This window comes from Cibotium barometz, chromosome 61, assembly GCF_041138505.1.
Source record: "Cibotium barometz isolate CiBa-2024 chromosome 61, ASM4113850v1, whole genome shotgun sequence".
NCBI lineage: Eukaryota > Viridiplantae > Streptophyta > Polypodiopsida > Cyatheales > Cibotiaceae > Cibotium > Cibotium barometz.
In genome coordinates, this window is record NC_141106.1 from 29,239,861 (window position 1) to 29,384,039 (window position 144,179).

Sequence of the window (144,179 nt, forward strand, 5' to 3'; positions counted from 1 at the left end):
TCGATTTATATATACACACGTCTCTCTATATCTATGTATGCGTCTGTGCACACGCACACATTGGTAATGTGGGGCCATTTTGAAACCATAGAGTGGAAGAGTTAGAGACCATGAGGGGCTGAAACCAAAGTTTGTTGCCTATGAATGGAAGAATATGTGTGCGCGCGCGTGGAGAGAGAGAGAGAATGAAATTTGATACAGTGGAATAGCTAGGGGCCACAAGGAGCTGAAACTAGAGTTTTTGCCTATGGGTGGTACACTGCTTAGATCAGCTTTTTAATAAAAGGTTGTGTGCTCGGGTTTCCTCTAACTGCTCTATCAACTTCAGGATTCCTATTCACAAGGTTGGTCCAGGCAACTGCAGAGTCATTATGCATGAAAAGAGTCCTTGCTAACCAAAGGTGGAGATCTTTCATTGCCTTTAGAGTGGGATTAAGCATGTATAAATTCCCAAACAACAGGAATGATTGTAGGTTGGTGGACACCTACACGTGCTTGGGAGTTTTTTTGTCTTGTGCCTTACAATGAGAAAGAGCGTGAAAACTAGTCACTTGTATATAAGTCATTTTGACAACAAGCAATACACAATCATTTCCTTGCAATAGAATACTTATGAGCTCTTTTTTTCTTTACTATTTACTCACTTGTATGCTATCGTGGATGCTTGCTTGAATAGGTTTGCTTGTAGTTTCCCTCTTCCATTAGCTTCTTCTTCTCCCATCTTTTGTGAGAGAGAACCATTGTGAAGATGAATCTAATTTTATATCCATCTAGGCATAGAGAGCTCTTCTTTCATTCCATCGCCAAAAGGAGCATTTCGGTGTGATAGTAGAGTGAGGACGTGACAGATGAGTTAGTGTACCTATAATGGGAAGTTGCATTTGTAGCTTGAAAGCAAGGCCCAACGGTACATGCTTCAGCAAGGCTAAGGTGAGCTCTTGACTTGAACAAATTTGGCTTGGCTATGCGGGACTAGCTTAGGGCTTAGCTCTAGTCATCTATTTGTCCCAGGCTATTGGGATCACCCAATATTGCCCGGTGTTGAGGAGGAGGTTACATTCCAAAAAACATGTGGTTTTGGAGCCATTGCTTTTGATTTTGTTTTAAACTTTATTTGCATTAGGGCATTATAGTTTAATCTCTTAGAAGGGTAAAACCCTGGCTTCTCAGTGATTTGCATGATCGTGAATCCCATAATGTCTTGATCTTGTTGCATTGAGCCAAGAAATAGCTTAGTAATTGTGATTAGGAGTAGAATTTACTTCGAAAACATAAGCATTAAGCTCCATTAGGTGTGGGCTAGAGTGAGATAGTTAATTTTTGTTCATGCATTTCATATTTTTTCGTGTAATGTCAAATTGGTAGCTTAGAAGCAGGCAAAACTAACAAAAAAAAACAATAAAAAAACACTTAATTACTTGCATAACAACTAATAACTAGGATAATGATTCTTAATCATCTTTTATTAAGTCAAAAAACATCATAAAACTCCTAACACCAGACCAAACAAGCTCTCAGGTTGGGAAATGTTCTTGCGAAAAAAGATGTAAGTCATGTGACATGAGCCGTGAGCCTGGAGATGGAAGCCTTGAGTCTAGACACATGAGCCATAAGTCTACAGACGTGTGTCACATGAGGCTAGAGGTGGGTATACCTAACATTGTACCAACCAACTATTACTACCTTAAAGATTTGTAAGGACATACCTACTTATGTCCTTTAAGGATTTTCTTATCCTAGAATCTCTACCAGCTACATTTTCAAAGAAAAATTCTTGCCCTTTGTAATTATTAAGATATTAAACTATAATTATTACCCACATAATTGCAGACCAACCTTGTCATGGACCTAATGCATAAAATTATGTGTCCCAAGTAGATGTATTTTCTAAAAATAAAGTAAGTCTAGTTCATACAAAAAAGGCGTGAGTCTACAGACATGAGTCTAGAGACGTGAACTAGGATATGTGAGCTTGGACACATGAACCCGAAGACGTGAGCTTGGGTTTTGGCATTTTGTCGTGATCCCTTTCTTAGGGAGTTAAGATCATTAAATTTTTAATGTATGGTAGTTGGATTTGCCTTGCAATGGAAGGTTCTTGTTGATTTGACAAACGTCCAAACGATGGGTCATACCATGGGCTAAGCTTGCACCTGCCATGGTCCCCCCAATCTGAAAAAGTACTTGGATGACTATCAACGATGAGGATTAATGCACATGCATGAGATATCAATGGTTATTCTTCAAGTACATGATTAGAGCGGCTATGTTTGGGTTTGAGTGATGTGGAATAGTAATTGCACTAAGACTTCAATTGGTCATAGGTCTATTAAAAAAGGCTTTCTGCCAGACCCTTCTTCTCCTCATAACCTAGATGTGCCTCTTAACACTCCTCCTCCTGACCTTCCTCCTCCTCCTCCAGAACTTCCTCCTCCTCCTCCAGACCTAGATGTATCCTGGCTGAGGACTATAGGCTGCAACAAGGATGTAGCAAGGTGATCCCTTGTAGCCTTTAACTCGTCAACACTCAAGGCGCGGTACTCTATTATGTCTACTAGATGTAGAGCCGGCGTGTATATTACAGGTGTTGACATAGGTATTGGCAAAAAGTGGACCTGTGTAGCTCTTTCCAGTGAAAACTCCAACACACTGCTTTCTTAGACACTTTTTTTTATCTTCTTTCTTTGATTCTTACATGTGTACTCTTTTGAGTGAAAACTCCAACACATTATTTGCTTCAATACTTATTTGTCTGCTTTCTTTGATTCTTACATATGGTTTGAGATAGAGAATTGAGTGTTGATGTGTAGTGAAGCTAGCCGATATAAGGCGGTATGAATGAGATTGGATTGTCCATGAGAATGAAAGAATTTAGGACACCCATCATGGTATGTACATCAGTAAATTGTGAGCGATGGGTGTCTTCTTCAGATTATGATGACCATGAGATGTGGCTATATAGTGACCTATGCATCTCTGCCACTTTAATTAGCATGGTTGTGGCATGTTTTGCATCGTGTGGAGGGAGAGGCAGAGCTCGATTGAGTCTTGGTATTTTGTCCGCTTCAGTTAGGTTGCTGGCTCTTCTCCTCATTTAGGTTCTCTTCCCAATTCTCTTCTTAGACGGAGGTTTTCATGCACCCTCTCTCTCTCTCTCTCTCTCTCTCTCTCTCTCTCTCTCTCTTCTTTCTCATTGCTTCTTCTTCTTCTTCTTCTTCTCTCTCTCTCTCTCTCTCTCTCTCTCTCTCTCTCTCTCTCTCTCTCTCGTTGCTTCTCTTCTTCTTCTTCTTCTTCTTCTTCTTCTTCTCTCTCCCTCTCTCTCTCTCTCTCTCTCTCTCTCTCTCTCTCTCTCTCTCTCTTCTCTTGTTTTTTATGATGCAGCTCACGTGTGCCACATCATAAAAAAATATGAATGAATTAAAAAACACTTAAGTTATTATTAATATGATTTAAGGGAGCGAACCTTAAGGCTCATGGTCTTTCTCCTACTCCTTCACTAGAGCTTTGCTTAGATATGGCGGTTTAAATCCCTTTTCATTTTTATGGCACTATTTTACAAAGTGAGTTGGTGAATCTACGGCTCGGAGTACTGTGGTGGCTCTTGTTTCCAAGCATCCCATTGTTCCAGTTCCTTGTCCAAATAGAGAAGAATTGGAACTTGGTTCCGTGTTGAAGATGCTTCTATAGTGGAAAGTGGGACTCCTGATTGCATGCTTGTTGTTGTGTGCTTTTAGGAACACTTTCCCTAATGGTATAGCAAAGGAGATATGTCCAGATTGTTGTAACTACAGTTACTGAGCTACTTGGTGGTCGTAGTTAGCTTGGGATAATCCCAGCTCAGGATCAACACCAAATGTTTGAAACATTGTGGCATCCTACATGGCTTGACTACTTCCTTATAGGGAGCAAACCTTGAGGTTCACGGTCTTACGCCTACTCCTTCACTCGATATTTGCCCACAAATAGAGTGCGTTAGTGCCCTTTTCATGAAGTTTTTTGGCATTGTTTTATGTAGCCAATTGGTGAATCCATGGCTCAAAGGACAGTGGCAGTTATGTATCCAAGTGTTCCATTGTTCATCTACTCCAACTGCCTTTCATTGGCTCAATTCTTCCCAAAGCTCTTCGCTGGAGGTGGATCCGATGGATTTTTGGCTTCTTAACAGAAGAGAGTTCTATTGAGTGATGGTCGTTTATTGGAACCAAAGGCTGGGTGGGTTTGGTCTGATGCACTGTAATTGATTAATCGTCATTTCCAACAAATACTCCATATCACGTTTGCATCAATGGCTTCACTCCAGTGAACTCACTTTGATGAAATGAGTCTCTAGTGCTTCCTGAAGCATATTGAATCTGATTTCAAACACGCCTATACGCTCAAGGTACCAAAAATTATTTTTTTTCATAACATAAAAAATAGGTTTTTGTTTTATTTTGTTTTGAGTTTTTCTAAATTTTGAACTTTTTTTTCCTAGGTTCACATCTCTAGGTTCACGTCTCTAGACTCATACCTACCGTAAGGCACTTTTGTTAAATTTGGAGCAATGTGATGAGCTATGGTGGATCAAATGCTAGAATCAACATCATTAGAAAAGAGATTAGATAATAATTAAGACGTGATTAGTGAGCAATTAACTGATAGCTTAATGTAGGCATGGATAATAAAAAACTAGCAAATTCTCATTAGGCCAATGCCTATTTTTATAGAGTTTACATCCAAGCATCTAATCCCACCGATCTCTCCTTGATTCACTCCACCTCTTCCCAGAATATCTCCACACCTCCTAAATCTTCTCATGCTACCCTTTATTCTCTCCCAATAGATACTTCTCACCTTTTCACAGCTTCTTACTCATTTACAGATTCTCTTTTACAACCTCTTGCTAAGGGCTTGTTCCCGCACACACCCTATTCACTTGTATATTGTGAATACTCCTAGCACACCTGGATCCTATACCAAGTTTCCCTCTTACTTGGTAGTCCGCGACCAATGCCTCAAGTCCCTAAATTCATAATCCTTGACACTCTCTCTCTCTCTATGTGTCCAAGGCTACTACAAGTGCCCGTGACCTTGACTAAAGTGCTCACACATACATCTACCACATGGCCTACATCATCGGTGGCTTAGAGGTGGTTTTACTCTATTGGGGCAGGTTACATTGGGTTGTGGGATTTCTCTCTCTCTCTCTCTCTCTCTCTCTCTCTCTCTCTCTCTCTCTCTCTCTCTCAGAAAAGACGAGCTAACTCCACTTCCTTAGGAGCCTCCATGAAGTTTACCGATGTCGTTCCTTCTCCACTGGGTTTGCTGTAGCAGTCTCTTGCCATGTGTCCTGGCTTTCAATAGTTGTGGTAAGTGAAGGTCCTTCCTCCTACTCTGCCTGTGCCTCGTCCTCGTCCTCGAGAGAATCCTCCTCGGGTGTAGAATGCTTTTTCTTTTCCAGCAGTTGAGTCCAGCCATTTCTTCTCTTTGACTTTGGTCTCTTGCTCTAGTAGAGCTCCTTCTATCTCATGCAGCTTCAATTCAGGTACATTCTTTAAGGTTGCTACAATGTTTTTATATTCATCTTTGTCCACACACTTCAGAAGCACTGCTAGTGCCTCATCATCTTCTACCTTCTTGTTTGCCAATGGCTGCCAGTTGTTGCTTAATGCTTTTATATTTGTTCAAGTGTGTGATTAAAGGTTCACTTTCCTTCATATCCAGTTTGTAGAATTGCATTAACAGATTTATCTTTGAATTTTTTGCTTGACTGCCAAATAATTTATTGAGTTCATCCCATGGATCTTTTGCCCATTGTATCCCAATGATGTGATGAAAGATTTCATCAATTAAACTGAGTGCGATGAGTCCTAATGCTTTCTCATTCTTGCTCTTCCACTCATTTTTCCCAGTCACCTCTGGGCATTCATCTCTTCCGTCAACTAGCCCCCCACAGATTTTTCCTCATGAGCAAATACATTGTTTTTGTTTGCCATGTATAAAACTGCTCTCCATTAAATCTGGCTATTTCTTGTGTCGTGCTCATGATGATGTGAAGGGGGTCTTACCTCTTGATCCAATTTCAAGATTCAAGGGCAGTGTCTACCCTTTTACAACTCAATCTGGTGTTTAGGTGATGATTACAATAGATTTATCAAGCATAAATTTACCAAAAATTACATTAAACCAAGGGTAACAAATCTGTACTGAATGGTTGGAGTATCAAACCATCTCCAAATTGCAATCTGAAGTTATAGGAAACTGGTATCAGATACCCAATGGTTAATTTAAACCCTCAATTGCACCAAAATATAGTGATTAGTGCTGATTAATCATCACTGATTAGCAAAATAATCCTCTGTTTTGTGTGAAGAAAACAGAGTATACGGGGAGTCCAGATCTGGGGCCTTAGAGTTCAAATGAGCTCAACTCCTTTCAAGGCCATCAATAGTAGTTAGTCCAGTAGAGGATTAAGCCAAGAAACACAAGATTTGACCAAACATTGAATGCTTAATCTCTGTTTTACCAAAGTCACCTCCAGATTTGATGGAGAGCTTGGATCTCACTGTAGACTTGATGAAATCAAGAATTGTCTTCACTAGCTTGTAGAGCACCCTTGAATCAACATCATTAGAAAAGAGATTAGACGATAGATGTGATTAGTGAGTAATTAATTGATAGCTTTAATGTAGGCATGGATAATCAAAAACCAGCAAATTCTCATTAGACCAATGCCTCAATTTATAGAGTTTACATCCAAGCATCTAATCCAATTGATCTCTCCTTGATTCACTCCACCTCTTCCCAGAATATCTCCACACCTCCTAAATTTTCTCATGCTACCCTTTATTCTCTCCCAGTAGATACTTCTCACCTTTTCACAGCTTCTTACTCATTTACAGATTCTCTTTTATAGCCTCTTTGCTAAGGGCTTGTTCCCGCACACACCCTATTCACTTGTATATTTCAACAACTTTACCATCTTATCCACTTGAATGGGCACTTATCCTTTGTAGACAACACTAGAACATGTAAAGGCCTTGCCTTATGCTTAATATCAAATAGGAAAAGTCTACAGACTCTATGTACATATTTGCTTATGACTGGTAATTGAGATCAAACCATTTTTAAGTTTGGCTGGCCTAGTGTGAAAACTACATAAGTCATTTTTTATAATAAGCAATAAATAATCATTCCCTTGCAATAGAATATTTGTGAGTTCTTCTCTTCTTTGCTATTAGATTCATGTATGCTAGATGGATGCTTGTGTGCATAGGTTTGCTTGTAGGTTTCCCTTTTTGGTTAGCTTCTTCCCCCACCTTTTGTGAAAAAGAACCACCACAAAGATAAATCTCTTTTGCCTCCATCTAAGCCCAACAAAAGGAGCATTCTCGCATGACAAATGGAGTGTTAGGATGTGGATGAGCTAGCACACCCATATTGAGAAGTTGCATTTATGGCTCGAACGCAAGGCCTAATAACACATTCTTCGGTAAGGCTAAGGTAAGCTCTTGAATTGAATAGATGGGAAAAATATTTAGATAGAGGAGCACTATCTCCCCAAATGCCTTGTCTACTATGAGATCCAAGAAGGTAGATATCATTGCTTTTTTGCAAAGGTTGCAGGCCTTTACTATAATATCGAGTTATCCTAATCAACAATGTATGTGTCTCTTCCTTCTCAAGGTGAAGCTTATGTAACACAATCCAAATTTTATCTATCTCTTTGAAACATAGAGGGAATCAAAAGGCAAGGAGTAGGATGATATTAACTTAGGGTGGTTTAACACAATTTTATGATCTCAAGGGAGACCACTTATTAGGCACATACAATCATTATCTATCACTTTGAAACATAGAGGGTATCAAAAGGCAAGGCCATTTTCGTCCTCTTCCCTAACAAAACCGAGTTCTGGTGGCCCTTATGGTTATGCTATTGGCTTGGGAGCCATAATAGTTGCGTATCTCAGCTTACCTCTAGGAGGCATTTGGATATAGGATGGTCTTGTTTACCCATATCTTGGTACACTATAAGATGTTTCTGTTGGTGTACCCATACCTGGTACACTATAAGATGTTTCTCTTGGTGGCTCGGGAGACAAAGCCTATATCTGTCATTGTATACCCATGTATAGGATGGTCTTGTGTACCCATACCTGGTACACTATAAGATGTTTCTCATGGTGGCTTGAGAGAGGGACAAAGCCTATATCTGCCATTGTATACCCATGTATTGGCACTTCGAGAGTCATTGGTATGCTTGCGAATCTATGTTTGTGACTCTCCACTCCTGCAGTTCCCCATTTTAAATGAGTAGGTATGATAGGCTTGAATGGGGTTGCTATTTTGGTTCTTTCTATAGGCACAGGTTCTTACATAATGGTTCTCTTTCCCATGGAGGTTAGATGTTCCTCCCTCATTGGGGGTCTAATGTGGGGGGGGGGGACTTACCTTGTCTTTGGGACTGTAGTCATTTCCCTTCCCGAAGACAATGCATTTTCCCCTCTCCACTGCATGACTTTTGGTCTCAAATTTGCTTCCTTATGAGAGGTACTCACTTCACTACGTCCTAGGTTTCTAGGTTTGAATTGGATGAGAAAACTCCCCCTGCCATACCTTTCCATCCTTCCCACTTCCTTGTCCATTATATATTACTGTTATCATCTGCATATGTCATCTGATCAGTGGTGGCCAGATGGTAACACCTATTGGGTAAGGATAGATTTAGGAATTTTGGGTTCCCATCCTCATTCATTTATGTGAGTGATACTAAAGAGGAAGCCTTGGGCATCCTCATATAGGCCTATGCCACCTTGATTGTCTCTAACCCTCCTTAGGAAGAATATGTCAATTACATTTGGAGGTTGAGTTCCGATGGGCTCAGTGTGAGTTCATGATGTCTCATGGACCCAATGAGACTAAGGTAAGCTCTTGAATTGAATAGATGGGAAAAACATTTAGATAGAGGAGCACTATCTTCCCAAATGCCTTGTTTACTATGAGATCCAAGGTAAATATCATTGCTTTTTTACAAAGATTGCAGGACTTTACTATAATATCGAGTTATCCTAATCAACAGTGTATGTGTCTCTTCCTTCTCAAGGTGAAGCTTATTTAACACAATTTTATGACTTCTAGAGAGACCACTCACTAGGCACATCCAATTTTTATCTATCTCTTTGAAACATAGAGGGTATCAAAAGACGATGATATCAACTTGGGGTGATATAACAAATTTAGGTGTCTCCCTTTCATGTATGTTCCTTGGAGCCATTTTTAAAAATATACTTACATGAGTCAAATTAAAATATGTAACCTAAGTGATAGTCACCACATGACATGGACCTAGAATTAGGCACATCCACCCAACAAGAGGCATGTAGCTACAATCCACACTTGGCATGCTAATGCTTTAAAGCCTATTCTCGACCTAGAGGAACTTGTTGTTGCTAAAACTCAAGTCAAAAGGCTACAACATGGTTATGTTGTCTAAATTTCTCAATTAAGGTACTCATGGTCAAGGCTCATGATTAGAGAAGCTATATGCTTGAGTTTTGCATTCTTTACTACTTTGCCATATGTAATTGTCAATTTTTTATTTTTTTGTTATATGCCATCATTGTGCACATGGAATGTATATTGATGCTACAGTCTAGTGATCCTTGTGATCTATTGTAAGATGTTGATATCATGTTATTAGAAAACATGGATCAGGCTCAGGCTATGGAGGGTGGTTCACTAAACTAATCATTATAAACAAGAAAAGGACTGAATGAACAAAAGAGAGATGATGCACACCAAGAGACTTACTTGATTGATCCAATGCTTGAGATTGAGATGATATGTTTTTATTGCTTGAAAGTGCCCCTTTAATATGAGGTGGCTAATAAGTTGCTTGAGAGCTCATGTGGGATAAGTTAGCCTTAATGATGCAACAACTCACTAGATGGCCTTGTATCTTACTCACTCCCAACCTTCTAGTGTGCTCCAATGGCACCATATTTCTCAACACCCCCCCTGGTGTAATATTTCTTAAGCTATTACAAGGTGGTTGGATGTGAGATTTACAAATATCATCACTTCCCCTCATTTCTAACTTGGCTGGATAACTCAGAGGCTCTTTCGACTTGGCTACTCTCTAGCTTAGAGGTTATTTTAGAGATAGTCGGGTTGATTTCACTCCCCTAGGGTATTACTTTGGATACTCTCTGGTGGTCGAGTGTTTTACATTTGCATCACTTCCCCTAGGTGCTCTATGGCTACTCATAGGTGGTCAAGTGTGCTCAAAACATATCACTTTGCCTACTCATTTCGTGGCTTTTACGACATATGATTTAGGTTAGGGTAGTGGTTGGTAGCTTCTTTAATGTTGTTGTTGGCTCAAGATCTCCTTGCTATTTTCTCCTTGATTTTTTTTTCCTTTTCCATTTCAACATTGTCATCTTCATTGTGTCTTTGGTTCTTTTTCTCACACACTGATGCGACATTATGTCATGTAGCGGGTGGTCTTGCCATGAGCTTCTTGAGTCTCTATGGCAATGTCTAGGAGGGTGACTCCAAGGAGTTAGAAAAGGAATGTCTTGAGAAGGCCTCACTAGGATTTATGAACTAGAAGGAATTTGACTTGGTCAGAGTTTCAATTTGAGAGTTATGATATCTTGTCGAGCTTCAATGGTTTACACTGTACATGTTGCTTGAATCTATGTCTTATTGTCTCAATATTGTATTTATGTGATGCATCTGTATTATTTGTTTGTGGAAGCCTATGAAGGTACCACACATGTTCTCATGAATTGCCATGTGGATGTAATCTGTGGGTGCATCAAATAAAGGTAGCCATCCTAGACCTTGACCCCTCTTAGTCGAATATGGGTGTACTCGTGTGGAACAGTTGGTGTGATGGACAAGGAAGCGATAACTTTTTCTAGGAGACAATATCGGCTTGATCATATATATACAAGAGGAGAAAATAAACCATCACCCAACAAGAACTACCCATACATGCAGGCTGTACCCTCTTCTTAGCTATCCGTACACCTATGTTATCATTTCATACTATTGTTGTGAGTTCTATCCCTACACCTGAATTACTTGAAGATACACTCCGTATAACTATATTGACACTTCAACTACTCGTGCATCATTTTCCATTTCCATTCAAAAATATCTAAAATTTGAATAACCTCTCTCTAGAACATTTTCTCTCTCTAGGTAAAAATAGGTAGAAACAAGATCTTTTATATTTCTGAAGAGGGATTTGATTACAGAAGAAGATACTGGACATCTTGAGGGGCTGGGGAGGAATCTTACACCGGACCTAAGATAGAGAAGCCCAAGCCCAAGCCTAAACTGAGGAGGAACCACATGAGGGATCGCAAAATGGCCCAAGAATCACCAATCCCATAGTTTTGATGTGAGGGATAGGACCAACTTTAACAAAAACATGTCTGGATTCCCAAGGCCAATCTCGCAAATCTACAACAACAAACTCCAAAGGAATGGTGTGGATTCCCAAACAGGGAAGGCGAATAAGCTTAAGAAAGGGTCCAATGACACAAGGATGAAAGCTCATTAATAGCCCAAGAGGATACTACCAAGGATACAGTGATATTTGGGTACCAAAAATGAAGCAAGCCAAAAGGTGCACCCAACAAAAAAGAATGGTTTCAAAAATTATCGTCATGCTCATAGAATACCAACATGCCTTACCAAAGTAGATATGGATACCTAAAAAGATTGGCAAATGCAAGTCCAAGGTAGAAGAGGCATGGACCAAGGAGAACAAGGAACAGCTCCAGAAGCAAATCTGAGAACTCCCATCAACCTCAAGTCTCGCAAATCATTGGAGAAAATCATGGAAGTTCCTACCCCCATGCCTAGCTAAGAAGTAGAAAAGCCTATTGGCAAGAAAAACCTATCCCAGGATAGCTCAAGGTCTCTCAAGTCCTCATTTCTTACATGGGTAGAAGCCTTATTCATGAAGAGACTATTGTCATCTGAATCACATCAAATCAAGGGTCAAAAAAATTCATTGCTCACTCAACATTTGGGTGGTGTGAAAGGCCAAAATAAGGCCAAGCATAAATCCTAAGCACAATACATCTTCTCCTTGTTGCAGTTTTAAGGTCTAGTTGCTTGTGCTAGAGGGGCAAGTATAAAGGTCAAGTCAAGTCACCTATGTAGGGATGTGATAGGCATAAGAGTCCAAGTCCAAGTCAAATCGAAGCAGTGGCAAAGTGGTCCTCACAATCATGAACTATTCACAAAAGGAGAAGCCTCGACTCTAAAAGCCACTTAGGTCATCTCCGGCGGATGGGGGGACATTAGTGAGGTGTAGAAGGGACATTAGTGAGCTGTAGAAGGGAAACCTTTTACACTTGGCCTAATGTACGAACCATCACCTAAGAATATTTCTTTTTACACTATATATATGTTTCAATCAAGCCTATGATGCATCTCAGGGTTGTTAGAATTCGTGGTGCTTATGCTAGATCAAGTGTGTGGAGGAGAGGGACTCACAAAATACAAGAAAAATATCTTGCTTATTAAGTTGTTTATGAATACAACTAGGCCTTGCTCAATACAAAATGCCTCCTAGCTTCACCTTTAAATAGGTGAGCTAGTGGACCATAAGTCCATTCACACACACAACCTTCTCCTACCCTTTTACATGACCTTAGTCTTTTAATACCCTCCCTCAATACCAACTATGAAAGAATTGGAATAGGTGGTATTGGACATAGGTTGCCTTTATAACATTAGGCGTACAAGGTTTAGGAATAAAGGTGTTGTTACATTGAGATTTAAAATAGGTGCTCAAAGGAGTTAGAGGTTGATACAAAGTTAGCCTCTATCTCTTTGTTAGGACATTTAGAAGTGATATATCCCGTTTGTTTACACTTGTTACATTTCATTTTGTTGGGATATTTGATCCAACAATTATTTGCTAAATGACCCACCTTTTTGCAATGGGCACATCTTACTTTGACCACTTGATGTGACAAAGCTTGTTCGATATTCGATGAAGTGGTTGCATTTGAAGATTCAGCTCCTCCCTTTGGCCTCTTCTCTTCATCAAAGACAAGATTGAATGACTCCTTCGAGGGTGGGATTAGGTGTGTTCTTCAGGGTGGTGACTAAGGTGGGGTACACCTTCTTGACTGCTTTTAGCAAAACAGCCACTGCATCATCTTCATCCATTCTCACATTCACTGATGCAAGTTGAGCCATAAGGCCCTTCAAGTGAGAGATGAAGGCTCCAATGCTGTCTCCCTCTTTGAGTTCCAAGCTGAAAAATTTAATTTTGAGTGAGATCTTGGAATTCTTACCACGAGCTCCATAGAGCTTATCAAGCTCATCCCATTTCTCCTTTGCAGTCGGAAGCTGGTCCACATGGTGAATGAGAGCCTCATCAAGGTGAAGCATAATGATGGCTTGTGCCCTCTCATCATCTTCAATATCTTCAGTCTTAGTTCGATCAATAACCTTAGTGCTGGAGATGAATGGCCAAAAACCTTTGGACATCATCTTGTACTTGACAAGGACTTGCCAAGTGTGGAAGCCCTCTCCCGAGAACTTTTTGATTTGGGTGTTTTCCTTTGACATTGGGTATTGAAGGAGGTTATTAGAGAGTAATGGACTGATATATGAAGAGAAAAAAACCAAAAATTTATGATATTTAGGTTTAATTAGAAAGAGAAAGGCTTATGAGAGTGCAACAACCCTTAATTAAGCCAAGGATGTTGCATAAATAGGAGATTAAGATGGTTAAGCTTATGGTTTAGCACTTAGGGTTTGTGCCCAACCATGAATATTGATTTAGAGAGCTTAATTAGTGTTAAGCAACACTTTCTTTGGTGATTAAAATCACCATTAGTGTTTAGCAACACTATTAGTGCTTAAAAGCACATTATTAGTATCCAATGATACTTGTGTTGGTGATTAGATTCACCATTAGCATTCACAAACACACTTAGTGTTTAGAAACACTCTCAAATAGCTTCCCTTTGTTGGATTAGTAGCATTATGAGTGTTAATCAACACTATTAGTGTTAATCAACACTATTAGTGTTTATGAACACTATTATCAAAAGCTTGAGTAAGCTTCCATGGAGAAAAAACTGTAGCCGCCTGGTCTTTTGCCTCTCACAGTCGATTCACGCCACCATTGAGGCTGAGGTTTGGGCTGTAGGACCTTGAGAGTGTGGGCTTCAAAAGCCCTAAGGCTACGCAGCTTGTGGTTGCCTATACACGGTGTATTTGTGTACGGTAGCAGCTGTGCAATAGAAAAGACAGGCAACGTGCTCAGGCGACAATGCCGCAGTGATCCAGCAGTGAAATCTTCAATCGACCGTACGAACATGAACGCTCGGACCTGATCTTCATTTCTCCTGATGAAATCTTAGCGAGTTGTTGCCTCCACGAGCTGCTAGAGCTCCTCCATTGCCAGGGGGTTCAGCTCCACAAGTGAAAGGATAAGGGAAAGTGAAGCAAAATGACATATTCTATACCACAAAGGGGCCTAATCAACCTAAGCTATGATACCATGTTAGAATTTGTGGTGCTCATGCTAGATCAAGTGTGTGGAGGAGAGGGACTCACAAAATACAAGAAAAATATCTTGCTTATTAAGTTGTTTATGAATACAACTAGGCCTTGCTCAATGCAAAATGCCTCCTAGCTTCACCTTTAAATAGGTGAGCTAGTGGACCATAAGTCCATTCACACACACACCCTTCTCTTACCCTTTTACATCACCTTAGTCTTATAATAAGGGTGTCATATATGACAAGGCACATGTAATAGGCATACTTCAACTATTTTACCACTGGACTTACATGAGTGCACATCATTCACGTAGCGACGAGCACCCAATATAGAAAACTTTTACGACTGGCCTAGTGTACAACCCATCACCAAGAACTCCCTACTCAATTCCTTTTTACATTGCATATCTATTTTAATCAAGCCTATGCTGCTTCTCAGGGTGTCGCATCATATGACAAGGCACATGCAATAGGTATACTTTAACTATTTTACCACTACACTTACATGATTGCACATCATTCATGTAATGAGCACCCAATCATCATCACTGAAGCCCATAGACCCCCATTGAGCTATCTTGCACACAGTATGCCAAATTGAGCATAGGGCACCACATTGTAGGGTGCAACATTAGGCACAAGAAGCTATTGAGGCCCGAGCATTGAAAAAGAACTTAAGAAGATCTGACCCTTGAACAATCCCACTTTTCGAGACGACTTAGCATCTGCATTGCCAATCTCACTTCCGTGATTGCATCTTCGATTGTCAATCCTATTTTTCAAAATCATGAGTTAAATCCACCGATTCCACCTTGCGGGGGGGACGGTCGTTCAAATCGTCAATTCGTCGTCCAAATCGGTGATGGTCCCCGATCGTTGGTCATAAAAGACCTCTCAATTGGTACCCATGCTAATTTCACTAAAATGGCATCAAGAGGGCCACTATACGATGCCGTTTCACCCTTAGTACTGGTTCACCCTTTACTTAGTACTAATTTGACTTAAATGCAGCCACGATATGATACATTTGTGTGGATTTCACCCTTTAATTAAGTAAACCTAATCCAGCGATCTTTGGCCTGCAAGCGGTCATGATCTCGCCCAGAGTCAAGCAGGTCTCGTGCGATGGGGTAGTGGTCATATGTCTGTACAACAGTGCAGACAGATCATTGAGAGTCTCAGATCATGTGCAGAGTTGAGTCAGATCGTAGGCCAGCAGTCTTGGATCAGACGAATGAAGATCACAAAGGGATGATTGTAGAACACAGAGTGCAGGTAGTTGCCTTTGTAAAACCTTGAAATCCTTTGCAAGTCAGTGATGGTTTTTGCATTAATTGGGTTGTATGCCATATGCCTATAGTATCTTGTTGATGCTGCCCAAACAGTGCAGACAGTGAATGCTTTAACTGTCAAGAAGAGCTCTTGGGGAATTGCAGCCAGCAAGTCCCTTATGTGTCTTATAAAGTCTAAAATGCAGAAATGACTCCTCACCTTTATTAATTTGCATGTGCTATGCCTTTCCCAGAGTACAAAAAACTAGCACTGGAGGATGAGTACTACATAAGATTGGGCTGCTGCACACTTTTTGAATTTCCTCCATGGGGAATTACTACACCTACTCATCTTTTTATAAGCCCTACAGAATAACTTAGGAGGATTCAAACTGTTCAGGATGGCACATCTATCACAAAAGCGAAGCGCGGCAAAACTGGCCTTTCGCTTTGTCATCGACCCCATCAACAGGCAAATCTATGGCTATTAAGCAGGCATCCACATTTTTGTAGTTCCCACCCTAGCTTAGGTGTTTCACATTATTTATAGACATGGGCCAATAGTATACCCAGAGAAAATTTGAGACTGAAAAGAGAATTGGACATTCCAAAGCTAATTCAAGAACAAGGGGATGACTAAGAATATCTTAGTGCCATGAACAAGTTGAAATATCACCTCATAAATAGAATGTTTGAAATGATGCATGGTTGATATATACGTACGTACAGATCTGATCCGTACCGTACGGCCGTAGTGTACGGATCCGTATGTGTACGGATCGATCCGTACGTGAGGTTTATTTTGGCTAGAAATCGACGTGCGTGTCTGAATGGGCGCCCGCCTGGCGGCTGGCCTTTGGGTACATACCAGGCCTTTCAACTTTGATTATTGGACTCCAGAGAGCGTGCGTTACAGAGAGGCGAGAGCAGAAAGTTTTCGAAAAAGACCAGGCGACCACAGCGTTGGAACTTTGGCGCCAGGCGTGCGTGTAGGTAAACTGAGCATCTTCCTCTCTCTCTCTCTTTCTCTCCCTCTTGAGTCTTGAGTCTTATCTCTTTCTCTTGCATATGTGCTGCGCACTTGGCAGGTGCAGACAAAAGTCTCAAGAGCCATCATGCCTAAGCCAACTAACCCGTATTGGCAAGAGCACACCAATGTGATCCGCATTGTCAACACGCCAGGGCAAGCTGGATCTGGCACGCGACGATGGCAATGCAAGTATTGCAACTTTCAGCTCACCAGTACCATTTCTCGCGTCGTTATGCACTTGACAGGCATTGGCACAACCAATAACTGTGCAGGGTGCAAGGCAGTACCAAAGGACATTAGGGATAAGTTGATTGCTGAGAATTTTCCAGCAATGGGTGCAGGGAAAAAGGTGAAAGGTAGTCAACAGACACAGGATGCTCTCCATGATGCACTCTTGGGAGACTTGGGTGGTTCTTCACAGGTTCAGGAGGAGCAGCCGACTGGCAGTAGGAAGAGGGCTCGTACCATGCATGAGCAGCAGGACTATGTGGAGGATGATGGAGAGATGCATGCACCAAGGCAGACTACCTTGCCTTCTCGAGTGGCCTCTCTTTCTTGGGTGAAGGAGCGCCAGAAAGTGGCTGAGATGGAGATTGCTCGCACTCTCATTGAGTGCAACATCTCCTTTCATGTCTTGAGGACTGAGCAGTGGCAGAGGATGGTCAGAGCCATAGCCTAGGTTGGACACACAGAGGATTGGTCGGGGTTGGAATACAATAAGATGCGGACCACTACGCTTGAGGAGCAAAAAGCATTGATAGATAAGACATTGGTACCAGTGAAGGCAGGTTGGGGGCAGTTTGGGTGCACCATCATTTCAGATGGCTGGAGTGACATTCGTAGGTGACACATCATTAATATTCTTGTGTCGTCTTGCCTTGGCACGTACTTCTTGCGTGCTGTTGATGCAGGAAAGGCTGGAGAGCGGATTACAGGTGAGTTTATCTATGAGCACATCCGGCAGGCTATACTTGAGGTTGGCCCAGAGAATGTGGTGCAGGTTATTACTGACAACGCCTCCAATTGCAAGGCTATGGGTGAGATGATTGAGGCAGAGTTTAAGAACATTGTTTGGACTCCATGTGCAGCTCACTGTCTTGACTTGTTGATGGAGGACATTGGGAAGTTAACATGGGTGTTGCCTATTGTTTCCGATGCCACAAAAATGACTACTTTTTTCCGCAAAAAGCACAAGGCATTGGCTATCTTCAGGAGTCACAGTACACTTGACATGGTGCGGCCCTTGAAGACCAGATTTGCATATTGTATCTTGTGTTGCAGCGACTCTATGCAGTGAGGGATCCACTTCTACAGACAGTAGTGGACCCGAAGTGGAGAGAGATGCATCACGCACAGGAGGAGTCCACTAGATACATACAGCGGCGGGTGCTTGATGAGTCCTTTTGGTCGGAGGTGCAGGCTATGATAGTAGCATTGCAGCCAATTTATGTGTTGCTGCGTGTCACAGACATGGAGGGCTCCACCATGGGCCTAGTCTATCATCTCTTCTCAGAGATGAAGACACACATCAGAGGCTGCAGATCACTGGCGCTTGATCGGTATGTACTTGCTTCTGTAATGATCACTCTATTAAATATTTAGTATAATACTATAATGTATAATAGTAAATACTATAATCAAAATTCAGCCTGTTAACTAATGTTGCGTCAATGCTTTTACAGTCGGGAAGAGATCTTGGCTATTGTAGACAAGAGATGGACATTTATGAGTCGGCGCATTCATGCGATGGCTGCATTGCTTCATCCTTTCTACAAGAAGCCAACTCTTTTTAATGACAGGAGTCTACTACAGGGCAAGGATGCGTACATTGGCTTGATTTGCGAGGAGGATGAGCAGTTGGACATTGATGCAGAGCTCGCTAGCTATGAAAATAATTTAGGGTCATCCTTTACTAGAGCTGTGGCGTTGAGACCGGAGGCAACGAAGTTCTCTCTTACATGGTGGCAGAGTTATGGAAGACAAGGTCTTCCAAAGCTCACTCGTATCGCTTTACGTATCCTCTCACAGGTAAAGTTTTCTATCTTTACATTTTCCATACATGTGTTATGGACCTGGGACCATGGTTCATTGTCCAATGTCTATCGTCTATGACCATGTCCAATGTCCATTGTAATTTGTCACCATTGACACGTCACAATGCACATGTGACATGCAGGATTGCTCTGCTGGTGGATGCGAGCGCAATTGGAGCGCTTATTCGCTAATTCACACGAAGATCCGTAATCGACTCAGCACTGCACAGCTAGAGAGATTAGTCTACTGCCGAGCAAATATGAAGCTTGTGCGAGATTACCATGCTTTGGGGACACCCAAGCAGGTTAGAAAGTTGAAACTTTGGGATAGCGTTTATACATATTACAAGCGAATATTTGTAATTACTAATTACTACTTTCTACGCTGTTAATAATGTGAACACTGAATTGCATTTTGTTTTTTAACAGACAGATCCATCAAAATTGAAGTTGGTCTCGGAGGAGGGGAGTGCAGAGGAGACTGAGCAGCAGCAGCAGCAGCTTGTGAGAAATGATCAGGAGGAGATTATTCGCATGTTGCACATTCAAAAAGAAATTTTTAATGTGTAATTGGAATAAATTAAAATCAGGTAAAAAGGACCTTAGCATAAGGGTCCAGATTTTCTGAAATATTTGAATTAAGGTTCCTATGGACCAATTAGATTAATCCAAATGTAGGGAGGAGATAAATTGAAGAATAAAAGAAAATCTCCCCAAAAATGAGTAAATACTCACATAAGATGAAGAGTTGACTAAGGCCAAGGTTATTAGTTAAAAAAGAAGAGATATTTAGAAGAAATGATACATTTTTGACACCTCAGTGTGGGGGAACTCCCCTCATGAAGGAGGCGCCTATTTCACATGTGTGGTTGAGTTTTAAACTCACAAATAATGATATATTTTTATCTCTTCTCTCTATATTACACCAGGGGGGTGTTGAGAAATATGGTGCCATTGGAGCACACTAAAAGGTTGGGAGTGAGTAAGATACAAGGCCATCTAGTGAGTTGTTGCATCATCCTTGCCTTTTGATACCCTCTATGTTTCAAAGAGATAGATAATGATTGTATGTGCCTAATGAGTTGTCTCCCTAGAGATCATAAAATTGTGTTAAACAACCCTAAGTTAATATCATCCTACTCCTTGCCTTTTGATACCCTCTATGTTTCAAAGAGAGAGATAAAAATTGGATGTGCCTAATGAGTGGTCTCTCTAGAGGTCATAAAATTGTGTTGAATAAGCTTCAACTTGAGAAGGAAGAGACACATACATTGGATGTGCCTAATGAGTGGTCTCTCTAGAGGTCATAAAATTGTGTGAAGGAAGAGACACATACATTGTTGATTAGGATAACTCGATATTATAGTAAAGGCCTGCAACCTTTGTAAAAAAGCAATGATATCTACCTTGGATCTCATAGTAGACAAGGCATTTGGGGAGATAGTGCTCCTCTATCTAAATATTTTTCCCATCTATTCAATTCAAGAGCTTACCTTAGCCTCATCGGGTCCATGAGACATCATGAGCTCACACTCACTGAGCCCATTGGAACTCAACCTCCAAATGTAATTGACATATTCTTCCTAAGGAGGGCTAGATACAATCAAGGTGGCGTAGGCCTATATGAGGAGGCCCAAGGCATCCTCTTTAGTATCACTCACATAAATAAATAAGGATGGGAACCCAAAATTCCTAAATCTATCCTTACCCAATAGGTGTTACCATCTGGCTAATGATCAGATGACATGCAGATGATAATGGTAATATATACATCCCTAGAATGGCCAAGGAAGTGGGAAGGATGGAAAGGTTTGGCAGGGGGGAGTTTTCCCATCCAACTCAAACCTAGAAACCTAGGACGTAGTTGTTCCATGGGAACACTCACGGGAACACGGATTATGGAAGGAGGTTGGAAGCAATTAATGCGAGAGAGCAGGATTGTAGCCATGGGAACATAAAGACGCACATAATTTTTTCATATTTTTGTGCCGAAGTGCAATGTAAATCGTTTTAGGCCAATGTGGGTTCTAAATGAGAGTTCTAAGTGTATTAAGCAAGGCTCACTTATGGGGTTGTCCGCCCATGTGTGAAAGAGGCCTAGGGTTAGGGTTAGTGGCATCTCTACAAAAGGGATGTTAGCTAAAGAAAGTGGACGTTTTTGCCATTCCCATAAGCTATTGAGTTGAGCTCTCAAGCTATGGCAGCTCTCTAACTCTCTCTCTCTCTATTGTACTCTAATGAGCATGAAGCTCTAATGAGTATAGCTCCACTTCATTCTCTTAATCTGTTTTAGCATCATTGAAGTAGATTAATCTATGATTAGTTGAATGCTTCTTTCTTTCTCTTGTGTATGCTGCATGCTTGTAGTGTGTGTGTGTAGTCTCTATTGATGCAAGCTCTTGCCCACTTCTTTGGCAATGAGTTATTCATGGATAGACTCTCTCTATGAGCTTGTGGGTTTGTGAATGTTACATTCTCTGCTTGCTTAAGCTTGTGGGTTAGTAGATGCACGCTTATGGATTTGCAAGCATTAGGAAAAGCTAAGATTTAATCAATGTTTGAATGGGATTAAGAGATTGCTATGCATTGCTTGTTGTCTTGATTAGTGTAGTGGATTTAAGGGATTGAGAGATTGATTGAGGTGTTGAATGGTTGAATCGTCAAGTGGTGGTTTGTGTATGTGAACTCTCCCTCATGGGATAAGCCTTCATACACTAATCGGGTCGAGTCCTCGGATTGACATTGTGTTTCTTAACATTTGTTGATCGGTAGTACTCTATGAGCACTATATTGCATGGTAGAGAGAACCGCTCTACAATGGCGCCGCTACCGAGGAGCGAGTGCCTACATTAGTTGAGCACTGTACACACACTACCACTCCTTATTAAGCTCCAACCGGTTGCAAAATTGTTGGATAGGAGAGCAGGCTTTGGGACTAATTTTGGTACTTATTTAAGACTAATCTGCTGTTAAATTCTCTTTATTTATCTTGCAATTTGAGTGCGATTGGCTGGCTATACTTCTCCCTCGAGGTCAAGACAAGGATTCAACACACACGGGAAGGATTGGAAGTAGGCGCTAAACCTGCAAATTTCAATTTGTGTGTGAAAAAGAGAGGCATGTTTTTGCATTTCTGTCATTCTGTTTAAGGAAAATTTTTACAGTTTCTGTTTTTTGCATGTTCGTTTTATTTTATGTTCTTAGCTTAGTTTAGTTTTCTACATCATTAATTTTGTGCATTTTAGTTCTGTGTTAAACCTGCATTTTAGTTCTTTGTTAAACCTGCACTTGTAGAGAAACTGAAATCTGCACACACATGAAGATTGAACATTTTGAATTTGCTACACATGCATTTAGTTCACTGCACACGCATTGAATTCGCTGCAAATCTCACAGCTATACACGCATTTAGTTTACTGCACATGCACTTCAAAAATAATAATAATAATAAAAGAAGACGGTTGTGTGTGAATAGCACACCGCGTGGAGAGACCCACACACTGCACCATAAAGACCGCCACCGCACCGGATAAGGGGGTGCCAAAAAAAAAGAAGTCTGGAAAATTTTTCATTTTCTGTCGCAAAAATTTGGGAGGTTATCTAACTTTTTGAGAGGAGTTAGACGACACCCATCGTCGAAATTTTGGTCCCGGACTCATTTTCCCATAGTGACTCAGTATGGGAAACTGGTAAATTTTAGGCGATTTTCGATCCGAAAAATATGCCATTTTTTTGGCCTAATGTGTTCGAGGGGGTTCAAAATGGGTTCTGGCAAAGTTTGAGCCAACTTGAAAATTTTTGGATTTTTTTGAAAAAAATATATTAAAAAAAACCTTAAAATTTGACCTATGCACTTGCGGTCGGGATGTCATATAGACACTGCCATAGGGCCTAGGGCACCTTCTACAGTACTTACGCAAGAAAGTGGGACCCAATCGGTAGGAAATTTGGCAGATATTGATGAAACCTTTTTCGAATCCCAATCGGATACCCTTTCCAGGACAACTAGCTCATTGTCTATGGACAATGAAACCTTAAAATTTGACCTTATGCATTTGCGGTCGGGATGTTATATAGACACTGCCATAGGGCCTAGGACACCTTCTAGAGTACCTACGCAGGAAAGTGGGACCCAATCGGTAGGAAATTTGGCAGATGAAACCTTTTTCGAATCCCAATCGGATACCCTTTCCAGGACAACTAACTCATTTTCTATGGACAATCTAGGGCTGTCAAATAGTCATCCCTTAGCCCCAAATAGGACACCCACAAGATCTTTTAATCCATTTGAAGCCGACACCATGGGGTTACCACTCAATGTGAGACTTCAATATGTCTACACGAATGCTCAAGGAGCTGAGATTTTTAGAGATCCACAACAACGGTATCTTGTTAAGATCGCAAACTTTTTCTCAGAGCTTGATAGAGCACCTCTAGTTAATGACCAGGGTAACATGGTGGAGATGGTGTTCGCTATGAAGTCACCTATCATCCTCTAGAGAATGTGGACAAATTAGGGGAGCTCTCTAAAAGTGAGTTCTTAGACTTATCAAAGCCTTCCAGAGCAAGGGAGTCTAGAGATGATTGGCTCATTGAGCCGGACATGCTTGGACCATCCAATGCCCAATCCTCAAAGCCATCCATAGATGATTTACTTTGTGTAGATCTAAATTTGGAAAGGGACAGGAAAGGCAAGAGCAAAATGGATCAGGGGGCTGAGAACCATGGGAGTTTGTACGACAAATTCCAGTGACAAAGGTCTTTCAAGATGACCCACTTCAAGAGGTCTATAAGGACTCTTTAGAAGGATATTATGCCACAAGTAGATCGCCAGAGCTAGATCTTCCTCTAGCACTTGTGGTAGTAGTCGAGAAGCTTGTAGGATACAAGAACCGAATCGTTGATAAATGGGCCAATGAATACCGAACCTTAGATTGGAAGGAAATTCGTGAGCTCACGTGGAGAGGACAACCATTATTCATGGAAGTGTTCTCAACTAATACAGCTAAACCAGGAGAGACAGCCTTTCTTGGAGAAACTGTTGCTCCTCCCCTAAGAGAGTTCACTAGAGAGGGACCCTCAATATCAAAGTGGACCACTGCAAGTAGCCCAACTCTAGTACCAAGATATTATCCTACACCAAAAGTGCGACCACAGATCACACCACAACAACGTTTCTCTCACTATGACAATCAGAGGGTAGGGGAGCCAACTCGGCCTCCCATAAATGCACCTCCTGAAACACGGGTAACAAGATCTTTGGAGGGGGTTGGTGAGGCAGGTAATAGGGTACCCACACCAATTTGGGATGCATGTGGACTATCTTACCAAAGAGAGGAACAGTTCCCACTGAGAGTGAGAGGCCGTAGGACCTATGATGAGTATTCAAGACAAGTAAGGCCATCAACTCTTCAGAAACTGGTAAAGAAGTACGAAGGGTCGGGAGATCCATATGACCATGTAGCAGCATTTAGGCAAGCAGTTCGAGCTGAGCAAGTGACTGACAAGCATACTCAAATTGAAGGATTTGGGCTCACTCTTGAGGGAAAGGCCCTTGCTTGGTTTCAGGCACTAGAGGCTTCAGACAAATCTTCTTTACGAGTTTTGGAAGAGAGATTCATTGCTGCTTTTTCCTTGATGGGGATTCAGCATGATACAGTAGCAAACATCTACTCTTTCAAGCAAGGCGAGACTGAGAGTGTTAGAGACTGTGTAAATAGGATTAAGTAGTACATTAATTGTTTTGCCCAGAAGATGAGAAGCCGACCCAGAGTCGATTAATTTCTCTCTTCTTAAAAGGACTCAAAAATTCAACACTGCATACACATCTCTATGCAAAAAAGCATACAAATTTCAATGAGTGTTGCCATGATGCTATGGATTTCATAGATAACTTCAAATTCCAAGATGGTTTTGGCCCTGAGGTGCAACCTAGGGATCAGTGGGGTGATGACCAAAGTTCAGGGTCTAGCACACTAGTAAATCCAGACCACATAGCTAACCTAGTACTAAGGAGAAAGGGACAAACCTATCGCCCACCCATGCAGCCACAACAGCAGCAGCAAAGCGAATGAGGAGTGTACTACCTACAGGTCCTCATCTTTGTGGAGCATGTGGCAGTAACCATAAAACCGAAGAATGTAATACCTTTTCTCCTCTAGTCACAAACCAACCCACAAAGAAGTGGTGCCAGGCCTGTGCTTGAAACTTTACCCACACCACACAGGAATGTACTCGCATTGCAAGAATGAGACAGGAGCGTGAGCAGCAAAGGGGTGGAGTGGCTCCACAAATGCATCAACAGTATACTAATTTTGAACGTAAGCCACCGATGGCACAAGAGCAAGCACGACCTATACTTGGAGCTCAACCTCCTGCTCCTGGGACTGCTCCTGTGAGGGTGGTTGACTACAACAATTCAAATATGTGTAGAGACTTGGTAAACCCAGGCTATGTGGAGGAGGAATATGCATCATATTCATCCAAGGAAAATCTCTTTGAAAGTCCCGCATATCCAAGCCAAGCACTGGGTGGAGGCTCAACCAGGGGAACAAAATTCTTTGATGTTGTTAGGTGGCTACCAACCTAGGACTCCAGGCCCCTTAGGTCAATGGCAGCAAAGGAAAGTAGAAGCCAAACTAATGGGCCCCTGTTATGAGTGCAGAGAACCCCATTGGACTCGTGATTGTCCACATCGCCCAAGGCAAGCAGCTCGATCCAATATAACAATACCACAGTTTCCACCAATTGAAAGATATTGTCTAGGGTGTTGTGTAGAACACTTTCCAAAGGATTGTTTGCTGAAACCACATGAGGAAGGCACCTCTCAACCAAAGGTTTCACTCAACTTCGTAGAAGCAGTTCCATCGCCACCTTCATCAGAGAATGAGGATGTCGTGCCACTTAGAGTCATGATGACTAGATCACAGACACGAAATGCCAAAATGCAGACTGATGAGACACCTCGAACTAGGGATGCAAAGGCAAATCTAGTGGACAAGACCCTATGTTCTAATAGAAAAAGGACCACTAGGAGGAAAAAGAACCGCAACAAGCAAACTAAGAGTACATCCAGTAGTTCTCAAGAAGTCTCTCAACAAAACATGAGGGATCAAGCTTTTACATCCCAAGAAGCGCATGAGGAGCATCAACCTCAACCTGGGCCTAGTGCTAAACAAGATGAGGCTAGTACAACCGAGGATAGTTCTGGGGGTTTTGTTTTTGTGGATAAGGTGAACGAGACTCTAGATGCCATCATTGATGCTCATAGAAGTCGCATTACAGCTCTATCTGAGCTACCCAAGAAGCTTCAAGAATACCCAAACCCTCGTGAGAGGAGAAGATCAACCTAGCTATACATCAGCAACTCATTAGGGAAGCTCAATCAATACTTGAGGGTCCACCTCCACCTATCCCTCGGGGCCCAACCTCTCTTAAGCCAACATTAGAAAACATACCAGAAGTGTATTCAAGTTGGGAAATGAAAAGTGAGCTGATCTCACAAGCTCATAGCGAAAAGTCTGCACCAATTGACACCCCATTGAAAGAAGGCATTCTGCCGCTACCTAGTCTTGCCTTCCCATGTAATGATGAAGTTATTGATGCTAACGAGGACATGGCAAATGAGATGTGGGCAGCAGTTCATGAGAAAGTTAATGAGAATATGTCCTCTATACCTCCATTCTCTGAGGTGGATTTTACCAGGGGGGCAGAGAAAACAACTTTAGATGCCCAAGCATCCAGGAGGAAGTTCAAACAATTGTTTCTCCTAGAAGTAAGCATACAATGAAAACCTTACCATCTTATTTGGGAGAATATGAGAACTGTTCTCAAACCTTGAGGATACCCTCCACGCATAGAAGTTTGACAAAGGAGATGGATATGGATATCGTGCAAGCTATTTTGTCAGCACCAGTGGCTTGTACCATACCTTTGCTTGATTTGATAAAGCTTCGTCCAGAGTTGTGGAATGATATTGCCACATGTTTGTCAAAGCAGGTATTGCTACAAAAGGGTCACCATCATTGTACTATACACACTGAGACAAAGCATGTTATGCCAGTTCCTATCAACAAAGTAGAAAAATTTTGTGAGGATGATCAGGGAAATGCTACTCTCCCATTAGAAGTGTGAAAAGTAGCTTCAACTGCAATACTTGATAGTGGTGCAGGAGTGGGCATTGTGACAAGGTCCATATGGGAAAAGTGGGGCAAACTAGCTATTAGGAGTACCAGGATGCGCTTGCAGCTAGCAGATGGAAGCTTAGAACATCCCATTGGGCTACTAGAGAACATATTGGTCACCACATGTGGGATTGAATATGAGCACACATTTGCAGTAGTGGATTTTAGAAAGCATCCAAACTATGAAGTGATATTGGGTAGACCATTCATGCAACAATTTCAAATGATTCAAGATTGGGGATACATTATTAATTCAAACAATAAAGGAGTATCGCGATGTTTTTGCTTGGAGTTATAAAGACCTCAAAGGAGTTGATCCAAGTATATGTCAGCATACAATTTCATTGCGAGAGGATGCAAAGCCTTCCAAGCAACGTCCTTATACTTACAATGAGAATTTTACAAGAAAGATAAAAGAAGAAATAGACAAGCTGTTAGAGGTAGAATTTATCTATGAGATTGAACACACTAAATGGGTCTCCCCTATTGTAGTGGTGCCCAAGAAAAATGGAAAACTTCGAGTATGTGAAAACCTCAAGAAGGTAAATGCAGCTACTGTACATGATCATTACCCACTTCCAATCACGGATCATGTTTTGGAACGATTTGCAGCAGGGAAAAAGGCATATAGTTTCTTGGATGGATTCTCTGGTTACAATAAAGTGTCAATTGATCCAAAGGATCAACACAAGACAACCTTTGCTACTGAAGATGGCATCTTTGCCTATCGTGTTATGCCATTTGGTCTAACAAATGCACCAGCAACCTTACAACGGTTAATGAGTCATGTATTCAAGGAGTACCTTACGCAATTTCTTGAGATCTTCATGGATGACTTATGTGTTCACTCACAAGAGCGTGATGATCATATAGAACACCTCAGACTTGTGTTTCAAAAGTGTCAAGTTTATCATATATGCTTGAGTCCTGACAAGTGCAAATTCATGGTAAGACAAGGGAAAATTTTGGGCCATATTGTTTCTCACAATGGGATTTCAACATATATGGATAAAATTGATGTCATTGTCTCCTTACCTCAGCCTATCAACCCTAAAGGGGTACAAATATTCATGGGACATTGTGGCTATTATCGTCGATTCATCTACATGTACGCTGTCCTAGCCAGACCATTATATGCTCTTCTTGTAAAGTTTAATTGGACTGACGAGTGTGAGGAATCCTTTGAAAAGTTGAAGCAAGCATTAGTGTCTGCACCCATCTTACGGGCACTAGATTGGAACCAAATCTTTCATGTCCATATTGATGCTTCAAACTTTGCAATTGGATGTATTTTGGCTCAATCGGGAGAACATAACAAGGATTTCCCAATCTCATATGCTAGTCGACAGTTGAACAATGCTGAGAAGAATTATACCACAACAGAAAGAGAAGGTTTGTCCATGATATATGCAGTGAAAAAGTTTCGCCATTGCCTTTTGGCAAACAAATTCATATTTTTTGTGGACCATCAAGCATTGCTATATTTGGTGAATAAGCCTTGTGCAACTGGAAGGATTGTGAGGTGGTTTGTCATTCTTCTTCAGTTTGATTTTGAAGTGGCAGTCCGAAAAGGAGCAACTTATCTAAGGGCAGATCATTTGTCTCGAATCACCTCTGGAGAAGCTCCTATGGGTGTGGATCATGATATGTTAGATTCAACACTTTTCCTTGTAGAGACAGCTCCTAAATGGTCTTCTGAACCCATCTTAGAAATTTTGACAAGTGGGCAGCTAGCGGGTCCTAATGTGGACTTATGGTGACCATTCAAGTTAATCTCAGGGAGATTATATCGTCAGGGTAATGATGGAGTGTTGCGGCTTATATCTAACCCTGACCAATATGAGGAGATCTTGGAATGGGCACATGAGGGTATTGGTGGAATCCATCCATCAGCTACTACTTGTGTGCGACGTATAACTCACGATGGGCAATGGTGGCCTACCATGCATGCGGATGCTGAAAAATTTGTTCATAACTGTGCTATTTGTCATATTCAACAACCAATTCATAATGTCACATTATTCCAAATTTCAACTACACCAAGTTGGAGTAAGTATATTGTGGACTATCTTCAGCATGGTCATACTGATCGAAAAATTCCTAAATCTCGAAAGCATGCTATTGAAGTTGAAGCGGCAAACTATATGCTGATAGAGGGCCAACTCTACAAGAGGGGCAAGGATGGCAACTTATGCATGTGTGTATGTGAAGCTGACTACTTGAAAATCTTGACTCATGCACATGCAGGTGTTGGGGGTGGACACTTTTCGGGCAATACCACAGCTAAGTTGATTAGGTGGTCTGGGCTTTGGTGGGCCAACCTTACAAATGGATGCCGAAGAATATGTGAAACGTTGTGACGATTGTCAAAGGACCAAACCTCCCATCACAAAGGACAATATGCCATTGCGGCCTATGTTAAGCACACGTGCGTTTGCCAAATGGGGTATTGATTTTGTCGGTCCCATTAAACCTCCAGCTCATCACACGCATGCCGAATATATTATAGTCGCAACTGACTATTTGACCAAATGAGTAGAGGCAAAGGCTACAATCAAAAATGATGCTAGAACCACAGCCAAGTTCTTGTATGAGTACATGTTTACACGCTATGGCTTACCTATTGAAATCGTTAGTGATCAAGGTGTGCACTTTGTGAATGAGGTCATAGAGTTTTTGCTTCAAGAATGTATGGTAATTCACAAGCGTTCTGCACCCTATCATCCCTAGACCAATGGACAAGCTGAGAGTACTAACAAGATTCTCTGCACAGCACTCACAAAGATTGTTGAGGGACATAGGACTGATTGGGAGCAAAAGTTGCACGCAATTCTTTGGGCATATAGAACAACCTATAAAACATCTATGGGCACAACCCCATTTGAGCTTGTTTTTGGGCTAGATGCAATTCTTCCCATTGAATTTCTTGTACCTACTCTACGAGTTGCTAAATAATTGGACTGGACTAGTCATGAGCTTTCACAACGTATTGATGAATTGGAAAAGCTTGATGAGACCCGCTTATTGGTGATAATGGGGATGTATGCCGAGAAGAGGAGACAAAAGCAATGGTATGATAGAAATGTAACAACTGGCCGATTCAAAAAAGGGGACCTTGTGCTCTTGTACACACTTAAGAAGCATAAGAGAAAGCTCAAGAAACGTGGCCTAGGACCGTTTGTGATTAATGAGCTTACTCCAAGTGGTGCAGTGCATTTAGAGACACTAGAAGGTGAGCAAATGCCTAACTTCATTAATGGAAGTCGTCTCAAGAAATACAATGAACCATTAAAAACTGAAGCCATGCTTCAACAAATGCATGCTGCACACACACGGAAAGAAGCACATGACCTACTTAAACGTCAGGCTCAAGAAGAGGCTAAAGCTAGAGTTGCAAAAGCCAAGGAGCGTCGCAAGGCTTCTATATTGGCCTTACGGTTGGCTACTGATGAACAGTATGTCGATCCTTTAAATATTCAAGTGTGTCTTCATCTTCACAAGACTACCTACTTTGTCTTTGCCTTAATTGACTCTGGTGCAGATTATAATGTTCTCTTGTTTGACACATGGATAGCCTTGGGACAACCAACACTTGTGCACATTCCTATTGACTTACGAAGCTTCTTAGGTGAAGATAACCCTATAGAGGGAAAATGTGTCATTATGATGTCCATTCAGGATCACCAAATGTCAGTTCCCTTTTATGTGGCTAGTAAGTCCAAGGCAGTGGGCAGGGGCTGTTCTCGGTCGATCATGGTTAAGTGCTACCAATTGTTCATTAGATTGGAAGAATAGACAATACAAATTGCAAATTGATTCTGATTGCATCTTGGGATCTGCTACTCCACGAGCTTTATCATGTCAAAAGGGTGGTATTTCTACCTTACACAACCCACTTTCAAAATTTGCTCTTGAAGCTCCAACACAAATGATTTGGATAATCGATGAGCCCTTAAGTGAGGGCCATGGATGGCATGTTCCAACTACTCTAGTCACTGCTCGAAGAAGGCCAGGCAAGAAGGAATTATCAATTTGGCTACCCAAAGATGCGTACAAACTTGTACCATCTAGCCTAGTTGCTAAACCTCCTAAAAAGCACATCTTTTCCTAGCCTAAACCTCAGATTGTTACTCATTGCTTCGTCCCAAAGCATGTTCTTAAAGCACAAGGCTATTATGAGGGTGCAACAGCACTTTGGCTTCCCAAATGTCATGGTTTGCTAGAGATAAAAGAGTGTATCAATAAGATTCCAAAAGCCACCCTTGGTTTTCCATATCAGTGGGTGGAAAGGAAATCAACACAACCTCTTTAAGATAGGATAGGTGGTCATGATAGCACCTACAAATCTCCTTGTGTTGACCTTCCCAAAACATGTATTGAATCACTAGTTGTCCCAATTTCTCCTTGTTACACAATTCCACCATCAACTTGTGTACCTAAGAAATTTAACTTTACATGAGTCTCCTTTGAGCATAGATTCTAGCACTTCACGGCCTAAATCCTCTTATCTTGCTCAAATTCCTCGACAATTGCTAACCTTCCCACCTCTTAAGAAGGACATACCCAAAACCAAAGGTAAGGCATTAACACTACAATTGAAGCTCTTTGGTAGATCAGTGTTTGAATAGTCTCACATTTACTAATGTGGTTCCTTATGCCTTTAGAGAATTGTGTTCTTTTTGAGATGATCTTATCTACAATGTTTTCAATAGGGATTGTAATGATGGATATGAGTGTATAAAGTTTGAAGTTTCTAAATTTCATTGTTCTACGCCCAGATACCTCCTGATGGATACTTGGCGAGATACATGTCCATCATACATTGACCGTGATAGTACTCAACCTGAACATCGTGGGGGTTATAGTGCTCCTCCTTTTCAAACTCATTCTAGGTACTTTTATGCTCCCTTAGGTGAAAATTACTGTGGGCATCACTTTGTCACTTTATTCTATCAATAGCATCACCCATTTCCACATTGTCAAGAGTGTGCATGACTCGTATTAGGAGAAGCTTCACACATTTGTTGGCTATGCCGCTCTTACTTTCGACGATATGGCACGGGCTTAATGAAACAAATTGTGGAAATTACACCCCAACGCCATAACCTTCTTGATGTGAGAGTACCAGACCGAGGACCAAATCAACGTAGATTACCTGAGGAGGTTCAAGCACAACAATGGAGGGATATATGCATAAATGACTTGCAACAACCTATCTTGCAAGCCCTCCTTCCCCCAGCCTCAACATGTCAATTTTGGATCACTATGAGTACCTATATTGAGCAGTTCCAAAATCGAAATTGTCTGCTTAACCTTTCCATAGAACCAATGCCATATTTTAGCGAGGAAGCACTCCTTCCTCTACCACCTTCTCTAGAGGCCGGTTTTCGTACAGGGTTGTCCTTGCATCCTGAAGTGATTGATACCATCTTTCCAGCAGAAGTGGATACGGATCCACCACCAGTGCAAGGGTAAGCTAATCAACTCCACAATAAGATCAACAAGCCAGGGCACTTTTCTCCCACTGGGTTTTTCCCCTCAGCTATATTTGGTGATTGGCACCAATAACAAATTTTATTCTTTTCTTTTCTTTTCTTGTTTGTTAATAAACATTTTGCAGAGATCTCAGCTAAACAAGAGCATACAAACACGCCCCAATAGTCCACCTACCGTGCACACAAATTAGGAAGGGGGGAGACATGCAATGCCTACAAAGAGCAAAGAGAAACAATCTGCACAACATCAACAATGCATCAATGCAAACGCACAACATCAACGAGCACTACAACAGGTGTATTCAAATCATAATCTTTTGTTCTTTATGTGCTTTTAACTTTTGGATATATTGTTTGCATGTTAACACACAGTTGGTTGGTTTAAGTTTTAAATTAGTTGTTAAAATGTGGTGAGTGATTTCTAGATTCTTAGAGGACTTAGTAGAAGGTATTTCTATTTGAAGATGGTGTAGGATATATACCAACGGAGTATGCCAAGTTCTTATGCTCTCGAAGTATATTCGTTATCCCTAGTGGTAGCTACCTCTTAGGTATGGGCTAGGTGCTAAGGATTAATAAAAAATTTAAGAAAATCATGCCCTAAAAAATATACACAAGTGAATCGAGACATGACGTGTCTACAGCCATGTGCAATGCTTGGTAGGACCTTGGGTTGTCTTAGCACCTTGGGGCCGATGCCTTAGTTTCCATGGGGTGAACACTGACGTCTAAAAGATTCAGAAAAAGACCTTCAAGGACTCTATCGCCTTGATAGATGTTGGTAGGACTCTGGGGTACATTATGGGCCCTCGAGACCGATGCCCTCATCTTCATGGGGTACTCCTTATGTCAAAAAGAAAGAAAAGGGTCTGTCTCCCTTGAGATACTTAGCGGCCTTTAGATTCTCTTGGCGGAGGTCTCTTGGCCATTGCTTGGGTCTCATTGGGATGGAACCTTCCTCTTTATTCATCTTTTACACACACACACACAAAAAAAAAAGAAAAAAAAAAGGTTCAATCATCATTGCTCATATTTCGGAGTCGGGTTGCCACTTAGGAATAACTTAAACACTTGTAGGACATTGAGACTGCGGTCATAACTTGCAGTGTACAAGCACACTTGCCTTTGCATAGCACTATCTACCACTTAGTCTCACTTTGCCTAGTCTTTACTCACCTCTTTTAGCAATCTTTAAAACTAAAATCGGCCTTTCACTTGTATGCTCACGTGTGAGATTATCGTTGCTGGTTTTTTTTCAATAAAAGGCTTTACTTGTCTTCCATTGTTTTTTGTAGCTTTTGCTTCTACCGCACCTGAGGACGTGCACGATTTAGGAAGGGGGGAATGTTCCATGGGAGCACTCATGGGAACACGGATTATGAAAGGAGGTCGGAAGCAATCTATGCGAGAGAGCGGGATTGTAGCCATGGGAACATAAAGACGCACATAATTTTTCCATATTTTTGTGCCGAAGTGCAATGTAAATCGTTTTAGGCCAATGTGGGTTCTAAATGAGAGTTCTAAGTGTATTAAGCAAGGCTCACTTATGGGGTTGTCCGCCCATGTGTGAAAGAGGCCTAGGGTAAGGGTTAGTGGCATCTCTACAAAAGAGATGTTAGCTAAAGAAAGTGGACGTTTTTGCCATTCCCATAAGCTATTGAGTGAAGCTCTTGAGCTCTCAAGCTATGGTGGCAGCTCTCTAACTCTCTCTCTATTGTACTCTAATGAGCATGAAGCTCCAATGAGTATAGCTCCACTTCATTCTCTTAATTTGTTTTAGCATCATTGAAGTAGATTAATCTATGATTAGTTGAATGCTTCTTTCTTTCTCTTGTGTATGCTGCATGCTTGTAGTGTGTGTGTGTAGTCTCTATGATGCAAGCTCTTGCCCACTTCTTTGGCAATGAGTTATTCATGGATAGACTCTCTCTATGAGCTTGTGGGTTTGTGAATGTTACATTCTCTGCTTGCTTAAGCTTGTGGGTTAGTAGATGCACGCTTATGGATTTGCAGGCATTAGGGAAAGCTAAGATTTAATCAATGTTTAAATGGGATTAAGAGATTGCTATGCATTTCTTGTTGTCTTGATTAGTGTAGTGGATTTAAGGGATTGAGAGATTAATTGAGGTGTTGAATGTTTGAATCGTCAAGTGGTGGTTTGTGTATGTGAACTCTCCCTCATGGGATAAGCCTTCATGTACTAATCGAGTCGAGTACTCGGATTGACATTGTGTTTCTTAACACATTTGTTGATCGGTAGTACTCTATGAGCACTATATTGCACGGTAGAGAGAACCGCTCTACAGTAGTGAAGTGATTACCTCTCATAAGGAAGCAAATTTGAGACCAAAAGTCATGCAGTGAGAGGGAACAATGCATTGTCTTTGGCAAGGGAAATGACTATAGTCCCAAAGACAAGGTAAGTCCCCCCCCACATTAGATAGATCCCCAATGAGGGAGGAACATCTAACCTCCATGGGAAAGAGAACCATTATGTAAGAACCTGTGCCTATAGAAAGAACCAAAATAGCAACCCCATTCCAGCCTATCATACCTACTCATTTAAAATGAGGAACTACAGGAGTGGAGAGTCACAAACATAGATCCGCAAGCATACCAATGACTCTCAAAGTGCCAATACATGGGTATACAATGGCAGATATAGGCTTTGTCCCTCTCAAGCCACCAAGAGAAACATCTTATAGTGTTCTAGGCTATGGGTACACAAGACCATCTTCCTATACATGGGTATACAATGACAGATATAGGCTTTGTCTCTCGAGCCACCAAGAGAAACATCTTATAGTGTACTAGGATATGGGTACACCAAGAGAAACATTTTATAGTGTACCAGGATATGGGTAAACAAGACCATCCTATACCAAAATGCCTCCCAGAGGTAAGCTGAGATACGCAACTATTATGGCTTCCAAGCCAATAGCATAACCATAAGGGCCACCAGAACTCAGTTTCGTTAGGGAGGAGGATGAAAATGGCATTGTCCCCACCCATCAAGATATTACACTTAGAAGTCCTAGAATTAGAGAATGGAGAAGAAGAAGTAAAGTCTGCAAGGCTTTTCCTTGAACTTTAAAATGAATAAAGAAAGCATAGCCAAGCTTGCCCTATTGGATATAGGAGCATGAAAAACCTAATGTCATACGAGACATGAACCTTGCTTGAACTTTAAAATGAACAGAAAAAGCATAGCCAAACTTGCCCTATTGGATATAGGACCATGAAAAAACCTAACGTCATATGAGACACGATCCTTGTTATTAGGAAAACCCAACCTGGAGCCTACAAAAAGACACTTGTGCAAACCATCTCAGGAAATTACAATAAATTTGAAGAGTTGTTAAAGCTTTAGCTCCGCATAAACTCTTGCCGCGTGGAAGATAGTTTTTATGTAATGACAGCCCGTACTCTATTGGAAGAAATCATCCTTGGAAGAGGATGGAAAGCATGGCTGTAGCATCGATTGGAGGTCAAGGACCATGACTCTCAAATTCAAGCAAAGAACCATGAGTGTCCTTTTTGTATATAAAAAGAACCAAGAAAAATCTCCTTGGAGATCTAGAAATTGTTCGCTCTATTATAAGGAGCTCCAATTGAGCCCATAAAATTTTTATCGCTTGAAAACTCCAAGCCTGCTAACTCGATCATTCAAAAACTCCAAGCCTCGTCGACCCTTCCCAACTCTTCGTCGGTAACAAGCCAAAGCCTGTGGGATCCCTCTGCCCCCTCCAGGCACCGAGACTCCTGGTAGCTGACAGCACAGCGGAAGCAGCCCCCTCCTGCACGGGGCAGGGTTTCTCACTCGGGGCCTCGCCCACGAATGTCCAGGCACGAGACTAGGCTGGTGGTCACTCCGAAAACTGAAACTGGGAAAATTTCCCATGCCCGGAAAGCAGGGACGATTCCACCTTTTTGATTTTTCTTAACAAATTTTTCTAACGAGATCAATTATAAACTATCCTCCACCTGAATAAACCAGATAGAAGGAAACTATCACTGATATAATTTGATCATTTGAGCAATTCAATGCTTTTTTTCTAATCAAGATTATATTAAGAGACTAAGGTTATATAGAAGGGTGAGAGAAGGGTGTGAGTGTGAATGGACTTGAGGTCGACTTGTTCACCTATTTGGTGAAGCCATGAGGCATTTTGTGTGAGAGCAAGGTCTAGTTGTATGTATAAGCAACTTAATAAGCACGATATTATTCTTGTACTTTGTGAGTCTCTCCTCTCCACACACTTGATCTAGCATGAGCACCACGTTTTCTCAACATGGTATCATATTAAGAGACTAAGGTTATGTAGAAGGGTGAGAGAAGGGTGTGAGTGTGAATGGACTTGAGGTCCACTTGTTCACCTATTTAAAGGTGAAGCCATGAGGCATTTTGTATGAGAGCAAGGCCTAGTTGTATGTATAAACAACTTAATAAGCAAGATATTATTCTTGTACTTTTTGAGTCTCTTCTCTCCACACACTTGATCTAGCATGAGCACCACGTTTTCTCAACATGGTATCTAGAGCCTAGGTGATTTGAACCATTTGTGGTGTAGATTAGGTCAAAAATATCCATTTTTTCCTCATCTTCCTTGTGTGGAGCTCAACCTTCTCATGGTTGAGGAGCTATAGCAGCTTGTAGAGTGGATATTTCTCTGTGATTTCAACTAGGGAGTTGTAGAACAGCCCCGGGCGCTTCAGTTCGTACCGGCAATTTTTTGAAGACCTTCACGCTACGCCGCGGCATTCCGTTTGCAGCAAGCCCGGCGCCGATTTCTGTCTCCAGCGTAGGTCGTACACAAATGCTCCAGCTGTAGGCTATAATAGGCTAAGATTCCTTAGGGCTTTGATAGCTCAATGAGTGGAGGGTCTACAGCTCAAATATGAGAGCATTTCATCCACGCATGCGTCTGCAATCAACAAAAAACCAGTCGCCTCCTTCTCTTTTAGTCTCAAGCTTTCCATTAAAGCTTGTTTTTGGGTTTTTCTTGCTCAATCATCACTCCCTTGCTTTAATCACTAAAATGGTGGTGTGAATACTTAGTTGAAGAGTTCCTCTCTTGTTTTTGAAGAGTTCTCATTCATATGAGGTAGCCATAAACCTCATGCCCATCAAGCTTCAACATCAACACCAATTTTTATGCTTTCAAAGTGATTAAAGTGTGCTTCTAAGCACTAATTGTATTGTCTAAACACTAATTACTCTGTTAATCTAGCAAAGGGAAAGTGTTCTTAAACACTAATAGTGTTATTAAACACTAATGGTGAGTTAATCACCAAAAGAAGTGTTATTTTACATAAAAAATGTGCTTTTTAGCACTAATTGTGTTTTATATACACTAATGGTGATATTAATCATCAACCAAAGTGTTGCTAAACACTAAGGTGGTCTTAACCATCAAAGGAGGAGGTCATCTACATTACGGAGGCTCTTCTTCATTAACATGGAGGCCGGGCACACACCATAAGTGCCACATTCAAGTCTTCATCGCGCTTCTTCCAAAAAGAAATGGTGCAACCATGAACTAATTATCTTCATCTCATTAGCTAAAGAGGTTGAAGAATTCTGGTTTTTTTATCATAAAACTCAGATTTTTGAGTGTTCTTAAAGTTGGGCACATGTACATTAAGTACTCATCTTCAATGTTTATGTGTATTACCCTTGAGGCCCTTGTTTGTAAAAGACATAGGCATGCCATAAGCCATATGTTCTCACTTACCAAGCCCAAGGCATGTCATTCCGCTGCATATTCTGCATTTTCATCGTATAAGATGAGTTGTAAGGTTGAGCATAGAATCCCTAAATGCTCTACCTTATTGGTTGTCATGATTTTAAGCATCTTTTGGCATTACTTTTGTAAGAGGCATTGGCAACATTATGAGCCATCCCTCTCCCTCTTGAGCCAAAGATGATAAACCTTATTTGTTTGAGTATTTACCTCAACCAATTACTCATTAAGCTTGTAACTTCAAACCCTAAAGGGTATCATTTAACCATGCATAAAAACTATTGTAATTGTGGAGTAGACACTGCCCTTGACCAATGCATAAGGCAAGTGGTAAGACCCTCCCTTTCCCTTCCCCATTTAAATCTACCTCATTACTTATGGAGGAGATATGGTATTCAAGGAAGCATAAAGCATGTTGGAGGACCATCTAAAAGCAAACCATTAAAGCAAGGGTGGCAGCCTGCTTTTGATCATTGTGTGAGAATGGTCAAGGTGGAAAGCATATGGTGGAAGCAATGGCATGTATCTCCTAAGCATGTCATCTACAAGAAGCCAAGCAAACACAAAGAGTGGGGTGCACCATCATTGAGGTGTACATCTTCATCGACAAACAAATAAAGACAGATGGCATCAATGTAATAGCCTCTAAGGCTCTAGGAACACTTTTGTAAATCCTAGATAACCACACCTATATTCAAGCCTTGTACGCCTAATGTTATAAAGGCATCTTATGTCCAATACCACCTATTCCATTCTTTCATAGTTGGTATTGAGGGGGGGTATTAAGAGACTAAGGTTATGTAGAAGGGTGAGAGAAGGGTGTGAGTGTGAATGGACTTGGTTGTTCACCTATTTAAAGGTGAAGCCATGAGGCATTTTGTATGAGAGCAAGGCCTAGTTGTATGTATAAGCAACTTAATAAGCAAGATATTATTCTTATACTTTTTGAGTCTCTCCTCTCCACACACTTGATCTAGCATGAGCACCACGTTTTCTCAATAGATTAGGCACAACCATTGATCCACTCAATCGAGAATTTTATCAGGGAATTAACTATCTACTGGAATCCTAGCGTAATCCTAAGATTTTTTAGTTTGATTATTAAAACTCCACTGATTCCAACCTAACCCCATCCGGCCCATGGGTTAGCCACCACCCTACCACTGGAATCGGTAGATCAAGACAAGTACTCACCCACCCATAATTGAATTGCCTTTCTTAACTTTAGCTTTAGAAAACAGATACGCACACACTCCTCTTTAAAACTTTAATAAAAACAATCCATTGACAAACAATTTACTGGTTACACATGTCATACTTCAAAATTTCCATTGAGTCTTTGTTTCTCACAAAACAGTATAACTCTGGACTCTCTGTTGAGACCAGCGAGTCAACAACGAGATCCAGTGATAGATTATAATAACATTGGTCTGTCATACAATATCTTCCTCGACATACATATGGGTGTCCTCGGCACCGCGAGCCCGTGCATTGCCTGGTCAGAACCCTCCAGGATCCTCCTTAGGTGTCCTGGCACTTCACTCAGGGACCGCTTCGTCGGCCCTTGCCCATCGTACTGAAAGCGCACCATTTTAACCATACCGAGGCTGGTCAAGACCTCGGCAGGCTTTGCCGCGTGAGCTGTCCCTTAAACACTCCCGCCAGCTGTTGCAACCGAACTTCCCTTAGATAAACATATATGCCAAATGCTTCCTCCCCAGCATTCTGGCGTAAGACAGTCTTTTAAGAAAATAGGATTTCTATGCAAGTTTATAGTTTTGATTTTGTTTGAATACCATGAATAAATCTTAAATTCGTATCCCAATACTTCTAGATCCAGGTCTAAATTCTAAACAGAATTCCTCGAATTCTCTTAACTTGATCCTCAGATCAAAATCAAAAGTCTTAACTAGTTTCAGATTCGGTGGGTGTTTTGAGTGCATTTTTTCTGAAAAACTGATCACATTATCGTCATTGAGACGAAGGAATTAGGTCTTGGTCAATAGTCTGAATCAGAGTTTGGGTCTGGAAATGTTCTTCCTAAACTATCTTTCTCGAAAGGTACTATTTCAATTTCTCTTTTTCTAAATATCGTTCAATGAATATTTGCTTACAGATTTCTAAAACATGGATTTCTTAAGAGGAATAAAATAATCATTTATCTCGATCTCCGACTTCGATAGTTTAATTGAATTTTCTCATTACCATCTTAGTGAATATAAAATGATAGAATTTCCTCTTACATATTATCTACCTATTCATTTTTCTAAATTTTACGAAAATCAACACAAGATTAAAGAGAACCCTTATTTAATTATAAAGATTCTATATCCATCTCTAATTATGCATAAAATCCAATTCTGATGAAAGTCACACTTTTATCATTATAAAAATCATTTATGATGAAAATCACTCTTTTAATATTAAAAAAATATCTTTTATGCATCCATTTATGCATAAAAACCATTTATGATGAAAATCACACTTTTAATATAAAAAAAATCTTTTATGCACCCATTTATGCATAAAAACCATTTATGATGAAAGTAACACTTTTATAATAAAAAAATAATCTTTTATGCATACTTCTATGCATGAAAATCAAATATGATAAAAGTAACACTTTTATAATAAAAAATTCTTTTATGCATACTTTTATGCATAAAAATAAAATATGATAAAAGCAACACTTTTATAATTAAAAAATTAATCTTTTATGCATACTTGTATGCATGAAAATCAAATATGATAAAAGTAACACTTTTATAATAAAAAATAATCTTTTATGCATACTTTTATGCATAAAAATCAAATATGATAAAAGTAACACTTTTATAAAAAAAAAATCTTTTATGCATACTTCTATGCATGAAAATCAAATATGATAAAAGTAACTCTTTTATAATAATAAAAAATAATCTTTTATGCATACTTCAATGCATGAAAATCAAATATGATAAAAGTAACACTTTTATAATAAAAAAATAATCTTTTGTGCATACTTCTATGCATGAAAATCAAATATGATAAAAGTAACACTTTTATAATAAAAAAATAATCTTTTGTGCATACTTCTATGCATGAAAATTCAAATATGATAAAAGTAACTTTTATAATAATCTTTTATGCATACTTTTATGCATAAAAATCAATAATAAAGTAATACTTTTATAAAAAAACTAAATTTCTTTTATACAAATAATCAAAATGCATCTTCTATGCATGAAAATGACACTTTCGAATATAGAAATCATAAGGATTACTCTTTTAGAATAATGAAAGATAATACTTGTTTCCAAATTTTTGAAAAATTTTGCCATAACCTCCTTTGTATAGCTGACCATTTTTCAATTTTAAGTCTCTAAAATTAATTAAAAATGCATCAAGAGTATTTAAATCATTCTAAAGTAACATTTTTCTACTTATTTATTAAGAGAAACATTATGAATAAACTTGATTTTATTCATAAATCATACACCTAGGATAAAGAATGGTTGGATTTACTAGAGAAGAGAGGGAAATGCCTTTTGCAATGAGGTATAACATCATTTTCAATGAAGAGAAGACAAAAATCATAAAAGACTATAAAAAACCACAAAATGAATGGTAAAGAAAAGAATCTCCAACTTACTTAATGAATTTGAGAGCTTTCCTTTGGCTTGATGGTTTGAGGGTTCAACTCTTGTTTGAGACAAGAGTGGCCACCAATCTTTTGGAAGAGGAAAGGTCAAAAAACTAATGAGTTATGAGTAAATTCACAGTTTTCTGGCACTTGGGAGAGGCAAGGTAATAGTGCAAAACACTATTAAGTTTCAACAAAGGGGAGGGCTTCTATTTATAGAAAAAAGTGAGCTTCTAACCAAGCCAACTAATTCTAGAATTTTCCAGATCAATTTGGTCAATTTTTGACCATTTTTAGGTCAATTTTGCTCACTTTTTGGATCTAGTTAAAACAGGAGAGAGGAGAGATAAAAATATCCCATTATTTGGGAGTTTAAACTCATTCAAGCATGTGAAATAGGCACCTCCTTCATGAGGGGAATTCCCCCATGCAGAGATGTCAAAAATGCATCATTTCACCTAAATATCTCTCTTTTTTAATTATTAACCTTGTCCTTAGTCAACTCTTCATCTTATGTGAGTATTTACTCATTTTTGGGGGATTTTTCTTTTATTTCTTCATTTATCTCCTCCCTACATTTGGATGAATCTTATTGGTCCATAGGAACCTTAGTTTAAAATTTTGAAAAAATCTTCACCCCCAGGATAATGCTTCTTGAACAGATTATACTTAATTTCTAATGCACCTTCTGGAAATATTTTTGAACTTCTGTTTCAGGGGAACTTATTTTAATAAGATGAGATATTTTTCTATCCAAAAATATTTAAAAACTAAATTACCAGTCTCTAGAAGATTTTCTCTCTCTAGGCCAAAACTCTGGTAGAAACAAGATCTTTTATATTTCTGAAGAGGGATTTGATTACAGGGGAAGATGCTAGACATCTTGAGAGGCTGGGGAGGAATCTTACATTCTCTCCCACTTGAAAAATGCGAGATGTCCTCATCTCACAAACTGGGGGTAATCCCGCAAACAGATCGGCTTCATTCTCCCAGGTGGCATCTTCAAAAGGATAGAACTTCCATTTTACTAATAATTCTCTGAGAATTCTATTCCTGAGAATCTTTTCTCGAACATCAAGAATTTCTTCAGGTTGGAGTTCCATCTGCCCTTGGGTTGAAGAGGTTAGGATTTCATCATCAAGCACATGATTTGGGCTTGGCACATATTTCTTTAGAAGGCTTACATGAAATACATTATGAACTTTGAGATGAGGAGGCAGAAGAAGCTCGTAGGCTAAGTCATCTACTTTCTTTGTAATCAGATATGGCCCACAATATCTGGGGGATAACTTCTTGTACTTCCCAAGAGATAAAGAACTTCTTTTGGGCCGTACTCAAATGAAGACCATATCTGCTTCTTTGAATTCTCTGTCTGTCCTCTTCTTATCTGCATACTGCTTCTGTCGATCCTGGGCAACTTTTATATCTTTACGAATTGATTGCATCTGCTCCTCCATGTCGTCAAGCATCTGTCTGGACATCTTGACCCTAATCAATGGGTCCAGACCAAGTTAATGGAGTTAAGCAATCTTGTCCATACAGAGCTTTAAAAGAAGTCATCCCGATACTTCGGTGATAAGAAGCATTGTAGGTGAACTCGACTAGGTGCAGATAGCTTAGCCACTTCTTGGGTTCCCTACCCACAGCATGACCGAAGTATATCTTCGATTACTTGGTTTACCCTTTCAGTTTGACCATCGGTCTCAGGGTGATAAGCTGTGCTGAGATCCAAGAAAGTTCCCACTGCTTCGAAAAATGTAGTCCAAAACCTTGAAGTAAACTTGGGATCTCGATCACTTACTATTCTCCTGGGTAGGCCATGCAATCTGAAGATTTCTTTGAGGAACACTCTCGCCACATGCACTGCCGTGTAGGTTTCTTTTAGTGGGATCAGATGGGCAATTTTGGTTAGTCTGTCAACTACCACAAAAATGGAGTTGTAACCTGATTGCACTGAAGGTAATCCAGTAATAAAGTCCATACTGATGCATTCCCACTTCATCTGGGGGATGTCCAATGGATGTAACTTCCCAGGCATTTTTACCCTTTCAGCTTTGACTTTCTGGCATGTTAGACATTTCTATCCAGACCGTTGGTGTCACAGTGGTTCCTCCATGTTACCCTGGCTGTTTCCACTATTTTCAGTCGAGCAAGAGCCATTTTGCTCCGCTCATTGTAGCCTGTGACGTCAAAATATTCTTCCATGGCTTCCACCCATTTCTCCACAGCCTTGCCGAGGTTCTCCCCTTCTCTTTTGAAGGGTCCTGGCTGAGTCCTATAAAGAGCCTTGCGAACATCAGGGTCAAGCTCGTCATCTTCAGAGAGAGGGTCTGGTTGACGGCCACGGTTTCCTCGTCTCATGATTCTGTCAAAAATTTATATATTATTAAATTTTTATTTTGATATCATCCATGAGATCCTAAGACTTAAGAGGCGAAATCTCCTTGGGAGTCGCATAAGACAACGGTACTGAGCCATAGTCTTGCCCTGCTACATAAGTTCTCTCATTGCTGCGAAGGGAGCTATTATTTTCTCCTTAGGGATGAATCGATTCGACATGAAAGTCTGAAATTCCGAGGTGTTGAATGATATAGAATGACACCACGCGTTATTTTTAGCTTTATCAGAATCATGGCCAATGAGAGGTTCTGCCTCAACATTGCACGTTGGTCGCAAGAGGCGTGGATATATTGCCCTGCAAACCACTTATGCTGTCGTCTCTCCACTAGGTCAGGAAAATATAAATCCTTGAGGAAATGGCGTGCGAGTCTTGCTCGGCTTGTTCGAGTTGAAGTGGAAGAAATGAGATGCTCGAAGGCGAACACAGTCATATCTTGAGACTGGGTGAGGTCGGGAATACCAGATAAATAGGGAACTTCCATCTAAAAAAACAATTTCTTTGATTAAAAATTCTTCATTAAAGAAGCTTACGGAATGAAAATACATTATGAAAAATGTTTTTTTCTGAGTTTTTATTATCAATTTTTGATAAGAATTTGTTTATCCTTATTAGCTTTCAACTTCGCTCTGATACCAACTGTGGGATCCCTCTACCCCCTCCATGCACCGGGCTCCCGGTAGTAGCTAACAGCGGAGGCAGCCCCCTCATGCGCGGGGCAGGGTTTCTCACTCGGGGCCTCGCCCACGAATGTCCGGGCACGAGATTAGGCTGGTGGTCACTCTGAAAACCGAAATCGGGAAAATTTCCCATGCCCGAAAAGCGGGGACGATTCCACCTTTTTGATTTCTCTTAACGAATTTTTCTAACGAGATCAATTCTAAACTATCCTCCACTTGAATAAACCAGTTAGAAGGAAACTATCACTGATATAATTTGATCATTTGAGCAATTCAACGCTTTTTTCCTAATCAAGATTAGGCACAGCCGTTGATCCACTCAATCGAGAATTTTATCAAGGAATTAACTATCTACTCGAATCCTACAGTAATCCTAAGATTTTTCAGTTTGATTATTAAAACTCCACTGATTCCAGCCTAACCCCATCCGGCCCATGGGTTAGCCACCACCCTACCACTGGAATCGATAGATCCAAACAAGTACTCACCCACCCATAATTGAATTGCCTTTCTTAATTTTAGCTTTAGAAAACAGATACGCACACACTCCTCTTTAAAACTTTAATAAAAACAATCCATTGACAAACAATTTACTGGTTACACATGTCATACTTCAAAATTTCCATTGAGTCTTTGTTTCTCACAAAACAGTATCACTCTGGACTCTCCGTTGAGACCAGCGAGTCAACAACGAGATCCAGCGATAGATTATAATAACATTGGTCTGTCATACAATATCTTCCTCGACATACGTATGGGTGTCCTCGGCACCGCGAGCCCGTGCATTGCCTGGTCAGAACCCTCCAGGATCCTTCTTAGGTGTCTTGGCACTTCACTCAGGGACTGCTTCATCGGCCCCTCGCCCATCGTACCAGAAGCGCACCATTTTAACCATACCGAGGCTGGTTAAGACCTCGGCAGGCTTTGCCGCGTGAGATTTCCCTTGAACACTCACCACCAGCTGTTGCAACCGAACTTCCCTTAGATAAACATATATGCCAAATGCTCCCTCCCCAGCATTCTGGCGTAAGACAGTCTTTTAAGAAAACAGGATTTCTATGCAAGTTTATAGTTTTGATTTTGTTTGAATACCATGAATAAATCTTAAATCCGTATCCCAATACTTCTAGATCCAAGTCTGAATTCCAAACAGAATTCCTCGAATTCTCTTAACTTGATCCTCAGATCAAAATCAAAAGTCTTAACTAGTTTCAGATTCGGTGGGTGTCTTGAGTGCATTTTTCCTGAACTGATCACATCGTCATTGATGAAGGAATTAGGTCTTGGTTAATAGGCTGAATCAAAGTTTGGGTCTAGAAATATTCTTCCTAAACTATCTTTCTTGAAAGGTACTATTTCAATTTCTCTTTTTCTAAATTTCGTTCGATGAATATTTGCTTACAGATTTCTAAAAAATGGATTTCTTAAGAGGAATAAAATAATCATTTATCTCGATCTCTGACTTCGATAGTTTAATTGAATTTTCTCATTACCATCTTAGTGAATATGAAATGGTAGAATTTCCTCTCACATATTATCTATCTATTCATTTTTCTAAATTTTACGAAAATTAACAGAAGATTAAAGAGAACCCTTATTTAATTATAAAGATTCTATATGCATCTAATTATGCATAAAGTCCAATTCTGATGAAAGTTACACTTTTATCATCATAAAAATTATTTATGATAAAAATCACTCTTTCAATATAAAAAAATATCTTTTATGCACCCATTTATGCATAAAAACCATTTATGATGAAAATCACACTTTTAATATAAAAAAATATCTTTTATGCACCCATTTATGCATAAAAACCATTTATGATGAAAGTAACACTTTTATAATAAAAAAATAATCTTTTATGCATACTTCTATGTATGAAAATCAAATATGATAAAAGTAACACTTTTAAAATAAAAAAATCTTTTATGCATACTTTTATGCATAAAAATCAAATATGATAAAAGTAACACTTTTATAAAAAAAAAAAAAATCTTTTATGCATACTTGTATGCATGAAAATCAAATATGATAAAAGTAACACTTTTATAATAAAAAATAATATTTTATGCATACTTTTATGCATAAAAATCAAATATGATAAAAGTAACACTTTTGTAATAAAAAAAATCTTTTATGCATACTTCTATGCATGAAAATAAAATATGATAAAAGTAACTCTTTTATAATAATAAAAAATAATCTTTTATGCATACTTCTATGCATGAAAATCAAATATGATAAAAGTAACACTTTTATAATAAAAAAATAATCTTTTATGCATACTTCTATGCATGAAAATCAAATATGATAAAGATAACACTTTTATAAAAAAAATAATCTTTTATGCATACTTCTATGCATGAAAATTCAAATATGATAAAAGTAACTTTTATAATAATCTTTTATGCATACTTTTATGCATAAAAATCAATAATAATGAAAGTAATACTTTTATAATAAAACTAAATTTCTTTTATACAAATAATCAAAATGCATCTTCTATGCATGAAAATGACACTTTCGAATATAGAAATCATAAGGATTACTCTTTTAGAATAATGAAAGATAATACTTGTCTCCAAATTTTTAAAAATTTTTGCCATAACCTCCTTTGTATGGCTGACCATTTTTCAATTTTTAGTCTCTAAAATTAATTAGAAATGCATCAAGAGTATTTAAATCATTCTAAAGTAACATTTTTCTACTTATTTATTAAGAGAAACATTATGAATAAACTTGATTTTATTCATAAATCATACACCTAGGATAAAGAATGGTTGGATTTACTAGAGAAGAGAGGGGAATGCCTTTTGCAATGAAGCATAACATCATTTGCAATGAAGAGAAGACAAAAATCATAAAAAACCATAAAAAACCACAAAATGAATGGTAAAGAGAAGAATCTCCAACTTACTAATGAATTTGAGAGCTTTCCTTTGGCTTGATGGTTTGAGGGTTCAACTCTTGTTTGAGACAAGAGTGGCCACCAATCTTTTGGAAGAGGGAAGGTCAAAAAACTAATGAGTTATGAGTAAATTCACAGTTTTCTGGCACTTGGGAGAGGCAGGGTAATAATGCAAAACACTATTAAGTTTCAACAAAGGGGAGGGCTTCTATTTATAGAAAAAAGTGAGCTTCTAACCAAGCCAACTCATTCTAGAATTTTCCAGATCAATTTGGTCATTTTGACCATTTTTAGGTCAGTTTTGCTCACTTTTTGGATCTAGTTAAAACAGGAGAGAGGAGAGATAAAAATATCCCATTATTTGGGAGTTTAAACTCATTCAAGCATGTGAAATAGGCACCTCCTTCATGAGGGAAATTCCCCCATGCAGAGGTGTCAAAAATGCATCATTTCACCTAAATATCTCTCTTTTTTAATTATTAACCTTGTCCTTAGTCAACTCTTCATCTTATGTGAGTATTTACTCATTTTTGGGGGATTTTTCTTTTATTTCTTCATTTATCTCCTCCCTACATTTGGATGAATCTTATTGGTCCATAGGAACCTTAGTTTAAAATTTTGAAAAAATCTTCACCCCCAGGATAATGCTTCTTGAACAGATTATACTTAATTTCTAATGCACCTTCTGGAAATCTTTTTGAACTTCTGTTTCAGGGGAACTTATTTTAATAAGATGAGATATTTTTCTATCCAAAAATATTTAAAAACTAAATTACCACTCTCTAGAAGATTTTCTCTCTCTAGGCCAAAACTGGTAGAAACAAGATCTTTTATATTTCTGAAGAGGGATTTGATTATAGGAGAAGATGCTGGACATCTTGAGAGGCTGGGGATGAATCTTACAAAGCCGGACCTAAGGTAGAGAAGCCCAAGCCTAAACTAAGGAACAACCACATGAGGGATCAAAAAATGGCCCAAGAATCACCAATCCCTATTGCCTCCATTTCTTAATCACAGTTGGGTGAACCCATAGTTTTGATGTGAGGGATAGGACCAACTTTAACAAAAACATGTCTGGATTTCCAACAAGGCCAATCTCCCAAATCACAGTGAATGCTTTAGCTGTCAAGAAGAGCTCTAATTACACATAAAACATTTTCATTCAAAGTATGAAAAGAGGACTTCCTACCATATTCTAGGAATTATCATCGTAGATAAACTGATTCATTCTCATTGTAATCATAGAAATATTGATTTTTAGGTTTATGCATAATTAATAAATTTTTAGATAAATTTATTTATCTATGAGAAACATTTAAATGTCAAAAGAGGAATTCCTATTACATTTGGAATTCCATGATTGGACGGGAAAAGAGAATTTCCTATCATATTGGAATTATGGGATAATTTATTTAATTTTAAAAATAAAATTTTAGATAAATTTATTTATCTATGAGAAATAATTAAATGTCAAAAGAGGAATTCCCACTACATTTGGAATTCCATGATTGGATGGGAAAAGAGAATTTCCTATCATATTGGAATTATGGGATAATTCATTTAATTTTAAAAATAAATTTTTAGATAAATTTATTTATCTATGAGAAATAATTAAATTCTAAAAGAGAAATTTCCATTACATTTGGAATTCCATCATTGGATGGGAAAAAGAGAATTTCCTATCATATTGGAATTATGAGATAATTCATTTAATTTTAAAAATAAAATTTTAAATAAATTTATTTATCTATGAGAAATAATTAAATGTTAAAAGAGAAAATTCCATGATTGGATGGGAAAAAAAATTTCCTATCATATTGGAATTATGGAATAATTCATTTAATTTAAAAATGAATTTTTAGATAAATTTATTTATCTATGAGAAATAATTAAATGTTAAAAGAGGAATTCCCATTACATTTGGAATTCCATGATTGGATGGGAAAAGAGAATTTTCTATCATATTGGAATTATGGGATAATTCATTTAATTTCAAAAATGAATTTTTAGATAAATTTATTTATCTATAAGAAATAATTAAATGTTAAAAGAGGAATTCCCATTACATTTGGAATTCCATCATTGGATGGGAAAAAGAGAATTTCCTATCATATTGGAATTATGGGATAATTCATCTAATTTCAAAGATGAATTTTTAGATAAATTTATTTATGTATGAGAAACATTTAAATGTCAAAAGAGAAATCCTTACGACATTTGAAATTCCATCATTTAGATGGACAAAGAGAAATTTCTAGCATATTGAAATAGTGGATATTTTAAATGAATTTATAAGAAATATTTGATGGGAAAAGAGGAATTCCCATGGTAATTGGGATCCTAGAAATTAAATGGGAAGAAGAGGAATTTTTAGTATAAATTCGATTTATGATTATTTTACCATAAGAGGAAATATGGATAGAATTGATTTCTACAAATCCCATGAATTCTTTTATTCAAAAGAAGAATATTGAATATAATTCAATTGAGGAATTGAGAAGGAATACAGAACTAGTTGTCAAAAAAAGAATCTTTAATTAGGCCAAGCAATTGGCTGAAATTTAGAAAAAGTCCTATTATCAGTATCAATCTAGAAAAAGCTATTAAATGGTAATAACATGTGACTGGATGTGATAAGAAGAAAATAGGATGTGATAAGATGTGTATGGGCTGTGATAGGATGAGAATGGATGTGTGTATGGGATGCGATAGGATGTGAATGTGATAAGATGAAAATAGGATGTGATAAGATGTGATGTAATGGAAATAAATGTAAATGCGAATAATGAGATGAGAAAAGGGTTGAGAGGATATGTGAAAGGGTGAGGGATGTGGATGTATGGATGTAGATATGGAATGTGGGTGTGGATATGGATGTATGGAAGTAGATGTGGATGTGGATGTGGATATATGGATGTGGATGTATGAATGTGGATGTGGATAGGAATGTATGGAGGTAGATGTGGATGTGGATGTATGAATGTAAATGTGGAAATGCATGTATGGATGTGGATGTGGATGTGGATGTGGATGTGGATGTATGGATGTAGATATGGAATGTGGATGTGGATATGGATGTATGGAAGTAGATGTGGATGTGGATGTATGAATGTGGATGTGGAAATGGATGTATGGATGTGGATGTGGATGTGGATGTATGGATGTAGATATGAAAGTGTATATGGATGTATGGAAGTAGATGTGGATGTGGATGTATGAATGTGGATGTGAAAATGGATGTATGGATGTGGATGTATGAATGTGGATGTGGATAGGGATGTATGGATGTAGATGTGGATGTGGAAATGGATGTATGGATGTGGATGTGGATGTGGATGTATGAATGTGGATGTGAAAATGGATGTATGGATGTGGATGTGGATGTGGATGTGGATGTGGATGTATGAATGTGGATGTGGAAATGGATGTATGGATGTGGATGTGATGTGGATGCATGAATGTGGATGTGGATATGGATGTATGGATGTAGATATGGAATGTGGATGTGGATATGGATGTATGGAAGTATATGTGGATGTGGATGTATGAATGTGGATGTGGAAATGGATGTATGGATGTGGATGTATGAATGTGGATGTGGATGTGGATGTATGAATGTGGATGTGAAAATGGATGTATGGATGTGGATGTATGGATGTGGATGTGGATGTGGATGTGGATATGAATGTGGATGTATGGATGTGGATATGGATGTGGATGTATGAATGTGGATGTGGATGTGGATGTATGGATGTGGATGTACGAATGTGGATGTGTATGTGGAATAATGAATACGAATGTGTATGTGAAAGGATGTGACGTCGATATGAGTGAATGGATGAGATGTGATGACATGCGAATCAGGACGTGAATGAATGAAATGGGATGTGAATGAATGATATGTGATGTGAATGAAATCAGGATGTGAATGAATCTGATGTGATGAGATGGAAAATGATGTGATTGGATGAGAATGGGTACACATATGAATTGAATGTGGAAAAGTAATGTGGACTGATGAGGGATAAATGTAGAAAGACGAGAGTTCATTATAGAAACTGTATTTGTGACCTGTTTGTAAATGACTGTTTTATGTCAAGAATGCTAGGGAAGCATTTTGACCGTCTTGTGAAAGTCATGGAGACCTAACTGATAAAGTTGCAACAGCTGACGGAGAGTCAATGGAGGACGTCTCGCGTAGCAAGGTCGGCCGAGGTCTTGACCAGCCTCGGTTCGATTCAAATGGTGAGCTTCGGGTACGGTGGATGAGGGACCAAGGAAGCGGCCTATGAGTGAAGCGCTAGGTGACCTACGAAGGATCCTAGAGGGTGCTGACCATACGGTGCTCGGGCTCTCGGTCGCTAAAGATACCCACACGTGCATCGTGGAAGATATTGGAACAAGGAGTAAGAGTTGTTTTTTGAAACTGGGCATGGATCTGGTTGATTGACCTTGCTGGTCCTCAACGGATGAGTCCATGGCTTTTTTTTAAATATGGATTTGTTGGTTGATCTTGCTGATCTTCAACGGAGATTCCATCTTGATTTTTATAAGTGAATGTATTACCGGGTACTATGAGCTAGGAACTATTGAAAAGACCCCTGAGTGGACAGGTGGTGAGCGTTCTGGTTGCCAACGATGCCATAGATACTCCGATGAAGGAATGATTAAGATTCAACCGTATATTTTGGAGGATTGTGATCAGTGATACTATGGTTTCATTAAATGATTGTTTTAAAGATGGCTGAATCTGTGAAAAAGGCAATTTCATATTGGGTGTGTAAGTGGCATGACTGGTGTTAAATTTGCATGAATATCTGGCTAGGGGACCTAGGAACTCTTTTCCCTGGTACCCGGGATAAAACCTAACCAAATTCTAAATTGGATCCCATCACTACCATGGTTGGGCACGGTTGGCTAACCCATGGGACTGGCTGGGGTTAGGCTGGACTGATGGATCTGTAAAATGAGACTCAATTTTGTTATAATACGATAGATGAAGTAAATCCCGGATAGTAATTGTTTTATGGATAAGAATCAACGCTGTGCCTCTCGATGGGGAAAAAAGCGTTGATCTCGTTGATCCAAGTGTAAGTTCTTCCTTGATCTGACCGAGTGTCTTTATAGGTTCGGTCGGATCAGTTTGGTTAGTAATGACCTTGACTACGTTAGAGTAAAAATATCCTGGAGGAATCGCCCATGCTTTTCGGGCAAGGGAAGTTTTTTCTGAGTTCGGTTTCGGAAGAACCGAGGGATAAGTCTCCTGTCCGGATATCCGTGGGCAAGGCCCTGAGAGTGAGAGGACCCTGCACCGTGCAAGGAGTGCTACCTCCGCTGCTAGCACCCCAAATCCGCAGTTGCGCGGAGGGGGGCAGGGATCTTTCACCATGGACAAGCAAACAATTGTTCACCTTAGAGCTCAATGCACTAGAGAGAGGCAAGAAAGAATCTCATATGACAGCACAAACCCATTGACCTAACTCCTAAAGAAAAAAGGGAATTAGTTGATTTGTTAAAAGAATTCAAGGATTGCTTTGCTTGGAATTGCACGGATATGAAGGGAGTATTACCAAAAGTGGTACAACACACCTATCATTGAGGGAACATTGCAAGCACCACCACTGAGCAACAACAACAATAGAAGATGACATCATGGTTGTATGTGTAGTAGTGCATGCAACAGGTATTACAGCACGATATAGATGGCAAAGGATTCTAAGGTAGTACGGATAATGATGCACGAGTAGATGAAGTGTCAATATAGTTATACGGAGTGTATCTTCAAGTAATTCAGGTGTAGGGATAGAACTCACAACAACAGTATGAAATGATTACATAGGTGTATGGATAGCTAAGAAGAGGGTACAGCTTGCATGTATGGGTAGTTCTTGTTGGGTGATTGTTTATTTTCTCCTCTTGTATATATACGATCAAGCCTATATTGTCTCCTAGAAAGAGTTGTCGCTTCCTTGTCCATCACACAACTGTTCCACGAGTACACCCATATTCGACTAAGAGGGGTCAAGGTCTAGGATGGCTGCCTTTATTTGATGCACCCATGGATTACATCCACATGGCAATCCATGAACATGTGTGGTACCTTCATAGGCTTCCACAAACAAATAATACAGATGCATCACATAAATACAATATTGAGACAATAAGACATAGATTCAAGCGTATAGTGTAAACCATCGAAGCTCGACAAGATATCACAACTCTCCAATTGAAACTCTGACCAAGTCAAATTCCTTCTAGTGAATAAATCCTAGTGAGGCCTTCTCAAGACATTCCTTTTCTAACTCCTTGGGTCACCCCCGAATTCTTTTAGGAGATTAGACTGACTATGAGTTCGTAATTCTTTAGCATCTCTTTAATCTGATCCCAGATAAGGTGACTTTCATTAAGTCCTTATGTTCTGCAAGAAAGCTTCCACCAAGTCTTTGCAGGTCCATTGCGTTTTAATCATGCCATTAATGCAGTGTTAGCTTCTAAGTAATGCTAACCTATCCCACATGAGATCTCAAGAAACTTATTAGCCACCTCATATAATAAAAGGGGAACTTCCAAGAAATGTAAACATATCATCTCAATATTAAGCATTGGATCAATCAAGTAAGTCTCTTGGTGTGCATCATTTCTCTTTTGTTCATTCAATCCTTTTCTTGTTTATAATGATTAGTTTAGTGCACCACCCTCCATAGCCTGAGCCTGATCCATGTTTTCTAATTACATGATATCAACATCTTACAATAGATCACAAGGATCACTAGACTGTAGCATCAATATACATTCCATGTGCACAATGATGGCATATAACAAAAAAATAAAAAATTGACGATTACATATGGCAAAGTAGTAAAGAATGCAAAACTCAAGCATATAGCTTCTCTAATCCATGAGCCTTGACCATGAGTACCTCCTAATTGAGAAATTTAGACAACATAACCATGTTGTAGCCTTTTGTCTTGAGTTTTAGCAACAACAAGTTCCTCTAGGTCCAGAATAGGCTTTGAAGCATTAGCATGCCAAGTGTGGATTGCAGCTACATGCCTCTTGTTGGGTGGATGTGCCTAATTCTAGGTCCATGTCCTGTGGTGACTATCACTTAGGTGACATATTTTATTCTAACTCATGTAAACATATTTTTAAAAATCTCTCCAAGGAACATACATGAAAGGGAGACACCTAAATTTGTTATACCACCCCAAGTTAATATCCTCCTAATCCTTGCCTTTTGATACCCTCTATGTTTCAAAGAGACATAAAAATTGGATGTGCCTAATGAGTGGTCTCTCTAGAGGTCATAAAATTGTGTTGAATAAGCTTCACCTTGAGAAGGAAGAGACACATACATTGTTGATTAGGATAACTCGATATTATAGTAAAGGCCTGCAAGCAATGAAATCTACCTTGGATCTCATAGTAGACAAGGCATTTGGATTGATAGTGCTCCTCTATCTAAATATTTTTCCCATCTATTCAATTCAAGAACTTATCTTAGCGTCATCGGGTCCATGAGACATCATGAGCTCACACTGAGCCCATCGAAACTCAACCTCTCCAAATGTAATTGACATATTCTTCCTAAGGAGGGTTAGAGATAATCAAGGTGGCGTAGGCCTATATGAGGATGCCCAAGGCATCCTCTTTAGTATCACTCACATAAATGAATGAGGATGGGAACCCAAAATTCCTAAATCTATCCTTACCCAATAGGTGTTACCATCTGGCCAATGATCAGATGACATATGCAGATGATAACGGTAATATATACATCCCTAGAATGGCCAAGGAAGTGGGAAGGATGGAAAGATTTGCCAGGGGGAGTTTTCCCATCCAACTCAAACCTAGACACCTAGGACGTAGTGAAGTGAGTACCTCTCATAAGGAAGCAAATTTGAGACCAAAAGTCATGCAGTGAAAGGGGAAAATGCATTGTCTTCGGCAAAGGAAATGACTACAGTCCCAAAGACAAGGTAAGTCGCCCCCCCCCACATCAGACCCCCAATGAGGGAGGAACATCTAGCCTCCATGGGAAAGAGAACCATTATGTAAGAACATGTTCCTATAGAAAGAACCAAAATAGCAACCCCATTTGAGCCTATCATACCTACTCATTTTAAATGGGGAACTGCAGGAGTGGAGAGTCACAAACATAGATCCGCAAGCATACCAATGACTCTCGAAGTGCCAATACATGGGTATACAATGGCAGATATAGGCTTTGTCCCTCTCTCAAGCCACCAAGAGAAACATCTTATAGTGTACTAGGCTATGGGTACACAAGACCATCCTATACATGGGTATACAATGACAGATATAGGCTTTGTCTCTTGAGCCACCAAGAGAAACATCTTATAGTGTACTAGGCTATGGGTACACCAAGAGAAACATCTTATAGTGTACCAGGCTATGGGTAAACAAGACCATCCTATACCCAAAGAGGTAAGCTGAGATACGCAATTATTATGGCTCCCAAGCCAACAGCATAACCATAAAGGCCACCAAAACTCAGTTTTGTTAGGGAAGAGGACACAAATGGCATTGTCCCCATCAAGATATTACACTCAGAAGTCCTAGAATTAGAGAATGGAGAAGAAGTGAAGTCTGCAAGGCTTTTCTTAAACTTTAAAATGAATAAAGAATGCATAGCCAAGCTTGCCCTATTGGATATAGGAGCATGAAAAAACCTAATGTCATACGAGACATGAACCTTGCTTGAACTTTAAAATGAACAAAGAAAGCATAGCCAAGCTTGCCCTATTGGAGATAGGACCATGAAAAAACGTAACGTCATACGAGACATGAACCTTGCTACTAGGAAAACCCAACCTGGAGCCTACAAAAAGGCACTTGTGCAAACCATCTCAAGACATTGCAATAAATTTGAAGAGCTGTTAAAGCCTTAGGTCCGCATAAACTCTTGCCCCGTGGAAGGTAGTTTTTATGTCATGACTGCCGGTACTCTATTGGAAGAAATCATCCTTGGAAGAGGATGGATAGCTAAGCATGACTGTAGCATCGATTGGAGGACAAGGACCATGACTCTCAAATTCAAGCAAAGAACTATGAGTGTCCTGTTTGTATAAGGAGAACCAAGAAAAGTCGCCTTGGAGATCTAGAAATTGCTCGCTCTATTATAAGGAGCTCCAATTGAGCCCGTAAAATTTTTATCGTTCCGAAAACTCCAAGCCTGCTAGTTTGATCATTCGGAAACTCCAAGCCTCGTCGTCACAATAACCCCAACCCTTCCCAACTCTTTGGCAACAAGCCAAAGCCCGGACCTAAGGTAGAGAAGCCCAAGACTAAACTGAGGAGGAACCACATGAGGGATCGAAAAATGGCCCAAGAATCACCAATCCCTATTGCCTCCATTTCTCAAACAATCACAGTTGGGTGAACCCATAGTTTTGATGTGAGGGATAGGACCAACTTTAACAAAAACATGTCTGGATTCCCAAGGCCAATCTCCCAAATCTACAACAACAAACTCCAAAGGAATGGTGTGGATTCCCAAACAGGGAAGGCGAATAAGCTCAAGAAAGGGTCCAATGACACAAGGATGAAAGCTCATTAATAGCCCAAGAGGATGCTACCAAGGATTAAGTTATATTTGGGTACCAAAAATGAAGCAAGCCAAAAGGTTCACCCATCAGAAAAGAATGGTTTCAAAAATCATCGTCATGCTCAAAGAATACCAACATGCCTTACCAAAGTAGATATGGATACCTAAAAAGATCGGCAAAGGCAAGTCCAAGGAAGGGTAATATTTCAATTACTACTTTACTAAATTTCATCCATTGAATATTTTGCTTAACTGAATCCAAAACTAAACACGTATTCCTATGAGGAATAAATTAATCATTTATCTAAAAATTCCAACTTCGATAGATCTTTTGATTTTTCTCATTACCATCCTAGAGAATATGAAACACTAGAATTTTCCTTCACAGAGTATTTACTTATTCATTTACCAATATTCATGGGATTTAAACAATGATTAAAGAGAACTCTCATTTTGATAATAATAAAATTTTTTGTATGCATCTATTAATGCATAAAATCCAACTTCTATGGAAATAACACTTATAAAAAAGAAAATCCTTTTATGCATCTATTTATGCATAAAAGTCAATTTTGATGAAACTAACACTTTTATAATAAAAAAAATTCTTTTATGCATGTATTTATGCATAAAAATCCATTTTGATGAAAGTAACACTTTTATAATAATAAAAAATTCTATTATGCATCTATTTATGCATAAAAATCAATATTGATGAAAGTAACACTTTTATATAAAAAAATCTTTTATGCATCTATTTATGCATAAAAATCAATATTGATGAAAGTAACACTTTTATTAAAAAAATTCTTTTATGACTCTATTTATGCATAAAAATCAATATTGATGAAAGCAACACTTTTATAATAAAAAAATTCTTTTATGACTCTATTTATGCATAAAAATCAATATTGGTGAAAGTAACACTTTTATAATTAAAACAAATTATCCAATATGCATCTTTCTATGTATAGAATTTAAATCTAATGAAAATCACTCTTTTATAATAATAAAAAATAACCAATATGCATCTTTCTATGCATAGAATTTAATTTTAATGAAAATAACACTTTTATAATAAAAATATTTCTACTATGCATTTTTCTATGCCTAGAATGAAAATAACACTTTTAGAATACACAAACGGTGGGGATTACTCTTTTTGAATAATAAAAGATAAAACTTATTTCACAAAATTTAAGAAAATTTTGCCATAACCTCCTTTGTATGGCTGACCATTTTTCAATTTTTCCTATCCTTAAGTCACTTAAAAATTATCCCCAAATGGTTTAAAGCATTGTAAACTAATCAAATTCCACTTTTAAAAGAGAAATAATATGAAAAGTTTAATTCCAACAATTAGATTACTTATCTAGGATAAAGAAAGGCTGAATTTAAGAATGAGAGAGGGGGAAAGCCTTTCCAACAAGGCATAGCATCATTTTACATTTCAAGAAAAATAAAAATTAGAAAACCATTAAAAAAGAATAAAGAAAAAGTAGGATTTCTAGCTTACATGAATTTTTGAGAGCTTTCCTTTGGCTTGATGGTTTGAGAGATCTACTCTTGTTTGCAACAAGAGTGGCCACCAATTCTTTAGAAGAGGGAATAGTCAAAAACTAATGAATTATTAAGAAATTCATAGTTTTTGGCTTCGGGGAGGAGTTGAGTAACAGTGTATAAAACACTATTAAGTTTCTACAAAGGGGGAGGCTTTTATTTATAGGAAAAAGTGAGCTTCTAACCAAGCAAACTGATTCTAGAATTTTCCAGATCAGTTTGGTCAATTTTTGGCCATTTTGGGTCAGTTTAGCTTACTTTTTGGAACTAGATTTGAATTAAGAGAGGAGAGATAAAATATCTCAATATTTGAGAATTTAAAACTCCAACACACATGTGAAATAGGCACCTCCTTCATGAGGGGGAATCCCCACTCCAAGGTGTCAAAAATTCATTTTTTTCGTATTTCCTTTAGTCCTTAGTCCACTCTTCATCTTATGTGAGTATTTACTCATTTTTGGGGGGATTTTCTTTATTTCTTCTATTTATATCCTCCCTACATTTGGATGAATCTGATTGGCCCCTCAGAACCTTAATTTAAAAATTTTTAAAAATCTGGATCCCTAGGATAAGGCCTTTTGAACAGATTATAATTTATTTCTAATGCACCTTCTGAAAATCTTTTTGAACTTCTATTCTGGGGGAATTTATTTTGATAAGAAGAGATATTTTTCCATCCAAAATATCTAAAATCTGAATAATCTCTCTCTAGAATATTTTCTCTCTCTAGGTAAAAATAACAAGTACTTTTATATTTCTGAAGAGGGATTTGATACTGGACATCTTGAGGGGCTGGGGAGGAATCTTACATTCTCTCCCAATTGAAAAACATGAGATGTCATCTCGAAAACTGGGGATAATCCCGCAACATTTCGACTTCTTTCTCCTCCCAGGTGGCATCTTCAAAAGGATAGAACTTCCATTTGACCAACAATTCTCTCAGAATTCTGTTCCTGAGAACCTTTTCTCGAACATCAAGGATTTCTTCAGGTTGGAGTTCCATCTTCCCTTGGGTTGAAGAAGTTAAGATTTCATCATCAAGCACATGATTCGGGCTTGGTATATACTTTTTAAGAAGGCTGACATGAAATACATTATGTACTTTGAGATGAGGAGGCAGAAGAAGTTTGTAGGCTAAGTCACCTACTTTCTTTGTGATCAGATATGGTCCACAATATCTGGGGGATAACTTCTTGCATTTGCTGCTCCATGTCGTCAAGCATCTGTCTGGACATCTCGACCCTAATCAATGGGTCCGGACCAAGTTAATCAAGCTAAGCAATCTTGTCCATATAGAGCTTTGAAAGGGCTCATCCCAATACTTCAGTGATAAGAAGCATTGTAGGCAAATTTGACTAGGTGTAGATAGCTTAGCCACTTCTTGGGTTCCTTGCCACCACCACAGCATGACCGAAGTATATCTTTGATTACTTAGTTCACCCTTTCAGTTTGACCATCGGTCTCAGGGTGGTAAGCTGTGCTGAGATCCAAGAAGGTTTCTACTGCTTTGAAAAATGCAATCCAGAATCTTGATGTGAACTTGGGATCTTGATCACTTACTATTCTCCTGGGTAGGCCATGCAATCTAAAGATTTCCTTGAGGAACACGTTGGCCACATCCACTCTGCAGTGTAGGTTTCTTTTACTGGAATTAGATGGGCAACTTTGGTTAGTCTATCAACTACCATGAAGATGGAGTTGTAACCTGATTGCACTCTGAAGGTAATCCACTAATAAAATCCATATTGATACATTCCCACTTCATCTGGGGGATGTCTAATGGATATTACTTCCCAGGCATTTTTTCTCTCTCGGCCTTGACTTTCTGACAGGTCAGACATTGACGTACATGATTAAGTACATCCTTTTTTAGACCAGGCCAAAAGAAGCTTTTCTTCACAGACATGTAGGTTTTGAGGAAACCTGGATGTCCTACAATAAGGCTGTCATGGGCTTCATTTTAGAATTTGACCCTTAGTTCCCTCATCATTGGGAATGCATAGCCAACGACAATTATAATACATAATTCCATCATCCAGGCTGTACCCTTGAACTCGGTTCAACTCCTGTGGAGTTTTGCTTTCCTGCATAAGTAGGGTAGCAATAGGGCCAAAGAATCTATCCTGCATGATCTTTTCTCTTGATTCAATAATCGAGGGATTTGACACTACAGTAATTGCAAGCAAGGAGGCTTTTCTGCTGAGGGCATCTGCTACCACATTTTCTTTGTCTGGGCGGTACTTGATTTCAAAATCAAATTCCTACAGGGTCTGCATCCACCTTCTTTGGTGCATGTTGAGATCCTTCTGAGTGAAGATCCACTTTAAGCTCTGATGATCTGTCATCATAGTGAATCTTTGACCCAGTATAGTAGGTAATGTCTCCACCACAACTTCAGGGCATATACTACTAAAAGTAGTTCCAGGTCGTGGACATCATAATTTCTCTCATGCGTTCTGAGTTTTCGGGATTCATAGGCCACTGCATGACCTTCCTGCATGAGTGCACCTCCCAGGGCAAAACAACTGCCATCAGTTACTACCTCAAAGGATAGAGAGAAATCTGGCAACTTCAAAACGGGATTGGTTACCAAGGCGGTCTTCAGCTTATCAAAAGCACTCTGGCACTTGGCAGACCATTGAAACGGGATATTCTTCTTGAGAATATTAGTCAGGGGGAAGCTATGAAAGCATAATTTGGTATAAAAATTCTATACCAACCAGTCAATCCTAAGAATCCTCTGACTTCTTTCACTGACTTAGGTTCAGGCCAATCTATGACTGCTTGGACTTTTGCGAAATCTGGAGAAATTCCATCTTTGGATACCAGAAAGCCCAAGTATTCAACATGGTCGGTAGAGAAAGTGCATTTTCTCTTTTTTGCAAAGAGTTGGTGCTTCCTTAGAATCTCAAGAACTTCTCTGACATGGACTTCATGGCCAGCTGCATTCTTTGAGTAAATCAAAATATCATCAAAGAAAACAAGAACAAAATCATCCAAGTATTCTCTGAGAATGTCGTGCATTAAGCGATTGAATGTAGCTGGGGCATTTGTCAATCCAAACGGCATGACAGTGAATTCATAATGCCCATACACCGAGTATTGATGGCTGTCTTCGGGATATCTTGCTCATTAATCCTGATCTGATAATACCCTGATTTGAGATCTATCTTTGTGAAGATTTGGGCTCCACTTAGCCTGTCTAGAAGCTCATCAGTTTTGGGGATAGGATACTTATTCTTAACTGTCAGCTGATTGAGACCTCTGTAGTCCACAATGAGGCTTAGCGTTCCATCTTTCTTTTTCTGAAAGAGAACTTGCGCACCCCAAGGTGAAACACTGGGTCTTATAAACCCTTGCTCTAATAGCTATCTAAGCTGTTCCTTGAGCTTGATGGCTTCAAGAACTGGCATTTTGTACGTGCATAGGGCTACTGGCTAAGCTCTGGGGATCAATTCTATCACATGATCTACTTCCCGAATTGGAGGCATCTCTGATAATTATGCTGGGAATAAATCATTATATTTATTTAACCATTCAGGTTCTTTAGCTTTTAACTTTGTGTCTATTGGATTCATTTTGACAACATAAATGAGCTACTTCTTTCTAAGTCCTTTTAGTAACTTAGAAGCCTTTACTAATTGCAGACTTGGGGATCCTGAAATTCCGGTTCCTTGAACTTTATTTCCGTGAAGGTCATGGAAGGAAATGGTTCCGTTATGATAGTGAATGTCAGCTTGATTTTGTGGAGCCAATCCATTCCCAAGGATCCCGTTGAAAACTCCCAAAGGTATGACTCTGAACTGACAGGTCAGTAAAATTCCCATCTAGATTGAACTGAATACGATCTGTCTCAAGGTGAGTGAAAAGAATCTTCCCACCACTAGCCAATTCAACTTGCATAGGTTTCCCTAATTTCTGTTCTAAGACTAGCATACACAAGCATCTTGGGGAAATGAAAGAATGAGTACTGCCTGAATCAATCAAAAGCTTAAAAGGCTTACCCTCATACTTAGTTGGAGTATGGATGACGGAGAATTGGCGATTTGGCCCTTGGTTTTCAATTGCTGCATAAATCTGTCCTCTTTCCTCTTCCACTACTTCTGCTATTGTGACTGCTTTGGCTACTGCAGTCTGAGGTGGAACTCTTTCTCTTTGGTTGTCCCAGTTTTGGGAAGGAGTTCTGAGGCTACTCTGGATAGAGATCTGGATAGAGGTAGATGGCTGAGCAGGAGTTCTCCTGGAATTGCCTTGATTTTGACAAGATGGACCCTGATTTGACTGATAGGAGTTCTCCTGGATTGCCTTGATTTTGACAAGATGGACCCTGATTTGACTGATAGGAAGGGGCTGGTCTCTGCACTCTCAGTCCTTGACTTCCCTATCCCCTTGACATGGCAGGAGTCGACGGGCAGTCTTTCAGCTGGTGACCAAAACCTTGACATCCAAAACACCGGTTCTCACTTCTGAGCTCATCCCTCCGAATCCTTGAAAGAGGTGGGGCTCTTGAGAAAGTGTTCTGTGGGAAGGGTCTTTCTTCACTTCTGAATCTCCCAGTATCCTGATTCTGATTTGTGCCTTGCTATCTTTTTGGGGGAGGAAAGTTTGAAGTACTTCCTGAGGTTTGGAATCTTTTAAAATTAGATGGTGCAGGCTTTGGCAGGATCTTAACTACAAAGGCTTTGGCAAAGTCCTTTGCCATTCTTACTGTTTCGGCCATTGAGACACGTTTGGCATTCTTCACTAAGGTGTCCAATGGCTCGTTCATTCCTCAAATGAATCTGGCCACCATCAGTTGCTCTTCATCCAATTGTGGGGAATATTTAAGGAGAAGGGGCAAAAGCCTGATGGTACTCTTCAATTGTCTGGCTATCCTGCTTTAGTTCCAAGAACTCATTCATTTTAGTTTCAAGGAAGCTCAGAGGACAAAACCTCTTTCTGAGGTTTTGTCTGGCTATCCTGCTTTAGTTCCAAGAACTCATTCATTTTAGTTTCAAGGAAGCCCGGAGGACAAAACCTCTTTCTGAGGTAAGCTTTAAGATCGGTCGAGGTCTGGGTATTCCGGTCAAGACGGTTAGTCTCACAGTGGTTCCTCCAAGAAGCGACCCTGGCCGTTTCCATAATCTTTAACCTGGCGAGAGCCATCTTGCTTCTCTCATTGTAGCTTGTTACATCAAAGTATTCCTCCATTGCCTCAATCCACTTTTCCACTACTTCACCTAACTGCTCTCCTTCACCCTTGAAGGGACCAGGTTGGGATCTGTGCAGGGCTTTTCAAACATCCGGATCTAACTCTTCGTCATCGGTTAGAGGATCCGATTGCCTTGCATGGGCTGCGCGCCTCAAGACTCTGACAAAACGAGATTTTTATCAACTTAACTTTGACAACAGATTTATGATTATTTAATTTTTATAATTTATTCTTTAAACAGATAATTATTTCATCATACTTCATGAAACAAGACTTACTCTGATAATTTTATTAACCATTCACAATCATGAAAACAATTTGGATTTTTTTTGTAAAACATCGTTTATTAACAAAAGTTTTTGATATATACATAGAGCATCACGGCTCCCAAAATAACTGCCTCAATCGCGTATGCATAAAGAAGCAAAACTATGAAGGAGACATACCATGGTACACACGATTCATTACAGAAAGAGTTGCAGTAATTCTACTTCTAGGGATAAAGCGACTAAGAAGCCTAAAAAATTTGGCATGAAATTTTGAAGTTCCTAGGTGAATGATCAAAGAGTTGCACATGCTGAACAAGCCCTAGCCTTTTAGAATCATGGCTAAGGAAATATTTTTCCTGAGACTGGTACTGACATTAATACATCGTCCTCCCACAGAACCACATATACCGACGTCGCTCAAGAGGATCAGGAAAGTAAAGACTCTAAAAATGACGTGCGAGTCTCACTCTGCTTACTCGGGTTGTAGCAGAGTTGATGAGGTGCTCGAATGCAAAGGCTATCATATCTAGACTCTGGGAGAGTTTAGGAATGCAAGATAGATTCGGGGTATCTATCTATAAATTTCCAATTCAATTTATGAGTTTTTGATTTTTGAAGTTCATTCAACATAATATTAATAAGTGAAAACATTATTTTCCATAAGTGAAAACATTATTTCCCATAATATTAATAAGTGAAAACATTATTTCCCATATTTACTTTAAAAATTTAAGCAATTTCTACTGCTGTTACATAAATTTACAACAGGGCTCTGATACCAACTGTGAGATCCCAACTGCCCCCTCTGCGCAGCGGATTCTCGGATGGTAGCAGTAGGCAGAAGTAGCTTCCTCTTGCGCGGGGCAGGGTTTCTCACTCGGGGCCTCACCCTCGAATGTCCGGGCATGAGACTAAGCTGGAGGTCATTCCAAAAACCAAAATTGGGAAAATTTTCCTTGCTCGAAAAACGGGGATGATTCCACCATTTTTATTTTCTTAATGAATTTCTCTAACGAGGTCAAGATACTGAACTAACCTTCATCTGATTAAATCAGATAGAAGGGAAACTATTACAAACTTAACTTGAAGGAATCAACGCTTTTTTCCTCATTGAATTAGGCACAGCCGTTGATCTAATCATCAGAGAAGTCTTCAGGCTTTTAATTAACTACTCGAGTTCTAAGTGTATTCTTATTAATCAATTTTATTATTAAAACTCTACTGATTCCAGCCTCCTAACCCCATCTAGCCCATGGGTTAGCCACCGCTTAACCACTAGAATTGGTAGAACCAGACATGTACTCACCCACCCATAATTGAATGCCTTTCTTAACTTTTGCTTTAGAATACAGATACGCACACACTCCTCTTTAAACTTTAAATTTTAAAACAATCCATTGACAAAAAATTATTGGTTACAGATGTCATAACTCAAAATTTCCATTCAATCCTTGTTTCTCATAAAATAGAATCACTCTAGACTCTCCGTTGAGACCAACAGGTCAGCAACGAGATCCAGTAACAAATTACAATAATATTCTTGTCATCATACATATATATATATATCTTCCATGACATACGCATGGGTGTCCTAAGCACCGTGAGCCCGTGCATCACCTCGTCACCCCAGAACCTCAAGGATCCTAAGTAACACTTTTATAATAAAAAAATTCTTTTATGCGTCTGTTTATGCATAAAAATCAATATTGATGAAAGTAACACTTTTATAAAAAAAATCTTTTATGCATCTATTTATGCATAAAAATCAATATTGATGAAAGTAACACTTTTATAATAAAAAAATTCTTTTATGCATCTATTTATGCATAAAAATCAATATTGGTGAAAGTAACACTTTTATAATAATAAAAAAATATCCAATATGCATCTTTCTATGCGCATATAATTTTAATCTAATGAAAATCACTCTTTTATAATAATAAAAAATAACCAATATGCATCTTGCTATGCATAGAATTTAATTTTAATGGAAATAACACTTTTATAATAAAAATATTTCTACTATGCATTTTTTTATGCCTAGAATGAAAATAACACTGTTAGAATACACAAACGGTGGGGATTACTCTTTTTGAATAATAAAAGATAAAACTTATTTCACAAAATTTAAGAAAATTTTGCCATAACCTCCTTTGTATGGCTGACCATTTTTCAAATTTTCCTATCCTTAAGTCACTTAAAAATTATCCCCAAATGGTTCAAAGCATTGTAAACTAATCAAATTCCACTTTTAAAAGAGAAATAATATGAAAAGTTTAATTCCAACAATTAGATTACTTATCTAGGATAAAGAAAGGCTGAATTTAAGAATGAGAGAGGGGGAAAGCCTTTCCAACAAGGCATAGCATCATTTTACATTTCAAGAAAAATAAAAATTAGAAAACCATTAAAAAAGAATAAAGAAAAAGTAGGATTTCTAGCTTACATGAATTTCTGAGAGCTTTTCTTTGGCTTGATGGTTTGAGGGATCTACTCTTATTTGCAACAGGAGAGGCCACCAATTCTTTAGAAGAGGGAATGGTCAAAAACTAATGCATTATTAAGAAATTCACAGTTTTTGGCTCTGGGAGGAGTAGAGTAACAGTGTATAAAACACTATTAAGTTTCTACAAAGGGGGAGGCTTTTATTTATAGGAAAAAGTGAGCTTCTAACCAAGCAAATTGATTCTAGAATTTTCCAAATTAGTTTGGTTAATTTTTGACCATTTTTGGGTCAGTTTAGCTTACTTTTTAGAACTAGACTTGAATTAAGAGAGGAGAGATGAAATATCTCAATATTTGAGAATTTAAAACTCCACCACACATGTGAAATAGGCGCCTCCTTCATGAGGGAGAATCCCCACTCCGAGAGGTGTCAAAAATTCATTTTTAAGTATTTCCTTTGGTCCTTAGTCCACTCTTCATCTTATGTGAGTATTTACTCATTTTTGGGGGGATTTTCTTTATTTATTCTATTTATATCTTCCCTACATTTGGATGAATCTGATTGGCCCCTCAGAACCTTAATTTAAAATTTTTCAAAAATCTGGATCCCTAGGATAAGGCCTTTTGAACAGATTATAATTTATTTCTAATGCACCTTTTGAAAATCTTTTTGAACTTCTGTTTTGGGGGAATTTATTTTAATAAGAAGAGATATTTTTCCATCCAAAAATATCTGAAATCTAAATAACCTCTCTCTAGAATATTCTCTCTCTATAGGCAAAAACAGGTAAAAACAAGATCTTTTATATTTCTGAAGAGAGATTTGATTACGGGGGAAGATACTGAACATCTTGAGGGGCTGGGGAGGAATCTTACAAGCATGGACACCTTTCCATCATGGTTGCATGCCCCCAATGCCTCCATTCCATTTGGGGGCACCCCGACCTCGATTTCCCATTCACATCTAGTTGCCAAGCCACACATGTTTGGCCGTGTGGGTGAAATAACTTTTGAAGAGACTTCATCTAGTGGGTCCCCTCCATATCCGCACCCCAACGTGGATAGCCGCCCCTCGCATACTCACATACCTCCTTCTCTATCCACCACCAGAGATCTATTTCCACCCCCACCCCTGCACCACCTCCCCTTATGCTACAACTTGACATTCCGAGTTTAGCACAAGCTCTAGGAGGGGAGTGTCACACCACTTGCATCCACAAACATCACATACAAAACCTATGTGGGTAACAATTTTCAAACTTTTGCCAAAATTCCATGCAGTTAGAGATGCCATATTCCTCATCGAGGTCTTTAACCAAATCTCTCAGGCATTTGAATTTTTTTTGACGATGCAACCAAAGTCCATCTCCTTGGACTTAGCCTGAAGGCAAGGCCATGCAATGGTTCCGATCTTTGGACCCTCAGCACAAAGGTGCTTTCAACACAGTGAGAGAGGAATTCATACTTGGCTTTGCACCCTATGGGCCCAAATGGAGCCCCATCATCCAATTGTTCCAATTGGAACAGAAGCCCGTCGATGAAACATTACGCAACTACATAGCATGCATCAAGTACCTTGATCTGTGCAACAAGAATCACAAAGGTGCTTTCAACATAGTGAGAGAGGAATTCATACTTGGCTTTGCACCCTATGGGCCCAAATGGAGCCCCATCATCCAACTATTCCAATTGGAACAGAAGCCCGTCGATGAAACATTATGCAACTACATAGCACGCATCAAGTACCTTGATGTGTGCTTTGCAACAAGAATCAAGTACCTTGATTCTTGTTTCAAAGCAAGGGAAAAATTGAGTGATTAAGAAATTAATGGACCGTTTCCTCTTGTTCTTGTACAATCCAAGGCTTCATGACCACTTGTTGGTGTCAAGGACCCCTCCACCTTTGATCAGGCCTACAAATGGGCAATCTTTCTCGATGACAACATGCAAGAAAGCTATTCCACATAATTTTTCGCTGCGCCAATAACAACTCAAAGATTATTTGTAACATTACCTTCCTCTCCTCGCGTCCCCAAGCCTTACTAGTGGCACCACCCCAAACCAACTACTCACACAACATGCCACCATGACATTCTCCACTGCCAAGCTTTCCATCCCAACCGTTGCCTCTCTAGGCAAACCCTATTGCTCATGGAAAGATTCCAACCAAGTCCATTGCTAAATCTAAGGAGCCCATGTGCTCCGCCATCTTCGAGGCACCCCGAACACTTCATCTCCCTCATTTGCCCATGCACTCCGCCATCTCCGAGGCTAACACTTCATCTCCCTTTGCCAATGCCTCACATGGACCCTAAACCACTTGTGCACACTATAGGTGCACCTACAGGGAAACCACCTCTTATGTGTTTCCTCTTCCATCATACCCCATAGAGTGGTAGAATGCCCTTAAAAGAAACGTCTACCAATGCAACCATAATTTCACAGCTATGGAATTGACCATTACTATAAGGATTTTCCTTTGCAATCAGTTTCTCATTCCACAATTGAAGGCATGCCATCCCTCAACTTGTTGTTCATCAACATTGGAAGATATCCACACTATCCCATTGAATGTCATCACATGGTTGTAGGCCAAGCTTACAATGGCAACATCCCAAAAGAAATAATTCTCTAACAACATTGGCCATGGAGACGATTGGGTTAACATCCGCACGGGCTCAACAAAGACCACATCCTCCTCCTCTAGGAGCGATGATTGTTCTGAATCGCCAGCCCCCCATGCAACCTTGCAAAAACTCACCAAACGGGAAAAACGGCTGGCCACTTATCCTAATGCCATCCTTGAGAAGCAACCTTCTTCAAGAGACCCAAGCATTGGTGGTAGAGCAATATGAGGCTCAACTTGAACCACCAACCATTTTCATAACCTTTGACCCGTACTTGAGTGCACGTCGTCCCCCATTGAACCTAAACTTCCATACCAGGTGAGGCAGGAGCCCCCGCAAATGCCCACGTTCACATCGAACCACTCAATGCAAACACTTACACAAAGTCTAACAATGACTCACGAGGTCCGCACACCAAATTTGCTAAGGTATTTTATCCTCCTACTATAACCAACTCTCAACCTCCACATCTATCAAATAAGGACCAAATTGAACTTTCATATACTATTGCTGGTCCACCTTATGATCATGGCCCCACACCTCAAGAAGCAACTACTCATCAACGCAACCTGGCTGGCCTCTCAGCCTTCCTTTCTTCCTCCCAAATCCAAATGCCCATTGGAACTTTGTTAAAAGGTAGTCCAAATTTATGGAATGACCTTTGGAATTGGATGGAACACAAACTATAAGCTTCTGTGGAGGGGAAAGCTCCCTCAGATCCCTCAGACGAATCTGAGCCCCATCATCCAAACTTACTCCATCACCACCACCCACAACCCAAAGGCACACCAACAATTTGCATCAATGAATTGGGACAAGACTTTGAATGTGATGACACAAATGCAGCATTGCCCATTTCCTATAGCGGACATATGGTCAAAGGCATCCCTAGATGGTGGTGCTGGCATAAGAATCCTAACACAAACATGTTGGGAAAACTAGGGCCAACCATGCCTTGATCCCACCACATTGCTGATCAAGCTTGTGCACGGGAATTTTGCAAAACCCCTTGGCCTCATGCATGACCTCAAAGTCAAAGTGTGTGACATGACATTCCACCTCACATTTGTGGTCATGGACTTTTGTAATGTTGCCTATGATGCCATCTTGGGTCGACCCTTCATGAACCAAACCTTATTGATCCATGACTAGGACATACATCATGTCTACCTCCACAAAGGGCCTCAAACTCTTAAGGTTAATTTATATACCTAGCACTCACATCCCATGGCCAAAGCTCCCTTTGTTGAAGACTTTGTGACCACTACCAAGAGTAATGATGTCTTGGTTTGTGATGCTTGTCATCAATCCCTTGATGATGCATGGGTGCCATGCACAATTGCTTTGGTCAATAGTGACGAAGTCGACCATGATTGGCTTAAAATCCTTGCTACACTTGAAACCCTCCCAGGTCACAAACTCGGCACTCAATTCATGCTCCCAAATGGCTAGACCCTTCATGAACCCTATAAGGGCCATTTTCTCCTTGCTTAATAACACCCTTAGTGTAATTGTGGCTCCACATGCTGAAACAACCACCCTTAGAGTCTGGATCGATTTCCCCTTTGGCAAAAATATGCAACAAAAATGTGCCTTGTTGTCTCCCACAACGAGCCACAATCTTTTTCCATGGGAAACATGGGTCTCTCTGGGCCAAACCATCTCTTAAAACTTGGCCATGCCAAAGTTCAAATGTCGGGTGGACAACGTATACCAAGCCTTGGGTCCTTTACACCAACTATACATACTCTATCTAATCTTTGGCTTGTAAATTCTATGTGGTTCCCACAGGTGAGACAAAAGAAGTAGTTATCCTTGGAGGAAGTTGGGTACAATTAACCAAGCTAACAACAAAACTACCCTCAAGCTTCCATAGGGCAAGGTAACAATGATCCTTTGGGATGGGGACTGCATTGAATCTGACCCTCTACCCCCCCACCAACTGGTAAGTCTTCCACTGCCCTTGAACTACCACCAGAACTCAACCCTGCACAAATATGGACTGGAAGGTCTCGACGGTGGCAAGCCCACATATATCCTATGGTCTACACCAATCTCATATTCTTGGAGGTATGGAAAGCTCTTGGAAAACCCACACTAACAAAAGAAGACACTTACATTCAAATCTCACATGAAATGCGTCTAATGAGTGTTGGGTATTTCATTCCTAAAACATCTATCGGAAATAACCATTTGGAGTGCAGATTTCATGTCATTGATTCAAGGGAACTTCAAAGTCGGATTATTTTTGGAAAAGAGTGGATTGATGCCATTCACTGCCAAATCAATTTGCATGAAGAAACGGCCACCATGGAAATCAACGGCAAAAAGGCCATTGTCCTCTTGTGTCCCCAAGAGGAAATCATCCACACACCCTCACCCTCGACTACCCTTCCCCCTGACGCCCCCTCCTCATCATCAGTAGTCTCCCCTATTCCCCCACCCCATGCCTCACCAAAGCCGATCAAAAGGACATTGTCAACACCCTCCAACACTGACCATTTAGCTTCGTCATTGACAATTCCCCTCAACTCTACATCCTTGACCACCCACACCGCAAGCACCCTAACCTCTTACATTATGACAATCAATGGTGGGTGCCCAAGAATCTTCTTGTCGCTCAGGGATTCTATGCCTACATAGAACTCTGGATCCCAAAATGGCCATCTTCACCCCCCAAGTGCAAGAAGCTAATTAAGCTAACAAAAACCAACCCTACGTCCAAGCTTCAATGTTGGTGAGTCCCCGACCACTTGTTACGATCACAAGGTTTCTATGAAGGCAACACTCACCTTTGGCTACCCACCCACGAATGCCACCTATGCTCATACACCACCACAACTCCCCACTAGGAAGCTACGACAAGAAGCCCTACGGCCACCAGTTCGGCAACCCCAAGCACAGCGTAGCTAACAACATTGGGTGCCTACCCACATGCTCAAAGCTTAAGGCTTCCATGAAGGCAACACACACATGTGGCTCCCCAAGCCACAATCAAAAGCATCCCCTCTGCGTCGACAACCACATCATAGCTCCAAGCCTCGTCAACAAAAAACCAAGAAGCCTCGAGGGACAACCACATACCTTCATCACTCGGCAACGTTGGGTTCCCAAATGTCTCTTAGAAGCCCAAGGCTTCCATGATGGCAATTTCATCATTTGGATCCCAAGGCATACCCCTCAGCAAGTCGCCCAAACCACACCATCCAAGCCAGTACCTGTCCAATCCAATGAAGATGGTTTGATGACCAACGGGCAGACAAGCCCCCTCCTCCTCGACAACATCCTATGGACTTTCCCTCACCCAACCCATGGGAACTCAAATGCTCAATTTTCCCACCCCTTTTCCCCAACGGAGCCTTCTTCACAAAGCTCCACCTCGCCCCTCAACTTCATCAGCAAAACAAGTGGTAGTACTATAAATGGCTAAGCTTCTCCAACCACTCAAAGACAAACTCAAAGGTAAGCTCACAAATCTAGCCACATAGGCCACTCAGTACAAAACCCTCTTTAGGGGTGCTCACAAATATTTTTTTTAAAAAGGGACTCTCTAGGTGATTTGGACCACAGGCACACCTTTTGCCCTCACCCATGCATGACACCTGCAATTCTCACTGGGCTTTGTACTATGTGCACACACTACACAAAGCTTCATCTCATCGATAGCCATCCAAGTACATCTATAACATGCCCATCTTCATTAATTAAAAGAATGTCCCTATAAATAGATGAATTTATGAGTTTTTATGGTGTAAAAATCATTGATTTTATTAAACAAGCCATTTACACTTAGAATATTAAAATTTCAAGTCCAAATTTGGAATCCGTGTGCGATTTTACCCTAATATAGGATTTTACAACATCCAAAAACGGACACCAGATCAAGCTTATACGCAAATTTTAGTTATTTTTAGTTTTAAAAATGACAACCTTTAAACCTTTATAAATGCATGACCGAGCGTCTGATTGATGAACGGTCCACACTACAATGACTAGAGAAACAACCCAGACATTTTTGCTGAAAAATAATTTTCGCCCCCTGGGTACTCTGACACACAAATCGAGGTCAGCACCCCAAATTTGGGGACCCTGCCCCAAAGATCGTACACACCCACTAGGGCACCTGTACAATGGTCGGGTAAGGACCATAGGCCAACCACCCATTGTATGGTCCACACGTACCACCATGTGGACATCCATGCTGCCTCTGGCCAAAACCATCCCTTCACCCATACTTTGCTCTGCACTCGCAATCGTACCTTGCACCTATATAAACCCCCGTGTACTCCATGGCCAGCAGCATATTGCGTAGAGTACATCCTTAGGCTGCACCCGACACCTAGCACAAGGCCGTACTACCAGTCCATACCGCCACTCTCTGTGAGACTGTGCAGTGGTTGCAACCCTAGCATTAGCTTGCATACGGCGTAGAAGTTGTTGCTCGATTGTACTTGTTGTACCTAGCCGTGCCTTACAGTCCTCACTGCCTTCCTCTCAGCACCCCCCCTAATCAGCCATCTCTCAGATAAGCCCTTTTTCAATCAACCCACCCTTGTGAGGAGAGGGTGTCTTTACAGAAAGAAGATGCAAATTTTTCTATTGAAAAATGTTAGAAATTCTATCAAGCTATTATTTGAAATCATGTTGTATTTTGTAATCGATGGTTAGTATTGAAATTGCTATTTTTAAGAAAAAGAGTACTTGTATTTTCCCCTTGCTTCAATGCTAACTCTGTTTCCATGCTTGTGTAGCCGGGCGGTGTCGTTAGCAAGGCCCGGAGTCGGCCCATGGTATCCCTCATACCATTGGGAGAATGAGGTTCGTTGATTGAGGCAAGTAATTGTGATGCTACCTAGTTTTGAGGGCCTAGGCTAGTGCGGTAAATAAGCCCACCCTAGCACGTAGACATCCCTCTGAGGGGCGGGAGGATCGAGCGAACGGAGCCTGAAGGGGCGATAGGCCATCTTGAGTCCTCGTACTGACAAGGTGTATAGTCCCGTAGGGTTTTCCCAGTTTGTAGACTCGGCCAAATTCTAGATCATTGGAAGTATAAAGGAAAAGAATAAGAGAGCCAATTTGGTTTGTATGGAATTGATTCTTGTATAAATTTTTTTTTATATATCTTGCCTTTAACATTATTATACTGTGGAAAGAGGCCATTTAACGAACCTTGTGAAAGGGCCCTAATTAAGGAACATGTTTATTTATGTCAACAATGTGGTAGGATTAATTAGGAAACAAATTGACACCTGCGTAGGGTGGAAAGTGGGAGGATGGAATGCCTCAATGGCACCATCCTAGGACGGGTGGACCCGATTAGTCGAGTAGCTTTCCAGTAGATTAGGTGAAATCCCTACGCTAGATAAATAGGTTCTCGGGCAACTCTATTCTAGAAGACTAGGTCAGCAGCGACAGCTGTGCCTTGCATGGATGAGGAAAAAAGCATTGTCTCTAGGAATAAAGACTAGTAGTTGCCTAAATTATGATCAATTACCCTATGGGTAATTTGATTTTTAGAAGACCACGCTCCCCCTGTGCGGGATAGGACTAGGTCTTACCTACAGATTGTATCCTTAAATCTGTGCATGGTCAAGGTGTCGACGAGTAGGAAATTTTCTCCAAGTTAAGACTTAGTAGGCTATCCTAAGTGTTTCCCCTATTTTGGAAGGGGGGAACCTTATAACATCTGTGGATGGGGGAACCATGGTGAGTGTAAGCTTTGTCCATGGTACAACCCGTTGCTTAGATCTTCTTAATCACCCCCACTTCACCCCAATAAACGTGCTTCATGCCTAATCCATCCTACCCAAAACTTCTTCTTTGGTTCAACACCTATGGATCCTCACCATCAACTACCACTCCTATTCACATAGGATCCCAATGCTTCAATGACAGAAGAAGACAACGCACCAAAAGAAAAAGAGAGAACACCACAACCTGATGACTCAACATCCACAAGAGCCAAGATACCCATCACGGTGTCTTCACAAAGATGCTAGAGCTTCATGAACATCGCCATCGATATATAGCATCTCGGATTGCAAGCAGTCTCCATGCATGTTGCCTCCTTGTCCCTTTGGAATTCCCCCCTTGCCACTTTCTTATTACGAACCCCATTGATTTACTATCTCCTCTTTGATCATACCACCTACCACTGGGATACTGGTCATTAAGTATTCCTTGCTGGTCTAGTCATTCAAGTACTCCGACTCCTCTAATGAGGATGCCCCGCCGCAAAGGCAACAAAAAATGAAAAAATACCAAAAACAAAATAAAGAGTACTATTGGGCTCATACAAAAAAGCAAATTAATAAGAGCCCATCAGCCTAGCTGGATACTTTATCGCTAGTACTCCACTAACTTCTTTCCATCATACTAACTCCCTCACCTCCTCTCATTTCGAGAGAGACAGGAGAACCAACAAAGTGCGACAATTCCCACATGCCTCGAAAAGCCTTCACCAATTATGAGGATGCGATCGACTTTAGGAAGGGGAGTATGTTAACCACATATTGGTTAACTTATTCTTGTGATGAAAGCTATGTCTGTACACTTATGTAATGGGCACCAGCACTATATATTGTAAATCCCATCATTTGATGAGGGAAACACCCTAAAGACGCTCCCAAATATTGAGCTTCAAAGGAAAGACAAGAGGATCTTGGTCAGTTGGCTAAACCATAGAGAAAATTCTTGTAACTATGTTTTGGGGCGCCCCAAGTCACTTACTCCTGAGAGCGGCCTAGTGGAAAAAGGCTTGGAACTATAAAAGCCAATTTCTCTTGTTTGTAACTCATTCTCCAATTTATGCAATAGAAGTGGAGTGTTCTCTCTCTCCCTTTCTCTTCCAACTCTAATCTAGCATATGTGGTGTGCTTAGGATTAGGGTTTGGGAGTGCTAATCACTTGTTCCCTCTTGCTTTCTCCCTCTCTCTTTCTTGAGTGATTAGGCTAACCAACATGATCCTCTTATGTGAAGATCCCACACGATCTTTGCGAGAGAGCTTGCACCACCCATAGGATTAGAACAACCGCCTTGGGGTGATAAACAAGTGCAAGAGGACAGTGGTGAGTGCAGCTACGATGGAGCTCTTGGGCCATGCTTGAGCTTGACGGATAGGAAACTTACCACGACACGTTAGGGTAGGGTTTCCTTAACATGAGTGATCGGCCCTGCACAGAGGACTCTCAGTAGTAACAACTACCTGATCCACTGTAATCCACCTGTGTCAAACATGCCATAAAATAATAGATGAGGAAAAGGATAGTGCACCTCTTCCGGAGCCAGAAGACTCTGAGAATTGGATGCATATCCTTGCTACCTTGGATATACTTCCAAGGCACATGGGAACCAGGTTTGTGATAGCCGATGGGCAAGAAATTATATCTCTCTACATGCTTAGCATTGCATACTTACCTAATGTCGCCACTCATGAACCTGAAAAGACTAATACAGAACCATCACGGGGAACATGCTCACATAGAACTTGCAAACCCAATGGATTCCCTGGAAAAGAATGCTATGTCTTCCCTACCGATTTGGACACCCACTGGCTTAAATACGTAGGGGTGGTTGAAGCACATGAACACTTCAACCAAATCTAGCAAAAGGAGTTCATCACCAATAACTCCCTCTTGGTCCACACGACACCCCCAAGCCAATGGAACCCATTGATCCCCAACCCAAACCCCAAAAGCTTTGTCGCATTACGCGCAAAGCATGCAACAAGAAGTTAGCACTTGCAGAAAAGGAAGCCAAAAAATTGATATAAGAGGAAATCGCTAAGACAAAAGAGACTAAACAAGTTCCTTAACACTTCAAAATCTACCAAATGGCTGATAGATTTGTACAATATGACTAGGCCCAAAGGTCCCACTTCGGAGAGTGAGGGACCTCATATGATTGTTTTTGGCTACCGCACCTCCCAAGAGAGAACTCTACCCATTCACAATTGGAAAAGCAATAGACAACTATTTTTGGGTACTTACCAATGCTTTGAGCTCACATCCCTTAAGGAACCCCAAGCTTGCTTATGGAAGCTCCACTCCTCCAATCTCCACCTCCACACTGTCACCCGCAAAGAACACCATATTAGTGAATTTGGAAATTTTTTAATTCCCATTTTTGAATACTTAAAAAAGGGGACATGGATAACATGTTTGTAAGTTTCTCAAAACCCTATCATATGACCTATCGTTGGAAAGCGCTTGTTGAAAAATGGAATCTAAAGAGCTATAAAGCGCTCATTTTGGATTAGTGGTGTTCAAGTTATGGTTAATCCAAACTTTTGACCACGTGTCCCAAACTTGTGGGAAATTTCCATATTCCCCAATATGGTGTTAAAGTCATTCTCACCACAATGCAAAGCAATCTACCTCTCACTGTTCCACACACACATGCATAGAAGAGGAACATGCACTAGAGTACACTCCCACTCTCTCTCTCACACTCACACACTCACAAGAAAAAGCAAGACCTCTCATAGCACAAAGGGGGATTGTGTTCTTTCATTATGAGAAATTTCCTTTTATACATCTGGCCCTTATTCACACTTGCGCGACAAAACTTACTAAGGCCTTGGGAGGCCAGTATCTCAAAATGTACAACTTTTATAGTGCCTTTACATAACACTTATTAATATCCTCAATTGGAGGATCATCTTTGTTAATCCAAAATGGAATCCAAAATGGGATTAACATCCCCCCTACCCGATGTAGGTTCTTTCCTCATAAGCTTTACCTAGGTCAAAAGATATGGTCGCGCCAAACTCATGTCTATAGAAGTTTTGGCGAGATTGAAGCTTTTTAAGGGTTCTTTGGAACGTTGGTGGGATGTCCAAAACCCTATGTCAACCATGTCTTCAAACGTGACATGCATGTAACCCGGAAGACACTTAGGCAATAATAATAAAGCATCATGCTTCTTTTAGTTGGGCCTTTGTTCATGTCAAAGCAAAGCTGCTCTGCCTCAAATCCATAATGAATTTCCTTTGGTTTATCAATGAGAGCTACAATAAACTTCATGAAACTTATAACAGCTACTAAATCTAGATCTGGAATTGTGTGCCATGCTCGTATCCATGTGAGAAATTGATGTCGTTGACTTAATATATCCTGGAATGTGGCAAGAAGTGAGGGAAGTTGTAGCAGACATGATAATACCATTTTTTTGCTTCGTCATGTGGAATTGGAGTGGAGTTAGGCGCATTTTGATGGGCATGAATAAGGGAGCCACTCGTTGTGTTGCCGAGAGCACTGGTACTGATAACTATATTCTGAGACTATTAAATACTCCTTGTGCCAATCCGACTTTATGCCAAAATCCACCAAGCGGAGGTTGGTATCATCTATTTGGATTGTCGTATAGCACCTTGTATGCACTAGGTTTTGTTTGGGCCATCTACTTGTGAGATCCCACTACCCCCTCTGTGCACCCCATTCTCGATTGTTGGCAGCAAAGCGGAAGCAGCTCCCTCTTGTGCGGGGTAGGGTTTCCCACTCAGGGCCTCGCCCTCGAATAACCGGGCATGAGACTAAGCTGGTGGTCATTCCGAAAACCAAAACCGGGAAAATTTCCCATGCCCGAAAAATGGGGACGATTCCACCATTTTTTTTTCTTAACGAATTTTTCTAAACGAGGTCGAGATACTGAACTAACCTTCATCTGACTAAACCTGATAGAAGGAAAACTATAACAAACTTATCTTGAAGGAATCAACGCTTTTTTCCTAATTGAATTAGGCACAGCCGTGGATCTATTCATTTGAGAAGTCTTCAGGTTATTATTTAACTATTCGAGTTCTAAAGCGTATTCCTATTGATCAATTTTATTATTAAAACTCTACTGATTCCAGCCTAACCCCATCTGGCCCATGGGTTAGCCACTGCCCAACCACTGGAATTGGTAGAACCAGACAAGAACTCACCCACCCATAATTGAATGCCTTTCTTAACTTTTGCTTTAGAATATAGATACGCACACACTCCTCTTTAAACTTTAATTTATAAAACAATCCATTGACAAACAATTATTGGTTACACATGTCATAACTCAAAATTTCCATTCAATCCTTGTTTCTCACAAAACAGTATGACTCTGGACTCTTCGTGAGACCAGCAGGTCAACAATGAGATCCAGTAACAGATTACAATAATTTTCTCGTCATCATACATATATATATCTTCCACGACATACGCATGGGTGTCCTAAGCACCGCGAGCCCGTGCATCGCCTGGTCAGAACAACCCTCCAGGATCCTCCTTATGTAAGATCCTAGTCCCCACCGCGCAACAATTTCAGGGATGCTAGCAGCGGAAGTAGCACTTCTTGAGCAGGGCAGGGTCCCACACTCGGGGCCTCGCCCACAGATATTCGGACAAGTGACTAATTCCTTGGTTCTTCCAAAACTGAACTCAAAAAAACTTCCCTTGCCCGGAAAGCACAGGCGATTCCTCTAGGATAAAATTTTACTCTAACGTAGTCAAGGTCATTACTTACCAAACTGATTTGACCGAACCTAAAGTCACTTGGTCAGATCAAGGAAGAAACTTGCACTTGGATCATAGAGACTAACACTTTTTTCCTCATTGAGAGGCACAGCCGTTGATTCTTTTCCATACAACAATTTTTGTCCGAAATTTACTTTATCTATCGAACTAAACAGAAATTGAGTCTTGATTTACGGATCCATCAATCCAGCCTAATCCCATCCAGACCCATGGGTTAGCCAACCGCCCAACCACTGTAGTCATGGGATCCAATTAGGAATTTGGTTAGGTTTTGTCCCGGGTACTAGGGAAAAGAGTTCCCAAGCCCCCTAGCCGGATGTTCATGCAAACATAAAACTAGTCACACCACTTACACACCCAATATGAAATTGCCTTTTTTCATAGCATCAGTTATCTTTAAAACAATCCTTTAATGAAACCATTGTATCAGCTATCTTTAATGAGACCATTGTATCACTGATCACAATCCTCAAAATCTCTGGTTGAATCCATAATTTCCAATCATTCCTTCATCGGAGTATCTATGGCATCATTGGCAACCAGAACGCTCACCACCTGTCCACTCAGGGGCCTTTTCAATACTTCCTAGCTCATAGTACCCGGCAATATAATCACTTATAAAATCAAGATGGAATCTCCGTTGAAGATCAGCAAGATCAACCAACAGATCCATATAAAAGAGCCATGGACTCATCCGTTGAGGACCAGCAAGGTCAATCAACCAAATCCATGCCCGGTTTCAGAAAACAACTCTTACTCCTTGTTCCAATATCTTCCACGACGCACGTGTGGGTATCTTCGGTGACCCAGAGCCCGAGCACCGTATGGTCAGCACCCTCTAGGATCCTTCGCAGGTCACCTAGCGCTTCACTCATAGGCCGCTTCCTTGGTCCCTCATCCACCATATCGGAAGCTCACCATTTAAATCTAACTGAGGCTGGTCAAGACCTCAGCCGACCATGCTACGCGAGACATCCTCCATTGACTGCTCTCAGTCAGTTGTTGCAACTTTATCTCTCCACAACCTTAATCACAAGACGGTCAAAATGCTTCCCCAGCATTCTTGACATAAAACAGTCATTTACAAACAAGTCACAAATACAGTTTCTATAATGAACTCTCGTCTTTCCACATTATCCCTCATGAGTCCACATGAGTCCACATTACTTATTCCACATTCCATTCATATGTGTACTCATTCTCATCCAATCACATCATTTTCCATCTCATCACATTAGATTCATTCACATCACATATCATTTATTCACATCCCAATTCACATGTCATCACATCTCATCCATTCACTCATATCGACATCACATCATTTCACATACACATTTGCATTCATTATTCCACATACACATCCACATTCGTACATCCACATCCGTACATCCACTTCCATATCTGCATTTATACATACATATCCATATCCACACCCATACATCCATACATCCACATCCACATCCACATCCACATCCACATCCATACATCCATTTTCACATCCACATCCGCATCCATACATCCATTTTCACATCCACATTCATACATCCATATCCACATCCACATCCACATCCACATTCATACATCCACATCCACATCCACATCCATACATCCATTTTCACATCCACATCTGCATCCATACATCCATTTTCACATCCACATTCATACATCCATATCCACATCCACATTCATACATCCACATCCACATCATCCATTCATCCATCTACATCAACCCACATCATTCACACATCAAACCACATCATCCATACATCAATCTACATTAATCTACATCATTACACATTAAACTACATCATCCATTCATCCATCTACATCAATCCACATCATTCACACATCAAACCACATCATCCATTCATCCATCTACATCAATCCACATCATTCACACATCAAACCACATCATCCATATATCCATCCACATTAATCTACATCATTCACACATCAAACCACATCATCCATTCACATCCGATTCACATGCCGTCATTCATTCACATCCCTTATCATTCATTCATATCAGGATTCACATGCCATTACATTCCTTCACATCCTATACCATTCATTCACATCCTAATTCACATGACATCACATCCATTCATCCAATTTCATTTATCTGATTCATATCACTTCCATCCATCCATTTACATCTATCTGATTCCTATCACATCTCATCACATCTGTTTATAAAATGTAATAGAATTCTAAAATTTTGATATAAATATTTCTTTACGCATCTATTTATGCATAAATTCCATTTTAAGGAGAATAACACTTTCAAAATAAAAATCAATCTTTTATGCATCTTCCTATGCATAAATTCATTTTAAATGAGAATGATACTTTTGAATTAAAAATCAACCTTTTATGCAACTTCCTATGCATAAATTCATTTTAAATGAGAATGACACTTTTGAATTAAAAATCAATCTTTTATGCATCTTCCTATGCATAAAATCAAAATTGATGAAAATAACTCTTTTGAACTAAAAATAGAATTCTTTATGCATCATTCTATGCATAAAATCAAAATTAATGAAAATAACTCTTGAAATAAAAATAGATTTCTTTATGCATCTTTCTATGCATAAAATCAAAATTAATGAGAATAACACTTTTGGATTAAAATAACTTCTTTATGCATCTTTCCATGCATAAATCCAATTAAATAGGAATTACACTTTTAGAATAAAAATATTTCTCTTATGCATAAAATCCATTTATGATGAAAATCACACTTTTAATATAAAAATTATCTTTTATGCATATGTTTATGCATACAAATCATTTATGAGATGAAAATCACTCTTTTAATATAAAAGAATTTCTTTTATGCATCCATTTATGCATAAAAATCATTTATGATGAAAATCACACTTTTAATATAAAAATTATCTTTTATGCATATGTTTATGCATACAATTCATTTATGATGAAAATCACTCTTTTAATATACAAGAATTTCTTTTATGCATCCATTTATGCATAAAATTCATTTATGATGAAAATCACATTTTTAATATAAAAATTATCTTTTATGCATATGTTTATGCATACAATTCATTTATGATGAAAATCACTCTTTTAATATAAAAGAATTTCTTTTATGCATCCATTTATGCATAAGAATCATTTATGATGAAAATCACACTTTTAATATAAAAATTATCTTTTATGCATATGTTTATGCATACAATTCATTTATGATGAAAATCACTCTTTTAATATAAAAGAATTTCTTTTATGCATCCATTTATGCATAAGAATCATTTATGATGAAAATCACACTTTTAATATAAAAATTATCTTTTATGCATATGTTTATGCATACAATTCATTTATGATGAAAATCACTCTTTTAATATAAAAGAATTTCTTTTATGCATCCATTTATGCATAAGAATCATTTATGATGAAAATCACACTTTTAATATAAAAATTATCTTTTATGCATATGTTTATGCATACAATTCATTTATGATGAAAATCACTCTTTTAATATAAAAGAATTTCTTTTATGCATCCATTTATGCATAAGAATCATTTATGATGAAAATCACGCTTTTAATATAAAAATTATCTTTTATGCATATGTTTATGCATACAATTCATTTATGATGAAAATCACTCTTTTAATATAAAAGAATTTCTTTTATGCATCCATTTATGCATAAAAATCATTTATGATAAAAATCACACTTTTAGTATAAAAATAATCTTTTATGCATATGTTTATGAATACAATTCATTTATGATGAAAATCACTCTTTTAATATAAAAGAATTTCTTTTATGCATCCATTTATGCATAAAAATTATTTATGATAAAAATAATACTTTTATAATCAAAATAACAATTTCAATATGCTTCCTTCTATGCATAGAATTTAATTCTAAAGAAAGTAATACTTTTTTAATAAAATAATTTTAGTATGCATTTTTTTATACCTAGGATGAATTATCCTGGCACTTCACTCAGGGACTGCTTCGTCAGCCCCTTCCCATCGTACCGGAAGCACACCATTTTTCACCATACCCAAGCTGGTCAAGACCAAGGTATGGTTTTTGTTGCGTGAGCCGTCCTTTGAACACTCCCCACCAGCTGTTGCAATTGAACTTCCCTTATTAGAAAAACACAGATACCAAATGCTCCCTCCAAGTAAGACGGTCCTTTAAGAAAACGGGGTTTCTATGCAAGTTTTCAGTTTTGATTTTCTTTTGAATACAATGGATATATCTTAATTCCGTATCCCAAGACTTCTAGATCACAAGTCTGGATTCCCAAGAAGAATTTCTCAAATTCTGTAATCTTGATCCTCAGATCAAAATCAAAGGTCTCAACTTAATTTCAGATTCGGTGGGTGATTTGAGTGTAGATTATTGAACTGGTCACATCGTCTTTTCTTGAAACTGACAAAGGAGATTAAGTCTCGGTCATAGTCTAATTCAGGGTTTGAGTCTGGAAAGATTCTCCCTGAACTATCTTTCTCGAAGGGTAATATTTTAATTACTACTTTACTGAATTTCATTCATTGAGTATTTTGCTTAACTGAATTTGTAATAAAGTAGGAACTTTATTCAATAGGGTTAATAATGGGATAAGTCCATGTATAAAAGAGGGGACTTGGACCATGGTTGTAACTTTGGATGATCATTTTTAGAAATGGAAACTTATGTTTCTTGGAGCTCATGGCTTCTCTCTTGGCTTGTGGAAGGCTATTTCCATTCTCTTGGTGAGAGACTAAACACACTTAGGCATCATGTTTACATGGTGATTACTCATATTTTTCATGCATTACATCCCTTCATTCCAATTGGTATCAGAGCTCTTGATTTTGATCATGGGCATGCATGGGTTGTTGGGAAAATTTGCTTGAAAATTTGAGTTTCTTTTAATTTTTTTCTCATTTTCTTGTAATCCTTGAGTGATTCTTGATAAATCTTCTCTAATCTTGCTTAATCTCATGGATATGGTGAGCATTTCATGGAAATTGCTTGAATTTTGAGTGATTTTGGCCAATTTTGCCATTTTTGGACCAAATTTTGGACCTCTGGACCAAAAATTTGGGGCAGTCGGGCCAAAACTTAGGGCAAGTGACTAATTGCAATTAACTTTTCTGCTAATCATGATTAGTAATCATCTTCTTCTTCCTCAAGCTTTCCATAGCCATGGCATGCTCTTCCTTTACCCGTTTTGATGCTAAACCTTAGGGTTTTTGTAGAGCTCACTGAGATCTTTCATTTGAGCCTCTTCTTGCTAATTTTTTTCTCAAGATTGGAGAGCTTTTGTTCATTCTTCCATGGCTGTAAGAAGCCCTAGTATACCTTGCCAATATTGACCAAGTCTTGCATTGCTAAGCTCTTACACTTCATAGGCATCTTTGTGAGCATTCTCATCTCATGAAGGAGGCAAGGAGGAGGGCGACGGGCTGCAGCAGGCTGTCGCCTCAAAACGGCGGTGAAAATCGTGAGGGAGAGCTAGGGGAAGCCTAGCTCTACTACCTCAAGAGTTGAAAGCTTTTCAATAGGGTTCTTAGCCCTTGTTTGGAGCATATTTTCAAGCCTTGTTCAAGCACATGGGAGGTGCTATTTGGCTGCAAATTTCAGAGCAAAGAAGGGCTACGTTTTTCTTCAACAAGAGGCTTCTTCAACATTTTCTACCATTGAAGCTTTCCGGATGACATTGGTGAGTGGTTTGATCAATTTCTTGCAAGTTTGAAGCATTTGGTGGAGCTTGGGAATGGATTAGGGTTGGACACATTCAAATTTCCCTAATTTTTAGAAATTAACCATTAAAGCTTGACCATTCACATGCCAATATTGCTTCTCCATGCATTATTGATGGCAATGGTGAAAGGAATTGATTCCACATGAGCTTGGCCAATTCATAGATCACATTTTGAGGGATTTTCTTCATTATGTCTCATTTGGCATGCCATTGATGGAATAGCAAGCTTATGCAATGTTTTTGGAGTCTCTCATGCTCATCATGATGCCATATGGACACTATGGATGCTATACATAGCCATGCCAATGCTATGTTTTACACATGGGCATAAGAGAGCATTTGGAAGCATGCATTTGTCAATATGATGTGAAAGGGATTGTTGGAATGCAATTGCAAATGCCTTGATTGTGGTTAACAAATGCTTACGCCATGGTGAGGGCATTATGAATTGTTGGTTTGTGTTGGAGCTTTTGGATGATGGATTGAGGCATGAGTTCATGCTTTATTGGTGAGTTCCAAATTGTAAAAGGGCATGAGTCATGCTCAATACTTGTAAGCCAACAAACTTGTTCTATCATTTGATATTATCCACATCATTTTGTACCTACACTCACCATTGCTACCACTTCAAGTTTCTATAGAATCTAGCAATGTGTGAGGGTACCTTGGCATTGGTTGGAGAGGCCAAGGGGAGAATGGCTTGAACTCTTTGTGCCGTGATTGCCTTGGAAAAGCGGTACAAAGGGGGATTAGGTACACCGGTGTGAAGACATGGCCTCAACCTTCACCTTGGAGGAAAACTCGGTGAAGGGGTGAGAAGAGCTTGGCTGGGAGATCGGCAAGCTTCAACGCGCGTCCTCAACAATCCTCACCATCGACTTTGTGGATGCATTTGGGCAATGGGGCCCCTTTTTTCGTCATATTGTGTGGGTATTGCAAATGCTTTGATGGACAAAGAGTGCATATGATCTTTCATGACATTGTGGGATACAAAGAGTATTGCATTGTGAGTTGAGAAGTTGCATTTTCATTTGAGATTTGGTTCCAATTACAAAGGAGACTATGGCGGAATTTTTCCAACAAGGGAGCCAAACAAGCTTATTGATTGGAGATTTACCCCATGGATACACTTGAAGAGTTATTCACAACTACCAAGGGGAGAAACACCAACCATTTGTAGCCGGATTGAGCTTTGGGACCGAATTTTGGGAATTTCTGGGATTTTACAAAACCCTAATTCAGTCCTAGGGTTTTTGGGATTAGGTACGAGTGATTACACAACTCTATTCTACTCATTGAGAGTTTTCAAATGAGCCATAGAACCCCTTAATCGGATATCACAATCTTGGTCAAAGTAGTCATGTTGACTTTCTGGTCAAAGTCAAACAGAATATACTTCCACTTTGATTGAATCAAAATGCTTTTAGGGGTAGGTTCTATCTTCCATTAGCTTTCTATAGAGCCGTCAAAATCCTAATTCCGACATATATTTTGCATTTTAGAGCCAATTTACTACTTTCAGCTGTCCCGCACAAACCCTAAAACAGAGAGTACTTGCCCACACCTAATTCTTATTGTGTTCATTTGGGAGGATAGTAGACACCATTACCTACCCATAGAACCTTCTTTTGTCCAATTCCGACATCATTTGGGCATTCTACCAACATCTTGTATTTCTTCACTATGCCGAAGGGAAGACCACGCAAGGGTGGGGATGTTGTGCAAGAAATGATCATGGGTGATGAGGACATGGAAGGTAATATGGATGCAAGGGATGCATTCATCAATGAAGACAATGGGGGCAATGTACATAATCAAATTTCTCAAGGGACACAAGCGGCGGTTAACCATGACACCCTCATGCAAATGCTTGTACAACGATTGGAGACCTTAGACTCCAAGCTTGATTCTCATTTTGAAACATTATCCTCACGGATTGGTGTGATGGAGGACAAGTTTGGGAAGTCTCAAGCACAAGAAAAGCATGGGAATTATGGTGACTATGAGCAAAGAAAAGGCAAGGGCATCTTGAATGAGGATTCCATGAAGGCCGTACAAGAGGATCCATTGGGAGCATCCACTCGGGGATTCATGGCGGATGCACGGAGACCTCTTGTCAAGGATATGTTTCCTCCTTCTTTTCATTCGGGTTTGTCTCACCTCAATGCATCAAAGGGTCCTACCTCTTCTAGGGCAATGCATTCAAGGGAAGAGGATGAGGTGTTTGTGAATGATGAGGAGATTGCACTCGATTGGAATCAAATGTCCTTTGCCCAAAGACAAAGGGATGCTCACGAGAAGTGGATGGAATTGTCGAATATCATCAAGAGGGATTACAAAGACTTTGCACAATTTATGGAGTCATACTCGAAGATGCAAAGATTCAAGCCCTCTACCCAACATGATAACCCATCCCACATATCTTCCAAGGATGTCAAAGACAAAATCTCACTATCAAAGTTCAAAGGTGACGGGTCATCTCCGCATGAGTTGGAGGAGTGGGCTACCAAGCTTGACACCTATTTCTAACTTTACCCAAAAAGTGAGCGTGATATGGTACAATTTTCTTCCTTACATCTTGAAGATTATGCTCATCAATGGTGGAGGCACTTGGTCAAACAAGGGAACACGCCATCAACTTGGGAAGGATTGAAGCGGGAGATGAACTTGGCCTTCATTTCACCCTTAGTGCTTGACCGATACCATGAAGAATGGTATGAGCTTTGTCAAAAGGGGATGATGGTGAGAGATTACATCAAGAGATTTTTGAAGCTTTCAATGTACGTGGAAGGCTTGAGTGAAGACATGAAGATGAAAAAGTTTGTGCATGGGCTTGAACACTTCATCAAGGCGGATGTGTCGGCTCAAAGGCCTAGCTCTCTCAAAGAAGCTATGAGGTTAGCCGAACTCTATGAGCCAAAGTACAAGAGGTCTCAGCCCATGACCTTCACCAAAGACACACTCAAACCAACCACTACTTCTTACAATTTTGGGAAAGGTCCTACCTCTACATTACCATCCTCTAATCCAAGAACTCCTACATCATTTGGGGGTGGACAGCCAAAGAATGGGATACATCAATTTGATGCCAAAAGGAGTAGTGACTTCATGAAGAAGAAGCCCTTTCAACCCTTCAAGAAGACTCAAAGAATGGATGATCCAAATATTGAGGAGTTGAGAAGCAAAGGGCTATGTTTCAAGTGCAAAGAGAGGTGGTCACCCGGGCATGTGTGCAAATCAAAGAAGATTGTGGCCACTATGATCCTCATGGATGAGGAAGAGAACAAGGATGACTCTCATGACATTGAAGAATGGGAGGATTGCAATGAAGAAGCACATGAGGAGTCACTTGAAGACCATTCTTTCATCACGGAGGATGGTGAGTTTCCGTTTGATCCAGGAGGTGGAGTTAAGGAAAGCCTTGTGGATGGAGACATGCCTACCAATGCAGAAATTTCAGCTTGCATATGCTCTATCGCACAAGAGTTGTTGGTGGCGGGTTGCAAGAACCCAAACACACTAAGGTTGGTGGGGACCATCAATGGGAGGGTTGCACATATTCTTGTGGATTCCGGGAGCACTCATAGCTTCATCAACTCTAAATCCATCAACTCTCTCAATTTCAACACAAGGAAGACACCTACAACGTTCCAAGTGCAAGTGGCAAATGGGGAAAGTGAGAAGACTAGTTTGGCTTGCCCTTCTACAAAAGTGGTTTTATCCTCTTCATATACTTGGGAAGGTGATTTGGTGGTTTTGGATATGGGTCCCATCGACATTATCATGGGGTGTGATTGGTTGGCTTCACTTGGTGACATTCACATGAACCTTCAACAAGGTTTCATGAGCTTTCTACATCATGGGCAACAAGTGGTACTTGCTGCAAATGCACCTAAGAAGCTCTCTTTGATCACTCCAAGGCGACTCAAGAAAGAGATTAAGGCTTTTGGCACTATCTATGTGTTACATGTTACCCAAGAGGGGATGGAAGGCAGTGGACAGCACATAGATGAGGAAATGGCAACTCTTCTTAAGGAGTATGAAGATATTTTGCAAGTGCCAAAGGGTCTACCACCTAAGAGGGAGATTGACCATGCCATAGTACTTGAACCGAATGCAAAGGTTGTCAACAAGCCTCCTTACCGTTTGTCTAAGGTAGAAAGAGAGGAAGTGGCTAAGCAAGTGCAAGATTTGCTTGCTATGGGTCTTATTCAACCTTCACAATCTCCATTTGCATCTCCCGTTCTCTTGGTAAAGAAGAAGGATGGATCCTTTCGCATGTGCATTGATTATCGTGACTTGAACAAGGTCACAATCAAGAATAGGTATCCCATACCTCGCATTGATGATCTTCTTGATGAGCTCAAAGGGGCAAAGTTCTTCACCAAGATTGATTTGAGATCGGGATATCATCAAATAAGGATGAATGAAGATGATGAAGAGAAGACAGCATTTAGGACGGAAAGGGGATTGTTTCACTTCATGGTGATGCCCTTTGGTCTTACAAATGCTCCGGCCACTTTTCAAGCATTGATGAATCGGATATTGGCTCCCCTTCTTTTCAAGTTTGTGCTAGTGTTCTTCGATGACATCTTGATCTATAGCAAGAGCAAAGGGGAACATCTATGTCATGTGAAGCAAGTGTTTGAAGTGTTGAGGAAGCACAAGCTTTATGCAAAGGAGAGCAAATGCACATTCATGGTCAATGAAGTGGAATATCTTGGACACTTGGTGGGTGAGAATGGCATAAGGGCTGATCCTAAGAAAGTGGCATGTGTCAAAGAGTGGCCAACACCAAGCAATACAACTCAATTGAGAGGATTTTTGGGATTATCTTCTTTCTATAGAAGATTCATGCAACATTATGCATCCATTGCGGCAGCTCTTACCGACTTGCTCAAGAGGGAGGCTTTCTTTTGGGATTCCATTGCCAACAAGAGCTTCAATGAGCTCAAGGAGTTGCTCACTTCAGCCCCTATACTTGTATGTCCGGATTTTGCAAAGACATTTTATGTGAGGGCAGATGCAAGTGGTAGAGGAATTGGGGCAGTTTTGTATCAAGAGCATGGAGTCATTGCATTTGAAAGTAGAAAGCTTACCGAAAAGGAGATGGGGCTTCATGTTTATGAGCAAGAGATGCTAGCCATACTTCATGCCATCAAGAAGTGGCATCACTATCTTTATGGTGCTCATTTCAAGGTGAGAAGTGATCATAGGGTGCTGAAATTTTTCCTCTCCCAACCAAATCTTTCTCCAAAGCAAAAGAGATGGCTGGCCACACTTCAAGGATATGATTTTGAGATATCCTACACACCCGAGAAGGACAATGTAGTGGCGGATGCATTGTCTAGAATGTGGGCATGCGCTACAACTTCAATCATGGAGGTATATAGTGAATGGATCAAGGGGATTCAAGAGGAATACCTCATCAATGAAGGTGCTGCCCATATTTATACCAAATTACAGCAAGGTGATGGTGGAGAGTTTTCTCATTACAAGCTTCACAATGGTCTCTTGTGGTACAAGGGTAAGGTGTATTTGGTTCCTACCTCATTCTACATACCAAAGGTGCTTCATGAGATGCATTCTTCACCACTTTCGGGCCATTTTGGTGTACTCAAAACCTATGATAAAGTGAGCAAGAGTTTTTATTGGAAAGGTATATGGGGAGATGTGAAGAAGTTTGTGATGGAATGTGCTTCTTGTCAAAAGAATAAGGATAGCCATCAACTCCCAAGTGGTTTACTTCATCCATTACCTATTCCGGATGGTAAATGGACTCACATTTCTATGGACTTCATCACGGGTCTACCAAAGACAAAGCATGGATGGGATCAAATATTTGTGGTGATTGATAGGCTTACAAAATCAGCCCATTTCATTGCTTCAAAGACCACTTATGGAGCATCTCATATTGCCAAGCAATTTTTGGAACATGTATTCAAGATACATGGCTTGCCACTCAACATAGTTTGTGATCGAGACACCAAGTTCATGGGGACTTTTTGGAGGTCATTATATGAGAGCTTGGGTACTCAAATCACTCCATCTACGGCCTATCACCCTCAAACGGATGGGCAAACGGAGTGCACAAACAAATGGCTTGAGGTGTACTTGAGGCACTATTGTCATGACATGCAAACATCTTGGGATGAGTGGCTTTATCTTGCTGAATTCTGCCATAATTCAAGCAAGCATTTGAGTATTGGCATGTCACCATTTGAGGCTCTCTATGGATATCAAGTACATGTGCCATCGCTAGCCTTCCATGAAGACAAAGTGGTCAATCCATTGGCAAAAGAAGAGTTGGAAAGAATGAGACAACTTCTTCAACTTTGCAAGGACAATATGAAGAAGGCTCAAGATGTCATGAAGGCTAATGCGGATGTTCATAGAAGGAATGTGGAGTTTGAAGAGGGTGATTATGTGCTATTGAAGCTTCCCAAGAGTCGGCATAACACTCTTAAAGGTGTAACCAACTCAAAATTGGCTCATAGGTATTATGGACCATACTTGATTATCAAGAGGGTTGGTGATTTGGCCTACAAGTTGGATTTGCCTTCTTCGACAAGGATCCATAATGTGTTTCATGTATCTAACCTTAAGAGGTTTATGGGATCTTTGCCTCAAGAGATGGAAGAGCTTCCACCCATGAATGAAGAAGGTGAGATCATTTATGAGCCGGAGAGGGTTATTGGCAAGAGGACAAGAGAGTTGAGGAATCGGAATATTGATGAATACCTTGTCAAATGGAAGCAATTACCCATGGATGAGGCTACTTGGCAATCATTGGAGTATGTCCAACAACATGGCTTACTTGTGGATGACTTTCCGTGACCAAGTGGTATGGTTTACTTGAGCAAATTGGGTAATATGAGGAGAAGTATACATGCTGTAATTTCTGGACAGCTTTGGGAAGGTCTACTATTGGGCCTATTTTTCTACTCCAACAAGCTTCATGGCGTATCCTAATGAAAGATTATGATGTGGGCTACATATGGCTGAGTGTACATATCATTTTCAGCCCAATATATAGGGTCTAAATGAAGGATTTTCAAGGGTCTTCATCGACTAGAAGGGCTGTCATAACAGTCCCACTCATACACTTTGGGCTTGAAGCTTTGTGGACTTGTATACATCCGGATTTTCATTGTATATGTGCTTTGGATGTACTTGAGAACTCTTAACCACTTCCCATTGATGACATTAGAGTCTCATACTTTGAGATTGTACATGTTATTGATTTTGAGGACAAAATCTTTGGGAAGGGATGGTTTATAATAAAGTAGGAACTTTATTCAATAGGGTTAATAATGGGACAAGTCCATGTATAAAAGAGGGGACTTGGACCATGGTTGTAACTTTGGATGATCATTTTTAGAAATGGAAACTTATGTTTCTTGGAGCTCATGGCTTCTCTCTTGGCTTGTGGAAGGCTATTTCCATTCTCTTGGTGAGAGACTAAACACACTTAGGCATCATGTTTACATGGTGATTACTCATATTTTTCATGCATTACATCCCTTCATTCCAGAATTCAAAACTAGTCACGAATTCGATAGTTTTTCTGAATTAATCATTTATCTGAAATTCCAACTTTGATAGTTTTTCTGAATTTTCTCATTACCATCCTAGAGAATATGAAACAGTAGAATTTTCCTTCACAGAGTTTTTACTTATTCATTTACCAATATTCATGGGATTTAAACAATGATTAAAGAGAACTCTCATTTTAATTAAAAAAAGTTTGAATGCATCTCTTTATGCATAAAATCCAACTTCTATGGAAATAGCACTTTTATATAAAAGAAAATCCTTTTATGCATCTATTTATGCATAAAAATCAATTTTGATGAAACTAACACTTTTATAATAAAAATTTCTTTTATGCATCTATTTATGCATAAAAATCCATTTTAATGAAAGTAACACTTTTATAATAATAAAAAATTCTTTTATGCATCTATTCATGCATAAAAATCAATATTGATGAAAGTAACACTTTTATAAAAATTTCTTTTATGCATCTATTTATGTATAAAAATCAATATTGATGAAAGTAACACTTTTATAATAAAAAAAATTCTTTTATGCATCTATTTATGCATATAAATCAATATTGATGAAAGTAACACTTTTATAATAAAAAACTTCTTTTATGTATCTATTTATGCATAAAAATCAATATTGATGAAAGTAACACTTTTATAATTAAAAAAAATTCTTTTATGCATCTATTTATGCATAAAAATCAATATTGATGAAAGTAACACTTTTATAATAAAAAAATTCTTTTATGCATCTATTTATGCATAAAAATCAATATTGATGAAAGTAACACTTTTATAATAAAAAAAATCTTTTATGTAACACTTTGATAATAAAAAATAATAATCAATATGCATCTTTCTATGCATAGAATTTAAATCTAATAGAAATAACACTTTTGTAACAATAATATTTCTACTATGCATTTTTCTATGCATAGAAAGAAAATAACACTTTTAGAGTACACAAACGATGGGGATTACTCTTTTTGAATAATAAAAGGTAATACTTATTTCACAAAATTTAAGAAATTTTTGCCATAACCTCCTTTATAAGGCTGATCATTTTTTAATTTTTCCTATTCTTAATTTACCTAAGCTAATCAAATTTCACTTTTAAAAGAGAAACAATATGAAAAGTTTAATTCAAAAAATTTGATTACTTAACTAGGATAAAGAAGGGCTGAATTTAAGAATGAGAGAGAGGGAAATCCTTTCCAACAAGGCATAGCATCAGATTATCATTTTAAAGATAACAAAAAATTAGAAAACCAAAGAATAAGAAAAAAGTAGGATTTCTAACTTACATGAAATTCTGGGAGCTTTCCTTTGGCTTGATGGTTTGAGGGTTCTACTCTTGTTTGCAACAAGAGTGGCCACCAATTCTTTAGAAGAGGGAATGGTCAAAAACTAATGAATTATTAAAAAATTCACAGTTTTTGGCTCTAGGGAGGAGTAGAGTAACAGTGCATAAAACACTAGTAAGCTTTAACAAAGGGGGAGGCTTCTATTTATAGGAAAAAGTGAGCTCCTAACCAAGCAAATTGATTCTAGAATTTTCCAGATCAGTTTGGTCAATTTTTGACCATTTTAAAGTCAATTTAGCTTACTTTTTGGAACTAGACTTGAACTAGGAGAGAGGAGAGATAAAATATCTCAATTTTTGATAATTTAAAACTCCACCACACATGTGAAATAGGCGCCTCCTTCATGAGGGTGGAATTCCTATTGTGAGATGAGGAGGCAGAAGAAGTTTGTAGGCCAAGTCACCTACTTTCTTTGTAATCAGATATGGCCCACAATATCTGGGGGATAACTTCTTATACTTCCTAAGAGATAGAGAACTTCTTTTGGGGCGTACTCGAATGAAGACCATATCTGCATCTTCAAATTTTTTGTCTGTCCTCTTCTTATCTGCATACTGCTTCTGTCTATCTTGGGCAGCTTTTATATCTTTGCGAATTGACTGCATCTGCTGCTCCATGTTGTCAAGCATCTGTCTGGACATCTTGACCCTAATCAATGGGTCGGACCAAGTTAATGGATAGGTGCAGATAGCTTAGCCACTTCTTGGGTTCCCTGCCATAGCATGACCGAAGTATATCTTTGATTACTTGGTTCACCCTTTCTGTTAGACCATCAGTCTCAAGGTGGTAAGCTGTGCTGAGATCCAAGAAAGTTCCTACTGCTTTGAAAAATGCACTCCAGAATCTTGACGTGAATTTGGGATCTCAATCACTTACTATTCTTTTGGGTAGGCCATGCAATCGAAAGATTTCCTCCTTGAGGAACACTCTGGCCACATCCACTACAGTGTAGGTTTCTTTTACTGGAATCAAATGGGCAACTTTGGTTAGTCTATCAACTACCACGAAGATGGAGTTGTAACCTGATTGCACTGAAGGTAATCCAGTAATAAAATCCATACTAATGCCTTCCCACTTCATCTGGGGGATGTCTAATGGATGTAACTTCCCAGGCATTTTTACTCTCTCGGCCTTGACTTTCTGACAGGTAAGACATTAATGTACATGATTAAGTACATCCTTTTTTAGACCAGGCCAAAAGAAGCTTTTCTTCACAGATGTGTAGGTTTTGATGAAACCTGGATGTCTTACAATAAGGCGGTCATGGGCTTCATTCAGAATTCGACCCTTAGTTCCCTCATCATTGGGAATGCATAGCCTGCAAATATAATACATAATTCCATCATCCAAGCTATACCCTTGAACTCGGTTCAACTCCTGTGGAGTTTTGCTTTCCTGCATAAGTAGGGTAGCAATAGGGCCAAAGAATCTATCCTGCATGATCTTCTCTCTTGCATCAATAACCAAAGGATTTGACACTACAGTAATTGCAAGCAAGGAGGCTTTTCTACTGAGGGCATCTGCTACCACATTTTCTTTGCCTGGGTGGTACTTGATTTCAAAATCAAATTCTTGCAGGGTCTGCATCCACCGTCTTTGGCGCATGTTGAGATCCTTCTGATTAAAGATCCACTTTAAGCTTTGATGATCTGTCACATCAAAGTGAATCTTTTACCCAGCAGTAGGTAATGTCTCCACAACTTTAGGGGGCATATACTACTGAAAGTAGTTCCAAGTCGTGGACAGCATAATTCCTCCCATGTGTTCTAAGTTTTCAGGATTCATAGGCCACTGCATGACCTTCCTGCATGAGTGAACCTCCCAGGGCAAAACCACTGGCATCAGTTACTACCTCAAAGGGTAGAGATAAATTTGGCAACTTCAAAACGGGATTGGTTACCAAGGCGGTTTTCAGCTTATCAAAAGCACTCTGGCACCTGGCAGACCATTGAAACGGGATATTCTTCTTGAGAAGATTAGTCAGGGGGGAAGCTATGAGAGTATACTTTGGTATAAAAATTCTATACCAACCAGTCAATCCCAAGAATCCTCTGACTTCTTTCACTATCTTTGGTTCAGGCCAATCTATGACTGCTTGGACTTTAGCAGAATCTGGAGAAATTCCATCTTTGGATACCAGAAAGCCCAAGTATTCAACATGGTAGGCAGAGAAAGTGCATTTTCTCTTTTTTGCAAAGAGTTGGTGCTTCCTTAGAATCTCAAGAACTTTTTTGACATGAGCTTCATGGCCAGCTGCATTCTTTGAGTAAATCAGAATATCATCAAAGAAAACAAGAACAAAATCATCCAAGTATTCTCTGATAATGTCTTGCATTAATCGATTGAATGTAGCTGGGGCATTTGTCAATCCAAACGGCATGACAGTGAATTCATAATGCCCATACTGTGTATTGATGATTGTCTTCGAGATATCTTGCTCATTAATCCTGATCTGATAATACCCTAATTTGCGATCTATCTTTGTGAAGATCTGGGCTCCACTTAGCCTGTCCAAAAGCTCATCAATTCTGGGGATAGGATGCTTATTCTTAACTGTCAGCAGAGCAGCTGATTGAGACCTCTATAGTCCACACAGAGTCTTAGCATTCCATCTTTCTTTTTCTGAAAGAGAACTGGCGCACCCCAAGGTGAAACACTGGGTCTTACAAACCCTTGTTCTAACAGCTGTTTAAGCTGTTCGTTGAGTTTGATGGCTTCAGGAAATGGCATTTTATACATGCGCAGGGCTACAGACTGAGCTCCGAGGGGTCAATTCTATCACATGATCTACTTTTCGAATTGGAGGCATCTCTGTTATAATTCTGCTGGGAATAAATCATCATCATCACTTAACCATTCAGGTTCTTTAGCTTTTAACTTTGAGTCTACTGGATTCATTTTGATAACTTAAATGAGTCGCTTCTTTCTAAGTCCTTTCAGTAACTTGGAAGCCTTTACTAACTGTGTAGACTTGGGGATCTTGAGATTCCGGTTCCTTGAACTTTATTTTCGTGAAGGTCACGGAAGGAAATGGTTTGTCAGTGTGATTTTTGTGGAGCCAATCCATTCCAAGGATCCAGTCGAAAACTCCCAAAGGTATAACTTTGAACTGATAGTCAGTTAAATTCCCATCTAGATTGAATTGAATACGATCTGTCTCAAGGTGAGTGAAAAAACTCCCAAAGGTATAACTTTGAACTGATAGTCAGTTAAATTGCCATCTAGATTGAACTGAATACGATCAGTCTCAAGGTGAGTGAAAAGAATCTTCCCACTTGCCAATTCAACTTGCATAGGTTTCCCTGATTTCTGATCTAAGACTAGCTTGCGCAAGCATCCAGGGAGAATGAAAGAATGAGTACTGCTGCTTGAATCAATCAAAAGCTTAAAAGGCTTACCTTGATACTCAGCTGGAGTATGGATGACGAAGAATTGACGGTCTAGCCCTTGGTTTTCAATTGCTGCATAAATTTGTCCTCTTTCCTCTTCCACTACCTCTGCTATTGTGACTGCTCTGGTTGCTGCAGTCTAAGGCATAACTCTTTCTCTTTGGTTGCCCTAGTTCTGGGAAGGAGTTCTGAGGCTACTCTCGACAGAGGCAGATGGTTGAGCTGGAGTTCTCCTGGGATTTCCCTGATTTGGGCGAGATGGACTGATAGGAAGGGGTTGGTCTCTTCACTCTCGATCCTTGACTTCCCTGTCCCCTTGACATAGTAGGAATCGGGCAGTCTTTTAGCTGGTGACCAAAACCTTGACATCCAAAACACTAGTTCTCACTTCTGAGCTCTTTCCTCTGAATCCTTGAAAGAGGTGGGGCTCTTGAGAAAGTGTTCTGGGGGAAGGATCTTCCTTCACTTTTGAATCTTCCCACATCCTGATTCTGATTTGGGCCTTGCTGCCTCTTTGGGGGAGGAAAGTTTGAAGTACTTCCCGGGGTTTGGAATCTTTTAAAGTTAGAGGGTGGTGCAGGCTTAGGCGGGATCTTAACAACAAAGGCTTTGGCAAAGTCCTTTGCCATTCTTATTGCTTCGGCCATTGAAATAGGTTTGGCATTCTTTACTAAGGTGTCCAATGGCTCGTTCATTCCTCGAATAAACCTGGCCAACCATCAGCTGCTCTTCATCCAATTGCGGGGAATATTTGAAGAGAAGGGAAAAAGCTTCATGGTACTCTTCAATTGTCCAGCTATCATGCTTTAGTTCCAAGAACTCATTCATTTTAGTTTCAAGGAAGCCCAGAGGACAAAACCTCTTTCTGAGGTAAGCTTTAAGATTGGTCTAGGTCTAGGTATTCCGATCGAGATGGTTAGTTTTGCAGTGATTCCTCCAAGTGACCCTGGTTGTTTCCACAATCTTTAACCTAGCAAGAGCCATCTTGCTTCTCTCATTGTTGCTTGTTACATCAAAGTATTCCTCCATTGCCTCAATCCACTTTTCCACTACTTCACCTAACTACTCCCCTTCACCCTCGAAGGGACCAAGTTGGGATCTGTGCAGGGCTTTTCGAACATCCAGTTCTAACTCTTCGTCATCGGTTAGAGGATTTGGTTGCCTTGCACGGGCCGCACACCTCATGACTCTGACAAAACGAGATTTTTGTCAACTTAACTGTGACAATATATTTATGATTATTTAATTTTTACGATTTATTCTTTAAACAAATAATTATTTCATCATACATCATGAAACAAGATTTACTCTAATAATTTTATAAACCATATTCACAATCATGAAAACAATTCGGTTTTTTTTTTTTTGCAAAACATTGTTTATTATCAAAAGTTTTCGATATATACATAGAGCATCACGGCTCCCAAAATCACTGCCTCAATCGTATTCGCATAAAGAAGCAAAACTACGAAGGAGACATGCCATGGTACACACGATTCATTATAGAAAGAGGTGCTGTAATTCTATCTGCTGTAATTCTATCTCTAGGGATAAAGCGGCTAAGAAGCCTAAAAACTCGGCATGAAGTTATGAAGTTCTTGGGTGAATGATCAAAGAGTTTTACATGCTGAACAAGTCCTAGCCTTATCTTAGAATCATAGCTAAGGAAATATTTTGCCTGAGCCTCTGACGCTGACTGGTACTGACATTAATACATTTAACTTTGCACTTCTTCACCTCGTTTGATAATCACGAGATAAACCATTGATGAAAATACCACACAAAGTATGATCATCAAACTTGGCTTTAGCAACCAACTATCTAAACTTTTGCACATAGTTATCAAAAGACTAATTAGCCATGCTATTGTTAACTAGCTTGGCAATAACTTCAAATTCATCCTCTGGTTGGACAAATTCCTTCTTGAATGCATCTTCAAATCCTAGCCAAGTAGTGGGAATAGAATCTCCTTTTAGATCCTTCCACCAAGTCAAAGCTTTCCCATGTGCCATCTGCAGTTTTTGCGCATCAGTGAAAGGGTGAAAAGCAAAGTGTGTATTCCACCTGTTAAGCCAGGCATCCACACATTCTTGTGTCTTCTCCTTCTTCTCCCCACCATACACCTTTGGTGTAAAAGACGAAGCAACTACTTTGGTAGGTGTAGATGAGGTGGCTAGAAGAGCTTTTTGCAGAGTTAAAATATGCACCTTAAGTGATTCCATCTCATCATGGCACTTTGTTATCGTAGCCTTAAGATGTTGTGTCACCTCCAAAAATTTGCTCTTTGCTACTGCCTCCTCTTCTTCTTCATGGAACTTAAGATCTTCCCTTCTAGAGTTGGGATGATCACTCATGTCATCTACATTGTCATTGATCAAAAACTCAATATAAGCCATGGTAAATGAGTTCTCTATGAATCTAGATTAAACTTTTCTTCACCCTTCTCTTGACCCCTCTTGACCTCTCTTAACCAAAAGGTCTAGCAAATTAATTCACTAGAAACAACTGCACATAAGAAAAATGCTTCAATTAGCATTTGGTGGCTAGATATTGGCTAAAAAATCATGAAAACATCGTCTAAAATTAATAAAAGGCATGCTCGCATTAATAATATGCAAATAACTTGCATTTATTTAGTGTGAGTATATAAAAAATGTACTATAACACCAAATATCTCTCGAAAATAAGAATTCTCGAGAAAAAAGAATTACCATGATTTTTTCCTAATTTTCTAGGGCCTTAAAATATGCTAATTTTGAAATCCACCAAAACCCATCTTATGCCACTCCAAACCTATAATTGTCTAGAAAATTTTTAGCAAATAAGTTTGCCAAAATACCATTGATATTTAAAAAATACCCATTTCTAGGATTTCTAAAAATAATTTCTAGAATATTCCTAATTTCTCATGAGAATCCCATCGTCCCACGAAATTTCCAATTTTGCTCGACAATTCTCAAATCCAATGAAAATTTAAAATTTTAATGGATTTCTTAATTTTCTGGGCCAAAAATAGATTTTTAAAAGAATTTGAATGGTCACGGTGCTCGAATGGACACACCACATGCCAATCACCAATCCCAAATATTTCAAAAAATTAAAATAACCTTTGTCTAATTTTCCACTAATTTTTAGGAATTTTTTAAAATTGAATACGAACAGTCCAAAAATTTTTGGAATCCCAATGGTCTTCCCAGAATACAGAAAACCAACAGTTTCAGGAAAATGAAAAGACCAAAAAAAATTTGGAATATGAAAGGTCAAACGTTTCCAGAATCCGAAAGGTCAAAAGATCCCTGGAATTCAGAAGGTCAATAGATTTCCCGGGAATGTGGAAAGCCAAAAGGTTCAAGGAAAAAAACTTTCCAGAGGTAAAAAATAAAAATTTCAGAGAAGTAAACTTTTTTTCCCTATATTTCTTCTCCCTTTTTCCAAGCTTTTTTTTTGAAAATATCTTGAAAAAAAAAGAACTCTCTTTTATTAAATATTTTTTTAAAGCTTAAAAAAAAGCTTTTAAGCTTTGGTATTAAGCTTAGGGGGGGGTGAATTTTGCCCGGTGGGCTACAGCACAGTCCCCCCTGCGCGATTATATAGTTAGAGAGGAGGAGGTCCCTCCTCTCTCATTTCTTCTCCCCTTCCACTCTCCAAGCCTTAACAAGTTTACCACTCCACAATTTCTTCTCTCTTCTCTGTTAATTAGAGAATTAATCTTTGATTTAAAAAAAACTTAATCATAAAATCAAAATTTAATTATGATTAAATTTTGAGCAAATAGTGCAATCTAAGAGGTATTCACACATGGGTGGAGAGTGAAATAGGAAGAATATCCAGAATTTAAGGGAAGAAATGAAATTTACGTGCATGGGAGAGAACCCAATGCATCAATTGATTGCACCATTTTGCATTTGAGTAGAATTTTGACAGAAATTTGATTGCATATCCACGGGAAACCCGTAAATATGTATAAAAATAAATTTTTAACCATAAAAATGCTCTAAAATTTTCTAAATAATTAGGAAAATTTTTTAAAAATTATAAAAATTCAAAAAATTCATTCCACCAAAAATATCTTTAATAAAATATGTGGTATTTTGGTAAATTTTCCATTAATGCTTATTTTAAACTATAAAAAATAGGAAAAAAAAGCATTAAACTCATGGAATTCCCCCGCAACGTCCATTCATCCATTGAAAATAAGAAATGCACATTCCAACCGCCATATCGACGATCCACATGCAAAATCACCAAAACAAACCAACAAAATAACATTTTTATTTAGTAAATATTAAAATTTACTTTTAAAAAATGCTTTAAAAAATTTGGAATAAGAAAGAAAAAACAACAATTAACTAGAGATTGCTCTGATACCACTGTTAAAACCCTAAAATCTCTCTAGATAATCAACATGCATAAACATGCATAAATCAAGCATAATCTCTACCACCTAACCACCCCTGAGCCCAAGGGTTACACACATGAATTATAATAAAGTACCACATACGTTAACCTTGATGTCCCATACCACCAAGAGGTATAACTGGAATCTAGCAGCACTCAGCTCTATTGTGAAATGGCAAGAATGTAGATACAATCCTCTACATAAGAGAACTTCCCTTGAGTGTGCCTTAAGATGAGATTAGTGAGTAATTAATCTAATAGCTTAATGTTGGCATGGATACTCAAAAACCAGCAAATTCTCATTAGACCAATGCCTCAGTTTATAGGTTGAACATCCACAAGATGCCAAGCATCTAATCCCACTGATTTCTCCTTGATTTATACCACCTCCCCTACATCTGTGGGGGGCACCTTTTCCTAGAATCTTTCCACACCCCTATATTCACTCATGCTATCCTTGATTCTCTCGTCAGTAGATTCCTCTCACATTTTCACTACTACCCACTTAATTACAGACTCCCTTTTACAGTCTCTTGCTAAGGGCTTGTTCTCGCACACATCCATTCACTTGCATATTTCAACAGACCTATATTGTTGACCTATGGGGCGGACATTGAGACGTATTACTTTTTGCATCATAAAATTATTTTACGTATTCTGAGTCATGGGTCAGGCTTGTCCGCACCACATGTAAAGGGTAAGGGGATTGGGTGATCGCTCATGAGAGGTGCACCTCAAATTTCATCAGGATAACGGTTAGGATCGGCCGGCCATGTGTGGGCGCCCATGTGTGAATGGCCAAGTCACATATAAAAGTCAAATGTAACCTAAAACCTCTCATTCTCTGAGTGTTGAATACAAGGAGTGCTCTTGCTTTATCTTCTCCATCTCCTGCTCCAGCGTGTGTGTGTGTGTGTGTGTGAGAGAGAGAGAGAGAGAGTGTGTGTGTGTGTGTGTAGCGATCGAGCATTGCGTGGCGGCACGGCGGCGGCAAGGCAGTAGAGTGGTGGTGGCGACAGCTCCTTCTTCATCGCGGCGCAAGAATCCAGCCTCACACCTAGGCACAAATAGAGTGTTCTAAGGGCCACGGGAGGCTCCAGGTAGGCGAACACTATGCTGTAAAGCATGCTAGGATCCCTTGAATGATACGCTCATCTTGAGCTATCAAACGCCTTAGTCCAATTTTGACCATAAGTAAGGGGGTAAAAGCGAGTTGAAAACAAGATAAAAACAAGTAAAAATGGGGTGCAAAACACGTGAGAAACCACTCGTGTGGGCTTCAAGGGTAGTTATCAATGCCCGTAGGATACCCGCGTCACATGCATCTACACTCTGGTCGGGTGCTAGAGTCTGAGCAACTAGAAAGCATTTCAGTTTACGCAAGCCACCATCCCTCCACGTTAGCATCTTGGCCTTCAGTTGAAACCCAAGGAAGTGCAACCCAAGATCCACGAATAGCGGTTAGTGACTCGTCCTCTGACTCTGAAGTCATGGAAGGGCATCCTATCCAGAACTCTGAGAAAGCAAACCAAAACGTGTGAGTTTCGGCCCCACAACCCGGATCTAGCGTGTTTAGTCATCTAATAGAGACTTTTAGTAGAGCTACACGCTCTGAACCTACGAGACAAGTGAAGTAAACGGAGGTGGGAAAGTATATTTGCCATTAAGATCTCATGTAGACCCTGCCCTCCCAAAGAGTGTCCATGTGGATATTCTACTCACTTTATGTAATGAAGGCCCTACTGAGCTACCACCTTCTGACACTCTTCCTCTAAAGTAGAGGCCCCTAGAAGTCAAACCACAAGAAGTGACATTGCATTAACTTTGAGAGAACCTTTTGGCATGCCAAGTTTAGATGGGATATTTCTCAATGAAAATTAGGAATATGACCTACACACGGAGACTCTGACTGACCTATACACGGGTTACACATACCATGTAGGTTGGTTAGAAGTCATACAATCTACATCTAGTGCCACCAATCTAGATGAACAACAACAAATGATATGCAAAGTTATCCATAGAATTATCCAATTCAAGAGGCAGAATAGGGGAGTGAACCTAGGAGTGAACCTAGTTTCAACTAGCCCTATGAGATTTTTGGATATGGGCAAGGCTAAACAACCAACCCTGTCACAATTGGAGACTCTCTCGGCGGTGAGTCCCGTAGATCCTTCGTATGTTGTTTCGCCTGGAGTCTCAATGCAGGTTGAGCCCACCGAGCAGTAACTTTAGCTTTCTAACTTTGGCTCAACTTTCCATTAGGGAATCCACAATGCCTACTCCGATGATGAGCATGACGAAAAATGCACCCGTCACCATTGTAGTTAGTACAACACCGCTACCTAGTGGTACAATACCTATAACAATGCGTACCAGTGCATATCAACCATATGTACCTATTGTTACTCATGCTCATGTAGCTCCTACGCCTCCTATTATGCCAATGGCGTATGCTCCATGAATGCATTATTAGAACCCTTATCCAAGAGGAGCTATGCCTAGTCACATATCATATCCTACGTCAGCTGCATACGTACCAAGACCAATGCCAACTCCTGTCAACCAAGCCATCCCAGAAGTGCCTCCACCAGCTATGCTTACTCACTTAGGTGATCTAGCAGCGTTTGCTCAAATGATCAGATGATCTATTACGAAAAACATGCGTGGCATACCTGAGAGAGAGCCTAGAAGCAAGGCGGTACAAGTTCACTCAGAACTTCAGTGGTAACGAAGATGTTAAAAAGCACATTGAAGTTTTTGAACACGTGTGTGATTCCTTGGAAGAGCACAATGAGCTACATAAGTGTAAAGCCTTAGGCTTAACCTTGAGTGGAAAAGCCAGAGATTGGTTATCGAACATTAAGGGTCGAAGAGCGTACTCACTATCTCACTCTCAAGAGATTGTTCTTGAAAGAATACGTACGTGAGAGTGTGCTTTGGGGTGTAGCATCTCAACTCCGAAAAGCTGAACGCGAGGAAGGAGAGTCAGTGAGAAACTTTATTAGTCGACTAAAGCATCTAAATTCTCATTGTACTCCCAATGAGCACTTCAATAACAACCAACTTCTTGATAGATTTATCCAAGGATTGCGCCACGAGGACATATACAATGGCCTAGTCATTAGAGGTCTTACAACGTGGGAAGCAGTCACTGCTGCCAATGCAATCCAATTAGAAGACAACTTGATGATTGCAGGTAAAAAGGTGTCTTCGGAGACAAAGTCTGTTAGTTTGCAAGTATCTGGGCATGAGCCAATGACTGTAAAACCTATTGCCAAGGAGCCCAAGATATCCAAAATGTCTATAGCTGACCTTACTAAGGCTCTCCAAGAATACTTTAGGGGTAATTGAGCTCCTCAAAATAGCCATATATACCCAAGAAGAGAGCAACAATGGTGTTCGGTTTGCTTAGACCACATAGCATGAGTGAATGTCCCACATTCAAAGTTAAATTCAATGGGACTTGCAATACATGTGGTAAGTATGGCCATCAGTCTAAGGATTGCCTACTAGTACTTAAACATATGTTGGCAAATCAGGCACCACTAGCCTAGTCAAACACACCTCAAGTACCCGCACTGATGCCTGCACCACCTGTCGAGCAACCGTCACAACACATAGTTCCAAGGAACCCAAATTTAGTCTAGTTTGTGTCGTTTTACCACCGCCAGTGCTAAGATAACAACCTCCGCATCTGAAGGTTACCCCTATAAACCAAATGGGTTGTGAGTCACATAGTGCATGTGGGGATTATGAAGAGGATATAGACCCCACTATTCTATATGGGATTGATACGTTTGAAATGACTCCCCAGTACTACATGGAGGATCATTTCGGGCAAGTCAAGCCTGTATATCAAGCGGCTGCTCTCACCACCACAAGAGGGCAAAACCTTAATACCTTTGCCAGGATACCACCTCTTCAATGCTACAATTGTGGTGGACCGCATCGTGTAGCGGAGTGCCCTAATAGGCTACAGAAGATCGCTACTCAAATGCAACCAAATCAAGGGAGCACGTCAGGAATGCCGGTACTTACATGTAATCATTGTGGCATAGATCATTTGATTGCTCAATGTCCACATAATCCAAGTGCACCCAAGATTACGCCATTGAATTTGGTTGAGGTCACCAATGAGAGGCACTAGGAACCACACATGTTGTACCCGCAAATGTAGTCACACGGTCAATGCTTCAAAATCAAAACTACATTCTTGAAGAGAGGGATACCGCATCAATTGCTCGAGCAAAGAAAAAGAAAATGCAACAGAAGAGATCGCTTAATTCCACAAGCTCCAAACCTAGTTCAAAGACTAATATAGGGACATGAGATGACCCTGTGTATATGAATGATCCTGAAGATGATTTTGATTCAATAGAAACCATGGAGACCAAAGCCACTACTTTAAGGGAGGAACCCACTCGGGAGCGCAACGAAGGAGAATCAAGCAAAGACATAAATTGGGGAAAACAAAAGGAAACTCCTCTTGCCCCACAACCAAGTCAGCTAATGCCCTCTCGGCTACCCAGACTGACTGAGACTCTCAAAGACAAGCCACGTGGGCCAAAAACCCTCAAGAAAAGATTGAGACTTACCCAAACCCAGTAGAGGAGACTGAATGAGTGCAACACTTAAGGGATTTGGTGGAAGAAACACAAAGAGAACTAGAGCCAGAACCTAGAAAAATCAAGATCCCAGACACAGTGTTTCCTACACAAGTTCATCCTCACAGGAGCCATAAACTGTTAGCTATACCTAGTATCATTCGGGAAGAAAGTGAGGATAGGACATCAAGAAGTGGGCAGACACCCTTCTTGCTTGAAAGAATGTTGAGTGAGGGAATGCCTGACCCCATCGAAGAGGAAGTGATTCCATCTTCACCAGTCCCTAGTCAAGGGCCGATATCTCAAAAAGTACCGTTGCATGTGTCCAAACTAATGGATTTCATGTCCTATGAAAGTAGAACCACGATCATATCCAAGTTATGCAGAGATCCTGAGCTATTCTTAGCTCTTTGGGCATTTCTCAATGGAGAACTGAAGGTGGGGTTACCACAATTTGCAAATATGGATAGACCCGACACGCTTCAAGATGTGGAGGAACATTTGGATCTACAGCCCAACCTAGATGAAGACTCGGTCGTTGAAATACCTGTTAACAAGTTGGGACAGTACTTTGAAGGTGACGAATCTAATGCAACCCTCCCCATTACTACCAAGGGATTAACTCTAAAGGGAATCCTTGATGGTAGTGTTGGAGTGAGCATTGTGACTAAAAACTGCTCGGAATCTATGGGAAGACCTCACCTAGAAGTCACAAACATAGTGGTTAAGATGGCACACAAAACTATAGCTAAACCTATTAGAATGCTAAGGGACCTTAAGATCAAGGTTCTGGGATATAAGGTAAGGGATACCTTCATTGTAATGGATTTCTTTGAGCATCCTATGTCATATCAAATGATCTTAGGACGTCCTTTCATGAGGGAATCACAAATGGTGCATGATTGGTCAAAAAACCATGTCTACTTACAATTCCAAGACTCTGTCATTCGAGTTGATCTTGAGAATGGTCGTGCACATCCTTTAGGAAGCAAGGTTATCATTGATAATCGATCGGATACTACTATTCACTCAGCCCCATTAAAGTATTGCTATACATGCAAAAAAGAGACCCATGATGGGGAAGATTCTCCTTATATGGATGTCCCACTACCGGGCATGACTGAGTCATTGGGTACACCTAGCGGCAACTATAGACACATGGAAAAATAGAGGCACAAGTTGGGTAACACCAGAGGGGAAAGATATGCCACCATTAGTGCCAGTAAACATGATAGGTGTTATGCACTTGACTTCTGATGGCAAGAAAGTGGCAAACTCCCTTGACACTGAAAGTAGCGAAGACTCTGACCAATGCGACTCTGAGTCTGAATCTCAAGAAGAAACTGACTCTGAGCCTGATAGGTGTATGAATTGAATATTCACCCAAGTGTGGAAGCCACGTGCTCAAGGCCTAGGATAGTAACCTCTTGCAGTTCATCCGTTTTGCAATTCATCCAAGAGTGAGGGGGACACAAGTGAAGATCAATCAAGTGAGTCTAAATCTGATATAAACAAAAATCAAAAACTAGGTAAGAAGAAGACAAGACATAAGCAACAACGCTATCGAGCTAAAGTACGAGCTAGAATAAACAAAGAGAGATCCACTGCTGTAGAATGGCTTAGTTATGTAGGAGCATATGACGCTCATCGGAAGTGGATAATTGGGGAGAATACATCCAAAGTGTCATGTGGTGTAGTCCGCAACCTCATGACATCGCCCAATTAGAAATCAAAAGAGAAGTCAAAACTAAGTCATACTACGAGAAGGCGTCAAAACCGAGAGTTAACTCAGCAACAAAAGGAAGCGAAATTTAAAGAAAAAAGCATGGCACAACAAGAAACCGGTAGACTTACACCCCGCACCCGAGCATTTCAAACCACGGGGGAACGTAAAGTCGTCTACACAAAAGCCCAAAAAATGCCTACCAATGGGAATAGCAGTGTCTACGATGGCCCGGCAATAGTTAAGGAGATATAACTAGCAGATCCAGGTGAGGAGTCTAAACCAATTTTTATTGCTCAAGACCTCACCAAGACGGAAGAAGCTACACTTAAGATGCTTCTTAAAGAATTCAAGGACATATTTTCTTAGACATACCATGATATGAAGGGTGTTCCACCCAATGTGGTGCAACACACAATTCCAATGATTAGCACTGTTGGCTAAACTAGTCCAGCAATGTCCCTACCCAATGAATCCTAAGTATGCAAAGATTGTACAAGAGGAAATTGAAAAGCTTATAAAATGTGGATTCATATACCCTATTGAGCACTTAGAATGGGTTTCTCCGATAGTCATTGTACCAAAGAAGAATGGGAAACTCAGAGTGCACGTTGATCTCAAAAAGGTTAATGCAGCTACCAGAAGAGATCATTACCCCTTGTCGTATTCGGAACATGTGCTTGTTGAAAGAGTTGCAGGCAAGGAGGCTTATAGCTTTTTAGATGGGTACTCTCGTTATAATCAGATCATAATTGCAGTAGAGGACCAAGCTAAAACAACTTTTATAATAGAGTTTGGAGTGTTTGCCTTTCGCGTCATGGCCTTTGGCTTAACCAATGCACCTGCAACATTCCAACCCCGATTAATAAACACAGCCTTTAAGGAATATCTAAGGGACTTTTGTGAAGCCTTCTTAGATGATCTTTGTGTTCATTCCTCTTGGGACGAGCACTTGATGTGTTTACAAAAAGTATTTGAAAGGTGTAGATTATATTGCATCTCATTGAATCCTTTCAAATGCCAATTTTGGGTTGAACACGGAGTTATTCTAGGGCGTATAGTGTCCAAAAATGGGATTTCCACTTACCTGACACTTCCTTGTTCATGGTGGAGACAATGCCTGAATGGAGTGAGAAGATTGTTAGCTTCTTGGTTAATGGTTTTCCACCCAAAGAGCTTTGTAAAGATCTAGCTCGAAAGCTGATCAAGGAATTTGAACCCTATTGCCTAATGGCCGGGACTCTTTATAAAAGAGGAAAGGATGATGTTTGTGCTCGAGAGGATGAGTATCTATATATTTTACAAGAGACACATATGGGCATAGCCGGTGGTCACTTTTCAGAAGACTTAATTGCACGAAAGATATTGCAATCAGGGTATTGGTGGCCCACTATGTTCCAAGATGCATCACTTTTTGTGAAGGATTGTGTGATGAATGCCAACGCTACAAGAAACCCCAGCGGTGGCGGAAAGATCAGATGCCCCTACATCCAATTAAAGTAAATCAACCGTTTGAAAAGTGGGGTTTAAACTTTGTAGGTCCAATCAGCCCATCGGTCCCACTAACTATGCGACCAAATGAGGGCTGAAGAAAAAGTGACACGTAAGGAAGATGCGAGGACAACAGCCAAGTTCCTCTTTGAAAATATAATCACACGTTTCCATTGTCCTTTTGAACTTGTGAGCGACAATGGTACGCATTTTATAAATGAAGTGATTAAGGAGCTCACAACGAATTTCATGATATCCCATTATAAATCTACTCCTGATTATCCACAAGCAAATGGCCAAGCCAAGAGTACTAACAAGACCTTAATCTCTATTCTGACAAAGATAGTTGAGGCTCATCGCACGGATTGGGATCTAAAGATTACGTCAGCTTTATGGGCCTATTGTACTGTGTACAAAGTGGCTATTAATTGCACACCATTCAAGATGGTATATGGCCAAGAAGCAGTCATGCCGTGGGAATTTGTCATTCTTAGTCTTCGTGTTGCTATCCATTCAAGATGGTATATGGCCAAGAAGCAGTCATGCCGTGGGAATTTGTCATTCTTAGTCTTCGTGTTGCTACTCAAGAGGGCTGGGATGGTGATCCCTTAGTAGAGCGTTTGTATATCCTTGAGCGGTTTGACAAAGAAAGACAATTGGCGATGTACAATGCCCTTGTAGAGAAGGATAGAAGGAAGAAATGGTTTGATCGCCACACCTGAAAAACAAGGACATCAAAGTTGGGGATAAAGTCCTGACGTATGGAGTGTGTAACAAAAAGAAGAAGCTAAAATATGCTGGTAAGGGACCGTACAGATTATGTGAAATTACCCTGCAAGGTACCATCTGAGTTCGACGGAGTTGAAACCGTTGGATTCCTCAATGGGAGTAAATTCAAAAGATACTATGACCCCCTAAGCCAAGAGGAATTACATGCAATCCATCAGAAGAAGGCAGCTAAAGAACAGGCTAAGATTAAGAAGATACAAGTAAGAGTTGAAGCTAAAGAACGTCAGCAGCATGTTAGAGGCGCCAACGAGAGGCCAACTTGGGGATTACGTAGGGATTACGCAAGAATTTTTCGAGGAGGCTGAGGCCAACTTGGGGATTACGCAAGAATTTTTCGAGGAGGCAGAGGAGGATTCACTAGAATCTGACCCGCCTCTACGATACCCAATTGAGCTACATAGTCCTTACACGGGAAGGTGCTATATAATGCATTATTGGATACGGGAGCTCAACACAATTTGCTGTCATAGAGTGTGGTGTCAACTTGGAAAACCACCCTTATCCAAGAGTACCATCCAAGTTAAGGGTATCAATAAGAAGAAAACCACTGTCTCGGTAATTCTACACACTCCTATTGCCTATGACAAGGGGAGTGTGGTTCAAAGCTTTTTGATTATGCCTGCTGGTACCATGGAGGAAACTGTAAACTTAGGGCGCAAATGGATGTTAGCCACCAAGTGCAATAATGATTGGGCAACCAGGTGAGTTAACGCAAGAACCAGGGTCCCGCACCTAAGCCATCAAATCTGGACAAAATGCTAGATAAGGACAAATCACAAAGTCAAGTGGCTCTTTGATTGTTTGCCACCCCTCTAACGCTTCAACGCTAAGAGTGGAGACAGGCAATGTGGTCCCCAAGGCCCCGCTTACTTTACCAAAGAGTACATACAAATGGGTCCCAAAAGCTTCGTTAATGGCTACCTCTACTGCTCAATCTCGTTCAGACAAGAAGCCTCATAGTAGGAAAGCAGCTACCTGCCCTAGAAAAGGCAAGGTAACATCACGTTGGATTCCTAAAATATTATTAGCAGCCCAAGGGTACTATGACCAGATTTCTGTCCCTAAACATAAGCTGAATTCCTCTGCATCGCCTGTAAAATCTTGTAAGCCAAATGTTGCCACCCCAACGACAATTCAAGACCGTGGTAAGTAAAAGGTAACGGAGTACTCCACACCACTTCTTCCAGAGCTAGTTTGGATTCCCAAACGATATCAATCGATACCACCTAGCTCAGGAAGGGGGGAGTCACAGGAAGCTTCTAGCTCCTCATGCCATTCACACGTTTATATAGAAGTTTCTGCACGCTCTACACCTACCCTTGTCTCAATAACCACCAAGAAACCAATGAGTCTACATCTCCCCTTGTAAATGTATCATCAGAAGCCATATCGTCCGTTCATTCATGGGAGCATACACTACCCATCTCTGCAACTTGATGTGGCCACAAGGGTCATAAAAAGCTATCTGCCCACATCACCACCTATAACCCACTGGAAAAATTGGTTCCAAGGGGCTACAACATCATTGTAAAAAAAATGATCTACCCAAGGAAGGGGGAGCATGTACTCACGTTTGACATTTTATTGCTTCCTCCCTAACCTTCTCCCCTGACCATGTAACTCCCAAATTCAAGGGAATGTATATATATAGCTTCATACACAAAAAAGAAAAGAAAAGAAAAATAGTAAAAAGAGCAAGAGCACATTAAGAGGTGAGTTATCCACACACAATTAGAAACAAGATTGACCTGTCTTCATGAACCTACTAATGCTATATCTGTGTTTGCAGATATGGCAGATGCACGAGCATCACACACTTCATCCACTCCCACCTTTGGTGAGAGGTATCATCTGTACCTTTCTCATATATTTTGAATGTGCTATCCTGTAATTAAAACCAAATTGGGTCATATAGATGTACTAGCCAGCGAGGGAAATGTTGAGGAATTAGAATGGCTAATTCACCTATTGACCACGACTGACCCCTACTCCGTAGAGAACGTATCCCTGATAGCCCAAGTCTTTACTTTTCCACAGGATCACCATCCTTGCATAGTTACATTCTTGATGAGTCTATGTGGATGGGAGGATGAAGAAGATATATCTGATGTGATGAATGGACGGATGAGAATCATGGCACTACCAAGGTTGATTTTATTTATTTGGATGATGCAGATAGAGGCTTAGCCTTAGGGCTATAGCCAGAACTCTACAACGTCCTCTTACCTTGATCCTCAGTATTAGTGTGGTGACTGGTAGGTAGGTTAGTGTTTTCAAGTTGTTTCTAGTTTTGTGTCCTTAAACGAGTCCTTATTTTTTCCCACTGGTGTGCCTCTCGAAGTATAGTGCTTGTTAGTTAATTGTACAGGTTGAAAAGTTTGAGGTGGCTTCGCTTTCATAGTCCTAGGACTGCCGCAATGTTCATACATGGATATCTACATCAAATTACGAGCATTTCTCATCGAATCAAGGAGATCTCCAAAATATAGGTGTAATTCTTCCATGCCCACTCTTTTATTTTTACTGTTCAATTAATTGCATGAACTATAATGCATGACCACATGGAATTTGTCAAGCACTACTTAGTTTTTGAAGTTGCCTAAGGTGTTAGTGTAAATCATTAATTGAGTTTAACCTTATTTTAGAAATTCTTGGAAATGCATGATGTCCTTAGTTAACCTTGGAATATGGTTGTCTTAGGTCTAGGGTTAAAACCATCTTAATGCTTGAACAACTTGGCCGTGTGTGTTGACCTCTAAGACATAGCTTCTACCCCTTTGTTCAAAAATAAGGAAGAACGCATGATAATTTGGGAGCAAAAATCCAAAGAGATAAATAAAGAAAGGCCTACAAAACATGGCAAGGTATGTCTGTTATGTGCTTTCATGTCGGCCTATCGCCCTATTGACACTTGGTAGGAGAGGAGTATTCCACTCCAAACCGATGCCCTAGGTTGGTAGTAGGGGGTAGCCTTGCCTAAGGTGAGCTAGTAGAATCCTGGAGAAGGCCTTGTGGTAAACATGGCACCAAGGTCGATGCTAGTTTTGCTTTAGGGAGGTTGCCATTGTTTGTAAAAATTGTCACAGCATAAAAGAAATAAAGGCAAAAGACTCCTATGACTCTGATATTTCTTGTGTCCTTAGGCTCTTGGGATTAGCTTGTTCTTAGAATAGACACATTGTGGTCATCTGTTTATTTATTAAGCTTGGTAATTTTCCTTGACTTAGGCCAGTTGTAGACCTTGATTAACCTTCGACACCTTGCTAACTCTTGAATTACTTTCAATAATTTTAAACTCCTGTTAATTTGCTACGCTAGCTCCTTAATGTGACCTCTTAAACTAGGTTCTCATGGCATACTTCCATTGTGGTCTAACATGCTTGATTTTATTTTTGATACACTCTATATCTTTTGAAGACCAAGCATGCTTTCACTCTACTTCCCTGTTTTGCAGATACAGTCTACCACAACAAACCCTGTCGAGCTTACCATACCATAGCTTCTGGGAGGACGGAATCTACATCAGGAAGGGGGGCATGTTAACCTATGGTGGCGGACATTGAGACATATTACTTTTTACGTCATATAATTATTTTACATATTCTGAGTCATGGGCCAGGCTTGTCGGCACCACATGTAAAGGGTAAGGGGATTGCTCAATATTCTTCTTTTTGAATAAAAGATTCATGGGATTTACAAAATTAATTATACCCATATTTTCTCTTTTAGTATAACACTAATCCATTTATCTAAATGAATCATTTCCGAAATTCCCATAAATTAAATGATTCTATGAAATTTATGCATAACCTTCTTTATTTTTCTGACTATTGAATAATGCTCAAACCTCCACTTTTAGCATAAAAAATATCTATGCCTAGAATATGATAGGAATTCCTCTTTTTGCATTATTGAAAATTATGCATAAAAATAAGAATTATCTCTTTTCTAGGAAATTTTGCCAGAGCTTTGCTACAATTACTGGAAATGTTCAATTTTCTAAATTGAATTGAAAACTTGTAAATGAAAATATGATAGAAACTTCTGCATACATAGCATAATTATAATCACAATTATAAGCATAATTATGATTAATTCTCTAGATTAGACTAAAATAGTCATTCCTCATTTTTGAAAATTTTAGCATAACCTCCTTTCAATTTAGGATGAATTTATATGATTTTTCCATACCATAAACAAGATTAAAAGAATTAATCTTCTTTTTCCTAGATAAAAAATTATGAAAATAACTAATCTCTTTCTCTAGTTTGTCAAGCATAGAGTTTGGCTTAAGATAAAGAGATTATGAATAAGAATCATCCTTCTACCAAAGATTTAGCCATAGGAATGACTAATCTTTTCAAGAGAGAGATTTTCTTAAAGAAAAACATTAAGATTAAGCATAAAAATTAACATTAATCTAAATAGACATTATGAATCTTTGGGAAATCTTAATTTGAAGAAAAATGATTGCTTTTAGAAAGCTTCTCAAGCTTTAGAGGGGTTGAGAAGAAGAAAATCATTATTGAGAGAATTGAAAAAAAACCATTAAAATAGAGTTTACCTTTGATTTGAGGATATATGTGCGCTCTTGTCGCATGTGTCGGCGGAGCTAGGGACTTGCCAAGCGCCATGTGCAAGCCACCACAAATGACTGCAAGCACACAACTAGGAAACCAGCAAGCTCAAAACAAGGAGCAATGGTGTGTCACTCACCGCTCAAACCGCCGTCTCGTGAAGGATTCTCGTGCCGCGATGAAGAAGGAGTCGCCACCGCTGCTCTACTGCCTCGCCGCCACCGTGCCACCATGCAATGCTTGATCGCTACACACACACACACACACTCTCTCTCTCTCTCTCTCTCTCTCTCTCTCTCTCTCTCTCTCTCTCTCTCTCTCTCACACACACACACACACATGTTGGAGAAGGAGATGGAGAAGATGAAGCAAGAGCACTCTTTGTATTCAACACTCAGAGAATGAGAGGTTTTAGGTTACATTTGACTTTTATATGTGACCTGGCCGTTCAGCGTAGTTTATTTTGAGAAAGAATGTGAATGGATATAGGAATGATGTGAATGGATGTAGGAATGATGTGAATGGATGTAAATGGATGTAATATGATGTGAATAGATGTGAATGGATGTATGAATGTGAATGGATGTAAATGGATGTGATATGATTTGAATGTGAATGGATGTAAATGGATGTGAATGGATCTAAGAATGATGTGAATGGATGTAAATAGATGTGATATGATTTGAATAGATGTGAATGAATGTAGGAATGATGTGAATGGATGTAGGAATGATGTGAATGGATCTGAATGGATGTGAATGGATGTGAATGGATATGTGAATAGATGTGAATGGATGTGAGTGGATGTGAATGGATGTGAATGGATGTGAGTGGATGTGAATTGATGAGAATGGATGTGAATGGATGTGAATGAATGTAGGAATGATGATAATGGATGTGAATAGATGGAGGATTATGATCAGTCTTGTCTATCACACTGATAGACCCAAATCTGCAAGTAGCTTTCTCAACCAAGCTACCTCACATGCTGCCATAGTAGCACCTCTGTACTCGGCCTCTATACTAGATAGAGCAAGCGTAGGCTGCTTCTTGTTGCTCCAAGTCACATTAGCACTCCCTAAAGAAAACATGAAGCCACTAGTAGATCTTCTATCTGATCTTCTGTCTGAGATACTACCAGCCTAATCAGCATCTGTGTACCCATGTACACATATCTCTATCCCAGTTTCATAAAATAGTCCACAATGCAAAGTAGACCTCACATACCTCAGTATGTATCTCAATGAACCTGCATAAACTAACTCACCAACCCAACAGCATAGCTCAAATCTGGCCTGGTGATCGTCATGTAGATCAAGCTTCCTACTATGCTCCTATACATAGTAGGATTCTCCAAAATCTCTCCTGAATCTGCACTCAACTTGCCATTTTGATCCAATGGCACTGAGATAGGCTTACAACCTCTCATACCATAATTGGACAACATGTCCAAGCCATACTGTCTCTGCAGTAATCCAATACCATGTGGTGACCTAATCACCTCAATGCCCAAGAAATATCTGAGCTCCCCCAGATCCTTCATCCCCCAAACTTTTGTCTAAGCAAGATCTTTACATCAAAGATCTCTGCATCATGGTCCCCCGTAATGAAGATCACGTCATCTACATAGATGACAACAAGCACAACCCCTCTATCACTGTGTCTCACATACATCGAGAAATCTGCATTGGCTACATGAAAGCCAATAGTGACAAGATATTCAAAAATCTTGTCAGACCATGCTCTTGGTACTTGTTTTAAGCCATACAAGGCTTTCTTCAACCTGCAATTATGCTCGGGGTGACTCACATCCTCATAGCTAGGTGGCTGCAACATATACACCTCTTCCTGCAAATCCCCATGCAAGAATGCATTCTTTACATCCATCTAATGTAAAGACCATTGCTTTGACGCAGCCACTACTATCACAACTCTCACTATTGCCATCTTGGCAACTGGGCTGAAAGTTTCCTCATAATCAATGCCATATGTCTGCGCATATCCTTTGTCTACCAATCTAGCCTTGTACCTGCTTATGCTTCCATCACTGTTATGTTTTACTTTGTACACCCAATTTCATCCAATGGCTTTCTTGCCTTCAGGCAACTGTACTAAATCCTAAGTCTCATTTCCATATAGTGCATCCATCTGCAGTTGCCTTCAGGCAACTGCACTAAATCCCAAGTCTCATTTCCATATAGTGCATCCATCTCCTCATCCATAGCTTTCTCCCAACACACATTTCCAACAGCCTCATCAATGCATGTGGGCTCTACAACCTGCACAACTTTTACCATGTACGCATAGTGATGTGCCACATAACCATCATAGGTAAACCTTTGCACCTCAGGTATCTGCATAGCCCTATGATCTTGATGCGATTTCTACCTTTTTTCCCTTCTTTGTGTAGACCCTGAATCCTCAGGCAAATGTGATGGTACCAAAAATTATCTACCCCTCAAAATGCTTTTGTTGTTCACATACTGGAAAATTGCTGTCGAGATAAGGACCCACTTTACTAGTTCTATCTTTCCTCTTCTACTTGGTATACAGTTCAAACTTGATCCTTTCATAGACAATATTTGCCCATCCCATCTGTCTACCACTCTCTGCTACTAACAGTATTCCATAATTTTCTCTACTAATGTACTCAGACTTGACCAGCAAAAATACCCTCTCTATGAACCACTTTATTTGCTGCAATCTCACTAGGTTCTTCATACCTAACAGCTGATAGTAATGCCTTTCTCCTTGAGATTGACCAAAAGCCTTAGACATGACTTTCTGAGTAGCCTTTCCAACTTCATTATCATCTGCAATAGAAAGATCAAACACCTTGGCCACCAATTCTTTAGTGAAGTACTCATCTTCAAAAATATGAGCATCATTCAACTGCAAATGCTTCAAATAAACTGCTGGCATTTGATTCTGCCTCCAACTTTCCCAAGGCAACCTTGCAAAGTATAATAAACCAATCTTTCTAAGCCATGTAACATTTTCTTCAGTGAAGATTAAGTCATACCTAAAGTCCAAGAATGTGTACTCCACAAGCATGTCGTCCTTGGCAAAAGGTAGCACCTTGCATGTAACTATCAACACGTCTTCATCTGAAGCTGCGTCGGTAACTATAGGGCCTTGATATCTTGTCTTCCTGCCAGAACGCAGCAATGGTGGCTCATCATCGTTTCCCTTTGAACTAGTGCCAGCTCCAAACGAAACACCTTGAAGGTTCGACATGCGTACAGAGAGAGAAAAATGCTCAAAAGAAAAGCTCTCAACTCACGTACAAATAGATACCAACCCAATCACTTCACATGCATAAATATGCGTTGTCTCCTCCACATCATTAATATTACCCTCTTGTTGATGGTCGATTATTTCTCCCAAAAATGGTGTAAGGCAAAATCCATTGATTGGCTTAGAAATGATTTGACCTGCCACATCAGCTAAAATAAAAGTATTGGGTCCCACACACTGAACTATCTGGAATGGCCCCACATACCTCAACTTCAGTTTACCAGGTTTAGGCCCAAGTTTACTGTTGTAAACCATGACCCAATCTCCTGCAACAAAAATTTTAAACTTAATATTCCTGTTAATCCAAGCCTATCTTCTCTACTGCTGAATCACCTCTGCAATATATATACTTTGAATCCTATCTTCTTCCAACTTCAGTAAAGTTTCCTTCCTAAAATTGACTGATTGTCTCAGGAGAGTCTCTGCTGAACTGCAACCTTGAGACTTGGTACAAGAAACTCCATCCATAGGCACTACTGCTTCCAACCCATACACCAACTTGAATGGTGTCATGCCAGTAGTCACTTTAAATGCTGTTCTGAAAGCCCAGAGTGCTGAATCCAGCTTCTCATCCCAATCTGTCCTGTTCTGGTTCACCAACTTTTTGATTATCCTAATCAAAATCTTGTTGGTACTCTCTGCCTATCCATTAGCTTGAGGATAGTAAACAGTTGATTTTTTATGTAGTATCATGTGCAACTCTGTCAGTTTACTGATCGCTTTATTAATGAAATGCCCTCCTTGATCAAAAACTAACTCAATTGGACATCCAAATCTGGTCATAATATTCTTATACAAAAATTTAGCCACACTCCTTGCTTTGTTATCCCTCAAAGCCACAGCTTCTACCCACTTTGTATAGTAATCAGTCGCAACCAAAATATACTTATTCTGTGTGAACCTAGTAGGTGGCTTGATGGGACCAACAAAATCTAATCCCCACTTTTGAAATGGTTCCAAAGGCAAGATAGGCTGTAGAGGCATTCTGTCCACATTCAATGGTCTACCCTCCCTTTGGCATAGCAAACACTTCTTAGTAAATTCTTGAGCATCCTTTATCATAGTAGGCCACCAAAGCCCTGCCTGAAAAATTTTCCTTGCAGTTGCTTCCCCTTAAAAATGTCCTCCAAAATTACCTGCATGAGCTTCAGCCAATACTGCTTTTTCTTCAAACTCAGGAACACATCTCCTGATGACTTGATCAATCCCTCTTTTATATAGTACTCCTGCAATGACTGTAATTGGTTTACTTCTTAATGCTAATCTTTTTCTCTGATCCTTATTCATTTGTGTAGGCAACACTCCTTCAGTTAAAAATTGAAGCATATCCTCATACTAGTCCCCTGATTGGTCAGTCACCTGAACTAGAAATAACTCTTCATCAGGCAACTGATCAGGTACCCTTGAAGAATCACCTTCTCCTGTTTCCAATCTACTCAAATAATCAGCCAATACATGAAGTCTTCCTGGAGTATGTATCACCACCTAATCAAACTCCTGCAGAAGCAGTACCCACCTAGCCAACCTCCCTGAAAGGTGGGGTTTATTGTGACCAAGTAAATCAATGCCTAATGATCCACATGAAAAATTACCCTATTTGCCAATAGGTAATGCCTGAACTTTTGAAGTGCATAAATCATCCCCAAGCACTCCCTTTCAGTAACTGTGTAATTCTTCTCTACGCAGGTGTCAGGACCATGCTTGCATAGTAAATTGGCCTGAACCAGCCCCTGCTTGTTTCTTGCATTAAAGTTGCACCCACTGCTACATTAGATGCATCAACAAAAATATGAAATGGCAACTTCCAATCTGGAACAATCAAAACTAGTGCTACAGTCAACATCTTCTTCAGAACCCTGAATGCTTTATCTTGCTCTTCTCCCCATTCAAATACAACACCCTTCTTAGCTTTGTTAATGGTGTACATACATGAGCCAAATACCTCAAAAAACTGTTATGAAACTTCACTTGACCCAGAAATCTACTCAACTGTTTAATTGTTCTCGGTGCTGGTGCCTTACAGATAGCCTCCACCTTTTGTGGATCAATAGACACACCTTCTTTAGAAATGACATGTCCTAAAAGAACTCCTCTTTTTACTACAAATGCACATTTGGCTGGATTTAATGACGGGCTAAACTCCCTACATTTTTGAAAACACAACCTCAAGTGTTCAAGATGCTCCTGCTTTTTTCCAAAAACACTGAAATCATCCAAGAAAACTCGCATGAATGTTGTAAGGAAGCCAGCAAATACTCTCTGTATCACCCTTTGAAATGTAGGGGGAGCATTTTTCAATCCAAATGTCATCACATTACTAGCATAAACTCCCCATTCAGTCACAAAAGCTATTTTATCCTGTCTTGAGGTGCCATTAATATTTGGTTGTAACCACTAAACCCATCCAAAAAACTGTAAATCTCATGTCCAGCTACGCTACTGCATCCAGTAGCGTATCACAAAAAGGCAAAGGAAATGGATCAGTGACTGTAGCTGCATTCAATTTCCTATAATCCACACACACCCTAATCTTTCCATTCTTCTTTGGAACTACAACAATAGGTGATAGCCAAGTAACCTCATCCAAAGGATAAATGAATCCTACAGCTAACAATTTGTCAATCTCTTCTTTAACCTGTTTGGCATAATTAGGATTCATCTTGTACCTTTGTTGCACAACTGGAATTGCATCTGCTTTCAAATTAATTTTGTGTTGACAAAAACTAGCATCAATTCCTTTCATATCTGTGTATTTCCATGCAAAAACATCTTTAAATTCTAACAACAATTCCCTCAGTTGGTGTTTAAACTCCTCATCCAAATCTGCTGACACCTTCACTGTCTGTGGTTCCTCCTGAGTATTTAGATTCAGTTCCTGCAGTTCATCCTGAGTTACCCTAGCAGTTCTTTCCATCTGATGTTTAAAGGCCCTCTCTGCCTGCTTAACTGTCTCAATAGCTTCCTCCTCTTCTTTGTTTATTATGCAAATTCTTTAGCAGCTCATTACCCATTTCATTAGTTGACTGCTTACCCTCCTGAGCAATCACTTGTTTCTGAGTTAAAGACTGTATCCCATCATCTTCAAGCTGCAAAACATACTTGGTTGCTATCTTTTGCACATCAACTTCAAAGATAGGCACAACTAATGAATTAGTTCTAAGAAATTCTTCTTCTACATCCTCTCCAATCTCTGCTACCATATTCAATCCTTCTACATGCAATGCCCTGAAACCAGGTGGAATTACCTTTTTTTGCATCCATCTGCATTCTAACTTTCTTCTTCCCTCTTTTCATTACTATGGAGTCTGATCCCCATAGTTGCTTCACTCTTGCTGCTCTTAACCAAGGTCTTCCCAACATCATTGGATAAGAACAAGTAGATTCTTCCAGCCTAAGGACTACAAAGTTGGCTACAAACTGCAATCCCCCAATTGAGATCTGCAAATTTCTCAAAATCCCCAAAGGTTGAACCCGTCTCTGGTCTACCATCTTCACCTGAAAAGGTGCTGGATCCCACTTCAAAAGATTCAGACGTTGGCAGGTCGACTCCGGAATGATATTGACTCCTGACCCCCATCCAAGAGCACGCCTGGAAAAAACACCTTTCCACTAGATGCCCCAACTACTGGTGCCTTGTAATCAACATCCAGGGGTTGGACTTCACATATTTCCCCACAAAAAGTTTTCTCAGTTTCTATTTCTTGTCCCCGTGTCTTTGCTTCCATTTCTTCAATGAGCTTTTTCAGCAATTGTGAAAATGCAGGTACTAACCTCAACATTCGCTTTACAGTAAATGTTATTGGAGCAGACAACAAAGCTTCATAAAATTCATCACCATTGTCCTACTCTTTCAGTGCAATCTTGCTTCCTTCTGATTGTCTAATTCTCCGATCATCCAAGGATCTAATAACAAAATTCCATTCATGTGGTGGTACACTTCTGCTTTGAAATTTCTGCACTTCTTTGAGTGCTCCTGTTCTAACTGCTTTCTACTCTTTCCAGTTCATACTATCCGAATTTTCCTCATCTTCCAAAATTGACTTCCCTGTCTTTGCTTTTGCCCGTGTGACCACCATAGCCTCAGTGCATCTGGAATATCCTCAATTTGGATACACGCCGCACAATCACAATTATAATGTTTAGCTATTCCCTGAGTAACTTGAGACTCCTGTACTTTCTGATCAGTTTCCTGTTCCTCCTTATGAAACTCTATTGGTTTCTCTTCAATCCATTCTGTCTCAGTCCATTCTTCAAGTATCACCAAGTTAGCTTGACCTGGAGGCCCTTGCTGCTGTGGGGGAGGTTGTTGATTTTGCACAAGAGGTCTATTGTTATTGTTGTTATTATTGTTATTGTACCTGATAATAGGGATTCCCCGATCATTCCTATGTCTGCACCACAACTCACAATCAGGTCCTTGTCTATGTCCCACAGCTCCATAATAATTACATTGCTGCATATTATTTTGACCTCTATTCTAATATCCCCAATTATTTGGGTTCTGAAACCTTCTTTGAGGTGCAGGTCCCTGATACCTTCTATTAGGACCCTGAGGAGCTATCACATTTACAGCTACCTCCCTCAGCTTTTGAGTAATATACTCAGGTCTTCTTCCCTTGAAGTCTGGATTATAATAACAATTCTCATACTGATGTCCAAATCTTTAACATACCTGACAGTATGGTTTCTCTGACATTCCAAACTGGCTCGTGCTAATTGTCTGCAGTTTATCCTGAATAATTTTGTTGTGACTGAGTCTGTAGTCACCACATCCTTTTGCTTTCTTTCCTTCTTTGGAGTACCCTTATCCTCCTTCTACTTCTTCTTTGCTTTAACCTTCTTCTTTTTCTTTTTCTTTTCTGACCAGTCTTCATCTTCATCAGTGTCAGTTTCCACTTCAGTATCCTGATCTAAGTCCTCATCTTCTGACTCTGAATCTTCTGATTCTGAGTTTGAGTCCTCGCTCTTCTTTTTCTCCTTTTTGCCTTTTACAATTGCCTTACCTCCATACCTTCTTTCAACTCTGGCAGCTACTTCAATCAAGTCAGTGAAATCCTATACATTGGCTAATGGAGGTCTCCCTACTACTGCACTTCTATATTGCTTGTTGAAACCCTTACAAAAGTAATCTCCCAACTACTCCATGGAAGGTTGCTATGCTACTTCCAACCTATTATTCAAGTTTCTGAACTTCTGTGCATAATCTTCAACCAACAAATCCTTTTGTTTCAATTTCCTCATCTTCTTCAAAACATCTTCAGGTGTTTTATCTTCCCTGAACCTCAATAAAAATATCTGTTTCAAATCATTATAGTCAGTGTAGTAAAAGCTTCCATGCCATACTGCAAGAACCAATCCATGGCTTTTCCTTGTAGTGTTGCTGCAAAATGTTCCTTCTTCACTACTACATCCGATGTAATACCTCATAGCCACTTGCAGACCACCTTGTCTGAAACTGACCAACATGGCTATCAGCATCTTGGGACTTTTTCCCACTAAACTTTACCGCACCCACTTTGGGATTTGGTGCAGCCATTGGGGGTATCGGAAGTGGTTTGAGTGTTCTTACTGGAAGTGGGTTAAAAGGTATATTAGATGTCCCTGTTGGTGCAAACTGTAACTGTCTTCTTGCCTTCAAGACTGTTGGCCTTGTTGGTTTGCAGGTGGGTTCTCTTGCAGCCTGTGTTGCAGTTTAGTCCCCTCCCCAACAATTTCTACTCCTGTAGCTTCCCCCCTTATAGGTTCTTCTTGGTCATAACTACCAAACTCATCTTCTTGCCTTGCTCCTGCGGCGGCAGCTTCTCTCCTGAATCTAAACCTTGTGCCATATGAATGCTGTGGTACATTGAACCCTCGTCCCGACTCACTCATGCATGGCCTCTTCTTCTTTGTCTTAAGTACTGTACTAGCACTTTCTTCTCATACATGCTATAACAATTAAGTACTGTACTAGCACTTTCTTCTTTGTCTTAAGTACTGTACTAGCACTTTCTTCTCATACATGCTATAACAATTAGGCAAATTGCAAGCACCAAAAGGTAAGAATGATGTAACCACCCTGTCAGCAATGGAAATCTTGATTTCTCCTGGCAGGTTTGGAAAGAATTTCTGCAGAAACTTTGTTGCATACTCCTCAGCCTCTTCCTGTGGGGTTACCTGATTCGAGAATTCCCTCAGGTGGTCTATGTCAACCAACATGTTAGTACCCTGGTGTATTCCTGAATGCCATACGGTTCAAACTGAATTCGATACAACAGCAGGATCGCCAAAGTGTTAGGGGCTTACCACCCTAACAGTTATTCAATCAAGACACATGTAGTTCAGGGGAAAACACAACAGTAGACTGCACATATAAGCATGAAACTGCACAGTATAGAAGCAATAAACATCATAACACAGAGAATTAAAGATATTGTTGTCTTGTATTCATCATCAAAACTACAAGTCCCCAAAAACACACAGTACAACAGTAGGAAGATAACAACTAACTGCTCATGTAGCGTGAAAAAACTACTCCTTCACCAAAAGATCATTCGGGTACATATAACTACCAAGGCACTTGTGTAAACATGCCTTTAAGGTTCAAAGCTTCAACCTTAATTGCTACCAAAGGCAGATAATTACTGACAGCTCAGGCACTAACAATAAGGCAATCAAAGAGATCAAAAGAAAGTATGAAAATAAGATGACAAAGGTGGGCACCCTATTACCACAACATAATGGTTGCTTTTTTAATGTGAATTTGGGATTGATTTCTTTTTACAGACTTTTAATATCATAAACCCTACTCTAGGAGATAAGTGGAGAACAAAACTCTTCTATCTTTCCTTTGAGAGGGAAGATTCATGGGTTCAGTTGGAGAACCTTAACTAGGTTAGTATTAGCAGCATGCCAATTGTAAAGAAAATGATGTGGCTATTGAAAAGAAGATGATGTGGCTGACTTTATCAGAGGGCTCTAAAGCCCTTAAACAAATGTACAACATCCCCAAATCCATAAATCCATTTCAAATGTGAGTATTTATTGTATGCTTAAAGTACCTTAGTGCAATTCCATTTGTTATATTTGTCATTCCTCTAACTACTATTTTTTGTTAAGTTGGCTTTCTTGAGAAGTACTACTTGAGATGATTTAAAAGCAATCTAGTCAATGGCTTCATGATTTAGTAAAGTTCATGCAAGCTTCCAAACCTTTGGTGAAAACACACCAATACAGTTTGCATGAGTACTTTGAGGAGGTGAAGATGGAAGGTCGAAAACATTTATATGCATCTTTGAGGAAGACTAGGGCAAAAGACATGGATGGAAATCTAGAACCGCCACTACTTGATGTATTCTCATACAACATTTGTTTATAGGTATTCTACATTTCATTCATTATATACAGAGCTTTGGTGTTTGTGATGCTTTGCTATTTGGATTTTTGTCTTATGTGTCCTATGGGTAGATTTCTTTTTTTCTATAGTGTGAGAGTGTCATCGTCGAGGAGTTGCCATTTCATTGCAAGGGGTGGATAGAGTGTTCCAATAAAGAGGCTTATATGTACCCTACATCCTTGGGCACACTAATTGTATATGAGTTAGTGAATTTCCCATGGTGGTTAGATACGTCAAAAGGGCAAGTGCTTTTGAGAGAGTGTGATGAATACAATGCTCAGAAGGAGACTGAACCTATCCATGATAACTCATTGGATGATCTATCATAACAACATGCACTTCAGAAGGGCAATAAATTCCTTAGACATAATTCCTATGTGTTTTTGTTGACATTTGTTTTCATATTTTAGTTTACTATCATTAGCATGTGTTTTTATGTATTCCATGTGTCTCTATGTTTAATGGTGAGTGCAGAGAGTAGTAGAGGAAATCAAGGTGGTTGCTCAGTAAGATAGTCTAAAGTGAATTTACGTATGGTGCCATATAATCATTTTTTTGAGAGCCATGGTAGCTATCCATCTATTTTCTTTATTAAATGGTTTTGATTGTGCAATGATCTTGTTGTGGATGTGTGCTTAGACTAGATTACCTTCATATTAGGTGACCATGTTGCTGATGAGTCATCGGATGTTGATATTACCGGTGGGCCAAGTGATTTTCATTGTTATGTGATAGTCTTCTTGATGATGTTGTCTACTCTTGTGTTATATAAGTAAACCTAGCATGGCTTAGGATGACATCTCACATATTGCTTGATTGTATTTTCATTCCTCTAGCTAGTCTTGCGGGGCTAACTCATATGGGAGGTCACCTTGTATTTTTGGATTTTCTATTGATGATTACATCACCATGGGGTTATATTATTCACTTAGGAAGAAACATCCTAAGTTTGGAAAAATCCATGAGATTTTTTGTCCTTGTGTCATGCTAATAGAGTGACATTAAACAACATGGTACTGGAGTCCATTAGGCTACTGATTTTGTGTTGCTATATTTTCCAATGGGGTGTGCTATGAGAGAGCATGGAGGCATGCCTAATTGGAACAAGGTCAAAAAAGATCACATTAGGCTTGGAATGGGTGTGGAAAAATGCCATTCTAATCAGACTTAAACTCACTAGTTGTGCTGGGACCAAACATAGGCATGTTTCCTTTCAATCTATACTACTACTAATGTGTCAATTTCTTAATATTCTCAAGTTTCAATGATGTTACATTATTTGGTATTGAAGCCCATGAGAAGGTGATGAAAATTCACATATCTTGTAGGTCCTTCTGGGTCATGGGTGGGGAGGAATTACGCACCCCTCCTCTATCCTCAAGCTTGGCACTACTACATAATCCACACCATCATTTGTAATTATGTTGTCTACTTGGAATTTGTAGAGAGCTTAGAGAATCACCTAACTACTTGCATTTTCATGAACGATATAGAGGGAGTGGCTCAATACTGTGATGGTGGTTAGGTTGCAAGTTTTGGGGTTGATATGCCTTCATGTTCCTCTTTAGCCCCAGCCAAGACCTCCTTTCTAGAAAGATCCTGCCCCTCCGCACAACAAATTCGAGGATGCTAGCAGCGAAAGTAGCACTTCTTGCGTGGGGCAGGGCCTCTCACTCGGGGCCTCGCCCATAGATATCCAGACAAGAGACTAATTCCTCGGTTCTTCCAAAACCGAGCCCAGAAAAACTTCCCTCATCCAAAAAGCATGGGCGATGCCTCCAAGATATTTTTACTCTAGCGTAGTCAAGGTCATCACTAACCAAATTGATCCGACCAAACCTATAAGTCACTTGGTTAGATCAAGGAAGAAACTTGCACTTGGATCATAGAGACCAATGCTTTTTTCCTCATCAAGAGGCATACCCATTGATTCTTTTCCATAGAACAAGACTATCTGGGATATACTTCATCTATCGTACCATAATAAATTGAGTCTCATCTTTGGGATCCATCAGTCCAGCTTACCCCATCCAGTCCCATGGTGGGTGATAGGATCCATTTAAGAATTTGGTTAGGTTTTGTCCCAGGTAATAGGGAAAAGAGTTCTCAGACCCCCTAGCCGGATATTCATGCAAACTTCAAGCTAGTCACACCACTTACACACCCAATATGAAATTGCCTTTTTTAGAGATTCGGGTGTCTTTAAAACAATATTTTAATGAAACCATAGTGTCACTGATCATAATCCTCCAAAATATCCGGTTGAATCCTAATTTCCAATCATTCCTTCATCGGTGTACCTATGGCATCATTGGCAACCAGAATGCTCTCACCACTGTCCACTCAGGGGCCTTTTCGATAGTTCCTAGCTCATAGTAATGGCGGTAATATTTTTATTTATAAAAATCAAAATGGAATCTCTGTTGAAGATCAGCAAGATCAACCAACACATCCATATTAAAGAGCCATGGACTCATCCGTTTGACGAGATCAGCAAGGTCAATCAACCAGATCCATTGCTTGAATTCAGAAAACAACTCTTACTACTTGTTCCAATATCTTCCTCAACGCACGCATGGGTATCTTTGGCAACCCCCCAGAGCCCGAGCACCGTATGGTCAGCACCCTCTAGGATCCTTCTTCGTAGGTCACCTAGCGCTTCACTCATAGGCCGCTTCCTTGGTCCCTCATCCACCGTACACCGGAAGCTCACCATTTAAATCGAATCGAGGCCAGTTAAGACCTCGGTCGACCTTGCTATGCGAGACATCCTCCGTTGACTCTCCGTCAACTATTGCAACTTTATCACTTAGGTCTCCTCGACCTCATTCACAAGACAGTCAAAATGCTTCCCCAACATTCTTGACATAAAACAATCATTTAAAAACAGGTCATGAATACAGTTTCTATAACAGACTCTCGTCTTTCCACATTGTTCCACATCAATCCACATTACTTAATCCAAGTCCAATCATATGTATTCCCATCGTCCTTCATCCATTCTCATCCATCGTCCTTCAATCATCCATTCTCATCCAATCACATCATTTTCCATCTCATCACATCGTCCTTCAATCATCCATTCTCATCCAATCACATCATTTTCCATCTCATCACATCCTTCCACATTTATACTCATCACATCTCACCCACTCACATCTACCCATATCCACATCTCATCACGTCACATTTATTCACATCTCATCCATTCATATCTACCTTGATCCACATCACATCACATCCATTTCACCTCACATCTCATTCATTCACATCTATCCCGATTCACATCCCATCACATCTCATCCATTCACATCACATCTCATTCATCCACATCTATCCCGATTCACATCACATCGTCACATCACATTCATTCACATCACATATCATCCATTCACATCTATCCCAATTTACATCACATCCATTTCACATCACATCTCATTCATTCACATCCCGATTCACATCGCATCCATTCACATCCCATATCATTCATTCACATCTGTTGAGATTCAAGCTCAATGTCAGTGTGTGCCAGCTGCACTATTTGCTGACATGTTAGGTAGCAGCATGTGTGAGACATAAATGGCCGCGTCCAGCTGGTCATAGTGTGTGGACATTAGATAAGGTTAGCTGAGTGTGGACACAACACATAGTGTGTGTTATGTAATTTGGATTATGGCTTTATGCATTGTGTGAGAAGGGAGATGGCTTCCCTCTATGGTTAGGGTTTGCAATATACATTAGGGTTTTCTCATGTGTGTGTGTCTCCTCTCCCTCTACCTATTTTTCATCATGGTATCAGAGCCTTGTGCTCTCTATTAGGGTTTATGAGTGAGTGAGAGGTGAGAGAAGAGGGAGAAGAAGCTGTGAAGAAAAGCTATGAAGCTTGCCATTGATGCTGTGAAGCTTGGAGCACGCCGATTTCTATCAGATCTGAGAGCTTGGCCTACCAGGTAAGGACTACTAAACACCCTTGAGTGGATTACAGGTGATTCAAGCACAAACAAGGCAAATTAGGGTTGCCCAAAGTAAAAGAAAATTCTGGTTTTTTGCAAGCTTTCCATTGGAGCTTGGAAGCGGTGATGTATTGTGAAAATAGATGCAATCCGGCAAAGAAACATGTATGTGACAAGGATTAATGTATTGGAAACTCATGTGCAAGACCTACAGTGAATTTGGAGCAAGTGTGATGCATTTGAGTGATTGAAAAATTACTGTTTTTGAAGCTCTCACAAAACAGAGAAAAAGAGTCACTTGGTGGATGAAATTAGAGCTAGTTTTTGGCAAAAATCAGACAATTGATGGGTTGTACACATGCCTTGGAGTGGTAGGCAACTATACATGGTCTCAATTGACACTACAATCAGCCCAAATCCCCTCAGGAGCAGGCGGCGCAGATCATACAAGGAAAACAGAGTACTTTTCTCATACTTTTGATAAGTGGAGGCCAAATTCCACTTGTGTGGTTGATTAAACCTAAATTTTTCTTAGCAATTGTGTAATACAAAAACCCAAGGAGGTTGTTATATGATTGGTTGGAGCAATTATGAATTATGGAGCTGGAAATGAGATGATTAAACAAGCTGTCTATTGTGTTTAGTGAAACAAAGTGTGATTAATCAGCTAATTACTCTCTCATCTGAAATAATTGGTCTAATTCCTTTTACATGGAGTTAGTGGACATCATTGCTAAGCTAATGAATGCCTGGTCTCTCAATTTGGACAAGCATTGAAGATATTAGAGCAATTCTACTACTAGTTTTACTGGTTTTTTTGGTTTTTCTCAAAACAAAGAAGGGGGTTTGACAAAATTGGTATGTACACACCTTGGTTGGTGTTGATATGCGACATTGAGCTTGTTTAGGTGTCAATGCAAGTTATCCACACTTGATTGAACCACTACATTGCAATTTGAAGCCTTGGAAAGCACGCCAAAATAGGGTACCTTGGACTGTGTATGCCAGTTCATTTTGGATGTAATCAGGTTGATTTTCTACATCAAAAGTGAAGTTTGTTGAGTACTTTGGAGTATCTAGAACACTTATTAGAGTGTGGTTGAGCTGAGGAAGGCTCGTTTATAGATTTGGACATGTGCGGAAGGTGCATTTGTATTGAGCAAATATGTCTGACAATCCAGTACAAATTGTGGGTGAAAAATTGGATAGGAAGAACTTCCAGGCATGGAAGTACAGAATCAAAAGCTTTCTGAAGGGAAAAGGTTTTTGGAATCTTATTATAGGTGCGGAGCTAGAGCCGGAACTACCTCGACCACCTACACAGTAGTAGGTTGTAGCTCATAAGCAATGGTTAGAAAGAGCATACAAAGTTTTGCATTATCTGTCTATATGTATCTCGGATGCTATACTCATACATATACATGATGCTGAGAATCCCAAGGATGCATGGGATACATTGGTAAAGCTGTTTGATATAGACATTAGTGCTCGTAAGTCTCAGTTGTGCAACAACAGATTCATAATGTGAAATGGAAAGGAAGGAGCATCCATGATTATGTACAAGAGATAAAGAAGTATGCAGATGCATTGGCAACAAGCAATGCCCCCATTCCTAATGATAATTTAGTAAACATTACCTTGCGTGGTCTTGGCAAGGAGTATGTCTTTTGATACATCCATCTCGATTCAGAGTACAGGTTTACCAAATTTTGATGAGTTGGTTTCACTCTTGCTTGTTGAGGAAATCAAACTCAGTGACTCCTTTCATGATGCATCTACTAGCCATGATGATAATGGCAGAAATAAGGCTTTCTATTCACAAAGGGGATCTAGAGGCAAGGGGAGATTCGCATCACGTGGCCATGGTAATGGTCATGGATGGCAGGACAGGTCACCACAACAAAATTTTCAGCCTACATATGGTGCTAGAGGTGGTCGTGGATATACACCTCAAAGAGACAGAGGTAATCCTCATGGTAGAGGACGTTGGCAAGGCCAACAAACATCTATGCAAAATGTGGAATGCCATTACTGTGGAAAATTTGGTCATATGGCACGTGACCGCAAACAAAATGATTTGAGAGGGGGTAGAGCACAACATGGTGGACATTATGCACAACATGGTGGAAATTATGCATCAACCAGTAATGATGGCAGTGCAAATCACTTGTTTTCCATGAAACATGTTGTGGGATCTATGATGTCAAATGGTGAAAGTGATGACACTTGGTATATGGACACTGGAGCATCAAACCATATGACTTGTCATGGCGAATGGTTTGAGCATATGAAGCCTATGGATGTTAAAGGCTATGTGGAGACAGGAGATGATACCCAACATGCTATCACACATGTTGGAAGTGTACCATTGGTTATGCACAATGGTGAAACAAAATCTATGGCAGATGTCTTGTATGTGCCTTCTATTACAAAAAGTTTAGCCTCAGTTGGTCAAATAGTGGAACAGGGTTTACAGGTTCGTTTCAACGAGCATGGTTGCTTTGTTGAGGATTTCAAAAATGGATGTAGAGTCATTGCCAAAGGTAAGAAAGAAGGCAGGTTATTTAAGTTGGATGCTGGGATTCCTGAGTTGAAATCAGCCGTGTTCTCTAAAAGCCAAAATGTGGTACATGACATTGACATATGGCATAAAAGGATTGGACATGTGAATATACAAAGGTTAAAGAACATAAAATGGTGTTGCTAAGAGGAAGAATAGAGTCATTTGTGATGTGGCCAGGGCAATGCTCAATGAAAAGAGCATGCCAAATTATTATTGGGCAGAAGCGTGTGCTAAAGTGGTGTATGTACTTAATAAGATACCCACAGCACAGCAACCATACATGGAAGTATGCCAAAGATGCGGCTTACAGGTTTTAGGCCAGACATTGGACACCTCAAAGTGTTTGGTTGCATAGATTATGTACATAAGCCGGACGAGAGAAGGAGGAAGTTGGATCCTAGGTAGAAAAGTGTGTGTTTGTTGGTTATGCACAGGATTGCAAGGCATATAAATGTTATAATCCACAAACTAGGGAAGTGGTTATCTCATGAGATGTGGCGTTTGATGAACTTGCTAGTTGGTACAAAGCAAAGGATGAGGGTGTCATTGATTCACTTGATGCTGATGTGCATGTGAACTTGCCACAAGCAAGTTCTATTTCTATGTCTGGGCCAGCAGAGTCTGAGAGTAGCACTATACGTCCATGGTCAAGACGCTTGAGACATGAGAGTGTGAGCACTGGGAGTAGTGCTGTGGATAAAGGGAAAAAGAAGGTTGAAGGAATTGGCATTACAGGTTATGAGTCATCAAGTTCAGAGAGTTTGGATGAGGAACTTGGCATACCAGTTTTATGCACACCTGGTGCAAGGCAGGATAGATATGTGCCTCCACATGCTAGAGTGATAGGTGTTCAGAGTGATCCGCATGCATTGCGGAGATCCCAAAGGGTCAGGTATCTAGTTGTGACAGGTTGACATATCGTGATTTTGCTATATGCATTACGCATATATGACCTCTTTGGTGAAGCATGTGGAACCTACATGCTATACAGAAGCTATTGAGAAGCATGTATGGGAGAAGGCAATGGATGTTGAGATGGACGCTTTGGTTCATAATGAAACATGGGATTTGGTTGCCTTACCACAAGGCAAAAATGTCATTGGTTGCAAATGGGTTTACAAAGTGAAATGCAAGTCAGATGGTTCCATTGAACACCATAAAGCAAGATTGGTAGCTAAGGGTTATGCACAAACCCAAGGCTTGGACTGTGATGAAACATTTAGTCCAGTTGCAAAGATGGGAACAGTGAGAGCAGTCATTGCTATGGCTGCAACAAATGGTTGAGAAATGCATCAAATGGATGTGAAAAATGCATTTCCAAATGGTGATCTACAAGAAGAAGTTTATATGGCACAGCCAGAAGGGTATGTACACCCAAGGTATCCCACTCATGTATGCAGATTAAAGAAAGCATTATATGGTTTGAAGTAAGCACCTTGTTCTTGGAGTGATAAGATGAGCCAATATCTTATCTCCCTTGGATTTCAGGTTTCTTCAGTAGATTCTTCACTCTATGTGAGGAAAACAGGTCATGGGATTGTCCTACTTGTCATCTATGTGGATGACTTGATTGTCATAGGAGATCATGCTATAGATGTTATGCATGTCAAGAAGGCATTGAGTGGGCAGTTTGACATGAATGACTTGGGTGAATTGAGATATTTTCTTGGGATTGAAGTGATCAAAGACCATGCAGGTACATGGGTAGTGCAACGCCAATATGCATTGGATATGTTGGCAAAATATGGGATGACAGGGTGTAAGCCAATGAGTACACCTTTGGAGCACAATGTAAAGCTACGGGCTGATTTTGGTGAAGAGTTGGATGATCCATCTATGTATAGAAAGATGGTTGGAAGCCTTATTTACATGACTATCACACGACCAGATCTCAGTTTGCTGTGGGGCTAGTAAGCCAATTTATGCAGAGCCCCAGAAAACCTCATTTGAGACACATTATGTGATATGTAAAGACCACTACACATTATGGTCTTCTTTATGAGCATGGTAAAGGCTTGGATATACATGGCTACACAGACGCAGATTGGGCAGGTAGCTCGTATGACAGGAGGTCTACTAGTGGTTATGCCTTTACATTTGGAAGTGCAGTGGTGGGTTGGAGTAGCAAAAAGCAACCTACTGTTGCTTTATCTAGTACAGAGGCTAAATACAGGGGTGCAGCCATTGCTACATGTGAAGGAGTATAGTTAAAGAGTCTCTTGGCTGATTTGGTTGAGCCTATTGATGGCAAGGTTGTCATTCATTGTTGTGACAACATGAGCAGCATACAGTTGGCCAAGAATCCAGTTTTTCATGCGCAGACCAAACACATAGAGGTCCACTATCATTTTGTCAGAGAGAAAGTGCTAGATAGTACAGTGGATTTACAGTATGTGAAGACTGAAGAGCAGGTGGCCGACATCTTTACAAAGCCACTTAGCATGGATAAGTTTGAGTACTTCCATACTATGTTGGGAGTATGTGGGATGAGCTTGAGGGGGAGTGTTGAGATCTTTGATAGCCCAAGCTCATCTACATCTTCATCTATGGCAGTACATCATGAGCTTGAGAGGGGCTGTTGAGATTCAAGCTCGATGTCAGCGTGTGCCAGCTGCACTATGTGCTGGCATGTTAGGTAGCAGCATGTGTGAGACATAAATGACCGTGTCTAGCTGGTCATAGTGTGTGGACATTAGATAGGGTTAGCTAAGTGTGGACACAACACATAGTGTGTGTTGTGTATTATGGATTATGGCTTTATGCATTGTGTGAGAAAGGACATGGCTTCCCTCTATGGTTAGGGTTTGCAATATACATTAGGGTTTGCTCCTGTGTGTGTGTCTCCTCTCCCTCTACCTGTTTTTCATCAACATCCCGGTTCACATGACATCTCATCCATTCACATCTATCCCAATTTACATCATATCACATCACATCTCACCCATTCATACTTATCCGCGACTCACATCACATCACATCCACATTCTCATTACATTCATTGTATCCCCATCCCATCACATACATTCTATCCACATTACATCACATCCACATCATATCTCATTCATACACATCCCATCTCATTCATCCACATCCATCCAATCATTCACATGCATGACTATCCACATCTATCCATACATTCACATCTGTCACTTCACATCCACATATATTCACATCACATCACATCTCATCCACATCCACATCACATTTAGATCCACAACTCTTTACATTACACCACATCTCACCCACATCTACATCACATTCACATCCACATCCCTTTACATCACATCACATTCTTTCACATACACATCCGCATCCATTTACATCACATTCTACATACACATCCACACCCATTTATATCACATTCTTTCACATACACATCCACACCCATTTACTTCCCATCTAACCCTTTCACATATCCTCTCATCTCATCATTCACATCCACATCCATTTACTTCACATCTCATCCACATTCATTTTCATTACACCACATCCTATCACATCCCATTTACATCTTATCACATCCATTCACATTCTATCGCATCCCATTCACATCTTATCACATTCATTCACATCCCATTTACATCTTATCACATCCATTCACATCCTATCGCATCCCATTTACATCTTATAACATCCATTCACATGCTATCACATCCCATTTGCATCCATTCACATCCTATCGCATTCCATTTACATCTTATCACATCCATTCACATCCTATCGCATCCCATTTACATCTTATCACATCCTATCACATCTCATTTATATCTTATCACATCCATTTCACATCCTATTCCCATTTAGTAGCTTTTTCTACTTCGATACTGATAATGGGACTTTTTCTAAATTTTTACCAATTGCTTGGCCTAGATAAAGGTTCTTTTTCTCGACGACTATTTCCATATTCTTTCTCAATTTCTCAAATGAATTATATTCAATAAAATCAATTCTACCCATATTTCCAGTTTTGATAAATAATCATAAATTGAATTATACTAAAAATTTCTCTTTTTTCCATTTAATTTCTTGGACTTCAAATATCATGGGAATTCCTCTTTTTGCATTTAATTATTTGCATTCCAATGTCATGGGAATTCCTCTTTTATCATAAAATAAATCTATCTAAAATTCCTCTTTTCTTCAATAAAATATCTATTAATTCAATATGCCAAGAATTTCACTATTCACATTTACATGATTGAATTCCAAATGTCATAGGAATTCCTCTTTTATCATAAAATAAATCTATCTAAAATTTCTCCTTTCTTTAATAAAATATCTATTAATTCAATATGCCAAGAATTTCACTTTTTCCATTTAAATGATTGAATTCCAAATGTCATAGAAATTCCTCTTTTATCATTTAAATATTTCTCATGCATAAAATAAATTTATCTAAAATTCATCTTTGAATTTAAATAAAATATCCATTTATTCCAATATGCTAGGAATTTCACTTTTTCCATTTAAATGATTGAATTCCAAATGTCATAGGAATTCCTCTCTTATCATTTAAATATAATTATCATAATTTTCTCTTTTCTTAATTATTTAATTATACATAAACCTTAAAAATTAGTTTTCCATTGAACGTGACAAAAATCATTCTTTTAGCCTAGGATATTCAATCCTAGAATATGGTAGGAAGTCCTCTTTTCACGTTATGCGCATAAGAATGAATTATGTATCAATTTCTTAAAAAATTTGCCATAGCTTCGCTGCTATTACTAGCAAAATTCAATATTCATGAAAAGAATAAGACATAGTGATGTAATTATGATAGTATAACTATCTTTTAACCTTAAATTCAATTGATGGATTTATCTCATAATATTACCATAATTTTCAAGCATATAAGGATAAAAAACCATTTTCTTAACCTCTAGCTTCACAAGCCTAGAGTTTGATTTGTGAATAAAGAGTTTCTCCATGAGAAGCATCAATTGAATAGAGAATTGGTCATAGGAATGACCATTCTTTAGGGGAGAGAGAGATAAACATAAAAGCATTCTAATTTAAGCATAAATGTAAACTTTTCTTAATTATTCATTATAACACTTAAGAAAAGCTTGATTTGCATTATAAACACTTAATTAAGAAACTTCTCAAGCTTGAGAGGGGTTGGGAAGTGAAAACATTGAGAATAGTATAGAAAAAACCATAAAATCACTTTACCTCTTGTTTTTGCTTGCTTCTCTATCATAGAAGAAGCCCCCAACCAATCACTTGGTTTGTATGTTGAAAGGAAAGCTCCAAGGATGGTTGAAGAGAGAGAGAGGCTCTGCTCTCTCCAAAAGTAGAGGATTTCTAAGGGATAGTAAAAACTATCATTATTTTAGTATAATACTGGCATGGTATAGTTCACAGATTTTTTACAAAAGACTAAGGAGTGAGGGAGGCCTCCAACCAAGTCCAACTAGGTTCTAGAATTTTTCAGGTTCAGTTTGGCTTAATTTGGACAAGATTTGGACCTAGTTTGGCTCTCTTTTGATTTGGTTTGATCGAGGAAAGAGGAGAGATAAAAATATCACAATTTTTTTGAGTTAAAAACTCCACCACGTGTGTGAAATAGGCGCCTCCTTGAAGTCCCCCCTTCTCCTTACCAAGGTGTCAAAAATGTATCATTATACCAAAATATCTCATTTTTTTAGTAATATCTCATAGTTTTTAACTAATAAACCTTGTACTCAGTCAACTCTTCATCTTATGTGGGCATTCACTAATTTTTGGATATTTTCTTTTATTCATTAGATTTTTCTCCTCCCCACACTTGGATTGATCCTATTGGTCCATAGGAACCTTAATTGGACCATAATATAAAATTTTTTGAAAATCTAGACCCTTAGGCTAAGGTCCTTTATACACATTTTCAATTAATTCCAATTGCACATTGGAAAGTTCTTTTTGAATTTTTGTTTAAGGAAAAACCATTTTACACACTAGGAGGATTTTTATATCCAAAAATATCTCAATTATGGACTACCTCCCGCTAGATATTTTCTCTCTCTAGGCCAAAACAGGATAAAACAAGATCTTTCTTCTATTTCAGAGAGGGGAATAATTACAAGATCAGAAGGGGAGGTTCTTACACCTTTACACTTGAAAAGCTGGAGGGAGGAATCTTACATCCTACCCCACTTAAAAAACGCGAGATGTCCTCATCTCGCAGCAGCTGGAGGACAACCCTTTCTCTTAAGATCCAATTGATTCTGGGGTTCCTTATAGTCTAGTCAACCCAACAGAATCCTGGGATAAGATCCCTTATATAGAACTCATTATCAGATAATAGTTTATTGAGATCATATCATTCATATCCTTAACACAATAATGGTCCATCAGACCACAAATTCTATCTGAACATTCCTTCACGGGAATTTCAGTTATATAGGTTCTCAATTTGTCATCCCTTATTATTCAATTTGCAGATGGACAAGGAACAATGGGATCTTGTTAAAGTAGTTCCGGTAATTGGCATACACTTTTGTAAACCACCCGAATCAATCACACAATTCACAAATCTCGAAGCTACTTGAACCTACAGCAATGCTAAGGCCTATCACAAGTCAAGAAAAGTATTATAAAAATATATAAAAGTTCTTAACCATAAGATGGAAAACTATACAAGACATACAAAATAACTAACTAATAACTTTTATATAGTTTTATAAAAACTATATAAAAGTTCTTAATCATAAGATGGAAAACTATACAAGACATACAAAATAACTAATATAAAAAATGAACAATGGTAATGATTCAATCTCGTAGATGAATTTTTTTTAAAAAAGAAAGAGCTCTGTTTATTATCTCTTTCTTTGCCTAATCCGCTTTTGCTCACCACCCGCTACTAAAACAAAGTCTCAGTTGATTTAGCCACTGGGTCAAAGGTCAAACAGCAACAATCTGTCAGCACAATCCACTAATCTAGTAGTGATTTGCTGAAGTCATTATTGCCATTCCAACTATTAACATCATTACTGGGGATTTGTCCCATTCATCCTCATTGTGGTTTTGTTCAACCTATCTTCTTTCAACTAGAATTTAGGAATCGTCATCTTTCAATCGGAATCCAAATCAATTCATCAATTCACAACCAAAATTTTAAAATCATATCAACCAACATTCGAATTCATCATCTGGATAGCATTTTTGCTTATAATTTCAAAGTCTTAGATTTACTCATATATACTACCAGTAAAGAGCTGCAATTATACCCTCGGTATATATGGGTAGTCACGGTCCTTGGAATTATAAGGTAAATGCCATCATGTCTAGGCCTCAAGCAAGTCAGGGATTCCATACAATTGCGATACTTCCATCTGAAGACCCAATTACGTATTTATGAATCTTCATTTCTGAATATCAATTTGTATGAATTTCATCACACAATTCCAACCTTTTACTGCCACTTCAAAAAACTTTTACATTTCTAGCTTCTCGGTTGATCCACTTTAGCCAATTCACTCTGATACGAGAAAAAAGATCCCTGTGCCCTCCGCACAACGAATTCGGGGGTGCTAACAGCACAAGTAGCACTTCTTGCGCAGGGCAAGGCCTCTCACTCGGGGCCTCGTCCCCCCACGGATATCCGGACAAGAGACTAATCCCTCCGTTCTTCCAAAACCGAACCCGAAAAAACTTCCCTCACCCGTTAAGCACGGGCGATGCCTCCATAATATTTTTACTCTAACGTAGTCAAGGTCATCACTAACCAAAGTGATCCTACGAACCTATAAGTCACTTGGTCAGATCAAGGAAGAAACTTGCACTTGGATCATAGAGACCAATGCTTTTTTCCTCATCGAGAGGCACAGCCATTGATTCTTTTCCATAGAACAAGACTATCTGAGATTTACTTCATCTATCGTACCATAACAGAATTGAGTCTCATCTTTGGGATCCATCAGTCCAGCCTAACCCCATCCAATCCCATGGGTTAGTAGCCAACCGCCCAACCACTGTGGTGATGGGATCCATTTAAGAATTTGGTTAGGTTTTGTCTTGGGGTACCAGGGAAAAGAGTTCCCAAGCCCCCTAGATGGATATTCATGCAAACTTCAAGCTAGTCACACCACTTACACACCCAATATGAAATTGCCTTTTTCTCTGATTCAGCTGTCTTTAAAACAATCTTTTAATGAAACCATAGTGTCACTGATCATAATCCTCCAAAATATCCGATTGAATCCTAATTTCCAATCATTCCTTCGTCGGTGTACCTATGGCATCATTGGTGCAACCAAAACGCTCACCACCTGTCCACTCAGGGGCCTTTTCAATAGTTCCTAGCTCATAGTACCTAGAAATATATTCATTTATGAAAATCCAGATGGACTCTCCATTGAAGATCAACAAGATCAACCAACAGATCCATATAAAAGAGCCATGGACTCATCCGTTGACGACCAACAAGGTCAGACAACCAAATCCATTGCCCGAATTCAGAAAACAACTCTTACTCCTTATTCCAATATCTGCCTCGTTCCAATATCTGCCTCGACGCACGCATGGGTATCTTCGGCGACCCAGAGCCTGAGCATCGTATGATCAGCACCCTCTAGGATCCTTCGCAGGTCACCTAGCGCTTCACTCATAGGCCGCTTCCTTGGTCCCTCATCCACCGTACTGGTCGAGACCTCGGTCGATGTTGCTATGCGAGACGTCCTTCGTTGACTCTCCACCAGCTGTTGCAACTTTATCACTTAGGTCTCCACGACCTCATTCACAAGACGATCAAAATGCTTCCCCAACATTCTTGACATAAAACAGTCATTTAAAAACAAGTCATAAATACAATTTCTATAACGAACTCTCGTCTTTCCACATTAATCCACATTACTTAAAGAACTCTTGTCTTTCCACATTAATCCACATTAATCCACATTACTTAATCCAAGTCCAATCATATGTATTGCCATTATTGTCCTTCATCCATTCTCATCCAATCACATCATTTTCCTTCTCATCACATCTTTCCACATTTATACTCATCACATCTCGTCCACTCGCATCTACCCATATCCATCTCATCCACTCGCATCTATCCATATCCATCTCATCCACTTGCATCTACCCATATCCACATCCCATCCATTCATATCTACCCATATCCATATCTCATCCATTCATATCTACCCCAATCCACATCACATCACATCCATTTCACCTCACATCTCATTCATTCACATCTATCCCGATTCACATCTCATCCATTCACATCACATCTCATTCATCCACATTTATCCCGATTCACATCACATTCATTCACATCACATATCATCCATTCACATCATTCACATCACATATCATACATTCACATCTATCCCAATTTACATCACATATCCATTTTACATCACATCTTATTCATTCACATCCCGATTCACATCACATCTTATTCCAATTCATATCACATCACATCTCATCCATTCACATCCCATGTCATTCATTTACATCCCGATTCACATGACATCACATCTCATCCATTCACATCCTATATCATTCATTCACATCTATCCCAATTTACATCATATCACATCACATCCTTTCCACATCACATCTAATCCATTCATACTTATCCGACTCACATCACATCACATCACATCCACATTCATCGCATTCATTATATCCCCATCCCATCACATACATTCTATCCACATTATATCACATCCACATCATATTTCATTCATACACATCCCATCTCATTCATCCACATCCATCCAATCATTCACATGCATGACTATCCACCACATCTATCTATACATTCACATCTATCAATTCACATCTATCTATACATTCACATGCACGACTATCACCACATCTATCTATACATTCACATCTATCAATTCACATCCACGTATATTCACATCACATCACATCTCATCCACATCCACATCACAATCAGATCCACATCTCTTTACATTATACCACATCTACATCACATTCACATCCACATCCCTTTACATCACATCACATTCTTTCACATACACATCCACATCCATTTACATCACATTCTTTCAAATACAATCCACACCCATCTCACCCTTTCACATATCCTCTCATCTCATCATTCACATCCACATCCATTTACTTCACATCTCATCCACATTCATTTCATTACACCAAATCCTATCACATCCCATTTACATCCATTCACATTCTATCGCATCCCATTTACATCTTATCGCATCCATTCACATCCTATCACATCCCATTCACATCCTATTGCATCCCATTTACATCTTATCACATTCATTCAAATCCTATCACATCCCATTCACATCTTATCACATCCATTCACATCCTGTCGCATCCCATTTATATCTTATCACATCCATTCACATCCTATCGCATCCCATTTACATCTTATCGCATCCTATCGCATCCCATTTACATCTTATCACATCCTATTCCCATTTAGTAGCTTTTTCTACTTCGATACTGATAATGGGACTTTTTTGAAATTTCTGCCAATTACTTGGCCTAGATAAAGGTTCTTTTTCTCGGCGACTATTTCCATATTCTTTCTCAATTTCTCAAATGAATTATATTCAATATTCCTCTTTTGAATCAAAGAATTCATGGGATTTACAAAAATCAATTCTACCCATATTTCCACTTTTTATAAATAATCATAAATTGAATTATACTAAAATTTCTCTTTTTTCCATTTAGATTCTTGGACCTCAAATATCATGGGAATTCCTCTTTTTGCATTTAATTATTTGCATTCCAATGTCATGGGAATTCCTCTTTTATCATAAAACAAATCTATCTAAATTTTCTCTTTTCTTTAATAAAATATCTATTAATTCAATATGCCAAGAATTTCACTTTTTCCATTTAAATGATTTAATTCCAAATGTCATAGGAATTCCTCTTTTATCATAAAATAAAAATATCTAAAATTCCTCCTTTCTTTAATAAAATATCTATTAATTCAATATGCCAAGAATTTCACTTTTTCCATTTAAATGATTGAATTCCAAATGTCATAGAAATTCCTCTTTTATCATTTAAATATTTCTCATGCATAAAATAAATTTATCTAAAATTCATCTTTGAATTTAAATAAAATATCCATTTATTCCAATATGCTAGGAATTTCACTTTTTCCATTTAAATGATTGAATTCCAAATGTCATAGGAATTCCTCTCTTATCATTTAAATATAATTATCATAATTTTCTCTTTTCTTAATTATTTAATTATACATAAACCTTAAAAATTAGTTTTCCATTGAACGTGACAAAAATCATTCTTTTAGCCTAGGATATTCAATCCTAGAATATGGTAGGAAGTCCTCTTTT

The 144,179-nt window shown here is 39.5% G+C and overlaps 1 protein-coding gene across 1 annotated transcript; it reads left to right on the forward strand.

The window, feature by feature from the left end:
• Nucleotides 1-17,547: 17,547 nt before the first annotated feature.
• Nucleotides 17,548-97,497, forward strand: LOC147604737 (uncharacterized). The gene is made up of 7 exons (XM_086795003.1): nucleotides 17,548-17,614; nucleotides 17,738-17,961; nucleotides 18,081-18,385; nucleotides 18,509-18,887; nucleotides 19,003-19,164; nucleotides 19,289-19,363; nucleotides 97,432-97,497. Exons 1-7 carry the CDS (start codon nucleotides 17,548-17,550, stop codon nucleotides 97,495-97,497), a joined length of 1,278 nt encoding a protein of 425 aa, XP_086651129.1.
• The last annotated feature ends 46,682 nt before the right edge of the window (nucleotides 97,498-144,179 follow it).

Bases quoted from the DNA above. Each gene is read 5' to 3' on its own strand.
- LOC147604737 (XM_086795003.1), top strand. From the start codon at position 17,548: ATGCGGACCACTACGCTTGAGGAGCAAAAAGCATTGATAGATAAGACA. The intron at 17,962-18,080 runs GTGTTGCCTATT...CTTGAAGACCAG, and splicing joins ACATTGGGAAGTTAACATGG to ATTTGCATATTGTATCTTGT. The intron at 19,364-97,431 runs GTGAGAAATGAT...TGATGGCTTCAG, and splicing joins AGCAGCAGCAGCAGCAGCTT to GAAATGGCATTTTATACATG.